Here is a 110,488-nt window from a genome sequence, read left to right on the forward strand (position 1 = left end):
TCATTTCTCCTACACTTAGGTTTGTTCCTTTATTTTGCTTCTCTGGCAGCTTACAATTTCAATATTAGGAAAATATGAGCGTATTTGGGTAAAGTTACACACTGAAGTCAGGAGGCTTCCTGCCAGCAGAAAAGGAGAACTGGGGACTGCTCGTTTAAAGGATGCTCCTGAGGTGGCTCAGCTTAACCTGATGCTTATCCCACAGTGAAGTTCTAATTTGATTCCAAACAAATCTGTCCTCACAACTCTTTGGCCTCAGGGTTTTGACAGCTGCTGTAGCTGCTGGATCGATGCTCAGAGAGGATTTGTGCCCATGGTCTTGGGAGGGAAGGGAGCAATGGCCAGTTTGGAGGACGTTTGACACCAGCCAGCTGTGCTGACAATTCCTCTCCTAAATTCTCCCTGAGAGGAGGCAGGCTGTGTCCCTAATCCACAGAAAGCTCCAACTCTCTTCTTGGAAGGGCAGGGCAGGACCAGAGGTGGGGAAGGACATGGAGCTCCCACCTGTGCTTCCTTCCCATGGAGCTTTGGGTGTGGACGAGGTGCTCCCAGTTGAACACACATTTTCTCCTTTGGACAGTGTTCAGCAGCCCAGCCACACTGCTTGACCCACAGTAAAGCAGAGGTTGTGTCTTCTGTTAAGGGAAAATGTTCGTGTCACAGTTCTCTTCTACAGGGTCATATCCTTATTCTTCAATCTGACTGGGAAATTTAGATGAAGTGATTCCCTGGCCCTCTGCTCCCTGAGAAAATGCAAATGTATCAGAACAAAGCCCTTTTTATTTTTTTTTTCAGTTTGAAGTCTCTTAATATGTCAAAATATTCAGTTTCCCATCCAGAAGCAGGAAAAAATCATGTTATCTCAACATTTTTGGCCAAGCTGAGTTTTCTGGGTAAATTCAAATGCGCAGAAGGAATATTGCCAACTGTCCGTTTTTAGCAGCATGAGAAACAATACCAACCACGGAGAAGACCCCGTATCACTCCCGCTGGGGTGAGTCAGCGATGCTCCTCGTCGGGAGCCGGCTCTGATGGGGTGCCGGGCTGGGAGCTCCATCCCCGGCTGCGTCAGCAGAGGAAGCAGGCACACAATAGCTACAGCGGTAGGAAGCTTTCCAGCCTCCCCCCGGCTTCCTCCCCCAGCAGGGGCATTACCTGCCTGCCCACCCCTCTCTGCTGGGGTCACCTTCCTGCGATCCCCCGGCTCCCGCAGCTCCCTCTGCGACAGAGCGAGCCGCGCTCAGCGCCCCGCAGCAACGGGGCCGCTCCCTTGCGCTCCGCTGCAAGCTCCGAGGGAGCTGCTGCAGCGTCAATGGCTCTGCTGCTGCCAGATGAAAGGAGGGGAATGCTCAGCTCTAATAAATCAACAGATGTTAAAGCGCTTTCTGCCTTCTCTCTTACATCGCACATCAACAGGAACGTGCTAAAGTGCTTTTTTGTACCGTTTAGCATCTGACATTTCAGCACATCTTGTGAGTGTGCATTAGGAGAATGGAATGTTACTATATTTGTACTTGCAGATTTGGAACGAGAATAAAATCTGGAGAGATGCAATGTGCACATGGGATGTTTTCCAGAGGGGTTGAGGCTGAGGAAACCCAGCACAGTGAAGCTTGAGCTGCCTTGAAACTTCAGGTTGCAAATGCTCGGAGTCAGAGTTTTGAAATGGAACTGGAAACTGTAGAAACTCGTAGCTGCTTCTCCATACCCTGCTTAATTGTGGGATCACAGATGCCAGTGTAAAATACTGAAATAGTGTGTTTGATTTTTGCAGTTAGTCTGAAATATCTTGTTCCTTCCTCGTCCCCTCTGCTGTGGATGATGTCCCTCTGGCTGGTGGCTTCAGAAGGGCTATTTTTAGGGAAGCCAGGCTTTTTCTGCTGAGACCTGGCAGGGCTCTGAAACAGCCACTGCACATCAGTGCGATCTCTCCCCATGCTCTTTCAGCAGTTTGCTCTTAGATCCCTCCTTGCCCAGGCAGTGGGGTCCCTGGAGCCCCCTCAAGCCTTCAGGCAGTACAGGTGTGTGCCTTTGTGTGTCAGGGCCCTGAGAGCACCAACAGGCTCTGGTCAGCCTAAACAGCCTCCCTGGGCCCTCCAGCCACCTCCATGGTCCATGGCCCAGGAGCCTCTTTCTGCTCGCCCTGGAGCCTTTGCTCTTGACCGGGGCTACATGACAGCTCCAGCCATGCTCACAGCTGTGTCACAGACTGGCATTGTGGCCCAGCCCTGCCCTGTCACCGTGGATCTGCCTGGAAGACCTGGAGGGCACTGGCTGGAGCAGTGAGGAACCAGCAGCCTCAACTGCATTTTGACATGGAAGATGGGCCCCATGCTTAACTCACCCCAAGAGAAATTGAGCTCTGTCCAGAGGTGAAGAGACACCTCTGCAAAAGGTGCAGAAGCTCCTTCCTTGTAGATTTGTGCCCTAAAAAGCAGAGACAAAATTGCAGAGGCAAAACTGGTGAAATCCTTCTTCCCCTCCTCTCTTGTATTTCTCCTCGATTGACTTGTTTGGATGTTACCTTTCATCCTTTTGGATGTTCATTTCTCTTCTCCTGCTCTGCTTTGTCTTTTTTAAGAGTAACATCAGTGTTCAGAGGTCCTTTGCCTGCTCAGCCCCTGTGCTGTGCTGGCGGGGCTCTGTTTCCAGCCCAGGCTGCCTTTACAGTGAGCAGGGTTCCGAGGTTGAACTGCTTTTCTCCTTCCACAGGACCCGTTGACTTTTAATCAGTCAAGCTAAAACGAGCACCTTAAATAAGCCCACAGCTTCCAGGGGTTTTCCACTGCAATTCAGCCACTTCTCCGGCCAAGCTGCAGGAGGATGTGTCCCCTCCTGATGTCCACTCCCGTCCCAATGCCCCTGCCCCTGAGACGCAGAGGCAAACCGGGACAATGCTGCACAGGAGCTGTGGCCAGTCTGGCCTCCCCAGGCGAGCGTTAGCTTTAATGGCAGCTGGAAGAACGGAGCACAGTGTGACCGAGCCCGCCTCAGCGTGCGACCGAGCTGTCCCACCCCGGAGTGCCCGAGCCCACCCCGGTGTGCCCGAACCCATCCCGGTGTGCCCGAGCCCACCCCGGTGTGCCCGAGCCGGCAGTCCCGGTGTGCCCGAGCCCATCGCGGTGTGCCCGAGCTGTCCCACCCCGGAGTGCCCGAGCTGTCCCACCCCGGAGTGCCCGAGCTGTCCCACCCCGGTGTGCCCGAGCTGTCCCATCCCGGTGTGCCCGAGCCGGCAGTCCCGCTGTGCCCGAGCCCGTCCCGGTGTGCCCGAGCCCATCCCGGTGTGCCCGAGCCGGCAGTCCCGCTGTGCCCGAGCCGGCAGTCCCGCTGTGCCCGAGCCCATCCCGGTGTGCCCGAGCTGTCCCACCCCGGTGTGCCCGAGCCGGCAGTCCCGCTGTGCCCGAGCCGGCAGTCCCGGTGTGCCCGAGCCCATCGCGGTGTGCCCGAGCCGGCAGTCCCGCTGTGCCCGAGCTGTCCCATCGCGGTGTGCCCGAGCCGGCAGTCCCAGTGTGCCCGAGCCCATCCCGGTGTGCCCGAGCCTATCCCGGTGTGCCCGAGCTGTCCCATCCCGGTGTGCCCGAGCCGGCAGTCCCGGAGTGCCCGAGCCCATCCCGGTGTGCCCGAGCCCATCCCGGTATGCCCGAGCTGTCCCACTCCGGTGTGCCCGAGCCGGCAGTCCCGCTGTGCCCGAGCCCATCCCGGTATGCCCGAGCTGTCCCACTCCGGTGTGCCCGAGCCGGCAGTCCCGCTGTGCCCGAGCCCATCCCGGTGTGCCCGAGCTGTCCCACCCCGGTGTGCCCGAGCCGGCAGTCCCGGTGTGCCCGAGCTGTCCCATCCCGGTGTGCCCGAGCCGGCAGTCCCGCTGTGCCCGAGCTGTCCCATCCCGGTGTGCCCGAGCCGGCAGTCCCGGTGTGCCCGAGCCCATCCCGCTGTGCCCGAGCCCATCCCGCTGTGCCCGGGCTGTCCCATCCCGGTGTGCCCGAGCCCATCCCGGTGTGCCCGAGCCCATCGCGGTGTGCCCGAGCTGTCCCATCCCGGTGTGCCCGAGCCGGCAGTCCCGGGGTGCCCGAGCCGGCAGTCCCGGCCGCCGCCGCCAGGTGTCGCCGCGGGGCGCGGGGGGGTCTCCTGCGGGCGGTGCCGGCGCTGGGCCGGGGCGGGCGGAGAGGCCCGAGGGGCCTGAGGGGCCCGGGGAGCCCGGGGAAGCCCCGAGGAGCCCGGAGAAGCTCCAAGGAGCCCGGAGAAGCTCCAAGGAGCCCGGTCCAAGCGCACGGGCTGCGCCGTTTGCCGGCCCGCTGCCTCCGTGGCCGTCCCTCCCCGCCGCAGCCGGGCGGAGCGGTGGCTTTGCCGGCACGGAAATCACAAACGCGGTCAGGATTTCGGTCCCAGCAGATCTGTGTTTGACAAGTGTCGGCTCTGCAGGGGCTCTGGCTCTGCCGGAGCGGCTGAGCGACAAAAACACCGCGAACCGAACGCTCGGTGAGCTCGGCAGGCGGGAGGAAGCCTCAGCGATGCACAGGATCACATTGTCAGTGGTCACTGCAGGTGTGCGGGCACTGTGCATTACCTGAGCACACCCACTGCCACTGCCACCTGCGCACACCCACTGCCACTGCCACCTGCACACACCCACTGCCACCTGTGCACACCCACTGTCACCTGAGCACACCCACTGTCACCTGTGCATTACCTGTGCACACCCACTGCCACCTGCGCACACCCACTGTCACCTGTGCATTACCTGTGCACACCCACTGCCACTGCCACCTGCGCACACCCACTGCCACTGCCACCTGTGCACACCCACTGCCACCTGTGCACACCCACTGCCACTGCCACCTGCGCACACCCACTGCCACCTGCGCACACCCACTGCCACTGCCACCTGTGCACACCCACTGCCACCTGTGCACACCCACTGCCACTGCCACCTGCGCACACCCACTGCCACCTGTGCACACCCACTGCCACCTGTGCACACCCACTGCCACTGCCACCTGCACACACCCACTGCCACCTGTGCACACCCACTGCCACTGTCACCTGTGCACACCCACTGCCACTGCCACTGCCACCTGTGCACACCCACTGCCACTGCCACTGTCACCTGCGCACACCCACTGCCACTGCCACCTGCGCACACCCACTGCCACCTGTGCACACCCACTGCCACTGCCACCTGCGCACACCCACTGCCACCTGCACACACCCACTGCCACTGTCACCTGCGCACATCCACTGTCACTGCCACCTGCGCACACCCACTGTCACCTGTGCACACCCACTGCCACTGCCACCTGTGCACACCCACTGCCACCTGCGCACACCCACTGTCACCTGTGCACACCCACTGCCACTGCCACCTGTGCACACCCACTGTCACTGCCACCTGCGCACACCCACTGCCACCTGTGCACACCCACTGCCACTGCCACCGGCACACACCCACTGCCACCTGTGCACACCCACTGCCACCTGTGCACACCCACTGTGTCACCTGTGCACACCCAGTGTCACCTGTCCATTACCTGTGCACACCCACTGCCACCTGTGCACACCCACTGCCACTGTCACCTGCGCACACCCACTGCCACTGTCACCTGTGCACACCCACTGCCACCTGTGCACACCCACTGCCACTGTCACCTGCGCACACCCACTGCCACTATCACCTGTGCACACCCACTGCCACCTGTGCACACCCATTGCCACTGTCACCTGCGCACACCCACTGCCACTGTCACCTGTGCACACCCACTGCCACTGCCACCTGCGCACACCCACTGTCACCTGTGCACACCCACTGCCACTGCCACCTGTGCACACCCACTGCCACTGCCACCTGTGCACATCCACTGTCACTGTCACCTGCGCACACCCACTGTCACCTGTGCACACCCACTGCCACTGCCACCTGCACACACCCACTGCCACCTGTGCACACCCACTGCAGGTGTGTGGTCACTGTGTCACCTGTTACCCACTGCCAAGGCTGCGGGTCAAGTCCTGAGGGTGCTGTTGCCAGCTGCAGTGGAGCTGAACTTTCAGCTCCATCTCTTGTTGAGGAGAAATCAAGATTTAAAGGGCAGCCCGGAGAATTCCTGCCCCTGGGTGTATCATTCCCACGGCTGACGTCCTTAGGGTTGCTGGCACATTCTCCACGGGGACTTAAAAAGGATCATTTACAAATACCCAATTGAGTGTTCACTACCCTTGCCCTGGGTGGAATCGGGCCAGCTAATAAATACATGTACGATCCTTTTTGGAGGAGTCTCAGCTCAACTGAAATCTCGTGGGAATGAGTTCCATAGGTTAATTATGTGCTGTGTAGAAAAGAATTTTATAATTTAGAATGTTGCCTTTCAAATTGCATCGAAGTCATGTTGTTCTTGTATTATTAAAAGAGGGTAACCAGTCAGCCTAGAGCTGACAGCAGGACTTATACAATAGGTGTTAGTGCCCAAACGTGTGAAGCACAAACAGGACTTGGGTTACTGTCTACTCTTGTTAATGTCCACACCTCCTCTGGACTCACTTTAAATTTCGCTGTGAAAAGTTATTTATTTTCTTCAGATTTGTGTTTTCTACCCTTTCCATTTCCTTCTAGCTGTGTGTTCAAACATCAGGACAGGAAAGAGCTAAGCTGCTACCTCCTGTATTGAATGCTTCTATCAAGTCTTCTTTGACTCACTAGTTCTCTCTCCTGGGAAATCCTGGTCTTTCAGCCATCAGCGGAAATTCCCCAGGCCCTGTGTCATCAGCAGGTTGAGAAGGTGAAGAAGCTGACAGCTTCAGGGCTGGTGTTTCACTCTGAAGCAGGCAGGGCTGTAATCTCCCTCTCTTCCACTTAGCACTGCTCATGATATTTTTCCACAAGCTAAGGAGTAGTTGTTATAATAACAACATAATTACAGCTGTTCAGTGCTCACATACCTGAGGTTCCTACAAAGACTTTTTTGTTTCTCTGTCCTGTGCCTCAAGCACCCAGACTCCCTGCTGCCTTCACTGGCCACTCTCATTCCCACGACAGCTCTGCAAAGCTGTTTGCAGTCATACCCAGGTAGACTTTGTACCAGCACCATTAGCTGTGAGCAGCAAAGTCTGACAACAGCCGTGCCTTAGTGCTTTACTGAAGTACAATTATCTCTTAAAATGCCCAGACTGGGCTGGCCCTTATTTTATCCCTGTAATTGAAATTTGGCTTCAAGTGTTTCTAACTACAGCCAGTAAATAGAGGCAAACCCCAATCCCTCGGCAGTAGTTCATTCACCCTTTGTCCAGCAATGTCTCCAGTGATTTATTTGATGAGTGCTGCTTGGCTGTGGAGGAGATGGAGTGAGCAGTGGGGTGACAGGAGCACTGATGAAAGGGCAGGTTCAACTAAGAAGCAGCTAAAAAATTTGGAAAGTGCATGGGAGATGAGTGTGTGTTGGAGATTGGAACATACATTTCTCAAAGGACTAGGAGGGGACAGCAAAATGTGTATTTTTAAATAAGCTAGCATCCAGATTTTGTTACCCTTATTTAGGGTTATCCCAACAGGCCAACTCTCAGACTTTATTGAAGTTTGCCCTTGCCATGCTAGATTTTCTTCCTCTTTGCATTTTGTCCAGGCAAAGTAGGGAGCAGCTATCAGTGAGTTTCCAGTAGGGCTCTGAGTAGAGAGAATGGCCAGGACATATGAAAATAAGATAGCATTACTCATTTTAAGAAGTGGCAAAATCTGGCCTGTAGATATCACCGCTATTTTCCCACTCATCCAGAGTATTGGTCACATGCCAGCAGAAAAAGCTGCCAACTAAAACGTTTTAAGAAAGGAAACACTGTTTGAAGCCTGGCAGTAAATGTCCTCCTTCCCCTGAAATATGTGCTGGACATATACAAAGAAGGAAGAATCAGGGGTGTCTAGTGAGGTTTAACATTCTGTAATCATATGGATGAATTTGTTAGCATTTTCACACTTTCTTCTTTAACAGATGAACATTGTAACTAATGGGTTTTAGTTAGAAACAGTACTTAAACACTGAAAACGAGAGACAGTGCAATGCAGTGGGATAAATCCATTAAAAAGGCAGTAGTATAGCATTAAAATGCCAACAACGTGAATTCTTTGTCGGTTTAAAATTCCTTTGCTGTTCTGCCACTTTCTTTGTTTCTCTATGCTCCTGTTTTTCCTTGTAGCTGAAAACATCAGATGACCACGAGGGCTGAGTGTGCAGCGGTGCTGCCTCCCAGGATGTGTGGCTGCAGCCTCTAAGCCCAGTGCTAGAGCAGCCAGGATCCACGTGGCCCATTGTTTTGCAGGCACAGTGGTGGCGTATTTCTGTATTTCTGAACTTGTTTTTCGGGCTCGGCGGCCGCCTGCGCACCGTGGAGCTCGCTGCTGAACAACAGGAATGAAGCACTTGTCAGGCAGCAGCAGTGCGTCAGGGCAAAATGGAATTCGCAAGACTAAAGTTTACACGAGGCAACAACAAAATCTACTGTGCCATTCTGTGAGGCAACAAAGGTAATTTGTTATGCAACATAATGAGGTCTTGTGTGTGATAGGCAGCAGTGGCTCTTGGTTACAGGGCACTGACATCAACAAGCACATGCAGAGCTCACGTATAAGAGAATTGCTATACATAGCACAGAATTCACAAGCTTGCTTGTTGTTACAGGGGTTTTTTCCATCCTAAAACTTGCAGAATAAACAGACACTTTGAGACTGGTCCTGCAGTCTTTATGTTATGGGTAGGACCTTCCTCATTTCCTTTTGGGTTGGTCTGTGTCTCAGACTTGACCATCAGCCTGGGGGTCACGAGGGCAGGGTCACGAGTGTCACACATTTCATGTGGCTCTGACACATTTGGCATGCCTGCCAGCCCACACAATGACAGAGGAAGGGCGAAGGCAGTGGGAGAAGTTAGACACGGTCACAATGCTGTTTGCTGCTGCCCAGAAGTCTGTGATGTGTGATCCCACATGCTCCACTGCTGCTGTTCCCGCATGCACTCCACAAGGCAGTTGTCCCTCCTGGTGGGAGGCAGGGCTCCTGCACCTGCTTTGCACAGTAACTGCAGTGTGCAGTCTGCACACAGAGCTGGGAATGGAGCCCTGGCCTGGAGAGCAGCGGGGCTCATCCGCTTTGCCATTTCACCTCTCAAAGCAAATCTACCTGCTGCTGTGATGGGGCCTCTTGCTCATGATGACTTAGGCTGCTCTCTGCCTCCAGAGCTGGAGCTAGACCCAAAGATCCTGTTTGCTGACATTCCAGTACTGTCTCACAACTGCTTGTGTAACTCACTGCTGGGTATGTGTTCTCCTGGCCCACGCTGAATGTTTCCCTTGTCATCCAGCTGAGAGAATCTGCAAGCAATCACTTCCTGAGAGCTGCAAGGGAGAGAGTGGGCTCGAGCTTCACTGATGAATTAATGCAGGAGAAATAAGGATTCAAGACTGTGCCACGTGGCCTGCAGAGGACTGAGCTGAAGTTGTGTTGGTAACCTTTGTCCCGGCAATCTGTGAGGCTGGTTCTGTTTCTTCACTGTACCTGTAACACTGTACCTTGCTCATGACACTTTGCAGTAGTCATAGTTAAACAAACAGTGTAGTTCCACAAGTGCTGTGTTAATCTGGAGTAAAAATCTGCTTCCTTTTTACCTCAAAACCTGGTTGGCCAGACCATGTCAGGGGAAGCTGCTCCTGCAGGAAAGTCAAAGCCCCCCATTGCCTGGCATGCTGTGCCTCAAGCATCATTGCCAGGGGCAGGATGTTGGAGTTCTTCTGCCTGTGCCACTGACTCAACAAGGGCCTGATGTGTTTACTCCTGCTCAAACAGGAGCCCGGCTTCTTAGCACAGTTACAGCAGCAGTACAAATAAGGATTAGCCACTGAGTTAACACTAATTTGGTCAAGTTACTTCACCTCTCAGTGATTTGGGGTGTGCAGGACAATCATCACTGTGAACTTGCTCTCTGGTGCTCCAGAGTTTAATGAAACAAACTGAAATAGCCAAAGAAAAGCAGTGAGACAAGCACTGCTCTAGTGCTTTATGGTGCAATGTTGGACATGACACTCAGGCCAAGGGATTCAAAGTAGGATGAGACTGAGAAAAATGTTGCTTTTGGTGCTGGAGAGGGACCTGCAGTGTGCCAGGTGCCTGCCATTCAGCAGTGGCCTCTTCACATAAGGAGGCAGATGGGTTTGTCTGGCCCCGTTCTCTAATGCATTTTTTTTCACAGCTTCTTGAACAATAGGGATCTAGTCCTGACTGAAATATTTTAGAAGCCACTGTGGCAGAAATACTTCATGATGATACTGGTTATTTTAATTTAAGACATGCTAATTTAATTACCAACCAAAGTAATTAAATTAAGTCTAACCAAATTAATATTGCATCATAAGAAGCACTAAGATTCCATACTGTGAGGATAAGAAGCAAACCAACCAACCCTTTCATGCAGAAGATGCTATCTGGCATTTGCATAGATATTGTGTATGTAATTAAAGCCATCCTTAACGCGTAATGCTCTTTCTGCAGCCCTTGCTATTTTGTAGCAGTTGGTAGATCTCATAATGAACGAGTGTAAAAATATCCCAGGGACTCTAGAAAGCATTGCAGTGACTTTGCAGACAATGATCCCCTTAAAGTAAACTCCACAAGCATCCTTGCTTTTTCTCAGGGAAACACCTTTTAGGCATCCATCGGGATGAAAGCCATGGTGCCTCAAGGAAGCGCTGATCCCGGCAGAGTGAGGGCTCGCAGGTGAGCCCGGGCTGGCGCTGTGTGCAGCGAGGGCAGAGTGCGCAGAGAGCTCTCCGCAGAGCCGGGGCTGCGCGGCAGGGGCGCGGCAACTGCGGACAGCCCCGGCCCGGTCCGTGGGAGGGGAGCCAGCCCCGGCCCGGTCCGTGGGAGGGGAGCCAGCCCCGGTGCCGGTCCGTGGGGACGGGAGCCAGCCCCGGTGCCGGGCCGTGGGGAGGGGAGCCAGCTCCGGTGCCGGGCCGTGGGGACGGGAGCCAGCCCCGGGCCGTGGGGACTGGAGCCAGCCCCGGTGCCGGTCCGTGGGGAGGGGAGCCAGCCCCGGGCCGGTCCGTGGGGAGGGGAGCCAGCCCCGGTCTGTGGGGAGGGGAGCCAGCCCCGGTCTGTGGGGAGGGGAGCCAGCCCCGGGCCGTGGGGACTGGAGCCAGCCCCGGTGCCGGTCCGTGGGGAGGGGAGCCAGCCCCGGTCTGTGGGGAGGGGAGCCAGCCCCGGGGCCGGTCCGTGGGAGGGGAGCCAGCCCCGGGCCGGTCCGTGGGGAGGGGAGCCAGCCCCGGTGCCGGTCCGTGGGGAGGGGAGCCAGCCCCGGTCTGTGGGGAGGGGAGCCAGCCCCGGGCCGTGGGGAGGGGAGCCAGCCCCGGTGCCGGGCCGTGGGGAGGGGAGCCAGCCCCGGTCCGTGGGGAGGGGAGCCAGCCCCGGTGAGCGGCTCCCGGGGGGTTCGCGCTCGGCTGCGCGGCGGAATTGTGCAGCGGCAGCGATCCCGTGGCAGACGTGCCCCGGGCTTGTCTTTCCGCCTGAGTGCAGCTACTTGCAGACGTCCTCCGCTCCCTCCTCTGCAGCCCTGCTTTCGGGAGCGTTTCAAGGTCAAGGCTGGTGGCAGCGAGCGCTGTGAGCGCGGTGCTGCCTCTCCCGGCCAGGCCCGTGGTACAGGGTGGTTGATGCCGTACACCTGTGCAGTAGCCGGTGCACTGCAATGTTTTCCCCGCAGCTTGCTCCTCCTGCCTAGCAGCAGCACGGTTCATGTGGCTTTGGCCGAGTCCCCCAGCATCAGGCACGGCAAGGCGAGGAACAGCTCGGTTCACCTGAATGAAGTATTACGCATGGAACTTGCACTGCTGCCATCAGCAGGTTGCCAAAATGAAAATGAGTACAACTGTTCAAAAACCAAATTAAGAGGGATTCTCACCTGTAAGCATTTGGGCTGAGATCTGGTATGATAGCAAATGGATGTGTGGAGTTGTGTGTTTTAGGCCTGTACTCGTGTTTTCAAGGTGCTGTGTAAGGGTCAAGTTCATCGGGGTTGGGATGGTGGAATTTGCTCCTTGGAACGAAGCCTGCTGCCTCATTTCTCCCTGTGTGGATGGGGTTTTTTTGCAAATGGTGTGTCTGTATTGCTTTAAAGGCAGTGTTGTGCCAAACTGCACCTATAGAAAAGCCTTTTCAAAAGTCAGGAATTTTAACTTTCATGGGATTTGGTTCTAACCATTAAGAGAAGTGAAAACTAGCAGACATTCCTTTATCCTGCTTGCAGCAGACGCTGCAACAAGTGACTGTCAGAGACAGGGTGGGTGTGGCTGTCAGGGACTCACAGGTGACAAACCAACTTTTGTTGACCAAATGGGTAGTTTTTATATCGCAATCTAAAGCCAGGTTCAAAGCAGGTGTGTTTGGGGTATTTGTCAAGTGTTAGGGCTTGATAAGTGCTGTGAGTAAGACGAAACTTTGAATTAACCACATTGAAAGTCATAACAGGTCAAGTATCCAATGAAAAATGAAAGAATGAAATTAGTGGGAACAGGAGAGTTCCCACCAGGGCAACGAGAGCTCCCTGAGAGCAGCGGGCAGCCCTTGCAGGGGCAGCTCATGTGCTCTCTTCTCACAGCTGCTTGTGTCTCCTCCTCTCCTCCTGAGACTGTGGCTTGGCTTCGCTTTCCCTCTGTTTGTTGTCAGTACAGGCTGATTTGAATATTCCGCGTGAAAACAGTTACAGTCTCAGGATCTGCCCCCAGGAGAGTTTCAGCTGTGTTTTCAGAAGTGGTCATGCAAACAGCTCTCTCCTGGTAGTTAGTTACCTCCTAGCCCAGCCTTTCTTATTTCTTAGCTGCAGAGCACGAAATACTCAGAAACCTGCTGCATTCACGCCATGCAGAGCTCACTCACTGCAAGGGAAACGTTTCGGAGTGATGTACAAGTTTTCCCCAGCGCTTCCTTTTCCAGGACTTGTGATGGGCACAGGGTACGTGTTCTCCTGGGGGCTCCCAGGCAGCGCTGCCCTGGCCTGGCTCAGCCCCTGGGCTCCTCTGCACGCTTCCCGCAGGGCTGCTCACCCCCTGAGCGCTGCTGCTGGCTCAGGATGGGCACTCTGGGGCTGCTCCTCCTCTTCCCACGGCAAAAGCACAATGCTGAGCACCCCCAATCCCACAGGTACCCCGTGCCGGGGCAGTGAGAGCTCTTGGTCCTACAGCAAGGCATCAGTCTTGCACTTCATGTGTATTTGTGAAGGGGGTCTTGGCTGCTCTGGGGTTTTCTTGTGAGGCTCCAGATCTTTAAAGTTATGTTAAGAAAAGAAAATGTCAACTGTAAAAAACTCAATACACCCCCGGTTTTGGTCCGTATAAAAGAAGTAAAGAATTTAAATTAATAATATATAATTAAATACAATTTTTGCCCTAATGGTTGCACAAAAAAAAAAAAAAAATTAGATGCAGCTGTAATGTAATACTGTAGGCAGAAATTAACTGATAACTAATAAGGAAAAAATCATACTTTAAAAGTTATTTTATTTAAATGCTAAGTGTTGCCAATATCATCTCTTTAATGACTGAATTCAAGATGGTGATGCTGCTTTCTCCTCCAAATAATGTTATAACAATATGTAAAATATCTTTAATACTGTTAGTTCATTAGAATTGGGCAAGCATAGACAAGCAGAAAATGCAGAACAGCATGAAACCAATTCCTTGTGGACTTCACAGGGCCATGGGGACATTCTCACTGCTTATCAGAAAATATGTAAATAGCTCCTGGCTCCCTTGCTTGCTCAGATAGGGAGGCAAGATCTTTTCCATAAGCCTTCTTCCAGGAAACTCACCCTTCTCAAGGTGTGTGGTGAGAAATGATTGTAAAAAGAAAAAGCAAGAAGGATAAAAGGCAACACTAGATAAGGACAAGAATACAAAGGGATCCTGGGAAGCAGAGAGGGAGGGGCATGGGTTGTCAGGATCTGAAGAATGCTGAATACACTGATAAGGTGAGATGAAACCTTGGCCAGGAGTCTGTAAGTTAGGCTGGGCAGACAAGCTGTCTGCAGGCTGAAAAATCCAGCTGTGGCAGTGGACATACAAACAGGATTCCTTCTTGGCAAGGGCAAGAAAGCGAGCAAGAGGGATTTGTCTCTGCAGCAGCTCAGTACCTATTTTTACCCTTTCAGGCGATGCTGAGGTGCCACACCTGCGTTCATCATGGGCAACAGCCTTACTTGGACAGCATCATGTACGGGGGTGGCTGGTGGAGGGTGGGAAAGGGAAGTATTGGCTGTGCTCTGTGAGAGGAAATTGGAAATTTGGATTAAGGAACTGTCTCAGGAACACTCAGTGAAGAATTAGAGCCAGCAGTGCCTTGCTGCTCGTTGTTCTCTGAAATTTGGCACATTGGCTCCCGTGACATAGATAGTCATACCAGAATGTCCAAAGGCAGCAGGGTCCTTTCAAAGCAGGGTTTGACCTACACATGCCATAAAAGCTACTGATAAAGTGCTGGCAAAAGTCAGTCATGCAGAACTGTGCCTCCAAATCTGTACATTGTGATGCAGATATAAACTCAAAAGCACCTACAGTCACTGAGAGTTACTGGTGCAAATCACCTCCTAAGGTCCTGTTTTTCCTAGTTGTCCCTTCTCAGCTGCTTGGGTTTTCATCACATCTGCCATTGATCCATACGGGTGTTAGGAGAGGTGCCTGCAGGATGCCCCAATTCAGATTATTGAACCACTGCTTCCAGATACAGACCTAAGCACTGTACTTTCTGTTCTGAAAAAAACCCAACTGAACATATCCCTTCTCCTTGAGGAAACAGTTGTTAAGAAGTCACAAGTACACGGGGAAAAGAAGCCAACCACTGAGTTTTAGCCCGGGTAAGTTCACTCATCCCACATGTCCAGTGGGAAAGGAGCTGGCAGTTGTGGGAGGGCAGGGGCGATGCAGAGACCACCACGAGTGGGCAAGGGAAGGGGCTGTCTTCCTGTGGTGTGGGTTTATGCCAGGTAAAATTGGGACTGAACTCTGACTTCCCAGTTCCTGTGACTCCAGGTGGAAGCTGTGTGCACAGAGTGCCCCAAGCTCTCCTCCACAGGTGAGGGCGAGTGTGCAACATGCTGATGTAACTGGTGGGCACAGATGCTTGTCCAAGGGGAGGGAATCAGCACCCTGCAAGAAATGAAAAGGAACTGCTGCTACCTGGGCTTTGTTCTGTGTCACTGGGAGGGACAGCTCTGCTCCTTCCAGAGGACAGGGGCAAGGAAGAGATCTGGCACTGAGGATACCCAAAGCACCCTCATGTGCAAAGAGAGGAGCCTAGAAAGGGAAATTCCAGGGGGAGGGCACTTCAGGTTACTTTGTTCTGTGACATTGGTTTTTCTGTCCTGCTCAGAACCTTATTTGTGGCTAGCACAGCTGTAGGAGAGGGTTTGGAGTTGCTACTGTTCATTGCAAGTTATTGCCCATACCATGCATCAAAAGAATGTCAGGCTTCAGAAATGTAATGTTGCCATGCTTTTAGCATATATTACAACTTTGCAGGTTTGAAAATTCTCGTTAAACCTTTCTTGCAAGTACTAAAATTTACAAGAGACCATTAACTCAAGTTCCTCTGCTGCTGAACACCACACTTGCTGCTCATGGCGAACAATAAAACAGCAATGCAATCAGCTTGCCCTGTGTGATGTTCCAAGTCTCCTATTGGAATGCCTACTAGGGCATTTTTTGGATTCAGGCTTTTCTTAGAGACCACAATTGCCTTTGTTTCAGCAGTGGAGGCCACTCCTACCATGGGGTCTGCTCGCTGTCCTCCTTTCAGCTTTCTAGCTGCCCATGTCTGCTGGCAGATGCCCTGTCCCTCCCCCCAGATCCGAGCTGCAGCCCGCAGGAGCAGAGCTCTGTGCTTCACACAGACACGGGGCCAGGTGTGCTGCCTGGGTTTGCACACCTGTCACCACTGCACCTGAAGTTACAGGTTTTGGTTTGTCAGAATGCCATCTCCCAGGCAGTGGCCTGAACGTGGGGAAGGCTGGCACAAGGTGCTGCAGAAGTGAGGAGGAGAGTGAAGGCCTTTTTTGGCTGGAGGTCAGCCAGATATCTGTGTGGGCAGCCGGCAGCTGGTTCCTGCTGTGCATTGGAGCTGGGCTGGCTCGGGCAGGGCAGGGCAGAGCATCCCCTGGAGCTGCAGGCTGTGCCTGTGGGGTGCTCCGTGTCAGCCTGCGGGCCGGCGGGGCTCTCCACAGCAGTATCTGTGGCGGGTGCGGTGTTTGTGAGGAAGGCAGCCCCCGTGGCTGGCTGGCTGGCTGAAGGCCATGCTGGGAGCTGGGCTGAGGAGGAGAGGGATGGAAGGAACCAGTGCCCTCGGCTGGCTGTGGCAGAGCCGGGCCCTGCATCCCCACGTTACCTGCTGCTTTCCAGGCAGCCCCTCCGAGGGAACGGAAGCTGGCATGAAACAAACCAGATTTTATTGCAGTAATCACCTTTCCTCAGAGAAGGAGATAAAGGAACAGCTGGGTAACATTTGGCATGACTCAGTATTTCACTACCAAGTGCAAAGTCATGGCTGAAGAGATTATGCTTGTAAACTGAGGGGGCTGGCTGCTCCTCTGCCCAGGCCAAAGGTACAGCGTGACTCTGGGGCGCTGCCAGGCTGTGTGTGGCGGTGGCAGTGGCGGTGGCCGGCGGACAGCGGTGCCCGGGGTGAGGAGGAGCTGTCCGGGCGGCAGCGCAGGGCACGGGCCGTGCGGGCCGCCCTGCCCCGGGCCCCGCGGTGTCGCTGAGGGCGGCCCGGGGCCGGGCCGAGGCGCGGCGGGAGGAAGAGGCGGCGGCCCCGGGGCGGGGCGGGCCGGGCCAGCCGGGGCCGGGGCCGCCCTGTCGGTGCGCGGCTGCGGGAGGCACGGCCCGGTAGGAGCGCGGCTCGCGTTATTGCTTTGCTGCTTCTGTGACCTCCCCCGACCCCTCCCCAGCAGCGAGGGGCGCTCCCGGCCCTGCCCGCGCCCGGCCGAGGGTCGGCACCGCCCGGAGCCCCTGCCGCTCCTGCCCGCTGCCGGGCCCGACTCGGGCGCGTCCCCTCCCTGTCGCTGCTGGCGCTTGTCGTGCTGTGAAAATCTCCCCCGTCCCACTGCGGTGGCAGCTTCCCAGTCCTGGGTGAATCCCCGCTCCCTAGGGTGCTTCTGGGGTCTCTTTCCCTTTTCGGGGTGAGGAGATGAGAAGAGGGGTTAGGATTGAGTAAGATCAGATGCTGCTGCATCAAAAGGAAACCAGAAAAAAAAAAAAAAAAAGAAGAAGCAGAAGAAAGAATAAAAAATGAAATCAAACCCACCAAGGAGATGTGACTACAGAGGCTAATTTACCAGAAAACAAAAGGAACGGGGCCTCCCGCTGGGAAAGTTTCAAACCTCAGCGAGGTCTGGCAGCAGCTGGGAGCGGGGAAGTGTGGCTGGCAGCGTGTCTGAGGCTCGCACCTCCTGCTCGCCGGCATGTGTCAGACCGTTTGGGGTGTTAACGGCAAGAATTCACCAATTAAACATTTCATCTTTTTTTCCTGAAATGTTTTCCACGTGTGCTGTCCTGAAGAGTAACCTCAAAATTTTTAATTATGCAAAGCACTGATGTTGTCTGTCTTCCTCAGCAAGGTGCTTTCCTTAGCTGTGATTCATCGCCCTGTTTTTGTGTTCCAATTAAGCTGCTCGCTTAGAGCACTGAGACAATCGGTCTCATCCTGTGAGCCGGGCTCAGCGTTATCAGTGAGTTTGTCCTTCGGAGTGGGTTCTTGGTAGACCGGAGGTGTTTTCAGTTTCAGGCGATTGTATTTTACCGGCAATTGTGACACGAGGGAGGTCAGTGATCTGGTAAAGCTCGAGCAGACTGGGAGGGGTCTGATAAGAGTGGAACCTTGATTGCAAATGCTTGTGTGCTCTTGGGATGCTTCTCGGAGCCTTCACATCCCCTCAGGGAGCTCAGGCAGCTGCCGAGGCACCAGGTTTTGCTGTGGGGGCTGTCCACTGCCCTCGGATCAGTCTGTATTAAAGGCCTACATGCAGAGTCCCTGGTAGAGTTTTTGTACGTTAAACATGAGGGTCAGTGAGTTAATCTTTGACGTTGTCAGAGCATTCCCTGGGAGCTCAGTCCGTCTGGGCAATGAGTGGCCAGATACTGGAGCTGAGATGCTTGAGGAGGGGGAGAATGCCCTTGCAATTCCCAAGCACGGAAGGCGTCGGGCAGTGGTGGGTATGGCTGCTGTTGCTGGAGCCTCCAGTGTCCTGCTCACTCCACTTTCATGAGTGGCACTTCAGGAGTGCCCGGAAATGGTGAGGAACAGGCATGATCACCAAATATATTATTTTGCAGAAAAATTTAAAGCGAAGCACATTACTTTTGTCAACATTTGCAGTAGACTTTCTAAAATTGCAAATACTCTTTGATTGACAGCTTTGACTCAGCTGCAGCCTGGCTTCCCTGACCAGGCTGCATCTCCCCAGTGGTGTCATCACCTCCCCTCTGAGTGATCTCACAGCTCGTGGGAGGTGTGCTCTGGCAACTGAACCACAGCTCCGGTGAGGCACCACTTCAAAAACAAGGTTTTGTTGAAAACAAAAACATAGTAGGTCTTGGTGTTTTTAGAAATTAAATACTAGACAGAGTGAGGGCCTTTAATGGGAAGCTTTTTTTTTTTTTTCCCCCAAGGAGAAAGACACAATTTTCAGTAGAAAAACATAATGAAGAGAGTTTTTTGACTAGCCCTGGGCAGCAGTTCCGAAGATCCAGTATTAATGGAGGGATGAGGAATGAAGGCAGTCAGTCTTGTTCATTTATTGCCTCGACAGCATCCATGAGCGAAGCACTGACTGACATGCTGTCCTGACGGGGCACTGCCTTCCCTAGGAGTGGGTGGATGTGTAAATCTTTCTGCTTTGCCCCAGAAGTCTGCCCGGTGCAGGTGCATACTGCAGTCCTTTCATGCCTCAGTGGATTTGGTGCTGGTTTCACACCAGTTGCCCAGTTCCTAGCTAACAGAGCAGTGAGCAGCCAGGTTTATTTCTCACCCTTTTGAGGCCTGTATCAGAGTTTTTTGGCTGTGGAAGTTCTGCAGGGATGCTGTGTGCTGCACCAAGTGCTGTTTCCAAGGAGAAGTCCCATGAGCAGGTTCTAAACTTGATAATGATGGGTGTCCTGTTCTACATAGTGGATTTTATTTCTTCCTTATGGAGTGGTTGTCTAACTTGGCAATGAATTTTAGCCAAATATTTCTGGCTTGTCCTTCAGGAATCGCATTAAAGTCTGTCAAACAGTGTGGCTGGGAACCTTCCTGTGCAGCATCTGGGTATGAGCAGTACTGAAAACAGGATCCTGGCAGAAAAGAACCTTGTTTCTGAACCATTGTGGTTTTTCTAATGAGATCAGTTTGCCACCTGCATCTCTCTGGGGTGTGACTGTTTTAGAGATTTTGTAAGCGTATAAACAACCTTCCTCCCTTCCACCTTTTGCTTTATTCTCCATTTCCTTCTCTTCCTCTCCATCCTCTCTCACGGTGCCGTGTCCTCGCAGACGTTCCTCATAGCCGGTTTGAGGTGAGCATTGTTTCACAGCTATGAAAGAGCTTGCACGTGGGACAAAGAGCCCTCAGGATTTCACAGCAGCCCCTGGGCAGCACAATCAGCCAGGCTTTGGCAGCACCCTGCTTCTCATCTCTGACTCCTGAGCGTTGGTGGTGGCTCAGCAGAGCTCAGCTGTGGAGCCCTGAGAGCAACGTCAGATCTGCTTCTGCAGGTCTTGAGCACAGTGGACTTCATTGAAGAGCTGTGAACAGTGGGGCTGAAATTCCCCGCAGAGTCTGTGATCCAGGAACTCACAGGTAATGCTGGACTGGTAGATTTCTTATTACTTTTCATGGAAGTTGCTCAGATATAAGGAATTTATGTTGAAGGCCTAAATATTTGGGATTATACTTTGTCAACAGTCAAAACAACATTGACACTGAAACTTCTGTGGGAAGGTTGTGAACTATTAATTATTTTCAGTCTACCTGGCCTAACATGAAGGATTATTAACATAACCAGTCTTACAGGTGATGATAAATTCAACAAGCATGACTTCTACTTTTTTAAGAGGTTGGTTTTCATTCTTATTAATCTTATAAGACATAGATGTATTATTCTAGCTGATACAAATTCCTTTTAGAGCTGACCTAAACCTTGTAATTTGCCAGGAAGTTAAGATATTTATTTAAAATCATTTCCCCTCTTAATGTAGCAACCAGGGTTTTCCTTTTATCTTGTAGAAAGCAAAACATCATGACATTATCTCAGTTCTGCAGTTACCTAACTTTAAATTCTGCGTTTTACTAATCCATCTCAAGGGGAAGAACATGTCTGTTAAATCTTTGTCCTCTTCTTCAATTAAGCACTTCACTAGTAGGCCAGGAGGAGAATAGTTTTCAGTTGTTCCTATACATTGACCTTCAATATTGAGTGTGTCACGCTGAGCCACAGAGGTCAGCCTGGGAATGGCTGTGGGTGGGTGGAGGGCACGTGCACATTTTGGAGCAGCTGCTCTACCTGCAGCCTCCTGTGCAGGGTGCTCCCCTCTCTGACTGGCACTGGCAGTGGCATGGCAGCCCTGAACTGGGAGCAGCTGAGGTTCTGGGGCTCTGGCTGACGCCTGCTCTGGACAATGTGTGTGACTTTCTTGCCGGAACATGGCATCCAGGCTGAAATGAAAGCCCAGCTGAGTGACCTTGCTCGTTTTTCTGCCTCCTCTGCATGTGTTCAGGGCATTTCCAAGCATGGCCCGCTTTGCTGGGCAGCACAAAACCATAGTGACTCCAAGAGTGTCCTGTGGGCTCAGTGGCCTGTCACAATGGGGCAATGAAATACAAACTCATGAGAAAGTAACACGGCAATGCAAATACCTGTTACATCGACTGAAATGTTCGTGTGAGAAAAGTTAGCCTGCTAATAGTCTAAAATAGAGAGAAGTTGTGTGTGTAGGAAAGAAAACAAGGCATACTCTCCCTGTGTTATTTTTATTAATAGTAAGTATATTTATCTTTTCCCCCAGTGAGCAAGTGTTGAGGGTGTATTTGTAGTTAAAGGAAATTAATCTGGTTTTGCTTGTTAGCCATTTGGTCTGGCACATCGGAGAGTGAGGGTCACTCCCTAAGGCTGTTTCACACTGAGAGCACTGCTCCTCTGGTGAAAACACACCTTTCAGTACCCCACCCTGACAGCTCTTTTATCACTGCCTTGCTGGACTTCCCCCAGTCTAAACAAAGCTTTGGTGCTACTATTTGTGTTAGTTGTTTTTGTTTGGGGCTCAATGTTTTTTTAGTTTCTCAGAAATCTGCCCCATGTCTTCTGATACAGATGGTTTGGTAGTGCTTGATGTCATCCAACCCAGCATCACAGGATGGTCTGGGATAGAAGGGACCTTACAGAACCTTAGAGATCACCTAGTTCTGACCCCCCAGCCATGGCCAGGGACAACTTCCACTAGACCAGGTTGTTCGAAAACTGAAAAATAAAATAAAATGTAATGAAAAATTCTGTTTACCCTAAGTGAACTTAAGCACAGCCCTAGCGCTCAGAGCAGAGTGCAGAGCATACCCTGCAAGCACCTGTGTCATCCCCACCTGTCTCTAAGTCTTTTGGCTTCAATTAGACAGACAGAAATGTGTAGCAATGTAAATAATTGCTTATATCCCTCTTTTCTACATGCCTCCACAATTATAATGCTGTAAATATCAAAAAGAAATGGCTGTTTCTTGTCTTGACTTTTAACTCAAGTAACATTTCAATGGCAAGGAAGTGTCTATGCTGGCATTCATCTTTTGTGATGTGGTCCAGTGAGTAACAGTGTAAACTGTATTTAAACATAGCAATTACAGAGAACAAAGGTTTGGCTGAGGGAAGCTGGACTTGTCCATGCACATCACAGGGCTCTTTCAGAAGGCAGCAGAATGTCCTCTCGACTTTGGTTCCTGAAATACAGATTTGGATGAGTTTCCTGTGCCCTAATGCTCAGCTCTCAGTGAGGGCTGCTTCCTCAGAAGGGCTCAAACCATCCTTGACACTGTAGGGAATTTTCTTAGGAATGACCTAATGACTTCCTAAATTTCCCTCTCAGTTTTTTTTTACTTGCATTCTTCTTTTCAGCTTTTCAGCTGCCTGTTTTGCATGCTCTGTTTTTGGTGGGTGAGCCGGGAACACGGAAATCCCATTTTCCATTCCCCAGCTGCACAGCCAGTGTGTTACAGTTCCACCTGTGCTGGCAGGGATTTCCTGTTTTAGCAGATTAATTCGAGTTGAGAAATTCTGAGTTCCTCTAAAAGAAACGATTTTCCTTTCCTGTGTGGAAGGGAGATTGCAGCCTTCTGGGGCTGTAAACTTGTTTAGACCCACTGATGTAGCAACTGGTACCAGTTAGAGATACTGGCTGGTTTCAATTCTGTTCCGTGACATCAGTGTAAATCTGAGCAGCTGCTGTTGCCCTCTTTACCTCTTCCAGAGGTGGCTGTTCTTGCAGGAAGAGTTTTTTGTCCAGCCAGAAGTTTGTCTCTTGCTCTCTCTTCTCCCTGAGTCAAAAGGCACTGTCTGTATTGTGCTACATCTCCAGGAAAAATAGCCCTTATTGACTTCAAAACCTTAATCCTGCAAGCAGAAGTTGTTTCTAACGTACCTCCCCAGTTTGGATGGCCCTAAGGATTCCTGTGCAAACAGTTTTCAGTTGTTTTCTGCCTTTCTTTTCCTCCTTTTTTTCCTTTTTTCTTTCCCCCTGTTGAGATAGTCAAATGGCCAGCACTTCTGCCTCACCCACTTAGCTTATCCTGATCTAGTTCCAAAGCCAGAGGGTGAGGAAATGGCCTTTTTCCTCGGGAATTTTTCTTTGCCAGGTTTTATTTTGGTCACATACCACATTAAATTGCTTGTTTCTTTCCTTGCTGTGAAGTGTATTTGAACGTCCCTTGTTAAGGTCTGGCTTCATACTCACTTTGCTTCTTTGGGGGAGGCAAGATGGGACATTGATAGCTGGCAATTCCCAGAATTCCAGAGTGGCCGATTTGGGGGTGTTCTTCTCAGAATCCAGCACAAGTGAGTGCAGAGTCATGGAGCAGCATGTGCAGAGAGGGGTGACAAGGGACAAGGAGGGACAAGAGGAGGAAGAGGAATAAAGGGGACAGTGTGTCATCCGAAATGAATAGGAGAGCATGGGGAAACAGGAAGGAGTTCATGAGGGCCGTTGAGGTTTCTGATCTTGTTTCTAATTTAGGCACGAGCTATAAAAACGTATGTATTCATAAATTTCTCATATGACTCGCTTTGAAGGCTAGTAAGTTTCTCCGTGAATAAAACTCTTTGTTCCTCTCTCTGACCTGTCACACTTAATCTTTTCAAACAGTTACAATTTAGCAGCAACTGTAAGAAGATGTTTGAACTGCTCTCCTGATTCCAACAGAGCAGTCAGAGGTTAATGAGAGCTGGGAGGAATAAACAATTTGGGCTGCGTGTGCCACGGATGCAGAACCTACTGTGTCGGAACCCAGGACTCTCCTCTGGGTGCCCTGGATGGCCAGAGCTGCTGGCAGGGGGCTCTGAGACCCTGGCATGCAGCCAAAGACACACGTGGGGTTTGGATCTTAGCCCATGGAGCAAGTTACCAACTCTGTATGAAGAATTACAAGCCACACACACAAGTTTAGATAGCATAGTAGAGATAGTCACGAAGTAAAAGGTAGGATTTCTGAGTGCTGTACAGGGGGGTTTTAAGCCTTGTATATGCAGGGGTCCAAGTTTTGTACATGGGGGTCAGGGGTTCTAAAATGGAGGGATTTGGGTGTGCCCTGTCCTCTTTCTTTCTCCTTCCTAGCCTCCATGTCTTTGGTGATGTTGGCACTCACAGATTGGTTTAGAGTAGAAAGTCACCATTCAATATAGATAGTAGGTATTGGAGAAAAAGTATAAACATGTAGTATGTAATATATGATATAAAAGATGGCAGCAGCCCCTGGGAGGGCAGAGTGCCTTTGTCTGAGCTGCTGAACGGGCCACAGCAGCTCAGGGAGAAGAATCTTGTAGATAACCAGCAATAAACAACCTTGAGAACAGACAACAGAAGACTACTGAGTCTTTTTTCGAAGGCACGGGTTGGAGGAGGGACTTTTCCATCTTTCGGGGTCATCCCAATCCGGGGGTGAAACCCCACACTACTGGAGATGGCAGGACAGCAGAATGAGAGGCTGGCCCAACACATTTTCAACAGAGTCCGTCAGACCCAGATGGGGCATTGTTGCCTTGAGACTAGTGTGGATTTGAGACTAAGAAAGCAAGCAATTCTTAATAAACACTTGGGAAATACCATTCCAGAGATTTAATTTTTCTCCCCCTTCTGTTTTACATCAAGGTGCAATTTTGGCCACAAACCAGACTTTTGTGGGTTTTTTCCACTGTGTACTTCATCTCATGCAGTTTTAAGGAATTAGACTAAATTATGTCAGCTTAGCTAGAGAACATTTTTTTAAATTTGATGTGACAAAAATAATTTGATAATGATTTCAAAATTCTTGCTGATAAAAACTGGAAAAATAATTTGACAAATGACAGGCCTCTGCTAAATACCTTTACAAAGGTCGCAGCCAGTTTGGAGAAAGAACATGGAAAGAAATGGAGTAGTTATTTTCAAATTAAGATAGTTCTTTAATAAAGTAGAAATTAAGATAGTTCTTTAATAAATTTCCCTTTAATATAATTAACTGGACATCAGATAGGAAAAAAATGTAAAAAGATTACTTGGAAACCTTGGAAAATTGTTTTTAACTAGATAGACCATAAACAGATGGGATGAATTGGAAAAGGGCAAAATGTCCAGAAGCTGACATATGCTGGGGGCAGACTGGCTTGGAAAGAGCGTTGGACTCAGCAGGATTTCTGTGTGGGTAAGGGTACAGGTGGGGGTGTGTGGGAGCAGCCACTGCAGCCCCAGAGTGCCAAACACAGTGATTTTCTGGGCATTAAAAAGGCAGGTTGCTAATGAAGACACTCAGTGTCTGTCAGAAAACCTGCATGAGGCAAGCACAGTCACTGGGAGCTGGCAGTAAACCTGCCATGCATTCTCGGTTTCTCTGCGTCTGGATTGAAGGCACTCGAGACAGTAGTTCATGTTGGGACTCAGGTGTTTATTATTTATCAGTAAAACAGCCTCACAACCATGAGTTTGGCAGCCTTTCATTAGAAGGCACAAAATGGCTAAGAGTCTCTTGCTACAAGGTCTTTTAAGGCTAAACTGTCCAATTAAGAACTGACACCTAGATTATTTTCCCTTTTAACCCGATAACTGGTCCCTGGAAACCCGCAGTGTGGACTTTTCTGCCCAATTACAAAACATCACCCAAACTCATGAAGAAGAAGGAAGAAGAAGGTAAAGAAGAACACCTGCCTCCACCCTAAAACCTCCATCTTGCTTCATATTTATTTCTATATTCTAAGACCCCAAACTCTAAGTTTTCCACCCTATGATATTGCACACTTCCCACCAACTGCACACCCCTAATCCCAGTGCTATCAATCAATTTTGGAAAGCAGCTTCACAGCCTCAGGTCAAATGCAGTGTTCTCGTGTGGGTCTGTGCCTTTGAGCACAGAAAGTTTAACATTCTCAGCATCCAGGGTTCCAACAGTGCATAAACCTGCCATGCAGTGCTGCCATGCAGTGCCCAGTGGAGCCTTGGCCTGCAGCAGCCCCTGGGGTGATTGGGTGCCAGCACTGGTGTGCAGTCCCTGACGTGCAGAGCAGCTGTTTGCCATGGAGTGACACTCCAGTGTCACCTGGAGCAGCACCAGCAGCCCGAAATGCAGGGACAGAGCCTGTTTTTGGGTAAGGCCAGGGAGCAGCAGTGGTGCTCAGCTGGGGTTTCTGCAGGCAGTGCCACAGGTGCACGGGCAGGTGTGTTTGAGAGGTAAGAGTGAGTCAGGCAGCCCAGAAGGATTTATTTAAAAAGTCTTTGCCCCAGACAAGGTGTGCAGCGCGGGACACGGGCTTGTTCTCTTAGGCTAGCTGTAGAAGCACTGCCAGGTACATCAGAGCAGGGTGTGGAAAACCAGTGTTCAGAGTCCCACATGCTGCAAGGGACAGTCCCTGCAGGAGCTGTCACGGCTGCAGGGAGAAACACAAAGCTGCTTTTGTTGAGTTCCCTGCATTATCATTCCAATCCAGCGTTTACACAGTGCAACAGCCCCACTTCTATCAGACACTAATTAGGGTCTGTTCACATTTTTTCTTCTTTTGAAGGAGGTTATCACCTGATCTCTAGCAACTTGAAATAATCAGGTTTTTAATGGAGTTCATATGGCCAAGCCACTGTGGAAGTGCAGGACCGTTCCCCCAGCTGTTGTTGTGGGGGAAGGAGAGAAAACAGCAAAACAAAACCATGCTGTTTTTCAAGGCATATTTTATGGATAATTTAGCTGAGCATCATCAGTTCTTAGGTGTGAAAATTAATAAGCCACAAATTGTAATGGCATGTTCTTTGATAGAAAACCTGACATGCTGGAACAGGACCTTGTTTTTCATATCTGAGTGTATTTCTTTTTAACATATATCTGTGATAATGGCAGTTTAAGATGTGACTAAGATTAAAAGAGGTGAAGTATGCATCTCTCTAATACTTTGTTCAGACTTTTTCTCTGAGGAATATTTAGCGTAAGAGTCAAGATTCAAAGGTTAAATAAACATCTTTATGTTAAATTATCAAAGGAAAAGACTAATGTTTAACAATAGTGTTTTAAGAGGTTATTTTGGATCTATTATATGAAGGAATTAGCATAGGACAGTTTGGAAGTTGACAGGTGCTATTTCATGAATTGAGACTTCTTTCACTGGGATGTAGAGATTTCTTTTCCTGTATTGTGACTTCTCCAGGTATTTGCTCTGTTGTTAATGGTGCTTGAGAACAAAGGTGCTCGAGAGCTGATACTTGATGCTTTTTTTGCTGTTTTGAAACACCTGTAGTCCTCACCGTAACTGAAAATTGTACTCGACAAAAGGAATTCTAAATGTGGTTTAATGGCACGTAAGGATGTCCTTGAAGTTTCAGTAGCAATGATTGAGTGTTGGTGTCCATTGTGGGGGGCACTAGGAAGGCTAGGAAGGATTTCTGTGGGATGCTCTCCTGTGATGGGCTCACATCAGAGCTCAGCTTTAGCAGCTCTCTCTGCAGGGTGAGGTCTGGGTGGATCCCTGCAGCTGGCCCAGGTTTGCCAAAGTGCTCTGCTCCAAGCTCTGTGGGTGAGCAGACAGCAGTAAGGATGCAGACCTGTGTGCAGTCAGCTATGTAAACATTTCCATATGCCAGATGTGTACAGCCTGCCAGCACCATCCAGTCGTGGCCCTCCTGCTGGATGGGTGTGCTCCCAGCTCCTGGTGGCATGTGGGGCATCTGCAGAGCGGCCTGGCAGGCTGCTGCTGCCAGACACTGCTTCATGGTGTGTGACACAAGCTTGTGGTGTGTGACAGGCTGAGGGCTGGCATTTCTTGCTGTACTGGGAGCCAAACTGCTTGTCAAGTGGAAGGAGGTGTGGATTATACACATCTGTATGTGTATGCAGTGTGCACACCCAGGAGCCCCTCAGGAAAGCCCTCCAGGCTCTGTGTGTCCTGCTTTATCCCACGTGTGCTGCTCTGGAGGCTGTGGCAGGTGCCTGCTTGTCCCCCTGTCCCTCTTCCCCTGTCCCTGTGGAGAGGGGTCCGGGCAGGAGCTGGGCAGCACAATTCTGCTTTGGGTGGGAGCAGGAGAAAAAGGACAGTGCAAAAGCATTTCCTTTGCTGTCATCACATTCCTCTCTGCACCAGGAATCTATACCTGAGCTTCAGTGCCCTCGGTGCCCTGGATGAAAAATAAACAGCTTTTCAGGTGAACTTTTCAGGTCTTGAGAACTCTAGACACCACTGGTCTTTCTGAGTGTCCACTTAGCCCTAACGTTTTTAGAAATCTGGAAATCAGTTATTTTATTAGTCTTTCATCAAAATAGGTTATTTCACAGCATAAAGAAGAATTAAGGCTGCAGTGAGTTACCCTTTCCCTAGGAAAGCAGCAGTGGCTGGCCAAAGCTTTCTCCAAAGGTGTTTGCGGAGGGCTTGGTCTTTCCAAAAGTTCTGTGGGGGAACTAAAAGCAGCAGGGAGTAGCATTTGGAAACCCTTCTTCAAATCACTCCTTACTGAGCACTGCCATTCCTGTGATAGCGGTAATGCAGTCATTACCCATCTCCTGAGCAATCTTCTGAGCAGGACAGGCTCCTTCTGGCATGGGGTTTGCTTTCTGCCTGTCCTGATTAGCCCAGACCAAAAAAAACCAGCCTGTATCAGTTCCTGAGAAGTGCCCAGCAGTTGTCGTGTGGCTGTGCCCTGATTTTGCCATAGTGGGTGTAATTTCAGTTCCCGTGCTCTCGGTGTTTGGTGCTGATGTTGCAGTTGTCAGACAGAGCTGGGAGGCCTTGCTGCTGGCAGCTGAGATGTTGCCATTACTTCTCTCCCAGATGTGGGACAGCAGGCACCAAAGGCTGCTGCTGTAAGCAGGGGCAGAGAAGGCTTGGAGGAGGTTGTTCACTGGCATTTCTGCTTTCCATGTATTGCCCAAACAGGAGCATGTTTCTTACCAATTGCAGTGACTTGGATCTAATGTAGTGTTTAGTGCTGCTGGTGTCACATCCTCAGCTGGGCTGCAAGTTCAGTTGCCAGGAAAACTATTATGGAAAGGAAACAATCCAACTCAATCCTCAGCTCTCAGCCCTGTGCAGTTAACAGACATCAAATGAAATAATTTATACTTGGAAAAAGTTACAGAAAATGAGTGAAGTTACCTTCTTAACAGCTCTGCTCAAAGTTATTGCCCAGGCATTTTTCAGAGTGGAATTTGGTGTTGTTCCCTGGGAGTTCCTTGGATACTTGACCCCAGGTCAGTCTCTCCTACAGAAAACCCTCATGAAAGTACAAATGACAGTGGAAAATCCCAGAAATTTCCTGGGGCAGTTCTCCCTTGGGACTAATGATTCTCAGTCTCATGGAAGTGATTCAAGAGCCATCCTCATGCCACTGATATGATTAACCATGTTCCCTTTTGGTCAGTAGGCTCGGAACTGCCTTTGCCCCTGTTGAGAGGTGTCCCAGACAGTAAAGCAGAAGGAATTACTGGCACATGCTGTGCAAGCAGTGGGCATGCCTAAAGTGACACTGTATTCCAAGGAGATTTTCTCTGCCAGAAAGAAAAGGGCTCTGGCTCCCCTTGGGAAAAGATGTGAAAACACATATTCTCAAAATTGGGGTGGGGAACGCTGTTGGGCAATGATGGGAAGACAAGGCTCCTATAAAACATCCTTGGTGGGAGAGAAAACTCCCAGCTTGCTTCCACTGGAATTTGTCATCTGTTCCTGAGAGGATTACCAGGAGTGCAGTTCTCCTGAGACACCAGCCTTCCCCAGTGCCTGGGCGGTGGGGCCAATAGAGGCTTTCAGGGAAGGCCATCTCTGAGAGAGCTGAGTTTGCAAGAGGTTTAAAATCTGCCCTGGAGATGGGGCAAGAGGAAGATTGCCAGCCAATGTTTGGTGGGAAGTGCCCATTAATAATGAGCTTCAGGTGGAGAAGAACTGAGGAAGATGTTTTTCCATTATCACGGGGGGGAAGCAATACCAGTTAAGGCAAGGCTTGCAGCAGAAACATTTACTGGAAGTGTTTACATGTTACTTAATACCTTGACATGCATTATTCAACTTGTGTAATATCAGCTGGGGTGGAGCAGGGAGGAATGGCTTTGGCAGGAGAATTTGTTTGCTCCCCATGGAATATTTTCCTGATCGTAGCTACCTTCTTTGGCAATGAGATACATTCCAGGAACAGAAAAAGTGTTCTTGAGCCACATTTTTATGAGCTGCTGGAATGTGCTCTCTCGTGAAGGTGACCTAACCTTGTCCAGATGGCTGCTCCTTCTCTGAGCGCTGCCACCCTGTCAGTCTTTGTCCAGAGCAGGACAGAACTGCAGCTAAAGCCCCCCGTGAGCCCTCTCCAAGCAGGGCAGAGGGCACTGAGATGGATGCACTTCTCCTTCTGGAAACAAGCCCCACGTTCCCTCGCAGAGGGAGGCAGCAAGTGCACTCTCCTGAGCAAGCCACTTAGGCTGCAGCTCTCCTGGTGGGCCCAAAGGACTTTCTGAGCTGCAGCCAAGTGAGCTGTGCCTTTCTGCTGGGGAAGAGGCAGGGAGAGTTCTGCTCACATGAGCAGGGCTGCAGTCACACAGTGAAGGAGAGCAGAAGGAGAAATGGATTGGGGAGCGTGAAGTTCAGCAGGCATCTCTGCTTCCCTCATCCACACAGACAGCAATTTCATGATTCACCTGCTGGATGATTTTGTTTTGCTGACAAAGCTGCGATAAACAAAGACTTGCCATCATTTGCATAGTTGTTTAATCTGAAGGCGTGTGAGTCATAGAAATGAAACTTTTGACTTGTTGTGATAGACTGCCAGGCAGAGAGGGTGAAACACACAGTTTCTGATTTGGTTAATCAGTACCTGGAAACTTCGTCGAAAGTCATTCAGCACAAAGCCTGGAGTTTCCAAAATAGTAAGGCAGGCTTAATTTCCAGTTTTGAAACAAATAATAATATACTTGTACTCTTACACTGCAACAATTTTTTTTTTTTTTTGTGATGGCATCATGCCCGACTTAATAATTTTAACTTTTATGGACTAAAAATTAGGATGATGCATCTGTAGCTCGAAGAAACTGTTAAAAATATAATTCCTAGAAATAACATGAGTCTTCCTGATTCAGGATGACTGGATGGTCTAGTAATGAAAGGCTAGAAAAATGTACTTCCAAAAATGTACTGGCATTTTAGGAGCATCCCAGGAATCTCTCCTGCACTGGTTGTGCAATGCCCGTTAATAACTCTGCTCTGAAATGTGCTTTTTTTCCAAGGATGGGACTCATGGCTCTGGATTATCGGAAGTTTAGTAGAACTGTGAGATGAAATAATTTCTTTCTGTTGCAGCAGGGAACTGAACATTCTTGCTTCTCAGCAATTTCAGTGCGTGCTTGTGACTCTCTTTGCACTGATTTCATGTAGGACAGTTTTATAGAAAAATAACCATTGAAATTAGTTGTACATGAATTAGTAGTAGACTTGAAACATTGTTAATAAGACATCTGTAAATGCCTTTCAAAAGCCTATCTGCTATATATATGTATTTTTAGTAGTCCTTTTAAAAATAGAAACTCATCAGTAGTATTAAAATTACAACACAGTCACCAGAGGGAAGAAGTTAGAATCTGAGATTTTAGATAGAGATTCAATATAATAGTCCATTTGTAGGTAGAACTGGTATTTTTGAGGAATGATGATGCATGTAGTATTTGTCATTTTTCTAGTGCTTACGGAATATTTAAATTTCACAATAACTTTTTTAGTTTGCCCTGCTATGTAGGTATAGTGGTGATAAGCAATGAAATTATTGTTTTGATCATGTTTTCCATGGGCTAGTGAAATGTTAATGCAGTACCCGTGTCTTATGGTAGCAGCAATATATCACATTCGCTTTTATCTCTTTCTTTGGTTTGCACATGTAACTCATGCAAGATGGGTTGGAGCAAGTCTTTCCTGGTTTGCAAAGTTACATGGCCAAATTCTGAGGTGATGCCCACCGTCAGGTCAGTAGATGTATTTGACCCAAAGGATAACTACGTCAGTGTACTTGGAGGGACAAAACATTGGTCCCACTCTGTTTTCTCTTCTGTGGCAGTTCTGACAAAACAAAGTCTTGCTAACTGTGACTTACACCATTGTGGCTGGACAATGATGTCCTCGAAGAAAACTTGGCAAAACATGAGTTGAAAGTCTCCTCAAGGTGAAATGCTGAAATTGTACAGTGTTTCATATCCACAGTCATTAAAACGTGTGACAGCCTCAGTAGTGTTCCTGATCATTGCTGGTTTTCACAGCTGTCACATCTGCTCTGTTATCAGAATTGCCTTAACAAGAAGGCCAGCTAGAAAATAAATATGCAAAGAGGCTGAGAGAGAGATGGATTTCCTGTAATGAATCTCTTTCTAGTCTTTGCCTCTGGCTGAGAATAGTAATATGCTATTAACCCAAGAGATGTAAAACATGCTGTGCTGTGCTTGGAAGGGTGTCAGAAACTCCTCCTGTAAGGATGAGAAGATATTTTATTGCTATTCCAATTGTTGGTTAGCCTAATCATAGTAAGCATTTCAGAAAAAGGGAACTCCTTGTGAAGGCTGATGTTTGATTTTGGTAATTAGCAGATTGCAAAGAGGGGCTGGTAACACAGATGTGTTCAGGCAGGAGGAGCAGCTGTTACACTTGTAGTGCTGTCTCACACATTACAACCTGCTGGACATCGAAGCCTATTTCTAGTAAAAGAATAAATAAGCTGGCTGTGCCCTACTTTTTGTCAAAATGTGTCATGGGATCTTTGTATTTGATTAGAAAACTCGGTAGAAATAACACAAGGGAACTCGGTGCCTCATCTAAAAACTGACATTTCTAACAATCCAGTTATGTTAATAAAATGTTAATATTGGTTATGAGTTCAGGCCCACAAAGTAGGCAGAGGAAATGATAGCTGGTGGGAGACTTGTCTGTGTGGGCTGTGAGGTTACATGTGGACAGAAGTCCTGCTCTAGTAGGCATTGGCCTTTTGGATGAAAGAATTTGTTTTGTATTGATAGAACTGTTTTGAACTGTTTTTACACAAAGTCTATGCTAGGAAGCTGGAAAAATGAAAGACTGTGTAGAGTTATTTGTGTATAAAGGGAGAATGTAGCAGGAAGGTCAGCTGGCCACTTCAGGATGCTGTTGATTGTTGTAAAGGCCTTACTCTTCCTAATTCTGAGTAGTTTTTTTAATCTTCACTTGCTGGTACAGATGGAGGTCCACATACCTCATGAGAAAGCTGTCTTGTAAAGTGTGACCATACCCAGAGACCAGAACAGATGCAGAAAAAGATACATTGGCTATGGTGTGGAATTAGTGACAAAATTAGTATTTTCAGTCAGTTTGTCTACGGATTAGTGCCATTAAAATTTTGCTGCTTTAATACAATGGAATTTGCATAAAGTGACCCAAGTGCCACCATTTAAAAGTGGCTGCCTAGGAGCTCCTGCCCGTGGGGTTTCTGTGCTTTGGAAGCAGTAGGACCAAGTGCCTTCTGGCTGTGGGGTTCAGCTCCCAGCCCTTCCTGGCACAGCTGCAGCCTCAGGGCAGAGGGACTCTGCAGTTCCCCAGCCAGGACCCAGCTTTGGGGAGCTCTGTGGGATCACCAGCACAGGCAGTGCTCCAGGAGAGCCTTGGTGGGGTCACACCTCCCTCCAGCTCAGACCGGCTGCTGCTCACCAGCTCACACAGATTGTCTGAGCGGGGAAAAGCAGAGAGAGCTGAGCCCAGCAGTTCACAGCAGGGCTGTTCTGCCCTGGTGGGTGCATCAGCTGACTGCTGGTGATTCTGGTGTGGCACAGCAGCCTGGGACGTCAGCGAGGTTGAGGAAGAGGCCCTGTATTTAAAGTGGCTCCGTGTCATTTAAGCTAGGCTTAAAATTTTAAAATGAGAGGCCTCAGACATGGAATTCAGCAGAAGGAACAGAACATCAAAGTGCCAGGATGGTGCCTGGGCTGCTGCAGCTGGATTTGAGGGGCTGCTGCAGCTGGCAGAGGAGTTTGCCTCTCTGGTTCCTGTACGCACGAGGTTCTCAGAGAGCTCTTCTACTGAATTTCACTCGTGTTAAGTAACTCGGTTTAGCAAAGCACTGTTAAAAGCTGCTTGTTCTGGCTGCAGGCTGGTGCTCCATTAGCCAAAGCATCCCTTTTGTCTGACACGTGCTTTGCAGTCTTGTGCTGCTGCTGCTGCTGCTGCTGCTGCTGCTGAAGCTTCTCCTGCTGCTCCTGCTGCTGCTCTCCTGCTGCTGCTCCTGCTGCTGCTGCTGTTGCTACTGCTGCTCTCCTGCTGCAGCTTCTCCTGCTGCTCCTGCTGCTGGCCCCCTCCCCCGGGACAGCTGAGACCCCAAGGGCAGCTTTTACAGACACCAGGCTGGAGCTGCATGGGCACGGGGACCACAGCACTGCCCGAGTACCTCTGGGGGAGCGTCCTGCTCCCAGCACTGAGCTGCTGTGTCCTGCTCTCAGTGTTGAGGTGGCGTGTCACACTATGTCCCTCACCGTGCCATTAGCACTTCTCCATGCACCCCGAGAGGTCCTGGTGGCAGTGGCCAGCTTGGGTTTCACAGGCTGGGCTGTCTAACAGCTGCAGAGATGGGGGAGGTCCAACTTTCACTTACCAGCTGAGCTGGTGCAGGACCATGCTACCCATACACCTTATCCTCTTATCCAACCTTATCCAACTTTCATTTTTCAGTTGAGCTGGTGCAGGACCATGCTACCCATACACCTTATCCTCTCTGTCATATTGTTTATGTGTGTTGCAGCACTTTAACTTAAGGCTTGAAATCATGTATTGGGAATCTCTTAGCGTTTTCCCTACAGGAGATTAAATATAGGCTTTGACAGTTAAACCTGATTCTTGGGATTTACTGTACTAAACACGTGGTTTGAAATAGTCACAGCCAGTATTATTCACTCGCTTATTAGCACTTCTTAAATTTCAGTGACTAATGACTCTACCTTCCAAATGGTACCAACCTGCTACTTTAGGGAACAGGGGACATATTTTTTCTAGTCTAGCTGAAGAAGGGCCTTCAAAGGGGAGATTAAAGTTTTGTTAACAGACAAGTTATTTTTTGAATGCTACAAAGCAAACTGGCTTTCCTCTGCTGAGTGCTGAGGAGAGTGACATTTGTCAGACACAAGATGTTCTAAAGCCTTTTATTTGGACAGCAGTAGGCAGCAAGCTGGCAAAGGGATGACCATGCAGTGCAGTGCCCATTATTCTCTCTACTATTGCTCACAGTTTTGAATGTAACTTTTTTTTTTTTAAGAAGAGTATTACTGATGAGAGATTCTCATGTCATTCAGTATTCACCAGAAAACATTCCTGTGCTTTAACTGCCCAAAGCTCATTTGGTTTGTAGATGTTGCCATTGTATCACAGTGTCAGACAGTAGCAAGTTGCTATAAGTGTTTAAATTTTCTAATGAATTCTTTCTAAGCATCTCCTGCCCAGTACTTTGCTGTGTTCTGGATTATTGTCCTTTAGATTTATTTTTTTTTTCAGAATGGCTTTTTCTGCTTCATGCCAAACATCCTTAACATGGCTTTTCCACTTGCCTTTTTTATGTCTGGGTCTGCTGCCACAGCTCTGTGATGTTTGCAAATACAGAGACAACTTAGTTCCTTTCTTCTGATCACTGCAGTGACACAGGATTCAAAGAGTGTAAACCCAAAAAACTGAAAATAACACATTTTCAAGCAAGCAAGAATGTGCCCTAGGTGTACAGCTGTTTCACATGCAAAGACATGACTGAGATCCAGCCTTTTCAGACAAAGCCCTTTCATTATACTGAGAACACATGTAACAATAGCCTGGGGGGCAGAACAATAGAACATTTGTTGTTTTGTGAAGGGGGGTGGGAAGGCAATCTAAAGATAAGGAAATTGAAAATTAAAATGATATTTGAAGCCTGGTGGATTTTTTTTTGCATGCCACGTAGGATATAAAAATGTTTCTTTAAGATGTTTCAAGGCAAGTTCCTTATCCGTGTCGCACACGCTGTCTGTAACAACTCCGGGTGTGACAAGAGCATGAGTATCATGCAAGCTGATCAACTATATCTGAAATATCTTAATAACTACTGACTGAGATCTCTTTATTCCCTCTGCTGAATACTGATATTGTATTTCGAGGCATAAGACAGAAAATAGAAAGGAAATTTGAAATCGGGGATTACAAGCCTGGAGAAAAACTCGGTGTGGTCAGGTGTCACTGAAGTCTATTCACAGAAATTGTCTATACAAGACAGTTTTAAAGTGCCTGGGGCTTTATGTGTGATAGACACTTCAAGGCATCATTAGTCAATTTAAAAAGAAGGCAGTAAAGTAAACAGTAAACAGTTTTTTAAGGCTCTGGATTGAAGCCTTCTGCTCAGTCCATAAGTCATTCACATCACGGCTTATGCTTTGCAAAGACTGCATCCTGTAGAACAGCCACCTCATGTCGCAAGATCCAGAGTAAATAGCTCTTTTTAAAGAAACGTTATCAAGTCTTTCCAGTCACAAACCCATTTGTCATCAGTGAAGCCAACTACTGAGCCAAGGTTTCAGTGTCTAAGCCAAGACTATCTGGATTATTTAATGTCAAAACCACAAGTATTGGAATGATTTGAAAAACTGCAGATCTGGGACTTTTTACACTACTGGATTTCATTAATACCTTATTTCTTCAGAAATATATTTCAATTGCAATGTAAAATTTCAACAGAAGAAACAAGTGGCTCAACGTGCTGAACTAAACTTTGTTACGTAGAACACGATCCATTTGTATGAGTGGCACATTTGCCTGATAAACCAGTTTCATTTGAACACTCTCCTTTTTTTTTTTTTTCTTTTCCAGGAAGAAGGGAAGTCAAGGGAAGTTACTACACTCTGTGGTGTGAAGTAGCAGCACGATGTTCAGGAGCAATGCCTGTGGTACTGAGCAGATTAAGGAACTGGTTAAAAGCAGGAAGAAGAGCTGTTAATTGACACAGGACAGACAGGCTGTGAAGGCAACTGACACACGGTAGGCAAGATTTCTCATTAACTTCTGCCCTTCCACTGAGATTTGCCTAGAGGTAGCATTGCATGATCACCATCCGTGCAGAAATCCCATTTGCTGAAGTAATAGGGGAGATCATTGTCCTTCCCAGAGATTTCCAGTTAATAGATGCTGCGGTTGGTTGGGTGGTTTGTAAAAAACAACAAAACATTTCCTAGATATGTTCTAATCCAAATTTAATGGATTTTTAGTGCCTTGAGAATTGGCAAGTGAGGATGAGGAAGTAAATCCATCCATCCATCCATTTTCAAAACTGGAATAACTGGAAAAATGAACAGACTAAAATAGACCAGCTTAATGATACAGCATGATTATTAGCATAGGGATGTTAAAATATGCATAATACGATCATACTCTTTGTGGGACAAGGATGTGCTACGCCTCGCCCTGTGTTCATTGAAGGCGGCAGGAATGTTGCTGCTGATTTCAGTGGGTGGGGACGGGCCCGCTGCATGCAAAAGTTGTTTCATTACCGGTTACATTCTACCTTGCCTTCCTTTGATTGCTTCTTTCAAGCCTTAGAAAACCCCCTTTTCTAGGTACTAGTTCCCATGCAATTATTCCTGCCCGCTCAGCACCGACACTCTTGAAATGAGGACGTATCGGGGAATTCACTGGCTGCTGTAATGAGCTCTTCCCTGCTGATTTCCAGAAGGCGCTTCGGGAAAGGTGCTCTAGGATGAGCCTCTCCAGCTGCCCCCGCTCGCAGTCCGACCTGGGGGTGCGGTAGCGGCTTCCGGACGCCGCGAGTGCGAGCCGCGCCCGGGGAGCGCCGGCCCGGGGCCAGCGGAGCCGCGCGTCCGTCCGCGGCCGGCGGAGCGCTCCCGGAGCGCCAGGGGCTGCGCGGCGCGGCCGGGGAAAGGCGACCCCCAGCCCGCCCGCAGCGCCGGCCGGAGGCGCGGCCAGCTCCGGCCCTCGGGGGAAGGGGAGCGGCCGCAGGGGCGGGACGCGCCGCGCCATTGGCCGCCAGCCGGGGCTCGATAGCGAAAGCCCGGCCCGGGTTGGCGGCGGCGGCCCGAGGGCGAAGCCATCGCCTTGGTAACCCCGGCGGAGCGCAGCGCCCGTGGCGGCCGAGGGAGCGCTCCCCGCTGGCTCCAGCGCCGCCGCGCTGGCTGGGGCGGCGCGGACACGGTGGCGGCCGCTGCCCGGGCAGGTGGGTGTGCGGGGCTAGCCGTGCCCGGGCAGGTGGGTGTGCGGGGCTGGCCGTGCCCGGGCAGGTGGGTGTGCGGGGCGAGCAGGTGGGTGTGCGGGGCTGGCCGTGCCCGGGCAGGTGGGTGTGCGGAGCTGGCCGTGCCCGGGCTGCGCTCCGAGTGCGACGGGACGGGGCCGGGCGGGCCGGCGGCGCGGCTTGGTGTCGGCGTGGCTGCGGCGGGGCTCCGCTCGGCCGCCAGCCCGCTGCTGCCGTGCCTCCCCGCCCCGGGCGCCGAGCTGCGCGGGGAGAGGGCTGCGCTGCGCTGCGCTCCTCTTGCGACACCGCGGTTGCTCAACTGCGCGGGCGGCTCCGCGCCCTCCCCGCGCGGGGGAAGGTTCCGGCGGGACGCGGCCGTTTGGCGGCGGAAAGGGGCCCGGGGCGGCCGGCAGGGCTGGGCAGGGCTCGGTGCGGCGGGCGGGCGCCTTTGTGCCCCACCGCGCCGGGAACGGCCCCGCAACAAGTGGCCGGCGCGGCCGGGCCAGCCCGCTCCGGGCCCGCGGCGGCCCCGCTCAGCCCGGGTCACCGCCGCCGCTGCCCGGGGCTCGGCGGCCCTCGGGAGAGCCTGCTCGGTCCCCGGGCGCCCGCTCCCCCCGAGCGTTCGCCGGACAAGCTTTGCGCTCTGCCTGGAGGTTTTTTCTATTTTTTTTTTTTTTTTCCCAGGCTGAGAACTTTCGGTGATTGCTCTGTGAATTTTAAGTGGCGTTTCTATTACTCGATACTCCCGGTTGTTTTCAGCTGGGTTTCTGAGCGTTGTTTTCCTTGGGAACCGCAGGAATTTGTATGGCCAAGCAGTATTTGGGAAATGTGTTTGCAGTCAGCTGCTCTCGCTGTGCAGGGCGGCGCACAGAGCGGTGGCTTTGGCGCTGCTGTCACCGTGTGCTCTCCGAGCAGACAGCCAGACTGCCACAGACGAGGAGCGGCTTCTCTGGAAGCGGGGAATAAATCTTCATTAGTCCCAAAGAGTTCCTAAAAGAGAAACGGAAACCTCTCATTCCGGACTCGCTGGTTTGTCTAGCTGCAACACATGTGTGCTTAAACTCATGCTGGACACTTTCCCAGCTCCGGAAAGCTGAGTTTTTCTTGGGGTGTGCAGAGTTTTTTGTTTGTTTTGGTTTGGTTTTGGTGTGTGTTTTTCCCCCGAACTTTATGCACTTACAGTCTATTCTTGTCACTGCATACACTGAAGTTTTGTTAATTTGGAATTGACAAGTGTAGCCATAACTGTAAGTATTGGGTACTAAGTCTGTGCTGCCATTGTTCTGTTGATATTGAGCTTCATTCAGGCTTAGGAAGCTCCTGAAGCTGGAAACCTCAGCAATATATAATTTATGTTCTCAGGGTCATAGTTCAGGGTTTGAAGTGAGATGAACGTATGGAGGATGTTGGAGAAATCTGACTGGCCCATGTTTTGCGGTATTAGCTAGAGACTCTCACAGCTGTATGCCTTCAAAGATTAGTTAAAAGGTGGAATAAAACTCTAGTGTATGCTTGCTTTTAGGAAAATTGCATATAAAGGAATATTGAACATCCATATGTTTGGCAGAGGGTTGTGAAGTCTGAGGAATGCGTTAAGGTGGCTGGGAATCAATCACCAGGTCACCTGGAAACTTTGATCTGGAAGCTTCCCTTCAGACTGATGGTGGTTGCCAGGCTTTGGGAGTTTCATGGCAGCAAGCAGTGCTTTTCAGGAGGGTTGGGGTTCGGGAAAGGATTACTGAACAAAAATTCTTTGGTAACTGGTTTAGTGGCCTTTTAAAAAAGAATATCAGGGATATTGGTCACATCAGGAGTGTTTTGATGTGTGTTGCCGTGGAAACATGCTTTAGTGGGGTTTTTGACATTGATTAAATATTTTGGGGGCATTTGATTATTTGGCTTTTGTGTGGTTTTTTTCTTTAAATAAGAGACCTTCTCTATACGTGGTCTTAAAATAGTTTTGTTGTTTGTCTATTTAAGTATCTATTTTTCTTGAGTAAAAATCACTTCCATTCAGCCAGGTTTCACTTCCTTGGAATATCTGATGTCATGAATTCACTGGTTCTCCAATTGTCTATGGGCTTTTGGCAGAACTCCAAATTCTAGCGTAGGAAAGCCTTCTTAAAAAAAATCATTCTCTGGCTCTTGTGATGTAGTGAAGAGAGAACATGTCCTGTTCCACTACTCCTTTCCCTTTAAAGTTTGTAGGTGTCTGTTACATGCTCTGTTTTGCAAATAATTTAAACCCAAAATCCAGTAAAACCCCAAGCTGTGAGGACGCTGTATATAGGAGGAGGGTGCAGAGGAAGGAATGTTATTATTTAGAAGTGGTGTGGAAATGCAGGCTGGTGCCTTGGCTGTTCACTTAGAAAGCTGCTGTTGTGTTTCAGTGACCAGGGCACACCGTTCAAGCAGTTTAAGTGCTTTTTCACAGATCTAAAGATACACATGGAAGTGTTGCCCTTGGTTCTCTAAAGGGCCGCCATCAGTTAACTTACCTGAAAATAAATGCAGGGCTTGTTGGGCTGCAGAATGTGATGCTGTATTTATTCAAAGGCTGCTTTGGTTTTGCTGGGCTTTCTGACTTGCCACTCTTGGGAGCATTTCCCCACTGGCAGTTTCTGTGGAAGCAGTCCAGGACAGAAAAATCTGAAATAAGCATAATTCACAGAGTTGCATAGAAAAGCTTGCTTGTTTGTTTTTGGTGGGGTTTTTTTGTTTGGTCTTTTGGGGGTTTTTGTTTGTTTGTTATTTTTAGTGAATGTGTGTTTTCCTCAAACCAGTACTCTTGGGCTGACACACGTGGTGTTACCCATTACATCTCAAATAATTTGTCTCCAAGGATGAGGACTTTGAATCGTGGAGGCCAGAAATTCATACTAATTCATTCAAATACTGATGCCTGAGTGCATGAAACACTTTGTTACTTTGTTTTTGTGGCAGTGCTGTTAGTCCTTCTAGTCATTCGTGTGTGAAAGTTGCCATGTGTTTTGTTTTGATAATTAGATCAGATTTGGGAGCAAAGATCATCTTGTGTTAGAAATTTAACTTTTTTCTTTCTTTCTTTCTTTTTTTTTTGTAATTTATTTTAGTAAGCAAGTAAGCAAGCAGTTTTGCTTTGGGTTGGTCAAGTGTGTATTTACAATCCAGAATGAACAGCAGGTAACCTTTGAAATGATCACAATTCGGGGAACCTTCAAGGTGAAGGGTACCTGGATCTGGATAATGCCTGAAGTATCAGGAATTTTGTTGGCAACATCGACCAATCTGTGTTAGTCTATCAAATTTACATGGGTAAATCTTTTTATCCCAGCCTTTGGTGGAAGGGAATTCAGGAATGTGGTTTCATTTACATACATTAGGAGCTGCAGAGGAGGCGCTCATGTGCAAATGCCCCTGGATATGTAGGTACCGACATAATTGAATTTACATACTGGCTTCAGAAGAGTAAAGAAACAAAGAGTGACACCGAGGTGTCAAAACCAGCTTCCTTTGAGAAGTGGGATTGGGCAGCTCAGCTTCCTCAGTGATCATTTGCGTGTGGCCGTTGTTACTGGTTTGATTTTGGCTTCTTTTGTGCCGAGGTTAATTCCAGCCTGCTCCAGGCACAGTCTTCCAGGAGCTGGTTGCACACAAACTGAGGAGCCGGGCTGTCCTCAGCTGCCTTCGGCAATTCCCTGCTTTGGCTTCTGGCCAAGCCCTCTTCAGTTCATTGCAAAGGGAGAAGGGCAGGTGTATCAATCTCTTACCTTAGGTGTCCTGACTTAAAATTGTGAATTAGCTGAACTCGGGAGTAACTTTGTGTCTTTGGAGCTACGTCTAGGTATATAGAAGGATGTTTAGTATTTACTTTTAAAGAGCATAAGAATTAGGAGTACTATAACTTCCTTCTGTCACAAAATATGTACATTTGCTACTCACAGCTTACTGTTGTTTTTTTCAAGCTTGTTAAACATGTGCATTTTTCTTCAGTATGCAATATGCATTGCAATTTTTGCTGTGAAGTTGAATTGTAAAGGGTGCTTTTCTGTTTCTAGAATATCTTGCTTTTGTTTGCAAAAGTAGTTACTCTGATTTTTTAGAATAGCTTTGTGAATTCATCAAATATCTTAAAGGAACTGCATCAGAGGTATTGATGTCTAGTTTTCTGCTTGTGTAGCTCAGCTTTATATGCTGCTGTAAAGCTGCACCGTTTTACCTCCCATTATTAATCTTTTAGTACTTCACTACTGGCTGTATAAAAACAATTTTTGTTCCTGTTTTCCAGAAACTGTGATGATTTGGAGTAAAGGCTGTGTTGGGGGTTTAATTTTTTTGCTGGTATGTGATGTTCTGTCTTTGCATGAATTTACTTGTAAGGGGAGGAACAGCACTGTTACTCCTAATTTCTTTTTATGAGGCACAAGCAATCAGTGCCTTCTCATTGCTGTCTCTTTGGGTTCACTTCTAGGGGCTGCTAACAGTTTAGGCTGATTTTAAATTTCTTTTCACAGTGCTCTTCTGGGGCTTTTCCCCACCATATTTGTTGTATGCAAAGCAGAAAGCAGAGACATTAATCTGGAACTAGTGGACAGTTTTAAGTGATATGTACTTCATTAGAGCTTGCACTGCTTGCTCTCCCTTTAGGTTATTCCTGTCCTCTCCTTGCCCCCGGGCACTGTATATCCACTGGATTAAAAAAAAATAAACCTCGGTGAGGGAATTCGGAGGTGAATTGGAGAATGTAAGTTTGGAGCTGGCCTCAGCTGGCAGAATGTGGGCAGGAGCTCGTGGGGCTGGCAGAGGTAGATAAAGAGTTCTGTGGAAGTCATGTGGGGCTCTGTGGGGAAAGTTATCTGTTCATAAGAATTTGTAAAAATGCTGCTGTGCCTTCAGTTTTACGGTGCAGTGTTGCTATGAGTGTTTGCTAACTCTTGGTGTTTCTGGAAGTCCTTTGCGTGCAGGAAGGTATCAGGGCAATGAAATAATTCAAAATAAACATAAGAATAGCCAGTAGTGCATGGAAGCTGCCCTGTGGCCTGTGCAATCGCTGCTGGTCTGTACCATTACCCTGACGCTGCCAGAGGCTCAGAGTCCTGTGTCAAGTGGTTTTGGGACAGATTTGATGTGGAAGACCTGTGCTAGTGTGCAGCTACAGAGTATCAGAAGCAGTTTAAATATCAGGGTAGGTAGGTAAGTGGTTTGGAGAGCATTGTACAAAATCTCTAGAAAATAAAATAGCTGGTAGCATTTTTTTAATGCTTGAGGTTTATATGGGAGCTAACCCTCCAGCAATTCCTTTTTTATCTTTGGTAAATACGGTTCTTGAGAGCTGCATTTTGATGTTGATGCATCCTTTTATTTTCTAAGAAGCAAAGGTAACATTTTGAAATGTGCTGTTATTTTCACTTAACAATTGGATGTTTATGAGTATAGCATGTTCAGAACAGAAGAATATGAAGCCTACGTGATTTAAAAAACTGATTGCATTTGTGTCAGTACAAATAACAGCCAAAAAATCCTGCTTTTGAGTCCTGCAGAAGGATGGTTTTCAGTCAGTGGTGTCATTGCTGTTCAGTCCTCCAGAAGACTGCAGGCTGGTCTGTAGTTTGAATGTACAAAGCATTGGTACAGACACAGTTACAGGGGAGAACCAGGTAACCAAAGGCCCGTGTTGCCAGCAGAAACTCAAAAAGCTAAGTACAATGTTGACCTGGTAGAAGGAAGCACATAAAATGTTATTTGAAAATTGCACTGGGCACTGAATGCCCTTCCTGCTTGGCTTCATGTCTCAAATTCCTTCTCTGGTTTTGAAGAGTACTTTGGTCCTTTTGCCTGTACTTTTTTCCACTTCACCTACTTTTCAGTATTCCCAGCTTTTTTACTTTTTTTTTTTTTTTTTTTGTACGGTATGGCACTAAGTTTTCTACTCTGGGGTTAGTCCTTCTCCCCAGATCCTCCATTTTTTCCCCTCCCAACCCCCAAAGAATTTAAGTGTGTTAACTATACGTGACAATGTTATTTACTCTCTGCTGGTGTTGGGATATTTTTTGCATTTGGGGTTTTTTGTGGTTTGGTTTTGTTGTTTGTTTTTTTTTTTCCAGTTCCCTTTTTGACTTAAATAGGTGTTGCTGAGGAAGGCGAGGCCTTTGGGATTTTCACACCACCACACACATTGTGTATTGGAGTTTGAAAATCACACGGGGGGGTCTTGGGGTATTGGTGTTTCTGACCTTTAGTGCTGAGCATCTTACTTTGTTTCTGATACAGGGAAAGAATTTCTGAATGTACTGTTTGGTTGTCTGTATGCCCTGCTAAGGATGCAGTTCAAGACATAAGATGTTTAAGGAGGATTGTCCAAGTCCTAACCAGGGCTCCTCTAGACAAGGAGGGGTTAGTGCTTGGTGTCCTGAGAGCAGTGACAGACAGTGCAGGTGTGTGTGCTGTCCCTGTGGGCACAGGCAGTGGCAGCCTCAGGATGGGAGCAGACACAGCAGAGTGTTAGTCCTGGTTCTAATTAATGGAGATGGACAAGACTGAATCCCCAGAAACAAGTCCAAGCCGGGTAGGAAATGAAATTTGAAATGTAGAATCCTAAAATGATTTCTGTGGAAATGTTAAAGATTGTACTCCACTGCCATGGGCAGGGACACCTTGCACTATCCCAGGCTGCTCCAAGCCCCATCCAGCCTGGCCCGGGACACGTCCAGGGATGGGGCAGCCCCAGCTTGCTGTACAATTTTACACTAGTGTAGCTTTGCAACAACCTGAAAGGAGGTTACAGCCAGGTGAAGGTCAGCCTTTCCCCAAGCACCAAGTGACAGCAGGAGAGGAAACTGCCTCAGCTGCGCCAGGGGAGGTTTAGGTTGGATATTAGGAAACGTTTCTTCACCAAAAGCATTATCTAGCATTGAAACTGCCAGGGAAGTGGTGCACTCACCACCCCTGGATGTGTATAAAAGATGTGCAGATGTGGCACTCAGGGTATGGTTTAGTGCAGGGCTTGGCAGCACTGGGTTGATGGTTAAACTTACTGTTAAGGGTCTTTTCCAGCCTAAATGATTCTATGATTTTATTCTGTCCTATGCCAGGTTTAAGTGAAATTGAGGAATTATGAATTGAGCCACAATAGCAGGAGGTGAGGAACACTCATGTGCTTCTGCTGAAGTTATTTACTTGTAGTAATGACTGAGGTGTGTCTGTGTCTGCAGAAGAGCTGTCTTATTTCTCTTTTCATGGGAGGAATCTGTGATGAATGCTGACTGGAAAGTGGGCAGTAGTTTCTGAACCCTCTGGAGTGAAGAAGAACACCATTAGTCTGGCAGATTGTCAGCAGCAAATGGTACATTAATTTTTGGCACAAAACTTGCTAGCAAAAGAAGAGACTTTCCTTTCTGTTGCTAATAATAAAAATGAGGAGGGACTGATCATCTGTGCTCAGTAGCTAATACTGTTCTGCTCTTTAGTATCCATGTGAGACAGATACAATGCTTTTGACAAAAGTCCTTTTATATTTTATTAAAAATAAAAAACCACTTTATAATATACTGATAACCTGCATCTGATTACATATCTAACTTTAAATAATTTTATCAGGTTATAAGCTTCTACAAACAATTGCAAATTTTCCCATGTGTTTAGAGATTGAGATATCACGCTTCAGATGTGTACTGAGAGTCTTCATGCTAGGCCAGTTTTACTTCCCCAGCACTTCAGAGGGTCTTTTTTACATCTCCTACTAGTGGTAGTAATGTAGGGAGATAATATTTTTTTAATAGAAATGTTTATTTTCACTTAAATTAGGTGACCTCTAGCTATGTTGAAAACTTTAGTGAGCTCAGAATAATGACCTAACTCTATTTTTATCTGAGTAATAGTAACAGCAGCGATATTTTGTTTACTGAATTGTTGCTTTAACTACTAGGATACCATTTTTTTTTAATCCTCAGTGTCATTCTGCACAAATTAGAGTCCGGCTAACATAAATGCATAACAATTGTTTATTTGCATTCTGCAGTCTGTTTTGATAACTGGGAGCTTCTGTTTCCTCTGGGTGCTGTAAATAAATCTGGTGCATGAAGAGTTGCAGTGAGAGGGAAGAGCAGAAAAGTTCTGCATAAGAAGGAAAAGCTCTCTGTTTAGTAGAGTTCTTCAATAAAAGCAGGTTTGGCAAAAATGTGAGGGTGTAACTTAACAAGTTGGAAAGAATGTTAAGACCATAATAAAGTCTTTTGGTCACAATTTCTTGTATGAGTATGGAGATCTGCAGCAGCTGAATGCAGATATTGGGTGCTGGCCTAATTTCTGTCACTGCAAATGTGCTGGGTTACAACTCACTTTATAGTAAACCTGCTGGGCACCACAAAATGACAAAAGTCTTCATCTGTTTCTACATTTTGACTAAAGAACTTCTCTCTGTGTATTATTTCTCGTACTCCATTTGGTTTAACTGAAAAGCTTCATCATTAATTTACTTGGATGGGAAATACTGTGAGTAAAGCGCTGGCTGGGGATTTGTAATAATTAGATTCCATTTCCAAGTGTGTCACGGGCTCTGTGTGAGTTCACAGACATTGGCTTCTCCTGGTGTGTTTTTATCTGTGCATCGAGGGTGAGGCAGTTTTCTGTCTTTGGTGTCTTTGCGTGGTAAACTTGGATTAATGTCCTTGAACAAATACAGTGGATGTGATGCTGAGGGACAGGGCTTAGGGATGGGCCTGGCAGTGCTGGGACAAGTTGGACTCCATCACCGTAGAGGCCTTTTCCAACCCTAATGATTCTAAATTTCTCTGCTGCTTTTAGGACAAATGCAAACACGTAATTGAAAAATACTTTGTAGCAGCTCTGGTAGTTGAAATCAATGACAAATAGGTTTTATGTGCTTTATAATAGGATGGGGAAAAGACAAATGTGTTTTTAAGTGGCCCCATTACAAAAAGATCTGTTTAAGTGATCACATATAGTTGTTCCAGCTGATGCACAGGCTCCCTTTAGTGACTGTCAGTGAAAATGTTTTTTGTCCAAAGAAAATCCCCTTTATCGTGTTTAAAAAATAAAGGAGAAATTATTCTTAAAAAGTAGGTAGAGGCAGATTGTAGTGCAGCAGCTCTGAAGTATTTTTAAAGCATCAAATCATAAGATTAAAAAGTTAGAGTCTTTAGTGTATTCTTGTTATGGGAATAGAAATTTGAATGATTAACCCCTTTCTATTTATAGCTGTTTTCTGAGTTATTTTGGTTCCAGTTAACTTCTAGGTAAATTTCATGAGAAGGCAGAGCAATTCTTGCCTTAGTCTATCTCTGCAGCTCATCATTTTAGTGTCCTCAAGTCACTTTCTTTTTAATGTGAATTTCACAAACCACAGCTGAATTTTCAGATTTATCTGTAGTTTGATAACTTGTCAGCTTTTATTATGTGCAGCTACAGAATTTATACAGGCCTTCAGCATTTGGTGGCTCCTTTTGTCTTCCCATCACTACTTGCCAGTTTTTAAAATCCTGGTGTATCACTGCTCAGGAGTGAAATCCTGGGGTTATTGCCTCAGGAGAATGAGAGGTGCAGGCTCTGTGTGCTGTGCTGATAAAGCTTGAAAGAACCAGACAATATATACCAATTTCTGTGAAAGTTTTCCACTCTCTTGATGCCCTAAGTTGCTTCCTCATTGCTGATTTAACTGGGACTTGTTGGCCAGGAAAGTAGCACACTACTCTTCAGGTGGTTTTTAGCTCTGTGCAGCAGTAAGGGTTTCTACCTATGTAATGACAATTTTCTTGAAAAAACAGGCAGTGTCTAGACCCCTTAGACAAGAAGGGTTCTTCAAAATGGCAGTATTCCTGAAACCTTAGGCTCAAGCACCTACATTTTGGTGATTAACAGACCCAGCTTAGCTGAAGAAAGATTTGTTGGGGTGTGGTGGCAAATGGAGTGGTTTGTTGTTAAACTTTCTGTCGTGCTGTGATGAACTTTATTCTTGCAATGTACGCATGAGAAGTAAAATAGGATTTTAGAGGGGCTTTGTTTTGTTTCTCACTTATCTTGGGAGAAAATTTGAAAGGCGATTAGGGAAATATTTTTGAGCTTTTCTGCTGTCAGGTATGGTGCTGAGAAATTTCTATCTTGGTCAAGCCATCGTTGTTTGTGTGAAAACTGAAAATCAGCCTTTGCTTTCACTTGCAAGAGTCACTTTTTTGGTGTCTGATTTTGTCGTATTTTAATAATTGCTTTCCTAAATACAGCTGCTGCTGCTGTGGCAGCTCGTTTGTGTGCCCAGGTTTACATCCCCTGTGTCCTCCTGCAGTTTGGAGGTGAAGCAGCAGCTGGGGTGCAGAATGCAGTGAAGGTGTCAAATGAAAGCCTCCAGTGATCAGCTCTGGGAGAAGAAGGAGCTCATGTTCATTTATCAGGGAGAGGGTGCGTTTTAGATGCCTGGTGCCAGACAGTGGTGTCACGACTGAGTGACAGCAGGAGGATAAATACATGGATCATAATACCTCTGCTTCATCCTCCCACACCCTGCATCTGAGAATGCCAGAGGATGTGCCTTTTCCTGGGTCAGGTCACAGCCCCAGCCCTGCTCCGGCTCTGCTCCTGCTCAGAATGTGGAAGGGAATTCCACTCTGGAGGGCTCCTGGCACCACAAAATGCCTCTGCTTCTCTCAGAAATAAGCCTGTGGAACAGGTAGCTGGGGAATGGACTGAAACCTTTCGCTAATGAGGGAAGCCAGAAAATGCCAGTAGTCTAAATTGCTGAGCTGAGCCCTGCAGCTGAGGAAGAGAGAAGGATTTGGGTTAGTCAGTTTGTTCTTACATCAAGTATTCTGTAATGTTAGGTGCTGTGTCCAAAGGCAGAGTAAAAAATGTGAATACTAGTCAAATCTGGCTTTTGGATCCAAATTCACATTTAAACTGTTGGTTTGAGGATAGGAGGATTGTCTTTTGTATTTGTTTTTCTTTTGTGATGTGTTTTTGGTTTTGCTGGGTTTAGGATTTTGTTTGTTTGTTTATTTTTATTTTGTTTTTAAAACCAAGCACTCCCTTGCTTCTAGCCTGGGATTAGTTCAGATTTGGAGTTCTTAAATTACGTAGTATTATAAATTATCATGCTGAAATTATGCTTCATATTTTAAATATTTTTTCTATGAGGCCTCGCTACTTGCAAGAGGAGGGAATGGGGAGCAAGAGCAGATTAAAATGCACACTTTTATTATCTAAAAGAGCTAATAGATTTGCTTTTCAGTGTTGGATATAGCTGGAGGTAAACTGCATTTATTAGATGCTTGTATTTTTCCTTCTTCAGCACTGGAGCTATTCTTAGTGATTACTTCTAGTTTCAGGTAGTATTTACTGTATGCACGTTGTTCATGATGGAATGCTGTTATTATTTATTATGTGGTAATATTTGGAATCAAAGAGCAAGTTGGACTGCAGCAGCATGTCTGTAAAATACACTTAGGTATTTCTGTGTTGGTTCATAGTCCCTTGCAATCCACACTTGGGAGTTTGTTTTAATCATAAAGAACAAAGCCTTTCAAGTGATACCTGGAGCAGGGTGGGCAGCACCTTCACAAAATGGCTCATAGTGATTAATAGCTGACAAATTGTTCAGTCTTGCTCTTGAATTCCGTGTTCTCATTTCTATAAATTCAAATATGAGCACAACAAAAAGCAGAATTTAGGAACTAAATAGAAGTAAATTTGTGTAGTTTCACCATATTAGGCATTTCACAGAATGTAATTGGGAAGTGAAACGTGGGGACATGCAAATAGTGAAGAAAACAGACTACACAGATCACAAGAAACAGAAATCACAAGCAGTGCTATTAATTTCATTTCAAGTAACTCAGTTATTGTGGTGGGATCTTCACAGAAACAGGATGAGGACTCACTGCTGTATTTCTTTGTTTAAAGTGCAGGTAAATATTTATTCATGTAGTAACTTTTGGGTGGAACCAGTTGGTGTTTTTCAGTGTTTTTATGTCTGACACACTAGTGGGTAGAAAATACATCAGCAGTAAGGGCCATGTTCAGGTGTTCCTGAATTCAGAGGAAGTGCTTCATCAGTCCTTACGCGCTTTGGCCTTTCAGAGTTTAAGGCAATCAGAGAGAAATCATGCAAAAGGACATCGTAAACTTCAGAATGGCTGAAAATATCTTATTAAACAAATAGAAGGTTTCTTTATTGAAAGTAATGGTGCAGGGGTAATTTTGTTCGAGAGCAAGTCCTTGTGTTCTGTCCAGTAATTAATTCTAGATTCAGGAGCAGCTTAAAAAACAAAAGTATGGGATGTGATTGTGTTGTGATAGAAGACCAAAGAAACAGGAACTGGAATTGCTGTGCTGCTGGCAGTTAATGCCCCTGCCCTTGCCCCCGAGACTTCTGTCCTTAAATACTGCTTTAGATGTAACGAAAATCCGTGCAAAATCAGATATGTTATTATTGCTTGCAGCCTGTTGTAGGATGTGGAAAGCTGAATTTGGGTGGCAGGGCTGCTGAGGGCGTGCAGGGATGGCAGCCAGGCTGCTTGGGGGTTCATCGACTCCTGCAAGCATCCCTGTAGGTGTCACAAGGGCTTGTGCAGGATGCTGGGTTTGTCTGCCTGAACTGCTGCTCGGTGGTTAGGCTGGCTCAGCTCAAGCCTTTGGGCCTCACACTTCACGCGTAGGTGAGGATTTCTGGGAAGAGGAGCATGGCTCTGTGACCGCTTTCAGAGCTTCCATTCTTCACTGCTCCCAGGCACACGGAGTGAGCCGGACGTAGAGAAGCTGGCGTGGAGGTGGAAGTGATCTGTGGGCCCTGGAGGAGTTCCATCTCCACATGGATGAGTCTGTTCAGTGTGAGCGTTCGGGGCTTTGTCCCAGCTCTGAGCTGCTGAGCCAGCTGGGTCATCACTTGTGTCCCTGCTGCAGCGGAACTGGAAATGAGCTGGAAAGTGTTGCTCACTTGACTCTGTGTTTGTGGAGCAGTATAAAGCAGATCTAAGCACTTGTTTGTGAGTCATCTGAAAAAACAAAAACACTGCTGTTTTCACACACGCAGCCCTGAACTTTGTGCTTTCTGAACCGTAGAGTAGCAGACAGGGTAGGTCCAGAGGCTCTCCTGGGAGCTTCTCTTCCTCTGCTCTTGTCATTAGAAGTGATCAGCACTGGCAGCCAGCCCTGAGTGCTGAGGGCACCGCAGGGTCTCCCTAGCAGAGACTTTGCCCATCTCCATCTCAGCACTGCCCTCAGGTCAGGGAGTGGCTGGCTGCCTGGCACAGAGTGAGAGGAACATTTGCTGTCTTGGAGCCTCTTTTTGTTAAGCTTCCCTAACAGCGATGTGTTCTTTTGCTTTGCCCAGAGGCATTTCTTTTGAAGATGACAGAGCACGAAAAAAAACAAGTGAAACGTTCTGGGAAAATAAAAATGAATATTCTATTTGTTGATCCTAAATAGTGCAGGTGATTCCTTCCCGTCTGGAACTATCTGTTCCTTGCTGCTTTGATAGAAAGTCCTTCATTTTCCAGTGCCAGTAAGTGCCAACAGTCTTTTGCTCTTAAGTTTGACTTTATTGTAAGGAAAAAAGATTGTTTTCCTCACAACTCCAATCGGATTGAGTTCCAAGATAGAATTAGTAGGAGGGTTACTGGGTTAGTGAATCCTGAGCACCACCAGGCAGGCTACATCACTGTGAGGGAGGGACACACCCTCCCTCCCTCCCTCCCAGATAAATTCAAATGTCCCTAACTGACACCCTGTTAAAGAATCACTCTGTTCAAAATAAAGACTGTGTTCAAAATGAAGGTGAAAACTTGCAAGATCGTTTTGATGTTGTCTTGCAGCTCTAAACTGGAAGGGAGCTCAGCAGCATGTGTAACCAAATAAAAACATGATTCATTGTGAAGTGTATTAGTCTGTGCTTGTGTGAGTATAAATGAGTTTTAACCAAGCCTGTTGGGCACTGAAGGGGATTTCAGAGGTGAGCCAGGGCTCAGTGAGGCAGAGCTCTGGGAAGAGTCAACAAGGCTCCCTCAGACTGTGAATCACTGGTGGGAGACAGGGCTCCTGCCCTCAGTCACCCACTGCATAAATGTAGTTATGGTATCAACTTCTTCTTGATGAAAGCATAACTGAATCTAGCTTCAAATTATCTTTTTATCTGTTTAACTTAAAGAATAATACTGGAAAATGCTAAGTGGTCTCTGCTTTGCCCAGCTTCAGGAATAAGAAAGGACATGAACTGACTTACAGTTCTGACATAGATGTCCATTTTGAACTCATTTGGTGCTCTGCAATTTCTGTCTCTGCCTTTTTTTTCTTTTTCTGTGGCTGTTCTTGTGCAATGGGAACTTGTTGCTCTATGCCTGTTCAGTTTTGGTTAAAAGATTTTGTACAAGATAGGGGGGTTTCACATTTCAGAGAAGTCTGAGGCTTTTCAAAGGATATTACTGGTTTCTGACCAAGCACCAACACCTGGGAAAGTAGAACACAAAGAAGAATGCTGTCCTGTGTGTAACAGTGTGCTGTCCATTGTCAGTATGGTGTTTTGTCTCTTGGTGTTACTGCAGAAATAGGTGCCACCTTTTAGAGGTCAGAACTGGTCTTTGCTGCTGAAGGGACTCTGGGCACTGCATTGCTGGGACAGTGCTTGTGTTGAGCCCTGCTGTCTGGGTCAGCTGGCACACACCACTGTGTGACAGACATGAAATACTCCTTTCAGATCCAGGGTTGAACCTGCATTTTCAGCCTGGGCACTCAGCTGTGCAGTGTGGAGTAGCTGGAAGTTGCTGTCATTTAAGCAGATGTGCACTGCTGAGCTTCTCTTCTGCTCACTGTTACAGTTCCTGGACTTGAGCTGTGATGCCTTAATTCCTGGCAGTGAATGCTCTTGAAGAATTTTGAGTCTGTTATTGTTGGAACTTCAGACTGAGTTGCTATATGTGTTTCAGTATTTTTTTAAGTTGTAGATACTTGGTGTATTTACTGATACTTTTTTGTCTCCGACTTGGTGAAATGGTGAGTGTCTTCATTGCTCCAGCAGCTAATTCACTTTGATATTCGCTTGTCCAGTCTTCAGCACTGCTGAGAGCATGAAATGCTCAAGGCAGCTTTGAGGTGACCAAAGCTGTGAACCAAAAGCTCTAAAATACCCCAGCTGTGTATCACTGTCCTAAGCTTCTGCTAGTCTCTCCTGATGTGTGCCTCAGTGCTTTCTTCCAGAGTAAGAGATTTAATCGCGGAGAAGTACCCAAGAAACTGCTGTGTTATGCCATTCAGCCCACTCAGAGTTCCTTATCCTGAGGTAAACCTGGAGCGTCCTCTCCAACAAATGGAGTTCTTGTGTACTCTGGAAGAATTGACGGAGCAGCAGCCTGTCTGATGGGCCTAGAAATTGTTACAGAGCAGAAGACAATAGGGCCACAATTAGCCCAGTAATTTCTATGTGGCACCTTACATTGGTTATAAATGATTTTTTTTTCTCTTCTCTTTTTCCTTTTCTCTGCCTTTGTGAGTGGCCTATTCCCTTGGCTTGTAGTTGTTTATCTTGAACATTATGCCACACGGGAATTTTAGGCAAAAGTTTCTTGTAGCTCTTCCCCCTTTCTTTCCTTGTGATAATTTTTTTTTGGCAATACGTTCATAAGTTTCTTTTGGACAGAGGGAGTGTAGGTGAAGAGCTCTAAAAAGTTTTACTGTATTGTCACAGGCATTCTGATTGCCACCACACAGTTTAATGATTGCTGAATTGCCTCATAAGATTGTTAATGTTTTAGAAAAAACAAGTTACGATTTACATAAAATCAGTATCTATGTAATGAGGGTGTGATTGAAGGGTTCATGAAAATCATTATTTTGCACAATGTGATTTCTCATGCAGAAGTTGCAAGCTGGAACGGAAAAGGATTTCTGTTGGGTCCCTGGTGGGTGCTGTCAGAAGAAGTCATATGGGTGTGGGCCCAAGGGGGTTTGGTGGTGTGTTTTTGGCTGAGGTCACACCCAGCAGACCCAGAAGAGAGGCTGTCTGTAATGTCCAGCTGCCAGTTCTGTTTTTCCCATGTTCCCCAGAGAGGTGCAGTGGGGAAAAGAGACGTCCTCAGAGAGTCCAGTTTGTGAGGCAGCTCCTCCAAGTCCTGTCTTAGAGCAGTTCCCTAAGATGGTGCTGGCATGTTTGTGACGTGGTTGGAGTCCTCAGCGGCTGGTCACAGTCGGTAAAAGGCCAGCAGGGTTTGTACCCTGTCTGCTGGGTGTAACCAGCCTCTGGAAAATTCTCCACTCATGGTGTGAAGGTGGGAAGTGTCCTGGCTGCCCCTGTGTGATCTGCAGCCCTTCCGTACCACCTCTCAACCCCTGCTCTGCTGCTCTGAAGAACGGGAAGGGTTGGTTGGTGAGAAAAACAAGGCTGCACACTCTCATCCTCTAATGAAGGGTTTGTTTCTCATGCTGGGATGTAGCAAGGGGTGCTTTGTTTGTGTACTTTAGAAATGGTTTTGGGTCTTGAGGGCTGGCTGATCCCCCACAGTTGGTTGTAGAGGACCAGCCTGTTGTCAGTGTGATGTCTGAGCTGCAGAGATCCGAAGTGCTGTGAGAAAAGAGGGGAAACAGGACAGGGAGCTGTGACAGGAGCTGTTAACAATGCAGTGGTTTGTTTAAGCTGTACCATTTATAGACCTTGGGTAATTTTTGGGCACCCACCATCTGATTTGTCATCATGTGTCTAGTTAGGCATTGACCTCTAGAAGTTTGGAATATCCAGCTTTTAGTCAGAGTGTCCTGCTCCTGCCACGGGGTATGGTTCAGTCACACACTGTGCCCCTTGTTTGAGGGGCCACAGGTCATGCAGGATTTCTTCATGGGTGGAAGTTCTGTTGTCATGCCTGTTAGCTATAGCAGGATGCATTTCACACCCCCTCCTAAGATCCTGCCTGCTGGCCAGTAGCCTTTGATTAGGATTTTTCTGATTCCACAGGCACAAATATTGACATGGGTGTAAAACATGAATTCCAGGCTGGTAGTTCAGCCTTGCTTCTGTGAGATTCACACTGATGCTTTGTCCTTGCAATTTCCAAATCACACAGTACAGTCTTCATTGTTCTCTAGTCTTTTTTTCTTTTTCTTGTGTGTGTTGCCTGCTGTAGGCTCTGGACATTAATTATGAGATGTTTTTGGACTAGCTCATGCTTCTGTAAATAAATCAAATAACTCAATGTGTGTGGATTGGCTTCTTGCACGCCAGGTGAAGATCTGTTTTGTGCACCTTTATGCACCAAAAGGTTGTGCATGGAGCAGTAACTTAACTTTTTTTAGACCTAAGTATGCTGGGCAGTAAGTATTTATCCCTCAAAGCCACTGAAGTCTGACTTGCTTCAGAGCCTCCACGTGCCAATTCCCAGAGGAATTCTGCTCTGTGTGGAACGAGGCAGTGGAAGCCCTCCCTCCCTGCTGGTCACTGTACTGTGATGAGTTCTCACGAGCGCAGTGGGGCCTGCCTGGTGTGGTTTAGAAAAATAATTGTTGATGGGAAGTGCAGGGTAGTTGCATGTCTTACTTTGTGGCTTGGCCTACAAACCTGGAGATAGCATCAGCCCAAGCTGACAGCCCTGCTTGGTGCTCAGGGGGATTGAAGTAGTTTTTGTTCACTTCTCTTTACTGAGAGCTGGATTTGCAGGGTAGAGCTGAGGAGGATGATGCCTTGGCTCTGTGGAGATGTTCTGCCCTCTACATCTGCAGGGTGTTGGCTGGTCAGAGACCTTCTGAGCCTTTCACACGTTGAACTGTGAATAGGAATATGGGATCACTTATGTCATCAGCTCAGCTTCCCCACAGTGGGACTACAGATGATATTACACTCTTAAAAAAACCCAAACCCACCAAAATCCCCCCCAAAAACCAAAAAACCTCCACCAAAATCACCTTACAGCCCAGAGGATAAAGAGAAAATGTGCTTAAGATAATGAAGGCAATTCTGTCTCCCTTTTTTGGCTTTAACTGCAATGGACATCTGCTGGTCTGGTTCTAATTGAGTGTATAAAAATTTGAAAATATTTGTAGCAGCTAAGAATGCTTTTGACTAATTAATGATCATAAGACTTAGTAGAATAAATTGCATATTCAAATTATTATTTCCTTTTTTCCTTTATGCCAGCAGGGTGTTTGTGGATTTGACATTCATTTAATTGTTAGATGAATCACATTGTGTAATGGGAATGTGGTGCTGTAGTATTTGAAGGCAGTAAAAAACAGTGTGATTATTTAGGTATTTCTGCACAGGAAGCTGGTGCAGCTTTTAAACCAAATACAAATTGCTGATTTTCTCATTTGGTCAATTACGTTATATTGTGTTTTGCTCTCTTTAGATCACATTGAGGTCATCTTGTGGAATCTTCTGAAAAAACAAGAGTAATAGGAAGAAAATGTTTAATAAAAGTATCTTCTCTACCCAGTCAAACTGAAACAGGGAAGGTTCATTGGAGTAAGTATTACAGGGCTGGGGTTTTCTGGGGTTGTTTTCTATTGTCTTTTGCTTGTAAAGTCAGCATGGTTATTAGCCTTTTACTGTATTTAACTTTGTTATAGTCATATTAAAAATATAAATGGGTGACTCTGTGCTCCTTTCAGTTGATCAGCTGGTAAAGGAGTCATGGATTCTCACTGAACCATCTTCCCTCTTGGCAGTAGTTGTATCTTGTGAAACTGGGATGGGTTTCAGGTTTTTCTCTTGGCTGCTGAGTATGCTGCCTGTGGTTTTGAGCAGGGGGTTGTCCAGTATAGATGTGATTACATATAAGCCCCTATTTGCTGGTAAAAGTTAAAGCACTGCTTGTATTTTCCAGGGAATTTGAAAATACGCTTGTTTCTTTGGTCTGTAACTCTCCAGTCATGGCCCTTATGACTGATTTTATTTTTGTGGTATCTATTATTCGTCCTGTATTGCAGTTCCATCGTTCACCAAACTTGCTTAGGTTTTCAGTTTATGAATATCAGAGACTCTTTCCTTCACTGTTTGTAGTTCACGTCCAGCTTTTGTGAATTCTGGGCTGACACCTGTGTGTCTCATTTCTGATAAAAGGGGCTTCCCTACCTAATGCAGGGACTGTGGATTGCACTTTTTGCTACCAGATAAATAAACATTTATAACTTGAAATAGGGTAATTCTTAATTTCTGTATCCTTCATGTGCTTGAGATGGGAAATGTAATCATTTTTCTGGCACTTTGCATTGGATTGTCAAATGTTTGAACATATTCTCCTTAGAAACTGGGAAAAAGCTGCCTGTGTCTGATGCATTTTACTCATGCTGTGTGGTTGTGTGAATGTAACTCTGCAGGAGTCACTGAAAGTATGTAACCAGTCCTGAATGCCTGGTTTGGAGTGAGAAAGATCTGGCCATTAGAACTGAGAAGGGTGAGAAGTAATTTTACTTTACAAGAAGTATATTTCAGCATATTACTCTATTACCAAGAGGAAATTACTCCTCTTAGCTTCTTCTTTGAACACAGATGTGTAGAGGGTGTCATAATTCGGGTAGAAAAATGTTTGTGGAACCTAATCAGACTAGAAAAGCTTTTCATTCTTGGTATTTTTAACAAAGTGTGTTTAACTGGCAGAATAACATGTTTGGATTGATTTCCTGCCTTAAAGAAAAAAATTCTATAAAATTTTCATTTCAATGTGAATTTAAAGAAGTTGGATGTGCGTTAGTTCCCTTTCTCTAGGTACTTGAAAGAAATGCTACAACTTTTAGTCAGCACATTTAAATTTTCATCACTTCCTGATCTAGGCCAAATGTCAAGTGACTGGTAAATGTTCACGTGCAGCATTCTTGTGGCACCTGATTCTGAATTCTGACCCCTGAAGTTTTCAGGAGCTGTGTTATGTGGAGTTATTTGTCTTTTACTGCCTTATTAGATTACACAGTGGAAGTGCAGGCATCTTTTCACAAGGTCCCAGTACAAACAAACAAACCAACCTATTTGCTGCCTGCACACTTAGTTTGACAAGTTAATTCTTGGCTCTGGTAATCAAGTTACTACAACAGATGAACAATAAAGTTGCAACTGAGCTCCCCAAACAAATAAAATGAAGGATGTCCACTGGAGACAGCTTTAGTAATTTTAAATCATTGTTTTTAGGCTTATGTCAGACACAAAACTTGCTCAGGTGTTCAGTAGTCAGTAAAGTTGTGTTTCTTCCCTCGTCCCCCCTCCCTCCTTGTTTTTGTGTTTGGTTTTTTTTTTTGTTGTTTGTTTTTAAGAGACTCCGAGAACTCCATTGTTACAACTTAAAATTAATTCAGATTTTTCCTTTTGGGAGAAATGTCTTGCAGCCCGTTTGTTTGTTTGTTTTTAGTTGGAGTTTGTTTGCTTGTGTGTGTTTGGATCATCCCAAGGTATTTTGCAACTGGAATTTTTAAATTCCAATTAGCATTAAAATGAAGTCCAGCAGCATCTCTATTCACAGTTAAAAAGCCGGGTGGAGTTCTTGTGAAGTCTTATAAGCAGATGCTGACTCTCACAGCTGGGGAGAAGTCACCCCATCAGTCAGGCCCTGCTGAAGGCTCCAAGAGTTGCTGCATTTCTGGGACACTCTGGAGCCTCCATCCATGGAGACTTGCAAAATTATGTGTGCAGACTCCTAAGCAACGTGCTTTAACTTCAGTGTTGGAGCTGAGCTTGGAACCAGAGGAACCTTTCAGGCTAAATAGTCTGTGATTTCTACATAATCTTAAATATTTTTTGGTCCTTGTGATGAATGGCCAGGGCTACTTTTGGCTTTATTACCTTTATCTTCATGACAAAAGGGGTTTTTAGGATTGTGTTTTTCTACCAAATGGCATTGTATTTCAACTTGTCTTTGTAAATAAGTTTCATGAAAGATATATATAAAATATATCTAAATATTTGCATCAGAGTTGAGTTGTTGGATTTCCTTCAGTATTTCCTCAGTCCTTGACCAGTCCTGTCCGTGTAACAAATGGTGGCTGTGAGCAACCACCTCTGAATGTGTGATGGGGACGTTGAAACTGGTGTTGGTAGAAAAAAAACTGCAAAAATCCAGAGTATGTAAGAAACAGACCTCATCAGGAAGAATGCCTGGCCAGATGAAGCATGTAAAATCTATATTTTTTTCCATTAAAGGGCATCTTTATAGGATCCATGGCATCTCTATATGAGACTTAAGCACAAGCTGCTTGTGTGCTTTGGGCTGTGTGCCCTCCTTGTAGGTGAAAATTTCACTCCTCCTTGATACTCAACTGCTTTTAATTATTTCACTGGTTCACCTCCCTCTGTAGATACATGCAATCTGTCTGCTGGAGAATAATCCCTTTTCCTAGAGGTTTTGGTCAAAATACCAGAAGGAACTAAAGGGTGAATCTTCTAGTCCTGTGTGAAGAGGTATCCACTTATAGGAGATCCTCAGTTTCTGTTTTTAACTTGTTTTTTACAGTAGAATGTTATCTAGATGTAACATCTTAATAGTCAGCTCCTGGTGAGATTTGATGGTCCAGGTTCATTTGTACAATTCCAAAGGAGAGGAAATTTTAACTATTTATAGATTTAAATGTCTTATAAGTGGAATGTTTCCTTTGTGTCTACATTTGAATAAAAAATTACTTTGAGTGGTAGAACAGGCAAGGAAATCCCAGCGAGCAGAACTAATCCTGGTTTATTATTTCCTAGTTTTGTTGTCAAACTGTTAAGAAGCCAGGTACAATTCTTGTTGAGCAATGGGAGGACAGGGCCTCTACAGTTTACTTAACAATAAAGTTTTATTTGCAGTTTACTCAGTACAATAAAGTCATAAAAGCTCAGATTATTAATGCATCTTTTCAGATTCGTGACAGACACTGCATAGTTCTAATAATAGCTGGGGCTATTATTAGAAAGCCAGGCCCTTAGGCTGTGGTTTTGCCTCCAGTTTGAAATGATCTTAAGAGCTGTCAAGTGGCCAGGCAGCCCTGAGGCTGCGAGGAGCTGTCACTGTGCCACTCCTCTTGCACCCTCCCTGTGCTGGCACAAGCACTGGTGCAGCGTTACAGAAACACCTGGCTTGCCTGGGTTCAAATGACATCTTTATTCTGTTCAGCTCCTCCTTTCCCGTTCAGTCTGACTGTCCAGTCCTCCTCCTTCCCTTGTGCCCCCTCCATTCACCTGTTTTGTTAAGCTTGGTTTTGTTTATTTGTTTAAAATATCCAAGTGAGTGTGCCATCATTTCAATGTTTAGTCTATTTTCGGAACTCAACATACCCTAACATTTCATGCTGGCCTCCTCATGCTGTTTGGTTTTTGCCTTTTTTTCTTTTTCTTTTTTTTAAATTTTTTTTTTCATGATTTTTTAACATGATCTTTCCATAACTGCCCCTGAAGGCCTTCAAATAAAGATCTACTCTTATGTTACCTCCTTACTAAATTATGTGGAGTTTCATTTCCAGGCTGGGAAAAAGGCAACAGTCCCTCTAGTTCATGAAGTATCTACAGTGCTGTGCAGGGTCAAAAGGGCTGAGAACTCATCAGTTTTAATCTGTTCCCAAACCCTCAGTCTCACCTTTGTGCACTGGAACAGGATCTACAAAGGCATTGCCCCTCGTGTCAGGGCCCACTCTGCCTGCTGCTGCTGAAGTTTTCCAGAATATCTAGGAGAGCTGTTTAGAAATGCTTCTGAAGGTGATTGTACCAGATGTTTTCTCGCAGCCCAGTTGATCTAGAATACTGAATAACTGGCCTGGGCTTTTTTCCTTTGAGCTTTCCTCCTTTTTCTCTCCCTGACTCTGTTGGTGAAGGTGTCAAATGAAGTGTTCCTCATGTGGCAGTGCTTTTCTGAGCTGCTGTTTTCTTCCATTCCTTTATACTCCTTCCTTCTCAACCATGCAGAGCTGCATTCCAGCCAGCTGAAAGGGAATGTTTTCCCATAGCGTCCCCAGCTTGTGTGTGATCCAGTGATTGGATGCTTCTAAAGACAATTTCACACAGCAATATGGAAATGTGAAAGGAGTTTTTCTTCTCCCTGTAACTCAGTCTACTTGCACAATTCAAAAGGATGGCCCGAAACGGTTTCTGTTTCGATGAGTGTGTGCAGTGGTTTCAGGGTAGAGCAGAAGATGGCTGTGAATTGCCTGTGGGAAGCTGGTGTGTTCCTGTTTGCTGTTCCAGAATTACGTGCTGCCTGTGCATTGGCAGAAGTCTACCCCAAGGCTGGGATTTAAGTTTTCTTCACTTGTTCAGTTCATCATGGATATTCTTCAGAGGGAGCAGCAGATGTGTGTGCTTGCCTGAGTATAAAGGAACAGGAAGAAAGATTTTCCTTCTTGTTCAAGCCAAGTCCATAAGTTCTTTTGAGTCTGGAATACCATTTTAGTTGTGTTGTTCTCTATGTGTAGACTTGTTTTCCAAGAAAAAAAATTCTGAAGACAGTCTTATTCACAGCTAGTTTTTAAGCTATACCTTTATTGAATTGTAGAATAATTTTTGTAAAAAGGGATGACTAGAGGTAATCTAATCTAACCATCCGTTCAAATGAAGTTACTTAAATTAAATTTTAATTTGTAACCAGTTAACGTGTTTGCATTTTTTTCATATCTCTGAGTCCTGTGTAAGTCAATTGCAAATTTAAGTGCTCAGCATTTCTTGAAAACTGGGCCACTTTTATTTAGAGGCATTAATATTTGAGTAGAACTGCATTCATTGCGGGTTTAAAATCCTGACTTCAGTTTTTAAAACTTGGTGCATAATGCTATGGGTACGCCAGAGGAGTAAGGCTACAGGAGATGAACAGGCAAAATAATCAGGGACCTGGGATAAAAAAAAAACCCAACAAATGAAATTATCTTTGTTTGTGGAAAATTAGCTGTATTTCATGAGGAAAATGAGACAATCTAGACTTGACGTCTGAGAGACCACTCCTGGTACCAGTGTGAGCACTGTGAGGGAAGGAGGCCTTTGAAAAAGGCCTTTTATATTTTCTGTGCATAGCTATTTTTAGAAAACTAAATGATGATATTTTTATTCTGATTTTTGGAGAAACCCTGACTAAATGGACATTTAATTTTCCATTCCATAGGGCCAGCTCATGTGGCAGTTGAACTAAACTGCTGGGAAATATTTATAGTACCACATGATCTTTAAAAATAACTTTCCAGTCTACTTTGTAGAGGTCTTGAATTCTTAAAATCTTTGCTATTGTAGGTAGCTACCCATGACATTTGTGGAGTGAAAATATCTCTGCTTTGCTGATTTAGGCATTTGTATTTATCATCGAGTTGATTGTATTTTATTTTTAGATTTGGCAGCGGTTTGGATGGAAGTTCACCTGTGCAGCTGTGGAAGGCCAGAACCTTAAGTGAGTTCACTCCAGGGCTGAATGAGAATTGCCACGGCAGGGTCTGCAGGGTTTCCATGGTCTGCAGTGGCACACAGACCGCACTGGAGTTACCAGTGTTCTGGTTTTGAAAGGGTCATTGTGGTGCTGTGTGGCCAGGGCAGGGGAGCAGAAAGCACAGTTCTTAGCAGCTGTTGGAATAGGCGGTGCTGCTGCTGTGCATCAAACCTTCAACCAAACCTCGGCTGCAGTTCTCTCTCTGCAGCTCCTGAAAGGAGCTGTGCTCGGCTGGAGCCGGTCTGTTTCTCCAGGTGACAACTGACAGAACCAGAGGACACAGTCTCAAGCTGCGCCAAGGGAAATATAGGTTGGATTTTAGGGAAAAGTTTTTTACAGAAAGGGTGATAAAGTTCTGGAATGGCTGCCCGGGGAGGTGGTGGAGTCACCATCCCTGGATGTATTTCAAACAAGCCTGGATGTGGCACTGGGTGCCAGGGTTTAGCTGAGCTGTCGGGGCTGGGCTGGATTTGATGCTCTTGAAGGTCTCTTCCAGGCTGGTGGTTCTGTGATTCCCGTGACCCCAGTGTCACCCCGTGCCTGTTCTGGGGATGAGGGCCATGCTCTCACCGCGCCCTGCTCCACACCTGCCGCTCGCAGGACGAGGCTGCTCGGGTGTGGGGAGCGGGAGGTGTTTGCTCCCGGTGTTCTCCATGGTTTGCCCGTGGCGGGATGGGAGGGGACGGCAGGAAGGGGAAAAGCTGAACAGCGCTGAGGGCTGCCCTCAGAGAGAGCTGCCCTCGGGGTGGGTGAATGAAATGGGTGCCGTGAGGGGATGGGACGGGGGCCACGAGGGGATGGAAGGGGACGGGAGCCGCGAGGGGATGGGACAGCAGCCATGAGGGGATGGAATGGGACGGGAGCCATGAGGGGATGGGTCATGAGCCATGAGGGGATGGAACGGGACTGGAGTGATGAGGGGATGGTCAGGAGCCATGAGGGGATGGAACAGGACTGGAGTGATGAGGTGATGGGACAGGAGCCATGAGGGGATGGAACAGGACTGGAGTGATGAGGGGATGGTCAGGAGCCATGAGGGGATGGAACGGGACTGGAGTGATGAGGGGATGGGACAGGAGCCATGAGGGGATGGAACGGGACTGGAGTGATGAGGGGATGGGACAGGAGCCATGAGGGGATGGAACGGGACTGGAGTGATGAGGGGATGGTCAGGAGCCATGAGGGGATGGAATGGGACTGGAGTGATGAGGGGATGGGACAGGAGCCATGAGGGGATGGAACGGGACTGGAGTGATGAGGGGATGGGACAGGAGCCATGAGGGGATGGAATGGGACAGGAGCCATGAGGGGATAGGACTGGTGCCATGAGGGGATGGAATGGGAGGGATGAGGGGAGGGAACGGGACAGGAGCCATGAGGGGAGGGAACAGAACTGATGAGGTGAAACGGGAGCGATGAGAGGATGGAACAGGAGCAATGAGGGGAGGGCTGATCAGGAGATGTAATGGAACTGATGAGGGGAGGGAATGGGAATGATGAGGGGAGTGGAACAGGAGCAGTGACATGAAACAGGAGCGATGGGGGCAGGGGATAGAAGCGATGAGATGGAATGGGAGTGATGAGGCCATGGAACAGGAGGGATGAGGGAAGAGGGGCGAGCTGGTGCCCGAAGTGCCCCTGTCACAGCCTGGGGCAGTCCCGGGCAGCTCTCGGACACTGCCTTGGGCTGCAGAACAGCTCCTGGCAATTTGGTACAGATTGAGGAACAGAAGAGGATGTAGTTCTACAGAGCTGTGAACTGGCCCTCATCTAATGCATATATTTGTATTTAGTGTCTTCAGAAGAAATCAGACTTTTTCAGTCTTTTTAAAAAACTTTTTTCTAAAGGCCTTCTAAGTTTCATGGGACATAAGTCTTCCTGCATAGTCAGACTCCTTTTCCATCGTTCTACTAGGTTCTTTTCCCTTGTTTCTTCTCAAGTATTTCATTTATAGCTTGCTCATCCTTTTATAGTACTAGATGTTTACATGGCTAGAGAAACTATTACAATGGCTGTGTTGTGTAAGTGCTTGGTGTTTCTCCTACTTAGACTACGTGATGTGCTGCTGCCGTTTCCTAGAAAAAGACTGTGGTCAGATTGTCATCTTGTCTGTTCTGGACAGTGAGATACTGTTCTAACACTGTTCTTGTGTGGCTGGATGGGGTGGCTCTTTTCACTACTGCAAGACTTCTGGGTTTTTTTAGCCCCTTGACTGCCACGTGACAGAGCAAGCAGTAGATAAAGAGCTGTATTGATCACAGTGATGATTGTCTTGGATGTGTTGCTCAACAGTTGTAACAACTTATTACATAAAGCAAAAATCTGGATAAGCAGAGTGCCCGTAGGTTTTGCATATCCAAAACAAATTAGCTTCTGATATTTGTTCTTTATGTAAATATTCATAGGTTTAGCAAAAAGAAGAGTAAATCCAGCTTTATATTTAACTTGAAGAGCTGTAGATATTTATGTGCCCTTAAAATGTGCCTGAGTTTCGAAGATAGGTGGTGTAAAAGAAACTTACTTTTTGTGGAAAGTTACTTTTCAGTATAGAAATGATCCTCCCCTCCAACTTTTTGCCATCTGTTTGGGATAGCATACTGATTTCATCCTGAGAGAACTGACCGCATTTCAGGGCTGGGTGACATCATTTCAGATGGAAGATAGCTCTTCTAAAGACTTTTCCAAGGACTTGGTGCTCAGGGGAATAAATACTATGAGAGATAACAGGGCATCAAAATGTTCCTCTGGCACTGCATTATGTGTGCATTTATGATTATCACCTTCTCTGCAGCTACTTCTACTTGTGTTTGATTAGTATTCTTCCTGATTATAGTTCAAGATAAAACATTGAACATTGCATTGGGTTTTATGTTGGTGCTCTTTTAACAACAGAAAAACAGATCTCAGAGGATGAGTGATAGGGGATTTGTGGTGAGTTCAGAAGTAAAGGATTTAATGACACAGTGTGAGTTTTCATAATTGCTGCATTCTTCAAAAAGTTGGTTTTAGAAGAACTTCTCTGACGCAGATAAGTGTTGAGTGTTGATGACAATTAAAGTGGATTTGGTACTTTTTAATGTCTAAGTCTTTTGCTGATATGATAAATTATTTTCAAAGGACAGTTCATTGCATTGTTATTCCATGTCTCATTTTTTGCAGTGCTCCAGACAGGCTCTCTGTGAGCATGTTCTTGGGCAGCTCTTAATTTCAGGATAACCATACAAACTCCTTCCCATGCTTGTCTTTTGTATCTCCTTGGTCAGCTCTGTTTGATATTTGCATCTCCTGGATTTAATTCTTGTACCTGTACTATCCAGCACAGGTACAACTGATTTAATTCCTGTATGTGTGCAAGTTAACTGCCCAGCACAGGTACAATTGATTTAATTCCTGTATGTGTGCAAGTTAACTGCCCAGCACAGGTACAATTGATTTAATTTCTGTATGTGTGCAAGTTAACTGTCCAGCACAAGAAAATTGATTTAATTCCTGTATGTGTGCAAGTTAACTGCCCAGCATAGGAAAATTGATTTAATTCCTGTATGTGTGCAAGTTAACTACCCAGCACAGGAAAATTGATTTAATTCCTGTATGTGTGCAAGTTAACTACCCAGCACAGGTACAATTGATTTAATTCCTGTATGTGTGCAAGTTAACTACCCAGCACAGGTACAATTGATTTAATTCCTGTATGTGTGCAAGTTAACTGCCCAGCACAGGTACAATTGATTTAATTCCTGTATGTGTGCAAGTTAACTGCCCAGCACAGGTACAATTGATTTAATTCCTGTATGTGTGCAAGTTAACTGCCCAGCACAGGTACAATTGATTTAATTCCTGTATGTGTGCAAGTTAACTGCCCAGCACAGGTACAATTGATTTAATTCCTTTATGTGTGCAAGTTAACTGCCCAGCATAGGAAAATTGATTTAATTCCTGTATGTGTGCAAGTTAACTGCCCAGCACAGGAAAATTGATTTAATTCCTGTATGTGTGCAAGTTAACTGCCCAGCATAGGAAAATTGATTTAATTCCTGTATGTGTGCAAGTTAACTACCCAGCACAGGAAAATTGATTTAATTCCTGTATGTGTGCAAGTTAACTGCCCAGCACAGGTACAATTGATTTAACTCCTGTATGTGTGCTAGTTAACTGCCCAGCACAGGTACAATTGATTTAATTCCTGTATGTGTGCAAGTTAACTGCCCAGCACAGGAAAATTGATTTAATTCCTGTATGTGTGCAAGTTAACTGCCCAGCACAGGAAAATTGATTTAACTCCTGTATGTGTGCAAGTTAACTGCCCAGCACAGGTACAATTGATTTAACTCCTGTATGTGTGCAAGTTAACTGCCCAGCACAGGAAAATTGATTTAATTCCTGTATGTGTGCAAGTTAACTGCCCAGCACAGGTACAATTGATTTAACTCCTGTATGTGTGCAAGTTAACTGCCCAGCACAGGTACAATTGATTTAACTCCTGTATGTGTGCAAGTTAACTGCCCAGCACAGGTACAATTGATTTAATTCCTGTATGTGTGCAAGTTAACTGCCCAGCACAGGTAGAATTGGTTTCTCCAGCTCTGGCTGCAGTGGTGGGAAGCCCTTGGAGCTGGGTGGTCCTGAGCTCTCAGCAATGTCCTGAAGGAGTCACGATGGATTTGAGTTTGGCACAAGATAGTCTTGCCTGCCATCAGGAAAATGGGTGGGTGGTTTAGGAAGAGAGCACAGCCCCAGCATGTAACCACAGCCTCTGAAATCCTACTGATCCTTTGGGCTGAAGAATTAGTCTGAAACTCCTGGGGATGTTCTGAATGCCTGGGTTTTGTTGGCTGGTACTGTGCAATGTTCCAGTGGTCCTGCTGGTGGCCAACACTTGCTGGAAGTGTTGCCTACACTTTTTTTTTTCCACACTAGTTTTGTACCTGCTCTGTATAACCTGGACATATGGTTTTAGTTCTGTTTTGATTAGAGGGAAAACATGAGGGGGCTGCAATTCACATAAAAATATCTGCAGCTTACTTTTGACTGTGTCTGTCCTTAAAGTATTTTAGAAATCAACGTAGCAGCCTGCTTCTGGTAGCTCTTTTTTTCCCTTTGTTTTTTTTCCTTTTTTCCTTTCCAAGTGGTCTTTTTGATTAAATGAGGAGATGTGCTTTTGCTGGGAGGTGAGAGGAAAGCTGTAAGGTCTCCTGGCTTCTGGAATGAAGCTGTTAGCACCAGAACAAATTCTTGTCTGCCTAGGGATGGAAAGTCCTTTAAAAACCTCAACAGCAACACCCAATTGAGAAATCCTGCTCTAGGGCTTCTGTATGTACATTAAATACATAAATACCAAGATCAGTGATAAATTTCCTTCTTCTGCAGATGTTCTACTCATCTGTGTTCCATTTCTTTCCATTAGTATAATCAGCTCTGGCAGAACTGCTGGAATATTAAAATACAAATTGATTAGGAGGGAGAGAGTGTGGGCACACACATACATATGAATCTGAAATTTGCAGGTTAAAGCTTAGAGAAAATTTACACTTGCATGGGAAGGTTTGAATGCTGTCTGTTAGTACTACCTGTACCGTAGAAAAGCATTTTGTATTGGGCTTTGCTCCTGTGAAATTCGAAGTCATTGATTAGACACTTGAGGAGCCAAGGTTAAGTGCTGGTTTAATTACTTCCTTCTTTTGTGAGCGAGGTTGTTGTTACTGTGACAGTGGGCAGGAATAGCTATGAGGTTAACAGCCTGAAATAGCTTTTTATTATTATTTGAATTGTTGGTTTTTTCCTTTAGCTGGAAGTTGTTTAAAATGTCTCTGGTGCTGTCACTCCCCATCCAGATGGCTTTTTGCCTTTGTTTCAGTTCCTAGATGTGATATTGGGAGTTAGTCGCCAGTGCCACCGCACATGTCCCAGCTGGCCGTGACTCATCCCCAGAGCTGCTGTGGGTTGGCAGTCTTGAGTTTCTCCGGGTAAAACCTGGTTCTCTCTCACCCTGTGATGTCAGTCTTGGGGCAGAAACGGAGTGCTGGCTGCAAAACACACTGACCTGCTTCCTTGAGGAAGGAAATGTTAAGTAAGTGCCTGAAGGCAAGAATAGCTCCTCAGCATGCTCAGATTGGCGAGGTGGCTTCTCTTCCCTTTTTAACTGAAAATGCAAATGGAATTTTAAAAGATTCTGGTGTCTCTGCTGGAAATCTGTAATTATAAACAAGTATCTTACAAGAGCTTTATAACTCTGTGTTGTGGTTTTTGGGCTCCAGGATATGGAGCAGCGTTTTAAAGTCTTGTTTCTTTGAAGATTTTAAACTCTTGTTGATGCACTAAAGTGGTTTCAACAACTTCAACTGTGAAAAACATCTGAAAGAGGATGAAAATAGAAGAGATACACTGAATTAAAGCAAGAATAAACTATATACAAAAGAACGACATAAACCAGATTTTCTTGCTGCTGTACCCATCCAAATAACGCTTTGTAATGGAAATACCTCTTTATTTTACCCTCATGACCACAGCAAATAGCTGCAAATGTGTATATCCAAATATGAAAAATGTACAGTATTAGTATTTTGTGCTGACTGCTAATTTCAGTTACAACAGAATTGCAGCCAGCATTTTATGAGTACCAGTAACTGGATGGAGGAAAACAAATAGTATCCCATTAAAGTAGCAGCTTGTGGAAAATATACTGATTGGTAGTGAGGAATTAGGCATTTTGTCTGGGTTTGTTTTTTGGGCAGATGCTGTGTTATTCCAATAACGTAGTCTGTGCTGGGTGTAATGATGGGGTAACATTTTATTTCTTTCCTTTAGACAGCTTAGAGCTCACACACATGCTAAACTTTGCATGTCCAATGATGAATGGATGGATTTGTAAACTGTGGTATTTAATATAAAATACTTTCATATCTGATTTGTTATTTTTACCATACTACCACTTGTAATTACTTCTGCTTTAGTTTAATCTGTTCAGTGGAGTGGGTTTTTTTGGATGAAAATGTGGACATAATGGTGGTAAAACTATTTTTTGATAGTGATGATGCTAGAAGCTCCCTGATTATTGCTTCTATTGAGAAAAAATGTTTTCCTTATGTACTTATGCTTTCTAAAATTTAAAGGTGTTTTATTTGGCATTAATGAAAACTCTGCTATGTTTTATCCAGTACAAGTGAAATGTGAAGTGATCCCTGCATTAATGTGGTTACAAGATGTGTTGGCACCTTGTGCTGCTCCTCACAGCTTTGCCAAGGCCAGGTGGAAAGGTGTTGGAGTGACGTGGCTTTTGTTTTTCAGTGCATTGATGTGGCAGTTAGAGGTGGGATGGAGTGTGGTGTCAAATGCCTGAGGCAGCTTTGAACTGGCAAGCTGATTTTTGTGCTGCTGGCATCATCTGTTACCCATTGTGGGGAAGGGAAGGACTAACTGAGATATTGGAAAGCTGCGAGGGGAGTTGAACATTCTGACACTTTCTGTGGTTTCCCACATCTCGTGCTGTCCAACTAGAGTTCAAAAGATGCAGGGTAACTTGTCTATTAAAGTGCTTTATTGTAGTGTTTTCCAATGCTCCCCATCCCTTTGGAGCATTGTCTGGATGAGGAGGAAGGTAAATGATTCAGTGAGCCGTGGCTGAGGCGAAAACTCAGCTTTAGAGAGTGGAAATCACAAAAGAAGGCTGGGAAGGTCAGAAGAAGTGGTGGTAGCATCCAGAGGAACTAGGAATGTGCTGGCAGGACAGGCAGCAGGAAGGCAGAGGAGTGAGCTGGAGGAGATCACGGGCAGGGTTTCCTCCTACCCTGCAGGGATGCAGTTCCCACCGTGGGTGGAGTTCAGTGATCCTTCTCTAAGGGTGAAAACAAATTGAGATAAGTGTCTTCAGAGGAAAATGGCACTTTCTAGTAGAGTCAAAGAAATTTTTCCTGCTATTAATACAGACTTTCAAGTTGAATGTCACTGGCCACATTCATGGACAACTAAGAGGAAGTTTGCAGAAAATAAAATAATGAAACTGGTCATGAGTTTTCATATGAAATATTGCCAGTCTTCATCCATGAAGTTTATTTTGGTTGTGTTTTACACAGGTAAAGTTTTAGAGAGAGCTTGAAATGAATTTCTAACGTTGTTCCAGCTAACCTCTAATTAGTTTTTTCTCTTATTACTTAGTTTTAATGATATAAACATCTCAACAATAGTGCTTTGCTAGGCAAATACTTTTATTATATTAAATAACATTAATGAGTAAAAATATGCTTATGTGTTTGCAATACTGGCATTTGAGACCTCAGAGTTGTAAGCTGAGCTGTACAAAGCAGGCTTATGTAAACCTTCCAAAGACTTTAAAATGTGTGTCTAATTATAGAAGGTTAAGTATACTGAATTTTAGATTTTTTTTTTTCCCCTAAGGCCATGTGGTTATGGTATTATTGAGATTCCATAATGCCTCCTGCCGTGACAGACAGCCTTGACATCTGGGCAGTGGATTCACAGATTGGTGCTGATGGCTCAATATCTGTGGACTTCCTGTTGCCCACTGGAATCTACATCAACCTGGACGTCCCTCGAGATGCCACCATATCTCAGATTAAACAGGTAACACCAGATGGGCAGTTAACTGGGGTTTGGAATGAGGGCTGGTTCTGATTTTGACGTGCCCTCTGGCAAATCAAGTCATGAATTTTAGCAGGCATAGAAATGAGGTACTGAAGGCACGAGCCCAGCAGATTGACTGATGAAGAAGTGTGTCTGGGGGGGGGTTAGCACTGGGTCTGGGCAGATGGCAAGGTTTGGAAAGTGGCTTCCTGCTGATAGTTACAGTTCAGCAGAGATTATTCTAATAGCTCTATATTAATGCTGTACTGCTACTCTGACCCTCTTTCTAACACATTGGCTATCCATTGTTTGCTGACCTAACATTTCCCTGATTAGATGTTTAGTGCAGAAGTCACAGATTGGGCTGTTGCTTCTGTTGACTGGCACCAAAGATAATTGCTTTAAAAACTGCCTCTGCCTCTTCTTAAAGGTTTTGTACAAATTGGAGCATCACTTAAAACATGATGGAATGTCCAAACAAAGGGAAGGGGAGAATGTAAAGAAGTGACCACAGACACTAAAAAACAATCCAATGACCTTTGATCAGACAGTGGCCATGTGAGGACATTGCCTGATTCCTCAGGAACTTTTCCCAGTGAATGAATTACAACACAGACTAACCTACTCCTAAAATATCAAGTGATTTCAAGTGATAAAGATTTTGAAAACGAATGTGTAAGTGACAGCAATAAGGGATTTGAACTAAACTGTATGGTTTCCTTGCTGCTTGTGGCACATGGAAACTTGACATGCCATGAATATATGCTGTTGATGTTTAGCTGTTTTCCAAAGAAAAGGAATGCTGATGCTAACTACAGAGGTCTGTCCTGGAAATCACGCAGGATAGAGACGAGAAGTGAGACAAAGTAAACATACAATGATTTACAGTGATAAAATTTAACCAAGTTAGCAAACGTGTTTCTTTTCTGTTTTTTGGGGAACATAAATAGAAATGAATGTTGCCTTCAGTGCCTTAAGATATGTCCCTGTTTTCTGGTTTGGGGTTTCTTTCATTTATTTCTTTGTTTTCATTGCAGCTGTTATGGAAGCAGGCACATTCCTACCCACTCTTTCATCTCCTCATGGAGATTGACTCTTACATGTTCTCATGTGTGAATCAGACTGCTGTACATGAAGAATTAGAGGATGAAACACGGAGGCTTTGTGATGTTAGACCCTTTCTTCCTGTCCTTAAACTGGTGACAAGGAACTGTGATCCAGGAGAAAAGTTGGATTCCAAAATAGGTGTCCTTATAGGCAAAGGTAATTCTGTTTAATTTTTTTGAAAAATGAGGTTAAACTTTGTTGTGTATGAGGGTCTTAATTGGGCAGGTAGTAGTGGATTTAAAGAAAAAACTGTTAAAAATTCAGTATTTCCCTTTGTCAAACAAATACTGATATAATTGGAAAGAATTTAAATACTCAACATGGAACACATGCAAGTTATTTAAAGCTACTTTCTGTATTGCATTTCAGCATTGTGTTACTACATCAATCAGGAACAAATTTTATTTGGTAGATGAGGAGAAAATATATATTATTATTAAGTGAAGAACAACATCGTCCTTGAGCAGTGTTATCGTAAATAACATACCAGAAAACTGGATACTCAGAAGGAACTAGAAATTATCATGATTTTATTATACATGGTGTCTGAGTTGGTTAACAATGATTCTTGGTTTTGCTCTCAATTGTGACACTAATTTTCATCAAACAATGAGAAGCTATTTTTAAAGGTTTCACAGTAACTTATTCTTGATGTTATTTCAGAATTTTCAGCTTTTAAATCTACTCTGCTTGGTTATACAATCAAGATTGACAGGGTCATATGAGGTCATACCTCTTGTTTTAAAACAATAAGCCATTGTTAGGTCTCTTATAAAGACTGCAGGTTTTGTTTAGATTTCAGCAGTACACTGTCTGCCTATTTGTTGGAGCTGACAATGGGAACAGTTGGTCAGTTTAACCATTCAGACAGATTCGGAGAGATTCACATTCTGTGATTGAATATTTGGTTCATCAGAGCTGTGTGAGACCCTGCCTTAAGCAGCCCCTATTCTGTACCTTAGCAGGGAAAAAAAGGTGTTCCTGTCTGAGCTTCTAAACTTAGTGCTTTGCTCTCAGAAGTGCTGGGTGCTTTGTGTGATTTGGACAATGTCCTTCAAAGGTCACGAGTAAAGATAAAGACACTTGCAGGCCCTACACATCCTGAAGTACCAAAAAGTCACAGCTTTCCATTGTATCATAGGAACATGGGATGGTTTGGGTTGAAAGGGACCTTTCAAAGGTCATCTCATTCCACCGCCCTGCTGTGGGCAGGGACATGTTCAACTGCACCAAGGTTGCTCAGAGCCTGTCCAGTCTGACCTTGACTGTGTCCAGGATGGGGCATCCACCACCTCTCTGGGCAACTGGTGTCAGTGTCTCACCGCCCTCCTTGTAAAAAATTTCTTCTTTGCATATAGTCTAAATCTACCCTCTTTTAATTTAAGAACTCCCCAGAGCTTGCCTGTCTCCAGGCTCTCTCAGCCCATCTGCACTGCAGAGGTGCTCCAGCCCTCTGAGCCTCTTTGTGGCCTCCTCTGGAGTCTCTCCAGCAGGTCCCTGTCCCCCTGTGCAGGGGGCCCAGAGCTGGGGCCCCCACTGCAGGTGGGGTCTCACCGGAGCAGAGGAGAGGGACAGAGTCTCCTCCGCTGCCCAGCTGCTCTCGGTGCTTGCAGTGCAGCCCAGGACACGTTTGGCTTTCTGGGCTCTGAGTGCTCATGGCCAGGTCATGTCCAGCTCATCCACCAGCACCCCCAAATCCTGGCTAGGGCTGCTCCCCATCTGCTCATCCCCCAGCCTGTGTTGATCCTGGGGGTTGCTGTGACCCAGATGCAGGACCTTGCATTTGGTCTTGTTGAACCTCAGGGAGATTCCCATGTGCCCACTTCTTGAGCTTGTCCAGGTTGTTGTGGCAGGTATCCCCTCCTTTGGGTGTGTCACCACACCCCTCAGCTTGCTGTCATCTGCAGCTCTGCTGAGAGTACCCTCAGTCCCTCTGTCCGTGTCAATAACACTGGTGCCAGTACACCCTGAGGGACACCACTTGTCACTCGTGTCCATTGGGACTCTGAGCTGTTGACCGTGACGCTCTGGATGTGCCCGTCCGACCAGTTTCACACCCACTGAACAGTGCCCATCAAACACATCCCTTTCCAAGTTAGAGGCGAGGACATTATGGGGCCCATGTCCAAGGCCTTACAGAAGTCAACATCCACAGCCATCCCCTTGTCCTCTGATGTCACTCAAGCACAGAAGGCCACCAAGTTGGTCAGGCAAGACTTGCCCTGTGTATTTGTTCTTTACATGTTTTGGAAAAGGAACTTTTCTGGTCTTGGATTGGTACAAATTTCAGTCATGCTATTTTGACTTGAATAGAGGATTATCTTTTTTGACTTTTTATCAAAATTTAAAAGGATGATGTCATATTTCTGGGCAATTAAAAAAACCTTATAGCTTGAGAGCACTTCTGCTCTGTGGTCTTTATGATGCATTTATTGTGCTTTTTGTGAGCACACATTTGCTCTTGTGAGGAGAGACTTAAAACTTTCCAAAGTACCTTGAATTCAGGGTAAAGTTGGATTTTCCGCTTCATGGTACCTAGGAGATACATTGGTTCTTGTTTAAAATAAACACTCATGCCAGGTTGCTTGGGAGTTGTGCAAGTAACTTTGGAAGAACTCTGATGTACAGGACAGTGTAGAACCCAGCTCAGCTTTGAGCATCCATTTTGTATGGGATGTCTGAAGGAAACCACCTGTGTCACCTTAAAGACAGAAACAGTTTAAGTGGGATGAGCAGTATTTTTACAGCTCTGTATCCTTTTGCTTCCTTGAATTCTTTCAGGTCTCCATGAGTTTGATGCCTTACAAGATCCTGAAGTGAATGACTTCCGAGCTAAAATGAGGAGAATCAGTGAGGAAAAGATTCAGTCGCTTGTGGGTCTCTCCTGGATGGACTGGTTAAAGCACACTTACCCACCAGAGCAGGAGCCTGTTATCCCAGAGAGCTTCCAAGATAAGCTGTACAGTGGAAACCTTGTTGTGGCTGTTCATTTTGATAACTGCCAGGTAGGAATCAATGGTTGTTCGTGTTTAAGGAGCTGTTCTTGATCCAGGTCTGAATTGGCATGGATTGCTCAAGGATATAAATGAAATAGAATACTTACACTATGGTGTTTGCAAAGGCTTTCAGCAGGATCCTTGCCTCTTGAAAGAAAGTGAGGATGTGAGCCCATGGTTGAGAAGTGAACTTCTAAAGTCTAATTACAGTTCAGCTTCTAGAGGCAAAATGTACAACTTGTATCTTCCATATTGCCTCACATTTGTTTAAATGTAAAATATAGCTCAAAGTTGCCAGGACCTGTTTTGCCAACTGTTCCTGTGTTGCTTCACTTACATTCAGATTTAAGGTCAGTTCATCAGAGATTGTTGGTAATTGGTAGGCACCATATTCAACACACTTGTTTCTGTGTGTGACTCACTGAACATCTTTGAGGTTGATCGGCTAATTAGATTGAGAAATAATTAAAAAAATTAAAAAAGAATAATCAGTATTCCCTTTACTAAAAATGCACGTAGAAAACCAAAACATTGAGACTTAGAGTTAGCTTTTCATTAAGTCTAGCAAAACCATAGTTAATTTTTAAAATAAAACTCCCTTTAGTTTCTGCCAGGAAAACCTGAAATGTTTTAGCATGAGTTTTTATGATGTTGCAGTTGCTCTGACTGTGCTTGAATCCAGTATTCCCATTACCCTTTTTTGCACTCTGTTGTTTTGGATAACCATGAATGATCAGCATTGGAAACCTTAAAAATCTTACAAGTGTGTAAATGCATCAGGCTACATTTGGTGTCCATTTTTTCCCAGGTGCAAGAAGCTGATTTTCTAATGATTCAGATGATTTTACTTACGAAGCTGAATTATTTCTAGCACTATCCTTTTAAACTTTAAAGATGTAAAGTGGTATGCACATCTGCCTCTGGGGACACTAAATGTAGAGGCAAAAACTAAATTTGGTCACCAATAACCCCAGCTGATGTTGGATGCATAGGTGTTTTGAGACAAAACATTTTCCAGTCCTCTTCAGTTTAACAGAGAATTTGTGTTGTCCAGGAGTGAGATTATCTGCAGCCCTTGATTAAATACTGCATCTATATGCCTATGCTGACAGGACAAAAGCAGTGCAAAAATTCTTGCTGGTGCAGAATGTATTTGCCTGCCACTATAATAGCTTAGGCTGCTGACATTTCAAATATTTCAAATGCTTCTGCTGCCAGCTCTGAACTTCAGAGCTATTAACAGTTCAAATCTGAGCTACTTTTTAGAGCAGTAAACTTCCAGACTTTACTGCTCGCACTGAGCACTGAAGTCATCCCAGGAGAGTAAGAGAGGAAGGTGTGGGAACTGTTCTGTCAATTTTTGCAGCTGCAAGATTGAGAGAAGGAAATATTGAAGTAGTTTTTGTCTGGAAGGTGTGGATGAGCTGTAAGGGCTTCATGGTTGTCTCTGGAGCAGGAGAGACTGCTCCCCATCTCTATGACAAGTCTGTTAAGATCATCTGGGGAGCGAGGCAGCTGTCAGAGAGCACCAGCTTCCTGTGAAGAAAAAATGTTATTCCCTGTCTACCACCAGCAGTTACGGCAGGAGGAGAAAGCCTTCACACTGTGGCAGCTTTCTGAAGGGGGAAGCTGTTGTGAACCAGCAGAAACTGAGAAAACACAGAATTAATTTGCTGTGACTCTGCAGAGTTTGCTTGTTCCCTTGGGGCAGCTTGGCTCCTTACCAGCCTACATAAATAAAGCACAAGTCAAAAGAATCTAAGCAGACAACACTGCACATTTGTCAATAACTGGGTTTAGGGTACTTGCATCTTCAGAATTGGGTGTGTAAATAAAAAATAAAAAAAACTTAAAAAAAATAAAACAACAAAACCGCAGTACCTCCTGAATCAACCTTTGCAAATAAACCTGTATAAAGCATAATGTGGTAGATGGAGATGAAAGATTTCACAGAAGATCTTGTACTTTAGGAGCTTGAAATTAATTTAAACCTCCTTTTTAATTTACAAAAGAGAGTACCTTCTTACCTTTATCTTTTCAGAACACATTAAAATTAGAGATACTTTGGAAATAGGTTGATAGCCTCCAGGGGTTTTAATTAAAAACTTTATTAAAAAATGCAGTCTTTCCATGTTGTGTTCATAATGCTACAGGTATTGGCCACTACTCCTCTTTTCTGCTCTCCTCCTGATGTGGTGGTGGTTTTCTACATGTTACATTCACAGTTTCTTCTACTTTCTTACTTGAAGCTTTTTCTTCTGACTTCAGTGATACTTAGAAAGAGGATAACTTGCCAGAAAGATGAAAAATTAACACATCTAGTACTGCTAAATACTTTGAGATGCATCATGACTTATTGTCTCCCTCATTCAACATGCCAAAATACAACCTTCTAGATCAATACATTGCTCTAGCAGTCTTTAAATCACTGCTAAATCAAATAAAGGCCTATGTTTTTAAAAGTACTTCTGATAATATAAAACTTTGGGAATTAACCTCTTACAGCTTTTAGGGTGTGTGTGATTTTGATTGCCCTAAACATACAGACTCTAACTGTTAAAATAGCCTGGATTTAACAGTTATTATTTCTACCTGTTGTATTATTTGTGCTACAATTTTAGCCTTGTGTGTCTGCCTAAGACAAGTTTGACCTTCGTTATTCCTGCTTGTGTTTTGTTAGGATGTATTTAGTTTCCAGGTGTCTCCTAACATGAATCCCATCAAGCTGAATGAGCTGGCAATCCGAAAACGTTTGACTATCCATGGAAAAGAAGATGAGGAGGTTGATCCTGCTGATTATGTGCTGCAAGTTAGTGGAAGGCTGGAATATGTCTTTGGTGACCACCCATTAATTCAGTTCCAGGTACACAGAGTTTTTTGGAACTTGATGTAACAATTCCCTGCTGCCTTGGCCAAAGGTGCTTCCTCTCATCCCTCCTAACCCATTACTGAACAGCAACATCCCCCTCCTCATGTCTGCAGCCTTCTGCAGTTGTAAAACACACGAGCACCATTCCCTTAGTACTTCTGGAAGGAATTCTTTGTTTCTGTGGTTTGGAAGTTGCTGTAGGAATAGTCTGCTGGCTGCTAACAGCTGCTTTCACTGGGCTTTCAGTACATCCGCAACTGTGTGATGAGCAGGACCCTTCCCCAGCTGACCCTGGTGGAGTGCTGCACCATAAAGAAGATGTGTGAGCAGGAGATGATTGCCATAGAAGCTGCCATAAACCGAAAATCCTCCAACCTTCCTCTTCCTCTGCCACCAAAAAAAACAAGAGCAACTACTGTGAGTTTGTGGGGATAATGTCTGATACCCAAAGGGAGCAGTGACTCGTGGCATAGAAATCACAGTGCCTGGGGTTTGTGCTGTGACTGCTGTGCTCCAGTGTAGGTCACCTGGGTCAACTCAGAGCCTCCTCTTGCTTGGGAGATTTACCTCAGAAACATAAATGTGGACAGGTCTTTGCTCTGTTACACACTCTGGAGTTACTCAGAATGAACAATAAATTCTGAATTGTCAGGATGTAGTGCATGATGTATGTTCTCACCCCCAGCTCTCTTCAGCTGAGTTTTCACTTTGTCTCCTCTTCTAGCTATGATGACCAATTTATCTTTGAAGATTTCAAATTTGTATTTTTAACTGCACTTTTTTTCTTTTGTATTTGATATTTTTGCTTAAAAATTCTTGGCTTACAAAATAGATCTCAATGTTAAAGTGGTGAAGAGTGAACTTGTGTCTTTGTTTCTCTTCTCAGAGTGTGTGGGATATTTCCAACCCTTTCAAGATTATTCTATTAAAGGGCAATAAACTAAACACAGAAGAAAATGCCAAAGTAAGTAACAGTGTCTGGTATCAGAAGACATTCTGTTCATTGTTTTAATGATTTTCAATGCTAAGTGAGCTCAAAATCATACGGATTTCAGCATTTTTAATTATTCCTAAATGCACTGGTAGCATTGGTCAAAATCTGGCTTTATTGCTAAAATATTCCTTTATTGCCTGAAGTTGGATATGTGCATTGGAACATTGCAGTCATTGTGGCAGTTTGACATAAGTGTTCATTGGTATTTGATTTTTTTAAAAACATGGTTTCTCTAAAGTGCTGATAGTGGTGTGAAATGAGCTCATTTTAAATAGATTGTCATAAACACCTTACACAAGTAAATTAAATATTAAATGTTTTAATGTGCAGCATGGTATTTTTGTAGTCCTGAATGTATTCTGCATGTCTAAACTTGGACTGTGTGCTTCTATACAATCTGTCTTTTATTTTCTACACATGAGGAACACAAAGAAAGAAAGCTGGAGTATCATTTCCTGTAAAAATATACATGACTGGGCTACTGACTGCTGTACAGACCACAAGTTGTTAACACGTGGGAATTTATTGCACAACTATTTAATGCCTTACAAAACACTTGCCTGTGAGGTAGAACTACATTAAACTCCTTTATTTTGTTCAGAAGTCAGTAAATTGTGTAGCCAGTCCTGTAGATAAGGAAGATACCTGGATAACCATTGATGTTTGCTGTTGTCATGTTAGATTCGGGATACTTGGTGCATTTTTTTCTTTCAAAACTGTTGTTACAACCTCCTTGTAAATTAGCAATCCTGCATTTTGGTCAACACCAAAACGAAGTTCTACGTTACAGATAAATGAGCCATAGTTACATTTTAATACCTGAGACACTGTGATTGTGGAAACTGATGGCTACAAAACCAGATGTTTCCCTCTTTTCTGTCTAAACCATTTTTTAGCTAGTTCCAATATCTTCTGAACCCTGTTCTGTAGACCCTGAAGTTTTTAAAAGGAAATATAAAAGAGCTGGTGGATTCTGGAAGGAACATAGCTATCAGGAGTTTCTAGGGTGGGTTTTTTCATGCTTAGAAAAGTGACTTTTGGTTAATTTCAGTATGCTTTTAGGGGAAAAACAATCAAAGTATTTTCTAAGCTTGAGAAGAAACAGGAAAAATGGGCAGTTCTTTCATACTGGCACCTGTGGGCACCATCTAAATGTTATTTAGTATTTAGAATGCTTTTCAGTCTTGAAAAATTACAAGTCCTGTGGGTAACCTAGGACAAGAATTAATGCAGTGACCCTGCAAGCCTGTGCATGTTTCCCTGCCTTGTCTGTCTACTGTGTTACAAAATTGTCACTATTGAGAACGTATTTGTTTTCCAGTCCTGATTCTAAGGCTGTTTAATTCACTGCCATTGTTCTTTTAGCCCCACTGTGCTGTGGATAAGCCAATATTCATCCATTTCTGCTGAACCCACCACCAAGGTTCACAAATGCAGTGTTTGTAGAGGGGAACAAAACATTTGTCAGCTGGGTAGCACTGCCCCAGTGTGAGCTGGGCTGGGGACATCCACCTAGGGCACAAGTGATCTCACCCACCCAGCAGTCCAACACCCTGTTTTCCAAATACATGACATTGAAAATTGCTTTTCTTTTCTCTTGGTGTTTGGCCACCCCATCAGTACACACCTTTCATTCATAAAAGGGGCATGTCAGAATGAAAAGAAAAAAATTGGGATTCAATCCCTTACACTAACAGGGTCAGCAGTCATAGAATTAGAGAGGTGAATTATTTTTTTACCCAAAGCCACTATCAAATGTAATATCTCTCTCTTTCCCTTGAAGTGCTCAGCAATAATATGAGAGCTTAAAGGGAACGTGGGGAAGGTTGATTCAGGAGCAGAGGGAACCTGAAACATCAGGTCACTTTTACACATTTAACATTTAGGATTTCTTTTTGGTGTTGAGCCAAAAGATTATATTTGTGGGTTTTTCTCTCTCTGTGTCTCTCTCTCACTGATATTTTGGAAGGCCACCTGAAAGAAGTTGGCACATTTCACTCTGCAGTTTTCTGTGTATATATGTTATGGAACAGAAATGTAGAAATGCAACAGAAAAGTGAAGAAAGAACAGAAAAATATCTTAACATTGACACGTAATGAGTTTAATTTCAGTGCCAGTAACTCCAGCTTCTTTGTCCTTCTTTCCTTATCCTTTTATTAATTGTTCAAGCTACCTGGTTTTGTTGGTTTCTGGGTACTAAAGACAGAACAAATCTGGAAATCTTGTACATTATTATTATTACAAGTGACTCCTGATGTTAGGGTCAGCAGTGTTCCCTCTATACATTTTTAGAAATAGTTTAAATTAAAAGTGAGTTTTTTCTTAAGCTGAAAAAAACCCCAAACATTTCTCATCTAGAAGCACAAATTGGTTTTACCTGGAGATTTTAATTTGTATTCAGAAAATCAGTCTTAAATTCTTCACTGTGCTTAGTTGTTGGTTTGATGGAATTAATATGTATGTGTTCTGTATATTATTCTATGCAGAATCCTGTAGGTTCTGTGAGAAGCTTAAAATCTCTCATTTCTTTATGGCAGGTTCATGTTAGGGCTGGTCTTTTCCATGGCACAGAGCTCCTTTGTAAAACAATTGTGAGCACAGAAATATCTGGGAGAAGTGACCACGTTTGGAATGAAGTGCTGGAGTTTGAAATCAATGTCTGTGATCTGCCAAGGATGGCAAGGCTCTGCTTTGCTGTTTATGCTGTCATGGACAAGATGAAAACTAAAAAGTCCACCAAGGCAATGAATCCTTCCAAATACCAAACCATTAGGAAAGCAGGAAAAGTGGTAATTATCTCATTTGTTTTTCTTGAGTGACCTCCTAATTATATAAAAATGAGCATCCAGAAATCTTTCCCTGTCCTCACTTTAGTGCTCAAGAATGCAAAATGAAAATATATTAAAGGCAGTGTATGTATTAAGAATTGCACATCTTGGTATGAAAACTTTTGATACTTCTCAGTGATTAATTTCTTTTTTGAAAGGTATTACCATTTGAAAAAAATCTCCAAGCCACCCTCTCAATTTTATGTATTTGCAGTGGGTTTTGTGTAGTAACATTTGCTGGCATCTTCATTTCCATATCCCAATTCTTTCCTTTGGCAGCATTACCCTGTAGCCTGGGTAAATACCATGGTGTTTGATTATAAAGGACACTTGAGGAATGGAGAACTGGTACTGCACAGCTGGTCATCATTTCCTGGTAAACCTCAGCTTTTCAGATTTGGACTTTGGATGTGGGAGAGAGTGGGATCCAATAGCAGAACGTTTACTGTATGCATGCTCAGTTCTCTTGCAATAATCTCTTTATACTTGTAATTTTTATGTGGTTATATATACACAACATTTTGATCTCTTTGCTGAAAGTATTGTTTAGCAGGAAAGAGGAAGAGCAAGAAGTAGTGTTCTAAAAGTTTCATCTGTTATGGAAGGAAAACCACATAAAATAGATGCATGTTTATATCTGGTCTTACTTGCTTTTAAGGCACAGTTTAGGTTTCATTTGGTCCCTGTGCCTCGCACCCCAAATTGAATAGATCAGTTATAATGTAAGTGATAATATTTGCATCAGCAAAAATTGTGAATTGGAATTTTGTCTTGTTCCCTGATACTGAGATCAATTAGTGGGAGTGTCTGGAGCCTCCTGTCACTCTGATCCCATCCTGAGGAATGCTGTCCCAGCCTGGCTGGCCTGAAGCTCTGCTCTCTATTTGGTCCAGAGGGTGTGTTCTGCTTTGCAGATCTCGCTGGGATTTGTTTCAGTGTAGGGATAGCTCAGCTTCCCTGGACTATTATGTTTCCTTAAGGAAGTGAGTTTCTCATGGGGTGATAATCCAACATTTGGGAATGCAGGAGGCAGTTTATGCTGGAAACACAGAGCATTGCACTAAAAGTGCTGTGCAGCAAGACGTGCTCTGTCCATTTTATAAGGAAGCGATTTCTTACTGCATGCTGGCCTGTAATATTAACTGTTCTGTGTTTCAGATGAACTTGAAGAAATGTTGAATCCCATGGGAACCGTCCAGACCAACCCTTACACTGAAAATGCAACAGCTTTGCACATTAGATTTCAGGAATATTCAAAACAGCCTGTTAATTACCCTCCCTTTGATAAGGTAAGAGATGACCTAAAGAGCAGTCATGAATGCTGATGTGGAAATAGCTGGTTTTTCTTTCCTTTCAACGCTGCCTTTTCCAGTGAATTCCCCTTCTCCTGCCTTTAGTCACTGTACTGCAGTTTGTTAAACTTGCACTGCATGGGTAGCAGTGCTTGACTTCAGGGTCTATTTTGAAGATGTACACTTTCAAAAGTGGTCTGTACATGGTCTTTTGAAGGTCAAAGGCAAGTCAGTTTCCCGTATGAATGGTTTTACAAAAAGCTAAATTTATCTGCTGTTCTGGAAACCTTCAAACTGTTCTTGCCTGTGATCTATAAAGATCTGTTCTCTCTTGGTACAAATGTGTGTTAGCCACTCTTTGGGACACTGCCCCGTGAGCTCAAGTCCTTTAAAGGATAAATGGACTCTTAACAGTGTGTGCAAAGGGATTTCTGAAGGTCTGCTCTTGGACTAAATCCACTGAAGTGGCCCTGCAGTTTTCTACAGATGAAGATGAGAATCTGTCTAGAAAGGAGGTGTATATTTGGAATACACGTGGTTGTTTCTGTAGTGTGAAGGATAGATGGAAAGTTACTTAGAAACTAGCAAAAAAAGCTGAGTCCGGGAAACAAGTAATGAAATAAGTCTTAACATGGACTGCTAATAATACATTGTAAAAGTCAGGCTTAACTCATGTACACATTAGTCTGACTTTTGGTTTGGGGATAGTCAATAACAACCTAGAGAAATTGCTTCTTTTTCTTTTTGGAGGATTTTGCACCTTTGGGAGGCATGAACAAAAAGACTGAAATTACCAAGTTCTATCATCTTGTTCAAAGGCAGATTTGGGATTTAAGGTTCATAAAAATGAAATCAAATAACAAGATAATGTTTCTTTTGTTTCAGTTTGGGTTAATAGTGTTTCCCCTTCCTTGTCATCACAGTACTTTTTCTCTTATTCAAACAGCATTGGAAATGCAGTAAGAGCTAAACCAGTACTGACCAATTGCTGTATTTTTATGGCTGACCAGTTAATGCTTCACAGTCGACATATTTTATCCAGTTTTGGTATTGCTTTAATTTTTTTGCTCATTACACTTATGGGCATTTAATTTTTAAAGACAAAAATTAATGTACATATTAGACAGACGAAGTAAAAGTGTGTCTCTTTAGTAATCACATATTTGTTCTGGCTCTGGTGTTTCTTTTCTTTGTCCCTGCAATACCAAGTTCTCAGGAAGGTAAAACCCTGCGTGAATGCAGCCAATAGATTTTACTGAGTGACACAGAGAGTGTAGTGACATTAAGGTAGGGTCCAATGGTCTTCATCCCTTCTAACTTTCAGCTTCATTCAACTCAATCTCCTAAAGATTCTCTTGGTGAAGGTTCTGTTGAATGAGGAGTGATGTTGCAGCTGCTGGAATTACATCAGCTGAGGATCTGTCTCTCACAATGCTCCAGCTGAGACTTGCTTGCTCTGTGGCTGCTTCTCATTTTCCCTATGTTGTTGCTGGTTTCTGCCAAGAAAACAGAGAATGAGATGCCAGATTTGTGTTCTGAGAAACATAATGTGCAAAAATAGATGAATCTTTTCAATCATATCATCAACCTGCTTGCACAGCGAGGAGCTTTTTGGGGCTGAGGGAGCAGAAGAGCCTGGAGCAGGGATAAGAAACTTGTCTGAGACAAGAGCCATGTGTGGGGCTGGTCCGTGGCCAGTGCTGCAGGCACATCATGGGGCTCAGGGTTCAGGCGAGCAAAGCTGGGCTTGCAAAGACTTGGAAAGTTTATTTGCAAACAGAGTAACTCTGCAAAGTTGGGGGGGGGGGGGGTGAGAATCAAACATAGAATTAGGACACTGTGGTTTTGTTTATGCATGTTTTCACACACAGTATGTAAATAAGCTTTGTAGCCAAGTAGCAGATGTAATACATGATATTAATGAGAGTTTCATACAGAGAAAACAAATAAAACAAGTTAGGATGCCTTTCTAGGGATTTTAGCTGCTGGGTATTTATGCTCTGATTATTGCAGTCTTTTGTTGTTTCTTATGTTGTCTGAGTAAAGACAACACAAATCTTGATGGACCTGTGACTCCCAGAGCAGCTGGGGTGCTGTTGTATTCCTGGGTGACAGGAGAGGCAGAGCTCTCAGGGAAATGAGATGCTGGATTTCCTTGGACTTTTTTCTTTATTGAGATTTTATTTCATTAATTGTTCCTCGAAGCAGCAGCATCTGACAGCTGTAGACAGACAAATCTGGCCAATTTAGCATTGTAACACCTGGCTTGGTTGCTGTAATGTGCAGAATGTGCTTTGAAGAACTGCATTTGTTTCTAGACTTAATGCTCCATTCTGTGGGTTATTGCGTGAACTTCAAAAACCAAGTGAAATGTTCAAAAGGAAAAAAAGGAGAGGAGATCCAAGATCTAGAGAAGTGCATGGACACACTGACTGAGATCGTATGGGCAGTCTGAGAGCATGGTGAAAGGACTGGGCTTGTGGATTCTTACTGGGATTGAGGGCTAGAAGCATGGATCCATGGGCATGGAAACAGTGCCCTTGGAAACCACACAAGTAGAGGTGAGAAAGCAAAGGATAGCTTAGAGTTGAGGAACTGATTTGCTGTGGTAAAAAAAAAGGAGGAAATGCAGAAACAGAAAGCCAGATGTCATCAGGAAGGCTGTTTAATTTAGCCCAGGAGTGATGAAAAAGGAAATAATGGAGGTCATCATAAGCACTGCTGTTCCTGATCTCCCTAGTCCTGCAGGTGAGAAAAGGGACACTCCACACAAGTCCATGTTACACCACTGGATATACAAAACTACCTAAAAGATAGCAACATTTCCTTATCTGCTTCGTTTCTGTAATGCTTGTTCTAGCAATGTGATCAGATTTGGGGTTAAAGCTAATGTATTTAAAACCAACTTCTTGCAGATACTTGAAAAGGCAGCTGAGATTGCAAGAAACAGTGACAATGCTGCAATGGCGGTGAGCATCATCTAAAGACTATTTTAAAATTTATTTTCTGGGTTTATTTTGTTCTTATCTTCTGCATCAGTCTAGAAATAAATTAGTCAACTGCTCAAATAGCAATTCTTCTGGCTCTGTTTTCTTATATAATTCACTTTGAACTGGTTTAAACTTCAGATACATATCTGTATTTCCCAATATATTTTGGAATTGTCTATATTTTGTCAAAAAGCTTTACATACTCTGGATTTGGAAGACAGCTAAGATTTACATTAGAGCTGAAAAACAATTTAGGACTAGAAGACTAAAATAAATGTCTGTCTACTTGGCAAATGTGTTTTCCTTTGATTGTTGCAAAAGTATTTTTTTTATTACTAATGAGGGAAATTATTATATATGTACCTAAATTTGCTCATTTGAAAAATAGAAGAAGAAAGTATATGCATCCTAAAGGAGAGTGCTCCGTGTTGGAGTTGGAAAACAGAAATATTGCCATCTAGTGTCCTTAACTCTAAAGTTGAGTTATTTTTTCAGAAAGTTCTGCATGCTGCATTTGGAATCTGTTACTTACAGTGTCTACAGTAAAAAATCTGAAAGTAAGGCACAGTGGTAATCTCCCTGTGTTTCATGAGTTTTTATCTGATGTTCTTTCTGCTGTAGGATTGCTGGTATTTGAGGTACCATACCAGACTCATACTGAATTTATCACATTATACACGTCTCATTTCCTAGGGTCGAGGTGGTAAGAAGTTTTATGTTGTGCTAAAAGATATAATGGAAAGAGATCCTTTATCTCAGCTTTGTGAAAATGAAATGGATCTCATTTGGACTTTGCGATATGACTGTCGTGAAAATTTCCCACAATCGTTGCCAAAACTGCTGCTCTCTTTAAAGTGGAACAAACTTGAAGATGTTGCTCAGGTAAGGGAAAAGACAACGATGGTGGGGGGGAAAAGCTTCAATTAAATCATCAGAAAATAGGATTTCTATGCCAAGTGTAGCCAGTTTGAAATGGTGCTGTTGTGCAAGCTGGAGCTCAGTGTCTAACTTCTGCAGCCTGGACATGTAAAGAAGAACTTTTTCTCTCAAAAAAATCCCCATAAACCAAAACCAAAATGCATTTCAGGGGTCCTCTGAATGACAAGAAAAGCACAGTGGATGTTTATACAAGCTGATGTTAAAACCTTGTGCTCAAATTTTATGCTAAAAGCAAGAATTTCCCAGACTCATCCAGTGCAGCCCCGTGCTCCAGCACAGTCAGCCTGAGCTGGGCTGGAGTTGGGAGTACCTCCACCAGTGGAGACTCCACAGGCTGTGGGCAAAACAAGTCCAGTGCTTGACCACCCTCACAGCAAGAATGTTTTTTATAAGGCTATTAAAAAAAAAAACAACTTTGTAAATCAAGATCTGAAATAAAACTTCTTGTGAAAGTTGTTAAGCTGCTCAAATACTATAAAATCCAGATCTCAGACTGGGTAATTAAAACTCCCCAAGGCAGACAGATGGCTTTTCAAACAGATGTGAGACCCACCAGTGCTACAAAACACATCATTCTCATCCCGTCTCTTTGACCAAATAGTCTCTTGAAAATAACCTTTAAGGGCGTGAAGCTGGTGCTGTGATACAAGGTGCAATTTCAGTAAAATTGGTTCATTTGTTTGCTGCACAGATGTGCAAGGTTATTTCACTACACTGTAAAGAAGTTGATGTTGCTGCCTTTTGCTGTATTTACCCAAACAGAATCCAACTGTTGGGGCACTTTTTGAGAATAGGTTGAACTTTAATATGGGAAAAATCATATGAGCTCATAGTAAGACCATCCCTGCTTGGTAGACTGGTTTTAAAAGTGATAAAGTAACAGGTTTTTGGATCGGAATTGAAATGTTTTAGTCAGATTATGTACAGTGAAGTTTGGGCCAAACTAAAAAGTCTGGCCCAACTTACCAAGCACAGGTGTTGTTCTGGTCTTCCTGACAGAATTCAGATATAAATGATGCTGACCTTCTTGCAGACCACTGCACTGAAATAATGTTCATGTCTTTCCCCAAGTCTCATTTAAAATTTTTTCAACTGCCTTTTTTTTTATTTTTATAAACTTAGAGCTAAAAAGCATTTGCTGTTAAGAATTATGACTGATGGTAGAAAACTCTGTTGCCCCTTAGTATTCTGACCTTCACCTGTTACAATGTATGTGTTCTTGGAAGAAAAGGCAGCCACTCCATGAAAACCCATCTTCTGTCTATCCATTATAAGATTTTTGTGATTATCCGGTCAGGTTCTTAGTGTGCTCCAGCAGAGAGTTCATTTTCTGCTGCATCCTTCCTCCCAGCTAGATGTGTAAGTTCTGTGAACTTCTGAAAATAAATGGAATTTCATCCCAGCTCCTTGTCTGTGCCATGAACACTGCACTAACAAAATGGAGCACCCACACATTCCTTGTTCACTTGTGTTCTTTCGTGTGCAAGAGTCCCATTCCTTAGTAGTTCCATTACTTCTGAATTTATTGTTCATTATTAAAAGTTACCTGGAAATCAAAATTGTAGAAATACAAGTAGGCACTTGTTTGCACCTTAAAATATGTGAAGGAAAAGGCATTCTGAGTGCTGGGGCTTTAAAAGATGGCCCTTGGTGGCAGTTTTGAAAACTTACTTGGAGTATGGATATTAGCTGACAGCTCAAAGTCCTTTACACTTGGAAACCTTAAATATTATGTTTGCATAAAACTTTTTATTTAAACAGATGGCTGAAAATATGTTGTTGTCCTGTTACTGTGTACTTTCTGGAAGGAATATAGTATTTATGTTTGCTTATCTATAGACAATAGTGCAGTTTATATCATAATATTGGTTTTGGCAGCATGAAGAGTCTCTCTGAAAAATGAGATCTTACCTTAAACATGCTGAATATTTCTGTAGTACACAGACATGTTAGTACTCCTAATGATTTACCTTTTCAGTTAAGGCAAGACAGCCTCATTAATTTTAGGAATTTCAAAATGACAGCATTTATAATTTACTTCCCATTAAAATTAAATACTTGCTGTACTAGCTGTAGTTGACTGCTACAATGTGCACGCTGTTGTACCAAAAGTTGTTTTAATGCCCATTTTTAGATGTATTTCGGTAAGTTTTGACACTTCAAGAAACCCCTAACACAATACAACAAAGCAACAAAACTCAAAGAAGCAAGCAAACCTCAGCTGTTTATAAGAAAAAGCCATCAAACACCAGCTGTTTGTAAGCAAATGGACTTAATAACTATATTCCTGTTTTTATTAATGCAGCTTAAAAATAGTAAGGCTCTTTTAGAAATGGACTCTCTCGTATTTGATTGTAGACTATCTTTAATCTATTAGTTCAGTGGTCCCTGAAGTGATGTCCAGTGGATTCAATCAGCTTTCCTGGTTTATTTACTATTAATTATTTACCATTATTTGCCAAGCCCTCGTTGGATCTGCAGGATTTTAGCAGAATGGTTGCACTGAAGGAATTGCCCTTCCTGCTGCCATAACCTTCCTGCTCAGCAGAGTAGCAGGGTGGCAGAACTTGTTATGAGGATTCTCAGGTGGTATTTATTCTCAAAGCAGAATTAAAACAAACAAACAAACAAATTAAAGAAATTTTTTTTAAAAATCCACTTGCCTCCAGTGAAGTGACGCCATCATTAATGAGATGTAGACAAAGGACGACTGAAATACTGGAAATAATTGGATTAAAAATACTGGCCTGTGCTTAATTGTATTGTCTCATACAGTCTTCTTAGGGAAGAAATTGTGGTTATTTCTTTACAGAAGAAAATATTGATACACCAAGGCCAAATTCAAGTTTTCTCTGAAATACACATTGTTCATTCTCATTGTAACCACCTGTGCAATGATTTCAGCAAAGGGAGGAGCTCTGTATTTTCAAATCTTCTTCCCAGTAAATGTACATGCTGTGGACCATGACTTTCACTGCCTGATGTATGAGGCATGCGGGGCCACGAGAGCTCATCTTTTCAGATATTTCAGTTTCTCCATTTCAATCATTCAGTATTAACAAAATATCTCTATTTTTTTGCTGGTTCTGCGCCTGATTTACAGTAGAGTGTGTAGAAATTCTGATAGTTTTGTTTTGGAGTCTGTGACTGTCTGACAAGCAGAGCTGCTGTTTGCATTTTCAGTGTCTGCCTTGTGCATTCAATATGTGCTCAGGGTTAGCATTGCCTGCAGAGTTTCAGTGCCAGTGCTCCTGCTATGGAAATGTTGGTGGCTGCAGTCAGGACTGGCATCACTGATCCTTGCTGGTCAGTAGATTCTTGAGTGTATTTTTGAGTGTATTTTCTGTGGGAACGTGACATCTCTGTTTAAAACAGCTTTAGTTTTACTTTACATCGTGTGTCCATACCTGTATTTGCCCGTGGCTTATCTGATCCTTTCCTCCACTTGTGGAGTTTCAGCACAGCCCTGGCTTTGTGATGTGATTCATGCCCATTTCTTACCTTCTGGATTTCACAAAAATGATGACTCAGTTGAGAATCTGCCCCCGAGGTGTGGAAATGGTGTTATGAACCAGCCTGTTAAATGTGGGCTGAGAATGTGAACTCGTGTTTGTCCTGCTGGAACTGGAAGCAGGACTTGGTGGGTGACAGAGCAGAAATAAAAGTTTTTCACTGCTGTAAAGTCATTATGAAATCAGGAGAAAAACAAGATCTTAATTATTCGGCTTTTAGAAGTTGCTATTGAAATATGAAATAACCTGTGTTATCTAATTTGTAGGGAATGGTATTATTATCATGACTTGTTCCTACAGAAAGAAACATCTTATGCTGTTCATACACTGAATTTATACTAATATGCATTTATATTGATGTGTATTAAAGTGTTTATTTGTATCTATAGTGCACTGTTTCAGTGATACAACTCCATACAAATTGCTCTCAGCAGGTAGCTGTGAGCTTCATAACAGTGCAATAAAATCAGTTTATTTTGTGAGGCCTCTAAATGTTGTTCTTTTTGGTAGTCCAAGGTTATGCATCCCTGTATTCTGTAATTTTTTTTCCAGCACATTATTGCATCAGTCTAGAGATTCTTTATTTGTTTTAATATTTAACCTGACTCTTTCTTTTTTTCTTTTTTCCAATTTAAGCTCATTAATATTCACAGTGAATGTTCAAAAAGGCTCCATCAGTTGAGGCCGTCAAATATTTTTGGTAAAGAAAACTCTCTCTGAACAAAACCCTTTTTTTTTAATCCTTAGTAGAAAACTTTCACTGTTAGCAAAATGGTTATATATTTATGAGAGCACTTACAAAACATCTTATTTTTACTGAATGTCTGTTTTCAAACCATACATATCTGGTGTTGCCTAATTTTTGCTTACTGTGCATTGTGTCTACATGTGAAGAAGTGGATTTTTCAGACTAAAAATAATCTGCATCATTTTAAGGAGTGAGAAACATTATCAGAAGTGGGCCCAGTTACCCCAAATTATTTCTCTCCTTTTTACACACCCCCCCCATCCCATGGCAGCTGGTCACCATCTTCTGTTCATTTGAGTGCCTTTATGAGCAGTGAGACCCACCTGTGTCCTTACCTGTCACCTTTTTTTTGGAACAGCTCCAGGCCCTCCTGCAGATCTGGCCCAAGCTGCTGCCCAGGGAGGCTTTGGAGCTGCTGGATTTCAACTACCCCGACCAGTACGTCAGGGAATATGCAGTGGGGTGTTTGAGGCAGATGAGGTAGGTGAGGGTTTCTGGGGTACCAAACTTCATTCTTTTTGCTCACGGGACAAAAGAACCCCAAGAGGAAAGAGCTGAACACACTGCCTGCCATGAATAGGTGGCCAAATAAAGCAGTCTGATTTCTGGGTAGGCTCACTGGCGGCTAAATAAAACCACCTTATTCTGGCACCTTGTAGGAAATCATGATTATTTTCCATGTTGCAAGAGAACACCAGTGCACCTTTGTCCCAGAGAGGACTGGGTATTCATCCCTTTCTTGGGCAAGGGGAGTGAGAAACTCAGAGTTTTAATAACAAATGGAGAAATATTCCTGGAGTCAAGTACTGTAACACCTGGCACCCAGCCATCTCCACGCTGCTGTACCGTTAATAGGAATGTGAGCTGCAACATGCAATAAATAATCAGAGAATTACTGATTTGGTTTTGATTCACAGAGTTCTTTATTCTCTGCAGTTCTTCCCTTATTGCATTTCATTTGCTCTCCTCTGTAACCTAGGGCAGGACTTGTTTAACATTATCATTACTGCACATTTCCTGTCCTTGAATTCTGAATTCTCTGTGGTGAATAGTTTAGTGATTAATTTTTAATGGTCAAGGATAGACATTTAGGGTAAAAAAAATAAATTATTTTGACTTCTTTCAAATCCAAACAAGGAATTTGGCTGCTTAGAATTCTATCCTAAGAATGCATCTGGAATTACTTCCATCTGGAAGTTGCACTAAGCTGTGTGTTGTCCTTCTCTGTGTGATGGAAAAGTAGGGAGACACTTCACACTTCAATTTTGGTATTGAATCAAATCCTGTGACTCTTGGGTTTGTCATATGCCCCTGAATTTCTGAAATACCACTAATCTAGCTATTCTCTTACTAACTGCTTTTATATGCCTCATTCTAGTGATGAAGAGCTCTCTCAGTATCTTCTCCAACTTGTGCAAGTCCTGAAGTATGAGCCTTTTCTGGATTGTGCACTCTCCAGGTTTCTCCTGGAAAGAGCGCTTGGCAATCGGAGAATAGGACAGATGTTGTTCTGGCACCTGAGGTAGGAGATTTTCCTTTCACCTTTCTGAAACTATTGAGCCTGATTGGGCTTTCAGATATGATTTCTTGAGGATTTTTCTAAATGAGTCATTATCATGGTGCCCACAACTCCATTTATTTATATTTGGCATCTATGGATCAGACCTCTCATTAAAAATAAATTAGAGTGGTCTGAAAGTATTCCAAACTGCATTCAGCTCTGACTACCTGATGGGTTAGGTTTGTAAATACCTGGTGTTTGTTTTGGCTGTGGGTGCAGTAAAAGCACAATATTTGTACCTCACAGTTGGGAAAAATTATTATTGTTGCAAGTCTAACAGAAAGTAAAAGCTGTTCTGTGTATTCTTGCTGCTTTTGATGAGCAGTTTCATGAATGGCAAAAGCCTTGCAGAATGGACTGGAATAGGTTGGATAGGTTGATTCTGTCTTTAGAACACAATTAATTTTAATATTTCTAGCTAAAAAGAGCAAGTGTTACATGAAAATGTTTTGGAGGATAATTGGCTCTGATACAAAGTTCAGTGGTTTGTTCCAAAGTGTTCTCCTCCAGGCAAATTGGGCTTTTCCCTTACAAAGGTTGGAGAATGTGTGGTTTAAAGTCAGCCCTTCGGTGTCTTCTCAGAGCTGCTCTGAATAAAAGGGGGTCCTGAAGCAGGTGTTCAATCACCACCTCCTGGCATGAGCCCTGCTGCCCCCAGAGCAGTCCTGGGTTTGAAACAAGGATCCTGCATCCAAACTGGCCTGTCCTCATCGGCTCCAGCACAGAGGGGTTCTAGCATCTCCTAGGAAATCTGGCTAGTTTCAGCTACGTGACCATGAGGTGGTTTAATGTTTGATGTGACCATGAGGTGTTTTCCTGTTTGTTTTGGGGTGTGTGTTTGTTTTGGGTTTTTGGGTGACTGGAAGGATGCAGTTGTGTGTGCTCTGCTGAGCAGCTCTTCCCCCGGCAGGTCGGAGGTTCACATCCCCGCCGTGTCGGTGCAGTTCGGGCTGATCCTGGAGGCTTATTGCAGGGGCAGCGTGGCTCACATGAAGGTGCTGGCTAAACAGGTAGGGACTTCCCTTCCCTTTCCTGTCATCCTCACCTATCCAAGCCTGGAACTCCCGTCCTTACTCCATTGCTCCTGGGGGGTATTGGCTGCCTTGGCAAAGTTGGGCACTGTGGAGGAGAAGGAGGCGTGAGTGAGACAGGGAATTAAAAGGGCTGAGTGATGGAGCAGCCTGCATGGCACAGAAGGCAGCCAGGGCTGCGGGGCCTCAGGGAGCTGGTTTTACAGTGCTCTAAGACCTGCGAGACACCTTCAGCACTGTCTGTGCATTCTGGACACAAGAGACTCTGGATTAACTGAAGAAGGGCTTCTGAGCATTTCAAGTTCTTCTCCCTGTAAGGGTAGCTTGTTCTAAATTTTACCTAGATTACTCCAGGACTACTTCCTGCAGCTTTTGCTTTTGTTAAAAGGTGTTAAAAATTACCCAAATACTCATTTTAGTGTTAATATAGGTCTTTTGTTTACACACACACACATACACACACACACACACACACACACACACACACACAAAAAAAAAAGAGAGAACAAAGGAGAGATACGTTTGCTTTTAAATACCCTAATGAGTACGAGAGGTTTGCTTTTGAAAGCACTAATAATTGTATCACCAGATCATTAAGAGGCACTCACAAATCATGTTTGAAGTCTCTAATGTGGTTTTAGTGAGGTAATTTAGATTGTGATCTTCAAAATATTTGAAAATCCATCTCTCTTTGGGGTTAAAGTATTTGCAGTATCAGGCCACAGAGATTCACTCAATGGATGAGCAACTGATGGTGGTGTTTGTCTGCATTGAAACTGCTTTGGGAGTATTTGGAACAGGGATGTTCTGTTGTGCTCTTTATTGCTGCAACTCACAGGACATGGAAAAGACCATCTCTTCCATGTGTGCTCGTTAGCATTGTCAAAATCATGAAAAGAGTAGGTGGTGAAATGCTTTAAGCAATAGATGTAAGGTCAGTAAAGTTTTTGTGCACTTTACAGGAAGCAAATGTCAGTGCAATCAAAGAAGGGGCAAAAAAATTCCCAACTGTGCAAACACGGAAGAAATTCAAAGTAGAAATACTTCAAAAAGTTCCTGTTTGTACAACACAGGTTCCATTTTGTTCCCTTGTCACTGATGTTTGTACAGCTCCTAGAATAGTGGAAAAGCAGAGCCCTTTTGGTTTTGACAGATGGCTGACCTGGCAGCTCTCCACTGCCCAGTTTTATAATCAAACTCCATACAATTTCCACAGCATCCTGCCTGGCAGGGTTCAGGCTGTGGGAGGGGTGAGTTTTGACTCAGCACCTTGTAAGCCAGGCTGAAGCTTCCTTGTATAGAAAAGAGCTTTCATAATTGTTACATTGCTGCTGTTTGCTACAGAACCTGTGTATTGCTCAGCATCTTACTGGTGCAAGCACAGCTGATTGTTAGAAGAGCTATTTGGTCAAAAAGTTGCTTAGATGTAGAAGTTGTATTTGCTGTATGTGCTGTCTAGGTTTATCAAAGGGCTCTGCTCTGTCAGTGTTACACATTTATATCACCAGTTTCCTTAGAGATTTTGGAACAGTGAAAAACTTTGCAAAACAGAAGGGAAAAAAGGAGTTAAGCACACCTGTATTATTGCAAATAATTGCCTTGACTTTTTACATACTTCTAAGGTAAAAACTTAGCTTAGCCAATTAAAGCTTTTGTGTTCTGCCTGACTTCAGCAGGATTTTAATGACACACATTTAAGACTTTGTTCTGTGAAAATTGTCTGCAAGTAGTCACATGGCCATTCCTTGTTGGATGCAACTTAATGTGAACAATGAAGTACCTGCATCCACAGCTCATCTCCAGCAGTGTCTCAGTTTGTTAGAGTATGAAATCATCAGTATTTCTGTTACTTCTGTATGTCTAGGGGGCACCTGTGTTATGTGCTTTGTTGAAATAGGGAACTAAAAATTGTACTTTGAAGAAGGAATTTGTGTTAATGTATCATACATTAAAACGCCTCATTCATTTTTTTGGAAATGTTAAGTCATGCTTTTAAAAGTGACTCAAAGCTTAGGAGCTTTAATCTCACCAGTGTCTCTGTTAATTATGAAAATGGTATTTCTGAAACATGAGCAACCTAATTTCCATCCATTATTTCCATTTTTAAAAAGTTGTAGAATCATTTAATACTTAGTTTCGTTGTGAAACTGGGATTTCACATTATGTTACGTCTCAAATCAAAGCAGTAACTCTTAATGATAAAATGTCTCTTTCAGGTGGAAGCCCTCAATAAAATGAAGACTTTAAATAGTCTAATTAAGCTGAATGCCATGAAGCAGAGCAAAGCAAAAGGCAAAGATGCAATGCATACGTGTTTGAAACAAAATGCTTACAGAGAAGCACTTTCTGACCTCCAGTCTCCTCTGAATCCTTCTGTTATACTCTCAGAGCTGCAGTAAGTAAAGAATGAGCACAATTTCACCATAGCTTTGCATGGAAACAGTAGAGCAGGAGCACATTTGTGTCTGAACTTCTCTGGCTGCATTGTTCAGCATGTGCTGCCCCAGGGAACTTGTCCTGTAGTGACAGAAGCTCTGCTGGGCATCTGCTGAGGTTAAGGTATGAGTTAAATTAGAAGACTTTTGTGATCCACCATGAAACTTAATACTGTCTTAGTCAGTGCATTTCCATGGCTACACATATTTAAATGTAAGCCTAAAAGTGAATTTGACTGCATTCCTGGCTTCTGTTTTTAACAATAAGCCCAAAGGCCACTAAAACTTTCCACAGGACTTAAATATAAAGGCTAAAAATTCATGGGAAAGGATATAAGGAAAACTGTTTTCTCTGAAAATGAGGGTGCTTGATTTAAGAAGTAGAGATAGATTCACCAGTTAGTATCAAATACTTTGCACATGTAACAATGCGTTCATAGCTTGGTGAGGGCTCATGACATAGCAGCAGAGTGAAAGCAGACAGGGCATTTAAGTACTTCCAGACTGGAATTTGACCTGTTCTCTGATGTTCTGAACCATGTTTAGATCTTTTCAGGTGAATTATTCCTATTTGACTAAGACTTCTGTCATGTTTTCTTCCAGTGTTGAGAAGTGTAGATATATGGATTCTAAAATGAAGCCTCTCTGGATAGTGTACAACAACAAAATGTTTGGGGGAGATCTTGTAGGGATCATCTTTAAAAATGGTGATGGTAAGCAATGCTAGAAACTTTCCATTTTTCCTTTTCCTTCTTCACTGACATGTTTGCACTTGAGTTATTTGGTATTATTCTGTATTGCCATGATGTAAACATGGATTACTCTGACATCAGTAAACAAATTGAGCATCTTCTGACTGAGTTTCAAAGCAGGGACACTGCCAGTCAGGATGGAATTATGAATAATACCACTTTAACCCTTAGGCTGAGTGAGTATTTTTAGATCCCTTTTTCTGAAGGCCTTGGGAACTTGAGGAAGTTTGAGGAGTTGAAGCAGTGGTGTCGCCTCTCGTTGCAGATCTCCGGCAGGACATGCTGACGCTGCAGATCCTGCGCTTGATGGACATTCTGTGGAAAGAGGCTGGCCTGGACCTCCGGTAAGGAGCTCCCGAGGGCTGCTTTCTTTGCATGGGGGGTCTGCTTTGAGAAATAAAGCTTTCCTGGTTTTAGCACTTTCCCCACTGTCCTTTTTCTGCACATCTGTTGGCGTGCCCAGAGGTTCCAGCTGTCATGGCCAAGGTGAGCAGGCTGCGGGAAGCGTTACCTCCGCTCCTTCCTGCTGGGAGCAGAGCTCTCATTGCTGCTCACACCAGTACTTACAGCCATGGGAATATCTGCAACTCTGAAGTCACTTTCTCTTGTTGGTAAAACACTGCTTGGATGCCAGAATGCATTTTTCCAGCCAGAAATACGTTTGTATCTTCCAAAGTCTCTTGCAAAGTAGCTTTCTTGGTTTTGTATCCTTGATACGGTAAACATGATTTCTGTGAATGAATACTGGAGTATTCCTAAGAACAACAGTATCAGTCATTGCTCATTGTTATCACACAACCCTCTAGTACATGGGAAGCCTTTCCACCCAAATTTATGAACCAGTTTTAGGTAACATAATTCAAAAATTCTAATTGCACTTTAGGAAAGTAGTCCTAAAGAAGGTACTGGGTATCATATTATTAGAAGCCATTTTCAGCCATAAATTAAATTTTGTATCCCTGTTTCAAGAGCTGTAATCCTCTCTGTTTAAGTTTTGTTTACAAGTCTAGAAGTACTTACATTTAAATATTGCCTGAAATACTTAATTTAGATTCTTGGAGCTCTTTTAAAATTTTTATGGTTCAAGTATAGTAGTGGGAACTACATAAGGCACGTAACATCAGCACAGGTAAGTAAAATTATCAACTTGTTACTTAGAATGCTTAAGGGAAGGTGGAAATGTGAATTACAATTGTTTCTGGAAAGGTATAGTTGCGATGAGATGGTTGAGTGTATGTGAAGTTGAACACTGACTTGAGGAAACCTTAGGTCATTTATATCATTATAAATTGACTTTGAGGAGGCTGATCCAGCATTTGGGGGCAAGGACAGCCTCTGGCAGCTGTGGAATCCCAGATGAGGCATTCCTCAGTAGCTGCCTTCCCAGAATCTGTTTGTGGTTCCAGCCTGGGCCACACACCATGCCTAGCAAACAGGAATAGTGATGAGAGTCATCAAATATGCTTTTCCTGACTAAGCCTTTTTTTTTAAATGCAACAAAGGAAAGCAAAAAAGTAGCTCTGATGTCCAAGATTTTTCTTAAAACTCTGTGAAGAAAAGTAGAAAGGGGAAGTTCCTAGTGAGAATTGAAGTTCTATATTTGGCCTCTTCAATTTGTTTGCTTAACTGGGAGCATCTTCCTTCCATTCATCCTGTCATAGTTACCATTATGGAATAAAATCCTGGGATTGAGGCAGGGTTACAGTTCAGTGTCTGTCAAAGAGATTAATCGGACACTTGCCAAGAGAAATTGTTCTTGGCAATTATTTTTGCCAAGAAATTACCTTCCTTGAGAACAGAACTGGCCAAAACAGCATTTAGAACACCCAGAGCATGAGGGCACAGCCAGGAGGGCGAGGCTTTGGCATCTCTGTGTTTATAGCCTGCGTCTCTCTCAAGAAGAGACAATTCCAGAATCCATGAGCCAGCAGTGGTGGAGTGAGTTCTTTGCCATGTTCATGAGTAAGGAGTCAGTGGTTGCTTTTAGCTTGGGTGAGAAGCATGGTCTCAGCTGAAAAAAATAGTATCAAAGAGCTGCTTTCCTGAAAAATACAGTGCCACATGCCCGTACCAAAGAGGGCAGTCCTTGCTTGTTGCCTTGTGTCATCCTTAGTTTCCCTGAAGTTATTTCCATTTGTGGATGCACAATGGATTTTGCACTTTTCAATTTTTTTCCACTGTAGAGAGTGGTAACTCCATCCAAGTAAAAGCAGGGCTGAGAAGCAGGGCTCATGCCAGCAGTGCCAGAGCAGCTCTGGCTGCTGCCGCTCCCCATCAGTCGTGTTTTGCCACAAGCTTTTGTCCAGCTTCCATGAGGCATGGATCAAATGGCAGCCAGTGCACCACTGAGCTGGGGACAGGAGCAGTTCCCTTCTAATTGCACTGCAGTCCACACTCAGTTCTCTAGCAGTGATTGAAAACGAAACCTAAGCTCAGTCTGTGTCTAAAGCAAGCACGATATTCCCGGTGGGGTTTCTCAGCTCTAGAGAGAAACGCCAAGTATATATTGATTTTGAGAGCTGAAGGAGGAGAAATGTTTGCTTGTTTGTTTAACTGCCAACTAATTTGTCTTGTGGGTGACAAACAGGGCAGGAGGTGTGTCAGAGGGGACTCTTGTGTGCAGGAGGATGGCACCATGTGCAAGTCCTTCATCCTGGGCTCTCCCTGCGTGGGCACAGCTGAGGAAGGCCTGGGGTGTAGGGTGGATCTGCTTCCCAGAACAGGACCAGCACTGAGACAAACACTGACACTTAGAGGACTCTGCCTTTGGTCAGTCTACCTCAAACATCATCCAAGTAGCAGAGAGAAATGAACAAAGCAACAAGTATATTTTTTAGTTAATCCCCACACCTTAATTTCTAAGACAAACTGTACCTGAACACTGAGCAGGAAGTAGATAGCCTATTACAAATACATGTCACAGCAGAGGAGCACGACATCTGTCTTCCCAAGCATGCTGTGGGGTCTGTGGTGCTGCCCCTCTCAGGAAAATCCTTGTGTCAGAAAGTGTTTGGGCTGCTTTAGCTCTGTTATAGCATCAAAGTTCTGTTAGTGGAGAAACGAGTAAAGTAACAGCAACAGAAAATCATTAATTGGAGGAGTTTGATCTATGCCAAGTCACCTTTGCTGTGGTAAGTTGTCAGAAAAGTATTTAATACTTGATTACTTTTGACCAGATGCAGGACATTCTCCAAAGCACTTTTTTGTTTCAGTGCCTGTCTATGGTGGGCTTTCATTTTTGTCTCCCTTACGTGTGTGAGACCTGAGGTTATGTGGCTGTGTATTTGTGAAATCAGAGTTCACACACTTAATGGAAAATGTATTTGTTACAACTCTTTAACGTGTCATCATTTTTAAGCTATTGGACCTGAAGTTACAGAGAACGTGTTGATAAATCGCCAGTATTTTGTGTGTGTTTGGAAGGGCACTGGTTTGGTGAATTAAACACTTGAAATAAGGAACAGTTTTAAATGAGTGAAGAGAATTTTCTGTCCTACCCAGGATTTCAGTATTGGTCTGTCTGTGGCTTTTGCTGGCTTTAAAAAGCAGGGAGCATATCCTGCTGACAGATGCTGAAGTCAGAAAGACCAGGATGAGATGGAAAGGGCCCAGAGGATTTGTCCCTAACTTGACTCCTGTCAAACTGTCTCTCTGACAAGGATGTTTTTTCCTGCACTTGTAAGCACACAGCCCTCCAGGGGCTGCAGGCTTTCATCATTGCCTGCTTTTGAAGGGGAAGTTGTTGGCCGTGTGCCCGGCTCAGCCGCGAGCGGGGTGGCTCGCGGTGCCATGGAAGGAGGCCAGTGTGCACTTTAACCTGGCCAGCTTTGGCTGCCATTTGTGCTGTGGTGATAAGGATGGGCAGAGCTTCCCTGTGCCCAGGGGCAATCCCAGCCACCCTCCTGCTCCTGGAGAGCCCTGCTCTGGGGACAGGGCTGGGACTGGGCAGGGCTCAGAACACAAATGGGAAGAATGTTCCAAGCCTGCACTTCTGCTGTTGTTTTGAAGTTGAGCCCTCTTGAAATACCCTGTTGAATCTGGTTTTCAGTGCATTTTGTTGCCAGTAGGGAAGAATCCCAGTCTATATCATTGCTGTTTCTGATGCCTTAGGATTTTAGCTTTTATATTTTTCAGATCCTGTACTGCATTAGCGCCTAACTCCAAACTCCACACAGAGTGTTAGTTACTGTCTTCACATTTTGTCAGACAAAACAATCCCTCTGGGCCTGAAGCTCAAGGACACTTTACTGCATCAGGCCCTGAAAGTACAAACAAAAGTGAACTGGGGGGGAGCAAACTGGGGGTAAATCACTTCATAAGCTGAAGCTGTAATTCAGGGATTATCCCTTGATATGTAAATGGACCAAATTTATAATTGTCTGGAAAACACCCAAGCCCATTGTCCAGCTTGGGTGTAGCCTCTGGGAGGCTTTGACTGCCCAAGGTGTGGCTGTTGAAGGCCTTCAATAAATACCCACTTTATTCTCTGAATTTTATCTAGCCTCTGTTCTAGGTAGCCCCTCCAAGGCATCACTACTTGCACCACTTCAGTTGTGTTATCCCTTTGGTGGAGGACTGCTCAGTCCCCTGACAGCTATAAGGCAAAAAAAGTTGTGTTTAATTTTGTTTATTTTTCTTCCATGGCTTGGGATAATAGGCTGTGTCAGTTAAGAGATATGGTTATGCTTTGTAGCTATTAAATTTAATATCTTTTATATATATATATATATATATATATATATATATATATATATATATATATATATATATATATATAAGGTTTTATATATATATATAGTTTTATATATATATATATATATATAGTTTTATATATAAATACTAATGACACCTTCACCAGCAGTGAAGCTTTATATATATAGATATATATATAAAAATATATATATATGTATGTATGTTTGTATGTCTGAAGGTAGTACACACATCAGTTTTCATGTCCTGCAGTTGTTTTGTACAGCTCTGTAAGTCAGTGAGTGCTGGTCTATGCCTTGTGTGCTGCAGTGTAGATTTTTTTTGGTATTCATTCTCTTTCCCATGGACCATGACCACAATTGAGATCATATTCTTGGCCTGAGCTGCCTGGCACAAGAGCAGACACCTCAATTTGTGATGCATTGCCTTTGAAAAGTTTGCTGTAAGTTTCCCTCGCAAATGCTGAGCTCCCATCTCATGGGGTGCTGCCATCTGTTTAGCTTTTTAAGCATCTGGAGGGAGGAAATGTATTGGGTAAATATGCACTTACCTATTTATACACATCTCTCCTTGATTTTCCTCTTGAACTGTGTCTCACTGTAATGCAGTGACACGGTAAGAGGTATTTTCACTGGGCACTGTGAGAATGCACAGGTGTGTTCTGAGATACCAAGCCCGTTAAGAGATGGATTCCTGTTTTCCATTGGGTTTCCCTGCTTCAGTTTAGTATGAGCTGCAAAACATTCCTTATGTTAATATTAAGAAGGATTTCTAGCATTTCCTTTGAAGTAGGAAGATGGTGGAAAAGGATAAGGTCCTTTTTTGCATTTCCAGCAATAATTTGTGGGTAATGACCTGGAGCAGGTCAGGGTCTGTCCGGGCAGGAATTCCCAAATGCGAGCACAGGGCTCCCTCTGTGGCTCGTCCTGGGAAGCTACAAGAAGCTGGGTTCCAGTAAAGAGGAAAAATTAGGCTTTTTAAAGTGTCTCTCTTCTTTGCATCTATACACAAAATAGGAAAAAAAATGAACGTTTTAAATGTATTGCTGGTCTTTGACCTTTAGAAGCAATTCCTGTATATTGCCCCTGAGAGTTTACTGTTCACATGAGCATTCAGCCATCTCCAAACATTGAATACAATAAAGAAGCATTTTGCTGGCTTAGATTCTGACATGATTCTGTGTTTCCTTGCAGGATATTGCCCTATGGCTGTTTAGCAACTGGAGATCACTCTGGCCTCATTGAGGCTGTTTCTAGCTCAGAAACCATTGCTGACATTCAGTTAAACAGCAGCAACGTTGCTGCAGCTGCTGCCTTCAACAAGGACGCGCTCTTGAACTGGCTGAAGGAGTACAATTTAGGGTAATTTCTACACTTTTTCTCTCAGCTATAGTATAAGCTACACAATTCCTCTGAAGTTTCTCTTTCAGTCTGGAGGAAGGTGTGGTTTCTTGCTAATTGTTTTTCTAGCATGTCAAATTCTGCCTGAGATCCATAGTACCCTTGGGCCTGGCATTTGCAGCATTTTGGCTGTGTGCTGTTGAGTAAGTTATATTAAATGTGGCAGCACAAACAAACCCAAGGAAACTACATGGGCCTCAAGCCTCGATGTTGCCTTCCATACTGCTTGTTCTCCACAGCTACCTTTACAGTATTTTTTTCTCGAGTAATTCTGGTTTTGCAGCATCCTAATGGACTTCTGGTTTAAACAAGCAAAAATCCTTTTTGAGGCCAAAGCATGACATGAATTCCTTTAGTGTGCACTGATACAATTTTCTCTGTGCTTACAGAGAGGACTTGGATCGAGCCATTGAAGAATTTACTCTGTCTTGTGCTGGCTACTGTGTAGCTACGTATGTGCTGGGAATTGGTGACAGACACAGTGACAATATCATGGTCAGGAAAAATGGGCAGGTAAAAAAACCTTCTCTAGGCAGAATGCCTTTGATGACCTTGTGCAAGAGTTCTCTTGAGAACTGGCAATTTCTTTGGTGCCTTGGTGAAAGGAAAGGCACACATGGTCAGAACTGATGTCTGTGGTTCACTGAGGGCTGGAGAGAGCTTCAAGAAAAGGAATGTAATGCTGGGGGAAGGACAGAGCACAGCCTGCTCCATCAGCAATTCATATGGAGAGAGGCTGTTCTGCAGAGCTTTTACAGGACATCCAAGAGGCTTATAGTGGTTCAGATTCATTGAATAAAAGTGGTCTTAGGATATCTCGCAAAAGACCACCCTTAAAAATCCATGAACTGCATTTTGGAGCAGTGTGGTTTCCCTGAAGTGAGTCTGTGCAGCTCAGCCCTTCAAAAATGCTCAGTGTGGAACCCAACACCAACACAATGCTGTGCACTCAGAACCTGGGGGAGCTCCTAGACATCTGCTTTCTTAATTGTTACCCTGTAATGTAACTTGTCTGGTTTAATTGAAATTATTCTTCCTAGAAAATCAGCAAGGGTTATAAAATTGAAAGCTTTACAGACATTTGCAGTATTCTTTTTAAGTTTGTACTTCCTGGAAGAAAGCTGGAGTGCCCTTAACCTCAATTCTAACATGGGGAGCTGCCACAGGGTCCTTCAGATTAACTCAGCTCTGCTCCCTTTGCCTCTGTCCTTGTGTGGGAAGGCCTTGGATGTGATGATGTTGAGCCTTGTGGGCTCATCCTTGGGCTCATTTCTGTCTGATGCTGCCACCAAGCTGTCTCTCTGTGGCAGCAGCAGCTTAAACCCGAGAGAATCTTGTGCTGCAATGGTCCCTCAGAAGTGTATGGATGTTATTAGTGACTTTAAATCTTGAAGGGATTTAGAACCAAATTCTCCCAAAGGATTGAAACCACATGTTTTGGAGAGTCACAGTAGGAGTTAACTGTTCTTGATACCTTCATCCTGTAGAGATATTAGAAAAGTGACACATTTTGCTGCAGAGATTATTTTTCACTTGTTTTAATTTTGGTTTTTTGTTTGTTTTGATTTGGTTTTTTTTTTTTTAGCTTTTTCACATCGATTTTGGGCATATTCTTGGAAACTTCAAGTCCAAGTTTGGAATTAAAAGGGAACGGGTACCTTTCATACTCACCTATGATTTCATTCATGTTATTCAACAAGGAAAAACAGGGAACACTGAAAAATTTGGTCGGTGAGTGTTACTTTGATCTATTTGTAATTGAGATGACTTCCAGCACACCAGGACTTAGCTGGGGTTGGTTTGCTCCTTTGCACTTGTGTGGAAGTGTGCCACCAGGCGCTTACAGGTCTATCTACTGCTCTCCCTGAGCTGGAACGTCCACAGATGAGTTCAGAACCAGAAGCTGCAGCTCTGCAGTTGATCTCCTACAGCAGGAGGTGGCAGGTTCTGCTGGGCTCAGCTCTGCCTGCAGCAGCCCTGGGCTCCAGGCAGGGCTGCCAGACTGATGTTCAAGCACTGCCCTTAGGAAGAGGCTCCCTCCTGCCCTTCCTGTGCATCAGGGCATGTTCATTGTGCTGCCCCATGCTAGCCCTGCTTGGATGCGTGGCCATGAGGAGCCATGTGCTCATGATCCACCAGCCCTTGAAGCTGGCTCAGTTTTGACCACAGAAGGAATTAGAAATGACAGAGATTGGAGGGATTGCAATAGAGCTTTGGCTTTTCCACTGTAGCCCACCCTGTGGGATGATCAGGGCATTTCACCTAATGAATTCTCAGGGAGGTGGGACCACGACCTCTGGCACTTCTGTTCTTTCTGAAGAGCAGCTGGTGGTGTTTCCTGCTGAGGGCTCGCTGGGGAAACATGGGATGTGTCGGTGGGAATGCACAAACAGGTTCTGCAGGCGTGTCTGTCTCTCTGTGCTGTGTTCCACAGTCTGTGTTTGTCAGACAGATAGCGGATTGCGGACAGCAGTTGAACACATGAACAGGTAGCAGTGGCAGACGTTTCCAGAGTGTGACTGTCCCTCTTGTGCTCCTTGCCCGCTCGCACAGGTTCCGGCAGTACTGTGAGGAAGCCTACCTGATCCTGCGCAAGCACGGCAACCTATTTATTACCCTCTTTGCACTGATGCTGACTGCAGGGCTGCCAGAGCTCACCTCTGTCAAGGACATCCAGTATCTCAAGGTACTGTAAGAGCTACAGCTCAGCAGGACTCAGCATTTTTCCAGGATGTGATTTTTTGATTCCAAGGTTAATACATTTTCGTTGTTTTTCCTTTCTGTGAAGATTTCCACACAGTCCTTGAAGTTTTCTTTTTCAGCTCTATAGGACAAGGTCTGTAGTCAGGCCTCGTGCTCAGAGGATGAGTTGAGGATCCGTGCATCTTAAATGGAGTCATCTCAGGGGTATTTTACATCTTGGCTCATGCACAAGCATAGACCTGGAAAGGTGAAAGTTATTTGCTTCATTCTCTTCCAGTTTTATCTTTAAAGCCAGGAAGATTTATTATTTAAACCAAGTGATGTATTGCTCAATGAGTAGTAAGCAGAAAAAGTGTCAAAAGAGAACAAAACACACCATGGCTTGTGTTGAAAGGTGAAGGAGGCTTTCACTGTGCATTTTCAAATTCCTAACAGTCCTTGTTTCCCTGTTGCCTTAGGACTCCCTGGCCTTAGGGAAGAGTGAGGAAGAAGCACTAAAACAGTTCAAGCAAAAGTTTGATGAAGCTCTGCGGGAAAGTTGGACTACTAAAGTGAACTGGATGGCTCACACTGTCAGAAAGGATTACAGGTCCTAGGAGATTCCGGCATTTGCACTAAGCTGAAGGTTACCTTGATAAGTGTTTGTGAAGGGTTTCTGTGGTATGGACCAACAAAACTTCAGGAAGCGCTGGGACAACGTTCTCAGGCACAGGGGGGTTCTTGGGGAGCTCCACACAGGGCCAGCAGTTGGACTGTGACCCTGATGGGTCCCTTCCAGCTCAGCACATTCTGTGATTCTGTGAAATGATCCAAACCAAGAAAGGAAATGACAGTGAAAACAAATGGACTGAAATAATTCCTGAGTCTTTTGCACTCTGCTTCTGAATGCTTGATTCCAAGACTGTCTGTACAGTTAGTGAACATCCTGGATAATCAGTTCCTGCTGACTTTGCACGCTGAGAGCTACTAGGCATTTTTAAAATTTCTTTGGTACTTCATGGAGGTGTAAATATTTGTTTTTATACGTTAGGGTAATGTGCTCTAACATATCCTCAGGAGGTTTGAAGACCTCTGGCAGAACTGTTCTTCATTTAAAGTTAGGACTTGAAGAGTAATTTTTTTTTTTATATCCTAATCTGGCTAAAAAATGAGCGTATTGTGTATATTTTTCATATGACCTCTGCCCTACTGGCACAGATGCATTAATTCTACTGTAAATAGCAACCATGGTATCACTGTACTGCAGGGAGCTGCTTCGTGTCTGTGCTGCTGCCCAAGGAAGGGTGGGGGAGACCTGACAGATGTGATGCAGCATCCAGATGTTCAGGGTTGCACAGCTTTGTTCCTCTGACTTAACACACAAAAGAAGCCCTTCAGAATGAGGAAGGTTAGGCCAATTCCAAACGTGCCTGAGAATCCCTCGTTGGTTCCAGTCTCCCACTCAGCCTCTGGGGCTTTGCCTTCAGCTCCCAGAGAGGCACAGTTTGGTTTGGTTCCAGCAAGAAGCTTCTTCCAGCCTTACACTGAAATTCCTATCTCAGATCAGTCCTTCCCTGTGAAATGTACTGACCACTGTAAGGGATGTTCTCATTCAATATACAGCACAAAGTGATTTTTAAAGCATTCATACCAAAAAGCCCAGCTGGTTGGAGAAGCAAGAGTTTATGGGGAAAGATCTTTCCACAGAACACCAATGCAGTCACTGATCTTCTCTCTCTATTTATTAAAAGCTTGCAGGAATGTTGCTTTACTGAGATATATATGTTGAGGATGGTTGCTGAAGAAACTGGATTTGTTTTAATTTATTTAGTGAGGTACCAGGCTTTTAGGTGCTTAAATGGAGAGCAAATTTGTTACGTGCAATAGGGAAGTGCTGGTTAAAAGATGTGACAAACTGTTCCTGAGCATCAGCAAGAGAGGTTTAACTACTGCCTGTTCTCCAAGGAACACTGGTAGCTCTTGATTCTTGTGGACATTTGAAAGAGACTTAAACATATATATTTACTTTTTGACTAAACAGTTGTTCTGCATAGAAATGTTGGATGGTGTATGAATTTAATTAAAGTAGGTTTTACTTTGTTGAGAGTGTTTTGGTTTTGTTGTTTTGGGGTTTCCGTGCTTATTTCCGTGTTCATGATTATACACAGAACTCACCTGGAGTCAGTCTGTGCAGGGCATTGATTCTCTTCTCCTCACCCTATGGGCTTATCTCTCTGAAAAGACTTCTAGAATATTCTAAAAGTAACAAATGTTCTGTGGGTTGGTTTTGTTTGGTTTAGGGCTGTTTTTTTTAATATACAATATAATGGCATTTCAAGTGTGCCATGTCCTTTTTTGAATTATTATTATTTCTATAGCAGATAGCAAGAAGGTTAAAAAGAAACACTACATTGCAGGTGACAGCTCTGAAAAAAGTAATGACATCTCCAGGTAATTCTCAGCATGTGACTGTGCATGAGGAGCCGTTCCTGGACACGCTCTGTTTCTCTGTGGGACAGAGCACTTGGACATCTGTGGCCTTGCTGAGGGAGACATCAGCTTTTCCAGGACTTTGAGATGAAGCTGTCGAGTGTCCCTCGGCTGCCTGGGGCTGGTGTGGACGGGCTCTGGCAGGAGGGAGCACAGTGGCATCTCCATTTCCTTTATTTCCCTGGCTGCGAGGGCAGCTGGGTTCCCTGTGCGTCCCTCGGGACTCGGGCAGGTGGCTCAAGGCTGTCCCTCTGCAGCACTGCCGGTGAGAGCTGGGAGCTGCAGGTGCAGGAACACCCTCCCTGCCTCCAGCACCACCGGGGCACTGCACTGAGTCAAGAGGGCATTTTGGATGCGACTTTAATGCAGGTTATAAAAGTACTTGAGATGGTGAGAAAATCCCATTGCCTCTGTTCCTTGAGAAATATTTAGAGGTGATTAGGAAATACTGCTTCTGCTCAGTGTTTGTGTTGGTTAATAGCCCTTCAATGGCTGCGTGTGTTTGCTTGTCTTTACCTTCTCTATGTTTACTCTTGGCAATTAATTAACAAGAATGGGAAAAGAAAGTTAGAGCCGAGTTAAATGGTCTGTTTTTGTGTTTGGCAGCAAAGACAATGAAGCGTTTTCCTCCTGTGAATTGATCTTCAAATAGCTGAGAAGAGATCCCATCTCACAGCAGTGCTTCCCAGGCTGATCTCTCAGGGCTGAACCTGGCAGGAAGCAGCATTTACCAGGTCACCGAAGCTGATTTTGTGATACCATCATGTTAAGTTTTGAGCAGAGTCCTGGTTTGCTGAATTGTATTAATAAAAAGATCACCACTTTCCCTGGTTTTCACCATACTTGCTACAGCCTGTGCCATACAGACTTTTCATTCAGAAAACAAACAAATAAATGAACTGCTTTGTGAAAAGTCAAAGGAGACTTTAACTTTGACACTGTTTGTCATCCAAGAGAGGACTGGATTTTGGCACATCAGTCCATTGATTGTTTCTGTACTTTCTTCACAATATCCAGCTCTAATACTAAACTGGTAAGTTAATTTGGGCTGATTTGGAACATATTATTTTAGACCTGAATTCACAAGTCATCAAATGGTTAGATTATAATAAGAGAATTTAAAGAGTTTTTGTTGGATCTTCAGTTCACATGGTCTCATGTTAATTACCTTTCTTTGTATATGTCCACTGGAAAAATGACTTTTCCTTCTCAAGGCCTTCATTGTAACTGGCAGAGGGGAAAGCTGCCTGGGCTGCTTTAAAAACCACAGCTGAAATTTGGTATATGCAGTGTGTAAATGATCTTTATTTGTTCTGGTTTATTACTGATTGCATGATTACTTGATGGGTTTGCTTTCTGCCTTGAATCTTTTATTTTGTGACAAACAGTGACAACTGCTGCTTCCACACTCCTGCTTGTCTTGGGTTTCCAGGGAAGGAGCTCCCATGGATTTGCCCCTCAAATGTGGAGCTGCTTCCTTTCCCTCTTGTGCTTGTATTGGTTGTTTTTGGCAGGGGTGTTGGTTGTCAAGTCACTCACATTCCAGGAAATGCCTTGGACAGAGCCCATTCCTGTATTTCATACAAAAGAGTCCAATATTCCTCTTTAATCTCCCAGAGCTATTGAAATCAGATAATTAAATAGTAGAGGCTCTTAATAATTGGTATGTCAGGCTATATTGTAGCTTTATTCCGTAGGATGGTTTCAAGCCTACATCTTTTAAATGTGTAATCAGTATTTCTATTATTATTCTTTCACAATATAGTGTATTAGTGTAATTACGTGTCTGAGCCAGCTTTAAAATCTAAGCCTGAAATCCTCTGCTAAGATGTAATAATTTTAAAAATGACTTGTCTGGCGTGGCACTCCAGGAGCTGAGGGAGCAGAGCTGTTCTGGTGCACAAGTGTCAGTAGGTGCTGCCATGTGAGGGGTCAGTGCCCTGCTGCTGTTCCTCACTGTTTGCACGGGGCTTTGGGGATTTTGGAGACAAGAGGGGCTCTCTGTGGTGTGGCTGACGAGATGAAAGCCAGGCTAAGCTCAGGGTGTGGTTCTGTTGGCTGACCTCAGTGGACACACATTAACCTGGCTGTGGTAGGAGCGAACACAGCGCCAGCAGGTCTCTGCAGCAGGTTTGGTAGCCAGTGCAGGCAAGGTGCAGTAATTCACCAGCTGCTGAGGAACCAAGTACAAAACTGTTGGTGCTGCCTCAGTGCATACCAGAAATGTTGTAGATACTCTCCCCAAGCATGGCTCCATGGCTGATGGAGGAGAGGGGAGGTGCTTGGTTCCCCCTGCCCGCGATGGCAGCTGTCCCTGAGCCAGCAGA

At 44.6% G+C, this 110,488-nt stretch overlaps 1 protein-coding gene across 6 annotated transcripts; it reads left to right on the forward strand.

Annotated features, from left to right (window-relative positions):
- Window positions 1-19,292: 19,292 nt before the first annotated feature.
- PIK3CB (phosphatidylinositol-4,5-bisphosphate 3-kinase catalytic subunit beta) lies at window positions 19,293-107,772 on the forward strand. 6 transcript variants are annotated; one of them, XM_038145414.1, is made up of 25 exons: window positions 19,298-19,846; window positions 36,552-36,719; window positions 56,232-56,347; window positions 70,639-70,824; window positions 71,862-72,087; window positions 74,713-74,936; window positions 77,608-77,790; window positions 78,043-78,213; window positions 78,683-78,760; window positions 81,329-81,580; window positions 81,899-81,995; window positions 82,778-82,908; window positions 85,827-85,880; window positions 86,595-86,783; window positions 91,459-91,580; window positions 92,479-92,622; window positions 93,572-93,671; window positions 95,909-96,087; window positions 96,731-96,840; window positions 97,145-97,223; window positions 102,783-102,950; window positions 103,379-103,502; window positions 104,575-104,720; window positions 105,543-105,675; window positions 106,151-106,288. In XM_038145414.1, exons 4-25 carry the CDS (start codon window positions 70,672-70,674, stop codon window positions 106,286-106,288), a joined length of 3,201 nt encoding a protein of 1,066 aa, XP_038001342.1. In that variant the 5' UTR covers window positions 19,298-19,846; window positions 36,552-36,719; window positions 56,232-56,347; window positions 70,639-70,671. The 6 variants fall into 6 exon arrangements, with proteins under 6 accessions (XP_038001346.1, XP_038001342.1, XP_038001345.1 ...); XM_038145415.1 differs by lacking the exons at window positions 19,298-19,846; window positions 36,552-36,719 and adding exons at window positions 37,670-37,908; window positions 37,973-37,993; XM_038145418.1 differs by lacking the exon at window positions 56,232-56,347 and having other exon boundaries at window positions 19,293-19,846.
- The last annotated feature ends 2,716 nt before the right edge of the window (window positions 107,773-110,488 follow it).

This window comes from Motacilla alba, chromosome 9, assembly GCF_015832195.1.
Source record: "Motacilla alba alba isolate MOTALB_02 chromosome 9, Motacilla_alba_V1.0_pri, whole genome shotgun sequence".
In the NCBI taxonomy this organism is placed as follows: Eukaryota; Metazoa; Chordata; class Aves; order Passeriformes; family Motacillidae; genus Motacilla; species Motacilla alba.

Bases quoted from the DNA above. Each gene is read 5' to 3' on its own strand.
- PIK3CB (XM_038145418.1), top strand. From the start codon at position 70,672: ATGCCTCCTGCCGTGACAGACAGCCTTGACATCTGGGCAGTGGATTCA. The intron at 72,088-74,712 runs GTAATTCTGTTT...GAATTCTTTCAG, and splicing joins AGGTGTCCTTATAGGCAAAG to GTCTCCATGAGTTTGATGCC. The intron at 86,784-91,458 runs GTAAGGGAAAAG...TTTTTGGAACAG, and splicing joins AACTTGAAGATGTTGCTCAG to CTCCAGGCCCTCCTGCAGAT.